Consider the following 121896-nt stretch of genomic DNA (forward strand, 5'->3'; position numbering starts at 1 on the left):
AAGGCACTTAACATGAATGGAGCTTACAGAACTGGAAGTTGCTCTGGGTGGGTGAGTCAGTGAGTGAGTGGTGAGTGAATGTAAAGGCCTAGGACATTACTATACACTACTGAAGACCTTATAAACACTGTATCCTTAGGATCCAGTAGGTTTATTTACTTTTTTTTTTTTTTTTTTTTGAGACGGAGTTTCGTGATCTCGGCTCCCTGCAACATCTGCCTCCTGGGTTCAAGTGATTCTCCTGCCTCAGCCTCCTGAGTAGCTGAGATTACAGGCATGCACCATGAAACCCAGCTAATTTTTGTATTTTTAGTAGAGATGGAGTTTCATCATATTGGCCAGGATGGTCTCGAATTCCTGATCCGCCCGCCTTGGCCTCCTAAAGTAAAAAATTTTATTCAACATTAAATTAACCTCAGCTTACTTGAACTTTTTTCCTTTATAAACTTTACAATTTTTAAAAACTTTTTGACTCCTTTGTAATAACACTTAGCTTAAAACAGAAACACATTGTACAGCTGTACAAAAATATTCTTTCCTTATATATTCTATAAGCATTTTTCTATTTTTACATTTTTAATTTTTAATTCTTTTACTTTTTAAACTTTGCTGTTAAAAACTAAGACATAAGCACATGTATTAGCCTAGGCCTACACAGGATCAGAATCATCAATATCACTGTCTTTCACCTCCACATTCTGTCCCACTGGAGGGTCTTTGGAGGCAATAATATGCAGGGAACTGTCATCTCCTATGATAACAGCGCCTTCTTATGAATACCTCCTGAAGGACCTGCCTGAGGCTGTTTTACAGTTAACTTTTATTTTAATAAGTAGAATAATTAAGTATACTCTAAAATAATGATAAAAAGTATAGTAAATACATAAATCAGTAACAGTCATTTATTATCAATAGCAAGTATTATATACTATACACAATTATATGTACTGTGAAAGAGTTTGTGAAGGTTTGTTTACACCCAGCGCCACAAACACTATTGCATTGTGCTATGACCTTACCATGGCTACCATGTCACTAGACAATAGGAATTTTCCAGCTCCATTATAATCTTATGGCACCACCATTGCATACGCAGTCTGTCATTGACCAAAACATCATTGTGCAGCACATGACTGCATTATTATTACCTTCATTACACAAATGATGATTATGCTCAAGGTCGCATGAGTGGTAAGAGACTGAGCCACAGAAAATAAGCGCCTGCGTGAGAGAGAGCAAGTGAGAAAGAGAGATGAGGGAAGGATATTGAAAGGATCTAACAGGATCTGTTGCAAGATGTATGTGATTATGAGTATTTTCTTCTTTTTTGTGAATATTTTCTGTGGTTCTTTTTTCTATAATGAGCCTGAGTTGTGTTCATACTTGGAATTTCTTAGTCTCTCAAATGTATTTCTTCTCCTTGATTCTTTCAGGATGGCCTTATATATACGGGAAATAATTCTGGCTCATGTGATCCCATGGTTGGTGGAATGGTAGGAAGATGTGGATACAGTGTCTTCTACCTCTTGCCAGGCTCTGCTGCAGAGTGGCTGGTCTCAGTGGCTCCTTGAATGGGTGAATACTGAGTTGCAATGAATCTTATCCTACTTTTTGGAGAGTGTTCCACTATATCTGACCACGTGGACTTTGATCTTGCTCTCCATTGTCAAACACCTCCTCTCCCCAGCCCTAGACTCTACCCACCAAGATCCTCTAAGAGCCACAGTGCTTTCCTAAATCAGCGTCTGGGCACACCTGAACTCCATCACTGCTTTGCGTAAGCTGAAGCATTATCTTTTTAGCTCACTCCTGCTGGTACCTCTATATCGTCTCTCTGAATCTTGTTGAAAATGGTCATACGTCTGGCTTCTCTTGAAGTCTTCCAGGCTTCTCCAGATCACGTAAGCAGGTAGGCTTCCCCTGGATGATTCTTCCCCCATCACCATTTGAAATCTTCCTTCTCTCACAGCTCATTCTTCCTTCTTCTTTCTATCAGATCGGGGATTTTCTTAAATAAATCTTTATGAACCAATACACCAGGCCTTGCTCTTCATATGTTGAAAGAGAGGATAAAGGAACTTTAAAATTGTATTCTTCCAAAATGCCCAGCTTTCAAAACCATCATTGCAAAACCCTATTTTGGATGCCAGAAGAAGAATATTAATTTTATCTTGATATTTTCTGTTGCAACAATCTGAAACCTTTTCAGTAAATTAGTCAATAATTAAAAGGATGCCCTTGAAAGACATAGAGGAGGTCAGTTCAAGAACATTAAAAAACATAATACCTGTATTTGAATTTTGCTTGCACATTATTATAGAAAAGGTTAAAATTAAGCATAGAGATTTTGTGATTAAGGAACAGGACAAATTATGAGGGCTCTCTGAGTTATAGAAAAGAGCTAAATTAGGAAGGGCTTGGGAATAATGGTCAGATATTTTGTCTTTCTATAAAGGTTTGTAGAAAATACTCCAACACATTTTTTGAGAATGCTAGGTGGTGGGCTCTGAATGTGAGTTAGAACAGAAAGGCAAACTTGGAAACAGTCACACAAAAGTACCAGTCAAATATGTAGGATACATTGAAAGAAAAGTAAATGAAGCCAACTTAGAGGAACAAAAACAGGTGATGATGGAGAACCAGGTGCAACCACTTGCAACAAAAGTTACCAAGTAGAAGGAGCCTGAGCTTTGAGGTCAAACAGAGCACAGATTAAATTCTAGCTTTGCTAATTGCTAACAGTATTAATCAAACTTCTCTCTCTTACCATTGGGTTCTTTATCTAAAAATGAAGACGGCAATACCTAACTTAATGAGTTACACAGAGAATAAAAATCAAATAATGAGTGAATGAGAGTAAATAACATATTTGAATTTCTCATAGCAGTGTGTGGCATGTAATAATGCTCAGTAAATGGTGGCTAAACAACACACACCATCATCAACATTATTACAAGAAGCAGAGAGTATATATATATATATAACCTTAGAAAAAAGCTCTGGTTGGAAATACCACAGGGGACCAAAAAAAAAAAAAAAAAAAAAATCTCTGGTCAAGGCCCAGAGAAAGCCATTAGAGATCATTATGAGAATGATGGCTGAGAGACAAAAAGGAAAATGGAGAGTAACCCAGATACTTAAAAGTACTCAAAGTGAAGATAAAGGAAAATGGGAATACATGTGGTTTCATATGGACATGGAGCCAGGTATGGCAGTAAAATAAGACTCCACACAACTGCATTTAGAAAAGTCACCTTGCTTTCTCTGATGAGCCACACAGCTCTGAAGCAAGAGGGAAGGGGGTGGGGGAGGAAGAAGAGGAGAAAAACATGGTATTCACTGTATTTAGATTTTACACTGATTATGATAGCCATGAAATCCTGTACACATCCTCCACACGTGTCGCTTCAATATCCAGGAAATAAAGCCCTTTCTGAGCACAGGATATGTTGCAACCTTGGTATGCTCATGTAGCTTCTGCACAGGCCTTGTGTCCTTCTTGGTCTTCAATTTTCCCTCTCCCTGTGGGAGAGTTTTGACTATCAAAAAACCTTTACTAATTGCTATATGCCTAATGCTGCCCTGGGGAAGAGGCTCCTAACACATATTGGTGAGCAAGATGGCTTAACAGCTGTGTGTGGCATTTAAAGGACAGGGGAGGATGCCACAGTAAGGCTTTCTTTGTGAGAGCCCTCCAGTTGGCACAGTATCTAGGAGAGGTGCTCAATATTTACCTCCCATATAAGCCTGCTATTTTTTGTTGTTTCACTCCAGTTCTTTGAATATGTACAGCCATCACCTGTTTGCAGCGGGCTGCCTCCCTCTTTGGGCTCTTTACTCCAGGAGCCCCACACAACTACGTGACCCATTAGCTGACGTTGCTTACTGGCTTGTTTGTTGTCTACCTCTCTACCAGGCAGGAGAGCTTTATCTGAGAACATTCCATCCTTGCATGAATAAAAGTTTGCTCACCTCCCCCAACAGCCCAATATATATGTCTGTTCCCACGCCATATATAGTTTCACAGCTGGGTTGCTATAATTATGACTGACAATTATTTTTTATCTAAACTAAAGTTACTATTTGCCTACAATCTTCTCAGTATGTTTTTTGTGGGGGAGGAGGACTGAAATATCACATCTTCATCTATGCCGATCTGTATGTAACGAAGAAAAGCAATTTTGCACATTCAGAGAACTTGAAAATGAAAGTTTGCATTACTCATACTATAAAAATGTTTTTCTCCCACAGTACAACTCCAGAAATCCTTTACTCAAATCACTTATTCTGATATAAATCTTATGGCTAAAAGTACAAGCCTTTGGCTTAATTTACTCTTCAATTCTCAAAGCTAAATATTCATTTAATTAATGCTTCATGCTTCAAATCACATTTATCGGCACATAAAAACACTGGCCAGTCTCAAATCCAACAAAGAGTTCTGAATCTCAAACACAACTGTGAAATCCAAAAGCAGTTTATTAGTGATAGTTATTTGCTAAGAATTGGGGTACACCTTGATAGCTTTGATCCAGTCTATTAAGTGTAGTTCAATAGACTAAATCCATTGTGCCAGGCAGAGGGGAAGCAAAGATGCTTCCAAATTCCTGACGGTCTGGGCAGATGGCTGGGACAAAAACAGATCATTTGACAATTTCAACGCAATGCCTAAGTACTATGGCTGTCTTCTGCAGTGGTTACTTTGGGAATACAGTGAGGGAACATTTTCTCAGGAAGCAGTTTGGAGATCTGAAGGAAATGTCCACCAGAACTAAGGTGAGAAAGATGTATAGAAATTAATGAGGTCAGTCAAGATGCAGATCTCTGTTTAAGCAAAGGAATTTCCCCCTCCCCATCACCCCCCCCCCACCCAACCCCATCCCCCTCTTCCCATGTATGAAGTATGAGTTAGGGAATGGCAGGAGACGACACCAGAAAAGTTTTAGGTTAACCATAAACCATTATTGCAGTCAGCCATTTTGACCTAGAGAAATAGCTATTTCGTGTGGTTCTAACCAGTGAAGTTGGTCATGGACAACTTTCATACTAATTCCAGGTTAAGGAACTTGAGATTTATCTTGCATAGAATAAAAAACTAATGAAGCATTTTAATCAGGCGAGTTTCCAGCTCAGTGCTGCATTTTAGACAGATCATTCTCACACACTGGGAAGGTGGCAAAGACCAGTTTATTCCTGTCACCAGTTTCTCTCTCTCCTTTTCTCTCATCTGGGAACTGCCCAGATGAGAGATGGAGGCCTACATCAGGAAGAAGGTAATAACGCAGAGAAGGAAACAGATTAGAACATGTGACACAAGATAAAACCTGTCAGAACTGGGGGCTGGTTCTCAGTGGAGAGAAAAGAGTTAAGTCCCAGGTTTCTGTTTTGTGTGACTAGAGGGAAGCTGGAGCCGTTAACTCAGATGAGAAGAGAGAAAAGGAGCAGCTTTAGAGTTTAAAATTCTCAGTAAACTATCGCAAGAACAAAAAACCAAACACCGCATGTTCTCACTCATAGGTGGGAATTGAACAATGAGAACACATGGACACAGGAAGGGGAACATCACACTCTGGGGACTGTTGTGGGGTGGGGGGAGGGGGGAGGGATAGCATTGGGAGATATACCTAATGCTAGATGACAAGTTGGTGGGTGCAGCGTACCAGCATGGCACATGTATACATATGTAACTTACCTGCACATTGCGCACATGTACCATAAAACCTAAAGTATAATAATAATAATAATAATAATAATAATAAAAGAAAAAAATAAAAATAAAAAAAATAAAATAATGAGTATTTTTGACATATTGATTATGATGTAGTTGCAGAAAATCCAGAGAGTTGTCTAGAAAGAAATTGGAATATAGGGGTCTAACTCATGGAGAATTCTGGACCAGAAAAGTAAACATGGTAGCCGCAATATCATCAGGGTGAAGCGCGGGTAAGGCAGGAGGGTGGGAAGCAGGCGGTCAAAAGCATGAGTGGCTGACACTGCTTAGAAGCATAGGATTTTTTTTTTTTTTTTTTTTTTTTTTTTTTTTGAGACAGAGTCTCGCTCCGTCACCAGGCTGGAGTGCAGTGTGGCACGATCTAGACTCACTGCAACCTCCGCCTCCCTGGTTCAAATGATTCTCCTGCCTCAGCCTCCTGTGTAGCTGAGACTACAGGCGTGCGCCCCCATGCCTAGCTAATTTTTGTATTTTTAGTACAGACGGGGTTTCACAATGTTGGCCAGGATGGTCTCGATCAAGATTGACCTCGTGATCTGCCCGCCTTGGCCTCCCAAAGTGGTGGGATTACAGGTGAAAGCCACCATTTCCAGCCAGAAGCATACAATTTTCAAGGGGACTTAAAGACAATGTTTTGTTTTTACATGCTTTTCAAATGAAAAACCTTTAAAAAAAAATCTTAGAAGTCCAAAATATGAAAAAGAAGTGCTTTGATTGAAATGGAGGCGAGAGGTGCACAATCCCATGTGCTCAGGCTCCCTACTCCTTTTTCTTCCTAAGGCAGCCCCAGAAATCTCTGAGGAAAACAGTTAAAAGACCAGTGATCCAGACCTCTCTAGAGTGGTCAGAAAACTACCTCCTGCACAACAAATTCAGCCCCGTACCTGTTTTTGTGAATAAAATTTTATCAGAACACAGCCATATTCATTTGGTTTTTTTTCACATTTGTTAGTCATTTGAATTTTTTTAATGACTTTTTTTTTCTGTTTATTGAGACAAGGTCTCACTGTTCCCCAGGCTGGAGTGCAGTGGTGCGATCTTGACTCACTGCAACCTCCCTCTCCTGGGTTCAAGCGATCCTCCCACCTCAGCCTCCTGAGTAGCTGGGATTACAGGCGTGTGCCACCATGCCAGGCTAAGTTTTGTATTTTTAGATGGGGTTTTACCATGTTGGCCAGGCTGGTCTTGTACTCCTGAGCTCAGGCAATCTGCTCGCATCAGCCTCCCAAAGTGCTAGGATTACAGGCATGAGCCACCACACCTGGCCTAATGATTCATCATTTTGGTCAGTCATTTAAATGACTGAATTTTTGAATTTTTTAAATGAGTTTTTAAAAGTTTTATTTTATTTTTATTTGACATATAATAATTGTACATATTTATGGTGTACAGGGTGATATTTCAATCCATGTATACCACTTGTTTTCTTATTGTCTACCTCTGCTTCCACAGCACAACAGCAGAGCTGAGTTGTTACATGGACTATATGAACCTCAGGGCCTAAAATATTTGCCATCTTTCTTTTAAGGAAAAAGTTTGCTGACCCCTCATTTAAACTAAATCTTTTATTTTACAAATGAGAAAAGCTGAGGTCCAAAGAGTTTAAATAATATCTGACAAGCTGCTCAGGCTAGAACCCAAGTCTTGGGATACAGACCCTGCTGTCTTTGTTTTTAAAAAGGAGAATTAGTAATCAACATGCCAGAAAGTGAACTGGATATGTGCCCATCCAAAACAAATCTCATAACAACTTTCTTTCACTATTGAGCAAGGTGTAGTTTTTAGTATTTTTTTAATTGTGGCTATTAGCCCTGAAATAAATTTAAAACTTCTTTTATCCCATCTGTCTGAGGTAAAACGTTGAATTTTAGTTTTTTTTTAAACTAATTATCCTGTTACTAGTTGTTCTTCCCTAATTCAAAGACCAGTTTTAGGGTCAAGCATGGTGGCTCATGCCTGTAATCTCAGCACTTTGGGAGGCTAATGCAGAAGGATCACTTGAGCTCAGGAGTTTGAGACCAGCCTGAGCAACACAGCAGGACCCACCTCTACAAATAATTTAAAAATTAGCTGGATGTGGTGGTGCATGCCTGTGGTCCCAGCTACTCAGGAGGCAGTGGCAAGATGATTGCTTGAGCCCGGGAGGTGAAGGCTGCCATGAGCTGTGATCACACCACTGCACTCCAACCTGGGCAACAGAAGGAGATTCTGTCTCAAAAAAATAAAATAAAATAGATATTTTTAAAGACAAATTTTATTTTTAAATGTGAAGTACTGTGCACCCTCTCTCCCACAGTGATATGGGTTGAAAAATTAGTTTCCTAATGTAGAGCCATCAGGATGGCTCACAGAGGTATAACATCTGCTCCCGGTCAGATTGTACCCTCTTTACAGCCCCCTATATGCCTGGATCCCACCCAACCCATGGCTCCCACCCCTTCCTCATCGCTTTTCATTCATGCATCGCTCCTATTAGTGGACAACATGTAAGAACTGGGGCTGGAAACAAGCTAGGAAAAAAGAATGCAGAACCTTCAGCCCTGAGAGCTGAAGAGATGGACATGAGGCATGAGGGGCAGGGAAGAAAGCACAGGACCTGCCATTTCCAACAGGTGCAGGCACTTGCAGTCCCGCCTCTGTGACCTCCCCCTCTGTGCCATCCGGTCTTCCACATTTGGGCAGAGAAAGAAACACAAGGCAGGAGGCACATATCACAGAGTTCTAAATGAAGTTCAGGCAGCACCAACTGGGAAGTGGAAAATTTCCCACAGTTCACCAGAAGGAATTTTAGTGTGGTCCATTAGAGATCTGGAATTGAAGAAACATAAATTCAGTCCTGGTCCATATGCTGACAAAGCAAACTGAAAACTAAACTCCACATTCCTCGACAGATATCCTGTATTTTCAGAGCAATAAATAGAACATAGAAACATGAATTTTAAGCACTTTTTTGTCATGCTTCTTTTAAGGATGATTGGGGGAAGTGATTAGTCACAAATGAAAAGGAAAGGGTTATTTTTATAGAGAAATACGAGTTTTCTGCTGAAGTCTTTAAAAGTGTTAGGGTAAAATTCCCAGTGTTTAGATATATTTATAGATCACATGAAGTGGGGGAAGAATAGTGTGAAGAAGAGAAAAAAATTTGTAAGATGAGTCATTTAACTCTTTTTTATAAACGTACCAAGCCACTTAATACACCCATTCCCAGTCTTTTTGTGAATCATTTGTTTCATTTCATATTTTACCCCTGTTGAGTTTAAGTATGATAAAGAAAACCACATAGAAGATGAAATTCAGACTTGAGGTGAATGTTTAGAATCATGCACTTATTTATCAAATACGTATGGAGTTGCTTACTATGTGCCAGGAACTGTTTTAAGAGCCTCATGTGATTAAGTCTTTCTTGAGTAGTTATGAAGTACATCTGAGAAAGAACTAAGCACTAAAGTATAAAAGTTGATACAGGAAATACTAGGAAAGTTACGATTCCAAAAAATAATGCAAGCAATATGTTAACAACTGGCAACTTTATTTTACTCATCTTACTTCTACAGAGCGGCTCCTCTCCTGAACATTTTGTTCCTTTGTTCTTGGTATTTTGGTGAGGAAAAGAACTCCGTGTCTCAAGGCTTGCTTAGCTTAAGTACTTCATCTCTCCAAGGGGATGCTTGCATTAATGATTTTCTCACTGCTGCAATTATAAAGAAAAAAATTGCTTACATTTGTATGTTGCTTTTTTATTTTATTTTATTTTAAGTTCTGGGATACATATGCAGAATGTGCAGGTTTGTTATATAGGTACATGTGCCATGGTGGTTTGCTGCACCTATCAACCTGTCATCTAGGTTTTAAGCCCTGTATGTATTAGGTATTTGTCCTAATGCTATCCCTCCCCTAGCCCCCAACCCCACGACAGGCCTCGGTGTGTGATGTTCCCCTCCCTGTGTCCATGTGTCCTCGTTGTTCAACTCCCACTTATGAGTGAGAACATGTGGTGTTTGGTTTTCTGTTCCTGTGTTAGTTTTCTGAGAATGATGGCTTCCAGCTTCTTCCATGTCCCTGCAAAGGACGTGAACTCATCCTTTTTTATGAGTGCATAGTATTCCATGTTGTTTATGTGCCACAGTTTCCTTATCCAGTCTATCATTGATATGCATTTGAGTTGGTTCCAACACTTTGTTATTGTGAATAGTGCTGCAATAAACATATGTGTGCATGTGTCTTTATAGTAGAATAATTTATAATCCTTTGAATATATACCCAGTAATGGGATTGCTGGGTTAAATGGTATATCTGGTTCTAGATTCTTGAGGAATCGCCACACTGTCTTCCACAGTGGTTGAACTAATTTACACTCCCAGCAGTGTAAAAGTGTTCCTATTTCTCCACAACCTCGCCAGCATCTGTTGTTTCTTGACTTCTTAATGATTGCCATTCTAACTGTTGTGAGATGGTATCTCATTGTGGCTTTGATTTGAATTTCTCCATTTTCTCCCACTCTGTAGGTTGCCTGTTTACTCTGATGATAGTTTCTTTTGCTGTGCACAAGCTCTTCAGTTTAATCAAATCCCATTTGTCAATTTTGGCTTTCATTGCAATTGCTTTTTTGCTTTTCTAAAGTTCTTTTATATATATTTCATAGGTTTCTATGAAAACATTTATGTAAATATGCAAATTAATAATACCCAAAATTTATTTAATTATAATATTTTTACACTTCCCAATTACCAAGAACTTTCCATAGATATATGATAGCTGTTTCCTATAATTGCAGTATCCCCAAGTCTTCATTATTTTCTTTTCATCTACCAGAATCTTCTCTTTTCAAGAGTGTGTCTTATCCATTCTGTTGGATCTTCCTTTGGAACTTTTACCTGTTTCTGACTGCTGTGTTTCCACTCAATCAATAACATTATTCACACAATTGTGATTTTGTCTTCCTTCCTTCTTCAATTTGCCCACACCTAGGCAACTTTTATTCAGAGACCCCGTATTGTTGCCTTTCCTCCTGGCTCTCTCCATCTTTTGGTCAAAAGTTTGCTATTGGCCCTGAACACTTCATTGCTGGCCAGCAATAGGTGGTGTGAATCTCCCATGGATGGCTGCCATCTAAGCATGTCAATTTCCTGAGCAAAAGCTTCATCCTCAAGTCCACCCCTTCCTATAGTTCTGCTTCTTTATCTCTTTACATTATATAAAACAGGGGACCTCCCTTAATTCATTCATCTGATAAATTATGTGTTTGTTGAGCTGCTGGTAAATGCCAGGCACAAGTGTGTTACCACAGATCCAACAATGAACAAAACAGGGATCATCCAAGTTCTCACCGAGCAATAGGAAGTAAATGATTATTGTTTGGATTGTCCTAAGCACCATGAAGGAAATAAACAAGGCTCACTGAGGGACTGACATATTCTGTTGGTTTGAAGCAAATCACAGGTTCCACCTGCACTCTTAGGGAGGAGATAATGCAGGACCTATTGTTATAGGGCAGAGACCAAGGAGGCCATCTTAGAATTCTGTTTGCAACAACATCCCTCATAGGGCTGCTATAATAAGGTATATTAAATAAAATCATGTGGGCCAGGCACAGTAGCTCACACCTGTAAACCCAGCACTTTGGGAGGCCAAGGTGGGCAGATCACTTGAGGTCAGGAATTCAAGACCAGCCTAACCAACATGGTGAAACCCTGTCTCTACTAAAAATACAAAAAGAGCCAGGTGTTGTGGTGCATATCTGTAATCCCAGCTACTCAGGAGGCTGAGGCATGAGAATCACTTGAAACCAGGAGGCAGAAGTTGCAGTGAGCTGAGATTGTGCCACTGCACCCAGCCTGGGCGACAGACCGATACCCCATCTCCCAAAACAAATAATAAAAAATAAAATCATGTATATAAAGCACTTAACCCAGTGTCTGGCAGGTGGTAAGCACTCAACAGTGAGCTATAATTATACCGCTTCTTTGCTGTACTTTTAAAAATTTACTGCCAGAAGGATGTCAGCTACTTATAACTAAGCACTGGCAGCACCTTCCAATCACCTTCACAAGGGTGTCTCTTAAATATCTTTCCTGGGATCCTTATCTCTCTCTGCTAGTCACTTGATTGGTTTCCCAACCAGCTGGCACTAGGATACAAGACCCCATCATTGGCATCTTCTCAGGCACATTATATCATGGGTGATCTTAAGGAGAAAATTATATTTGTCTGTTCAAGTTTATTCTATAGTCCTGAACATCATAAGTGTCTTCCCACACCCATCCTTTGGCATATTTGTTACTTCCCCACTGCTGTATTGAACCTCTGCAGCATCCATGCCATGGCCTCTGCTGTTCTTTGTAGCTTTGCAGCAAGTTTGTCTTGAAACCTCTTGGAACGATGTTTAAAATATCAGCAGCTTCCAAAGTCTAATTTTCTTTTGCTTAAGTGAAAAGACTGCCACTGTCATTGCATCATTGGACTGATCATGTCTGTACCCAAGATTCTCAGCATCCCATGGGAGCCTGACCTGTGTAAAAAGGAATCTAAAAGCTCATTGCCTGAATGGCAAAATAAATCTAGGGTTCCAAGAGATGCTGTTGTTATTGTGTGGATCTGTCAGAAGGTGGGCGTGAAAAATGGTGCAGTTCTAGAAAGGAGGATTCAGCCTCAAGGAGAGAAAATGGAAGAGACCCTAAGAAGAAGCCATAATATATACTAGCCAGGTTAAGTCCAGAGATAGACTCCTACAGCCTGGTGCCCACAATGACATCGTGTGAACTGATAGCCTTGAAAAGGGATTAAAGCAAAGAAAGGGAGAACTCTGGTTTGCTTAAACATCACTGCATCCAGACCCATAGGTGGAAATGGTGAATGGTCTGGCAGGTGAGCAAGGACAGTGCACTGGAGGGAGAAACTGTCCTACCGCATGAGATAATTTTTGCGTCTTTAACCTCATCTATATTCCACTTAAAAGTGGCACTCTTTTTGCCAACTGGCATATTGTCATGGGTGACTCAACCTTTTAGCAACTAATTCTGGCAAATTTGTTTCTGAAGTGTGAGTCATCCTAGTGAACCCTATTGCAGATCTTCTGAGTACCATTCACAGCATTTTTCTATGTGTGCCCTGGCTGACTCAGGCCATTGCAGACGTCAACTATTTTGACACTGCTGCTTGATTATTTGACTGGTAACTGAACCCCAACTTGCATTATTTCCCTTCTCTCTCTACTTTTCCTGCTTCCAAAGCAATCTGTTAAAGAATTCTGCTTTCAAAAAATCTGGTTATACAAAAATCATACACACAAAAATATATATATACGTACATTAAAATGTTTACCTGTACTAGTGGTTGTCCCTGGATAGTAGGTGCACTTGTTTCCCATTGACATGGTTTGGCTCTGTGTCCCTACCCAAATCTTATCTCGATTTGTAATCCCCACATGTCAAGGGAGGGAAGTGATTGGATCATGCGGTTTCATACGTGCTGTTCTTATGACAGTGAGTTCTCATGAAATCTGATGGTTTTTTAAGTGTTTAGAAGCTCCTTCTTTGCTCTTCTCTCTCTTGCTGCCTTGTGAAAAAGGTACTTGCTTCCCCTTCGCCTTCTGCCGTGATTGTAAGTTTCCTAAGACCTCCCCAGCCGTATGGAACTGTGAGCCAATTAAACCTCTTTCCTTTATAAATTACTCAGTCTCAGGTATTTCTTTATAGCAGTGTGAAAAAGGACTAATACACCCATAGTTGTTGTAACAAATTACCACTAATATGGTGGTTTCAAACAGCACCAGTTTGTTATCTTACAATGCTGCCATTAGTGATATGGTTTAGAATTTGTCCTCTCCAAATCTCATGTTGAAATGTGACCCCCAGTGTTGAATGTGGGGCCTAGTGAATGGTGTTTGGGTAATGGGGTTGATCCCTCAAGAATGGCTTGACGCTTTCCTCACAGTAATGAGTGAGTTCTCACTCTATTAGCTCATGTGAGAGCTGTTTGTTTAGAAAAGGCTGACATCTTTCTCGCTCCTTCTCTTGCCGTGTGATGCCTGCTTCCCCTTTGCCTTCAACCATGAGGAAAGGCTTCCTGAGGCCCACCAGAAGCAGATGTTTTCATTATGCTTCTTGTGCAGTCTGCAGAAATGTGGGCCCAACATAAACCTCTTCTCATTATAAATTACTGACCCTCATGTAGTATTCCTTTATAGCAATGCAAAATGGACTAATACAGTCAGGAAATCCAAAATGAGTTTCATTGGGTTAAAATCCAGATGTCAGCAAAGCTGCATTTCTTTCTAGAGGCTCTAGGGGAGAATCTATTTCTTTGTGCAGTTGCTAGAGGCTGCCTGCATTCCTTGGCTCATGGCCCCTTCCTCTGTCTTCAAAGCCAGCCCAACCTTCTGATGCAGCCATCTCTCTGGTCTGTCTTCTGACTTCCTCTTTCATTTATAAGGACCCTTGTGATTACATTGGGCCCACCTAGTTCAAGAGAATAATTTTCCTACTTTAAGGCAGCTAATTAGCAACCTTAATTCCATCTGAAACTTTAATTCCCCTTTGCCACATAGCCTACCATATTCAAAAGCTCCAGGATTAGGATATGGTCACCTGTGTTGGCCATTATTCTGCCCACCACAATAGGATCATGGGTTGTTGCTATTGTTTATTTACCTCACATATATTTTTAAATTTCCACATGATAAACATATATTATTCACATAAATTTTTTAAATGAGCTCACAAAATACTATAATTCTCTTATCCGTAACCTCCCTTTCAATGTTCCTCCCCTAACACTACCACCACCCTGTATCTTAAGCGGAAAAAAAAAGTCACTGAAATTTTCTCTAGGTGGTTACTCTTTCATGGCCACTTGCGTCTTTTAACAGCTTCATTGTGTCCCCACAGTTGCCTTTGACTTGCTCTTTGGTTTTTACTATTTCTTCTACTTCTGTGGTTGGGAGCAGGGGCAATGTTTGTTTTTAAAATCTTCTCTATCAGGGTCACCATCGACACTTTACTTGGGAGTATTTTGACAGGTTTATAACATATACTTCCAGTCTCTGATATTTGGAAAAGAGAATCAGAATTCTCTCTATCAATCTTGCCTCTTAGGATAATAATAGCTTATACATAGCATTTATGATGTTTCAGGCACTGTTTTAAACACACTTTAGATATATTCAACTAACTCATTTGCCATACACAACAATCCAGTGAGACAGCTACTATCATTGTAGCCATTTTAAAGATAGAAATGAGGCATGGAGGAAGGACAAGAAAGTGTGGCACAGAGGATAAGTAACTTGCCTAAGGCCTCATAGCTACTAAGAGATGTAGCTGGAATTCCAACTCCAGAATTCATCCTCTTACATATTTTGCTATATTTATACTCTTATATTTTTATATCTTCCTGTTCCAACACTTTAAAAAATTGTGATGTTTTTGTCTCTCATCCCCTCTGCTTAAATTAACATTTTTTGGAAACTAATTTCTTTTATTAGCATAGCAAAATTAGAAAAGAAAGTACAGCATCAGCTGGGTGTGGTGGCTCACACCTGTAATCTCAGCACTTTGGGAGGCCACGGCGGGCAGATCACGAGGTCAGGAGTTCGAGACCAGCCTGGCCAATATGGTGAAACCCTGTCTCTACTAAAAAAATACAAAAATTAGCTGGGTGTGGTGGCGCGTGCCTGTAGTCCCAGCTACTTGGGAGGCTGAGGCAGGAGAATTGCTTGAACCCAGGAGGCAGAGGTTGCAGTGAGCCGAGATCACGCCCCACTGCACTCCAGTCTGGGCGACAGAGTGAGACTTTGTCTCAAAAAAAAAAAAAAAAGAAAGTACAGCATCTTTTACAATATTTATTCTAGGCACATAAATGCTGTGGATTCTGCTGGTAGTTACTCTTTTTTGGAAGAACATTTAGGCTGATTCTAAGTATTTGGTTTCCAGTCACTTTTGTGTTATTTCTGGTTTCATTTGACTGCTTTCTGAAACATAATTAAATCCTGTTCTATCATAATCAAGACAAATATTATACACCAAAATAGATGTTTCTTTTATATTAATTTTGGGAAAGAAGAAAGGAAACCAACATATACTGATTGGCTCTTAAGCTAAAAAGCAGAAAGTACTTTTTCAAATGTCTCACTTAACCTTTGCAATAGAGCTGTGAAACAGGTGGTATGATCCCTATTTTGCAGTTGAGAAATGAGACTTTGGAGAATAATTATATCTACCCTTTACTGATGGCATCCAACACTTTGTTTTTATGCATTATTTTAGTTGATGCTTAGAACAATCATATGATATGGTATTACAAATGAGGAAACTGAGGCTTAAGGAGGTTAAATAAATTTTATAAGATCATATACCAAAGCTGGTTTCTCTGACTTCAAAGACTATTTTCTTTACTCTATACCACACTGGGATCTTGGCTCCAACTTCTATTGGAGAATCTGCTATTCTTGTGCTCTTTAATCTTTGTCTTCATGAATTTCTCTGAATTGGGATAAATTCAAATGCCTACATGGGCCCAGGAAGGGTAACAAAAGGAAGGGAGACAAGCCATGTGTCAAAAACACAGTGTTGGGTTGGAGCAACCAAGAAGGCTGAATAGAAACAGCTCCCATGAAGGATGAAAATAGTGAGTGAATTCTGCATCTTCAGTTGAGGTACCAAAGTTCTCTCATTGAGACCGACTAGGTGGTTGACATGACCCACAGAGAGTGAGGAAAAGCAGGATAGAGTAAGGGCCCATCTGGGAGCTTCACACAGCAAAAGGAACTCCCTCCCTCCAGCTAAGGGAGATGGTGAGGGATTGTGCTACCCTTCCCTGAAAACCACACTTTTCCCACAGATCCTTGCAACCCATAAATCAGGAGGTTCCCTCATGAGCCCATGTCACCAGGGCCTTGGGTCCCAAGCAAAGAGCTGTGCAGATTCATGGGGACTGCTCAGTGTGCAACCACTCAAGCAGGCACTGAGACATGGGAGTTTTTGCATACTTTGGCTCCAGGAACCCCAGTGAGACAGGAGATCCATCTATTCCTGTGGGAAGGGGGTTGAAGCCAGGGAGCCAAGTGGCCTTGTTCCCATGGAAACCCACAAGCTAAAACCCACTGGCTTGTAATCCCCATCAGCCAGCCTGGCAGGCTAGAGACTGACTAAGAAGACCAAGTTCTGGGGTTGGGAGAGGCAGCCGTCATCACTGCGGCTCCAGTCCGCCGTTTTCCCCTGCCACTGGTGCCAGTGAGACTGGGCAGTTTGGACGAGGAGTAATTCACCACAGTGCAGCACAGGAGCTGGGACAGTTCGTGGCCAGACTGTTCGTTTAAGCAAGACCCCAATCCACTCCTCTTCACCAGGCTGGGCTCCTTGTGGAAATTTCAGCATCCCCAGCCAGGGGTTTATGGACAGAACTCTGATATCCCTGACAGGAGCCCCTAGGAAGAGTAATGGCTGCGGGATCATGGATCAGCAGTCTTAGTCTTTTCTGCCTGCTGGCTCTGGAGGGTCAGGGCAGCCCAAACGAGAAGGATTACCCCCAGAGCAGCACACTTGCTCTGCCAAGGGGCAGCCAAACTGCTTATTTCAGTGGGTTCCTGATCCCACTCCTCTTGTCTGGATGAGATCTCCCAATAGAAGTCTCCAGACACCTCACAAAGGAGCATTCCGGCCAGCATCAGGTCAGTGCCCCGCAGGGACAGAGCTCCCAGAGGAAGGAGCAGGCTGCCATCTTTTCTGTTCTTCAGCTTCCATTGGTGTTACTTCCAGGGGCAGGAGAGACCCAAGAAAATGGGGTCTGGAGTGGGACCCCAGCAGCCCTACGGAAGAGAGGCCTGACTGCTAAAAGAAAAACAAACAGAAAGCAACAACGTCAATGAAAAAGACCCCAAAAAACCCTGTCCAAAGGTCAGCAGACGCAAAGGTCAAAGGTAGATAAACCCACGAAGATGAGAAAAAATCAACACACAAAAATACTGAAAACTCAAAAAGCTAGAGTGTCTCTAATCCAAATGATTGCAACATGTCTCCAGCAAGGGCACAGAACTGGACTGAGGCTGAGACGGGTGAATTGACAGAAGTAGTCTTCAGAAGATAGGTAATAATGAACTTTGTTGAGCTGAAGGAGTATGTTCTAACTAATTGCAAAGTTAAAAACCATGATAAAATATTACAGGAGATGTTCATCAGAATATCCAGTTTAGAGAAGAACATAAATGATCTGATAGAGCTGAAAAACACAACACGAGAACTTCACAATGCAAGCACAAGTATCAATAGCCAAATAGACCAAGTGGAAGAAAGGATATTAGAACTTAAAGATTATCTTGCTAAAATAAGACATACAGACAAGATTAGAGAAAAAAAGAATGAAAAGAACAAAACCTCCAAAAACTATGGGATTATGTAAAGAGATTGAACTTATGACTGATGGGCTATCTGATACAGACGGGGAGAACACACTTCAGAATATCATCCAGGAGAACTTCCCCAATCTAGCAAGACAGGCCAACATTCAAATTCAGAAAATTCAGAGAACCCCATAAGGTACCACATGAGAAGATCAACCCCAAGACACATAATCATCAGATTGGCCAAAGTAGAAATGAAGGAAAAAATGTTAAGGGCAGCCAGAGAGAAAGGCCAGGTCACCTATAAAAGGAAGCCCATCAGACTAACAGCAGACCTCTCAGTAGAAACCCTGCAAGCCAGAAGAGATGGTGGGCCAATATTCAACATTCTTAAAGGAAAGAATTTCCAACCCAGAATTTCATATCCACCCAAACTAAGCTTCCTAAGTGAGAGAGAAATAAAATCTTTTTCAGACAAGCAAATGCCGAGGGAATTTGTCACCACCAGGCCTGCCTTGCAAGAGCTTCTGAAGGAAGCACTAAATATGAAAAGGAAAAACTGTTACCAGCCACTCTAAAAACACACTGAAGTACACAAACCACTGATACTATGAAGCAACTACATAAACAAGTCTGCAAAATAACCAACTAGTATCATGATGACAGGATCAAATTCACACATAACAATATTAACCTTAAATGTAAATGGGCTAAATGCCCCAATTAAAAGACATAGAACGGCAAGCTGGATAAAGAGTCAAGATCCAGGACGGGTGTGGTGGCTCACACCTGTAATTCCAGCACTTTGGGAGGCCGAGGTGGGTGGACCATTTGAGATCAGGAGTTCGAGACCAGCCTGACCAACACGGTGAAACCCCATCTCTATTAAAATACAAAAATTAGCCAGGCATGGTGGTGCATGCCTATAGTCCCAGCTACTTGGGAGGCTGAGGCAGAAGAATCACTTGAACCCACAAGGCAGAGGTTACAGTGAGCCAAGATTTCACCACTGCACTCCAGCCTAAGTGACAGAGTGAGACTCCCTCTCAAATAATTAATTAATTAAATTAAATAAAAAGCATCAAAATCCATTGTTGTGTTGTATTCAACAGACCCATCTTACATGCAAAGACATGCATAAACTCAAAATAAAAGGATAGAGGAAAATTTACCAAGCAAATGGAAAACAGAAAAAAGCAGGGGTTGCAATCCTAGTTTCTGCAAAACAGACTTTAAACCAACAAAGATAAAAAAGAAAAGGGCATTACATAATGGTAAAGGGATCAATTCAACAAGAAGAGCTAACTATTCTAAATATATATGCACCCAATACAGGAGCACCCAGATTCATAAAACAAGTTCTTAGAGACCTACAAAGAGACTAGACTCCGACACAATAATAGTGGAAGATGTTAACAACCCATTGTCAATATTAGACAGATCATTGAGACAGAAAATTAACAAAGATATTCAGGACTTGAACTCAGCTCCGGATCAAGTGAATCTGATAGATATTTACGGAACTCTTTACCCTAAAGCAACAGAATATACATTCTATTCAACACCACGTGGCACTTACTGTAAAACTGATCACATAATTGGAAGTAAATCACTCCTCAGCAAATACAAAAAAACAGAAACCTTAACAGTCTCACAGACCACAGTGCAATCAAATTAGAACTCGAGATTTAAAAATTCACTCAAAACTACATAACTACATGGAAATTGAACAACCTGCTCCTGAATTACTCCAGGTTAAGTAATAAAATTAAGGCAGAAATCAAGAAGTTCTTTGAAACCAATGAGAACAAAAGGCAACATACCAGAATCTCTAGGATGCAGCTAAAGCAGTTTTAAGAGGGAAATTTATAGCACTAACTGTTCACATCAAAAAGCTAGAAAGATCTCAGATTGACACCCTAACAACACAACTAAGAGCAAGAGCAAAGAAACCCAAAAGCCAGCAGAAGACAAGACCAGAGCAGAACTGAAGAAGATAGAGACACGAAAAACCCTTCAAAAAATCAATGAATACAGGAGCTGGCTTTTTGAAAAAATTAATAAAATAGACCACTGGCTAGACTAATGAAGAAGAAAAGAGGGAAGAATCAAATAGACACAATAAAAAATGGTAAAGGGGATATCACCAATGACCCCATAAAAATACAAACAACCATCAGAGAATATTGTGAACACCTCTATGCAAATAAACTAGAAAATCTAGAAGAAATGGACAAATTCCTGACACATACACCCTCTCAATACTGAACCAGGAAGAAGTCGAATCCCTGAAAAGATCAATAACAAGTTCTGAAATTAAGGCAGTAATAAATAGCCTACCAACCAAAAAAGCCCAGGACCCGATGGATTTATAGCTGAATTCTACCAGAGCTCCAAAGAGGAGCTGATACCCTTTCTTCTAAAACTATTACAAACAATTGAAAAGGGGGCACTCCTCCCTAACTCATTCATTGAGGCCAGCATCATCCTGATACCAAAACCTGGCAGAGATACAACAAAAAAAGAAAACTTCAGGCCAGACAAAAACCACAAGATTATCTCAATAGATGCAGAAAAGGCCTTCAATAAAATTCAACATCCCTTCATGCTAAAAACTCTCAAAAAACCAGGTACTGAAGGAACATAATAATAAAAGCCATATATGACAACCCCACAGCCAATATCATACTGAATGGGAAAAACCTGGAAGCATCCCCCTCGAAAACCTGCACAAGATAAGGATGCCCTCTCTCACCTCTCCTATTCAATAGAGTATTGGAAGTTCTGGCTAGGGCAATAAGGCAAGAGGAAGACATAAAGAGTATTCAATTAGGAAAAAAGGAAGTCAAATTATTTGCAGATGACATGGTCCTATATCTAGAAAACCCCATCATCTCAGCCCAAGAGATTCTTAAGCTGATAAGCAACTTGAGCAGTCTCAGGATGCAAAATTAATGTGCAAAAATCACTAGCATCCCTATACATCAACAGGCAAGCGGAGAGCCAAATCATGAATGAACTCCAATTCACAACTGGTACAAAGAGAATAAAATACCTAGGAATACAGCTAACAAGGGAAGTGAGGGGCGTCTTCAGGAAGAACTACAAACCACTGCTCAAGGAAATCAGAAAGGACACAAACAAATGGAAAAATATTCCATGCTCATGGATAGGAAAAAGTCAATATCTTGAAAGTGTCCATACTGCTCAAAGTAATTTATAGATTCAATGCTATTCTCATTAAACTACCATTGGCATTCTTCGTAGAATTAGAAGAAACTATTTTAAAATTTGTATGGAACTGAAAAGGAACTCATATAGCCAAGACAATCCTAAGCACCAAGAGCAAAGCTGGAGGCATCATGCTACCAAACTAAAAACTATACTACAAGGGTACAGTAACCAAAACAGCATAGTACTTGTACAAAAACAGACACATAAGACCAAAGGAACATAATAGAGAACTAAGAAATAAGACCACACATTTACAACCATCTGGTCTTTGACAAACCTGACAAAAACAAGCAATGGGAAAAGGATTCCCTATTTAATAAATGGTGCTGGTAGAACTGGCTAGCTATATGCAGAAAATTGAAATTGGATGCCTTCCTTACACCTTATACAAAAATTAATTCAAGTTGGACTAAAGACTTAAATGCAAAACCCAAAACTATAAAAACCCTAGAAGCCACGCCTGTAATCCCAGCACTTTGGGAGGCCAATGTGGGCGGATCACGAGGTCAGGAGATCCAGACCAGGCTGGCTAACGTGGTGAAACCCCATCTCTACTAAAAATACAAAAAATTAGCCGGGCATGGTGGCGGGTGCCTGTAGTTCCAGCTACTTGGGAGACTGAGGCAGGAGAATGGTGTGAACCTGGGAGGTGGAGTTTGCAATGCACTGAGATCGCGCCTCTGCACTCAGCCTGGGGGACAGAGCAAGACTCCATCTCAAAAAAGAAAAAACCCTAGAAGAAAATCTAGGCAATACCATTCAGGACATAGGCATGGGCAAAGATTTCATGACTAAATTGCCAAAAGCAATTGCAACAAAAGCAAAATTGACAAATGGGATCAAATTAAAGAGCTTCTGCATAGCAAAAGAGACTATCATCAGAGTGAACAGGCAACCTAGAGAGTTGGAGAAAATTTCTGCAATTTATCCATCTGACAAAGGTCTAATATCCAGGATCTACAAGGAACTTAAACAAATGTATAACCGAAAAGCAAACAACCCCATTAAAAAGTGGGCAAAAAACATGTACAGAAACTTCTGAAAGGAAGACATTCATGCAGCCAACAAACATGAATAAAAGCTTAACATCAATGATCATTAGAGAAATGCAAATCAAACCCACAATGATATACTATCTCATGCCAGTCAGAATGGCAATTATTAAAAAGTCAAAAAAACTACAGCTGGTGAGGTTGGAGAGAAATAGGAAAGCTTTTACACCGTTGGTGGGAATGTAAATTAGTTCAACCACTGTGGAAGACGGTGTGGTGATTCCTCAAAGATCTAGAACCAGAAATACCATTTGACCCAGAAATCCCATTACTGGGTATATACACAAAGGAATACAAATAATTCTATTATAAAGATACATGCACATGTATGTTCATTGCAGCCCTATTCACAATAGCAAAGACATGGAATCAACCCAAATGCCCATCAATGATAAACTGGATAAAGAAAATATGGCACATATACACCATGGAATACTATGCAGCCATAAAAAGGAATAAAACCATGTCTTTTACAGGGAAATGAATGGAGCTGGAAGCCATAATCCTCAGCAAACTAACACAGGAACAGGAAACTAAACACCATGTGTTCTCACTTATAAATGGGAGCTAAACCATGAGAACACACGGACACAGGGAAGGGAACAACACACACTAGGGCCTTTAGCGGGGTTCGGGGGGAGGAAGAGCACTAGCAAAAGTATCTAATGCATGCTGGGCTGAATAACTAGGTGATGGGCTGATAGGTGCAGCAAACCACCATGGCACACGTTTACCTGTGTAACAAACCTGCATATCTTGCGCATGTACCCTGGAAATTAACAACAAAAATTGAAAAACAAAAACCAGAGTGATGGAGCTCAGTGGAAATGGCAACTGATCCTAGGCCTCAACACCGAAGGGGCACAAGGATAGAACTGAATCACAACATAGTTGGTTTCCCTTGTAATTCTCTATATTTTAATTTATGTGTTTAAAAATACTATTCTGACAAGGAGGTCCACAGGGAGTCCATAATTGTGAGTCTGCATCCATGCATCAATATAAAGGTTAAGAAACTCAGCATCCAAAAGCAGTTGAGATTGGCTGAGGGCTCAGGGGCTGTGAAGTCCTCGTGTATGACTTCCACGTAGGAAGACCAGTCCTGTGTTCTAGATCTTCAGATTTTTCAAGACAAGCCAGAAAGTTAGACTTTTAAATTACACTTTTTAATTTTTCAGTGATGGCAGTTAATTCAGTTCTTCACTCTTGGGCCTCTGCTCTAAACATCCCCATGCTCTGTCTTGTTCATTTTACCTATTTTCTTCTTTTTCCCACAATTTCATGGAATCTCTTTTCCTCATTTTTACACCAGTTTTTAAAGAAATTGTATATTTCTAACTTTTAGTACTACCTTTTATTACACTGGTAATACCTGTTCTTTGCAGATAAATCAAAAAGTACAGTCAACAGAATTGGTGTCTGAACCAGATCTGTTAAGATCTCACACATTTAATCTCGACCCTCCTATGCCTCAGAATATGCCATTAAAGGGCAATATCATACTACATTCAAATCATCTCTCTTCTGGTTCAGAAGTTCTCTCACCACTGCTTCTTATTTCAATGAAAGCCTCAGAAAGGCCAGGTGTGGTGGCTCATACCTGTAATCCCAGCACTTTCGGAGGCCAAGGCCAGCAGATTGCTTGAGCTCATGAGTTCAAGACCAGCCTCGCCAACAGGTTGAAACCCTGTCTCTATAAAAAAATTCAAAAATTAGCTGGGCATGGTGGCACACACCTGTAGTCCTAGTTATTTGGGTGGCTGAGGCAAGAGAATCACTTGTACCCACGAGGTAGACATTGCAGTGGGCTGAGATCATACCACTGCACTCCAGCCAGATGACAGAGTGAGACATGGCCTCAAAAAAAAAACAAAAACAAAAACAAAAAAAACTCTCAGGGCACGACCCTGTGTTTTCTTGGGCAAGTGTTACCAGTACACTAGTTATTGATCCTCTTTCATTCGGGGCCAGATGGGTCTGCTTCCTGCTCTTGGAAAGTTAGTTTGTCCGGGTGTTCTTTGTTCATCATTAAGATATCACCTGACTTAAATCCTTAAATATTATATGTATACAGTTAATACATTCCTATTGTCAAAACAAAACAAAGACTCATAAAGCAAATGATTCTTCAATTCTCCTCCTCAGTCTCCAAAGTAACATCTGACTCCCTTCACCAAAAATTGTTGTAAGATTGGCTCATATCTTCCAGCCATTTTCTATAAATACGTATATATGTTCATATGCAAATAAGTAGCTTAGATTTTGGACATAAATGGGATCATGTTTAATATTGAAAGGTGTTGCCTTTTTGTTTTTATATATTTGTGTCAATATATATACATCTACCCTGTTCTTTTTAAATACTGCTGAGTATTCCATAGTGAGCATGTACAATAGTTTACAGGGGATGTGTTTAGATTTTATTCAATTTAGCCCCATTATAAATAATGCTTTAATAACATCTTCATATATGTAGGGTAGCAGAATATGCCATCCCCAAGTATACCATTTTTGCATTAGGATTATTTTGAGCTGAAGGCAAGTGAAAAGAAGCTACTAAAAATACAAAAATTAGCTGGGTGTGGTGGCAGGTGCCTGTAATCCCAGCTACTCAGGAGGCTGAGGCCGGAGAATCACTTGAACCCAGGAGGCAGAGGTTGCAGTGAGCCAAAATCATGCCACTGCACTCCAGCCTGGGCAAGAGCCACTGCTGTCCCCCTATTTGCCTAAAAGTAGGACATAAATTTGTCAAGGTGTCCTTCTTCTCCCCTTTACCAGGAAGGACATAAGTTAATCACTGGAGACAATTCTAGACCCTTGTCAGCTGGAAGACTGCATCAACTTTATTAACTAGCTCTTATCTTCCATCAGTTTTCTTACAGATTTTCCTTCTTACAATTTGCTGCACTAGAAACTCAAAATCTTTTTTTTTTTTGTCTTCTCATGGCTCTAAAATTTATTGTTGTCATTGAGATGCTGTATAAGTGCAAGTTCCAACTAACCTTTGAGTTACTCAACTCTGAGTGCTCCCATATGTATGTGTGATGAACATGCTAATAAACTTCTGTTTGTTTTTGTTTTTCTCTTGTTAGTCTAATTTACAGGGCTTCAGCAAATGAACCTAAGATGAGTAGAGGAAAAATTTTTTTCCTCTTCTACATGTATATGTCTTTGTTTATATGTGGGAGTATTTATCTAAGACAGAAACTTCAGGATAGGATTACTAGATTGAAGATAATGCATTTACAATTTTGGCAGCTACTACAAAATTACTATCCAGGATAGCCTTTTAAATATACATTTCTTTCAAGAGTTTCTAAAATGATGTAATTTTATTTTAAAAATTTTTTTTTCAGTCTGATAAATACAAAATTAATTTCTCATTTTTAAAATTCACATTCTCCCAATTACTATTTGGATTATGCATCTTTTCTATGGTTAATATCTATTAACCTTTTTGTTCTAATTTTTGAATTACCTGTCCATATTTTTTGCCTATTTTTTCTGTTGGGTTGGTTGTAAATTTTGGTTATAAAACTTTGGTTCATTAAATGGGTCAAAAATATTCTGCACTCTCTGATGGGGTTCAGGACATGCTACCTCAAAATTTGGTGTGTTGGCATTTGGAAAAACAGCAGAAGCAGGAGGGTCTCTATGGCCTTCCCCTATTCTTATCCTCTGAGGTAGGCTATAAAACCTAGGAAGGATTGTCTGAACTTTCCCTGAAGCAGGTCATAAGACTCTCAGCTGAGGGGTACCCTCTCTATACCTAGAGGAAAGGAACATCCTTATCTCTGAAAAAGAAAGGTCACGAGAAGAATATGAACTAATAGGACTTGCTAAATTTCCCTCAGTTTATTATCATTAGATGGTACTCTTTCTCCAATCCTATTTCTCCACCACTATCCACTTCATTAAACCTAACATGAAAATACGTACAATTAACCGTTTCTTCAGGTCTTCCACTTCTTAAAAAGGCTCCTATATCACATAAAACTTACATTAAATAAGTTTCTATGCTTTTTTCTTGTTAATCTCTTTGTTTTAGGATCTTTAGCCATGAACCTAGTGGTAGATAAGGAAAAGAATCTTTTTCCTTTTTTTACAGCTCTGTCATCTATCTTTTCATATTTTTTATAATAAGCTTTGTGATATATTCAAAAATGCGTATGCATGTTTTGGTTGAAGCTTTCAATCATTTTTAAATGACTTTGAGGTTTATTTCTTGATTAGCAAAATCAAGAAATTTCAAAATAATGAAAATAGTTTTCTACGTTTTGTATCTAACAGTTTTATAGGCTCTTTTCCCCTTTAACTATTTAATCTACCTGAAATTTACTACTAATAAGTACTCCTGGTAATTATATTTTAAAAAGCGTTGTGTCTTTATCCTCCTTCTAAGCCAGATAAGTACCTTCCTATGCTTCCACTTCTCTCACTCTTCACTTCCATCTCCTCACACTGTCTCCATGGTTAAACCCATCCGGAATTTTAGTTCTGTGGTGTCACCCTGACTCATCTTCCTCTCATACCTCACTTCCCATCTATTGGCAAATCTCGTTATCCCGATCTTCACCATGGATTCAGAATCCTACTTCTTATCACCATCTTCATCATAACCACCCTGGTCCAAGTTCCACCATCTCTCGCATAGGTGGTTACGGTGATCTCTTCTCGTGTCTCCTGCTTCCATCCGCCTTTTGTTGTGGGCTGCATTATGCCCACCTCAAAAATTTATACGTTGAAGTCCTAACCCCCGATACCAAAGAGGGTAGGTGTATTGGGAGACAGGTTGTTATAGCAGTGATTAAGTTAAAATGAAGGCCTTAGGGTAGACCCTAATCCAATATGACTGGTGCACTTAGGAGAAGAGATTTGGACACAGATATGCAATGCACACGGGGAAGATGATATGAAAACACAGAAAGGAGACAGTCATCTGCAAGCCAAGGACACAGGCCTGGAATGGATCCTTTCCTCATGACACTCAGAATGAGCAGACCCTGCCTACACCTGGTTCTTGGACTTTCAGCCTCCAGAACTGTGAGGAAATGAATTCCTGTTGCTGAAGCCACCCAGTCTGTGGTACTCTGTGAAGGCAGACTAAGAAAACTAATGTACCCTTTATCACCATATGTGCAACACAGCAGCCTGAGTGACCTGGTTAAAACCTAGGTCAACTTATTACCTTTTCTGTGTTCAAAATTCTCCAAAGGCTAAGAGCCCAGCCACTTTCATAGACCCACTGTGATCTGCTACCCCCACCCCACCCCGTCTCCACTGTCTCCTCTCCTGCAGTTCTCACCTCACCTGCTCTGCTCCAGCCACACTAGCTGTTTGGTGTCCTTCATCCTCCAGGCCCTGGCTCCTGCCTCAGGGTATTTACCTGGGCTGAACCATCTGCCTTGGGTGTTGGTCCCACAGATATTCACTAGATTGTCTTCAGGCCCTGTTCAAGAACAACCTTTTTAGTGAGGCCTCCCCTGGCAATTTTACCTAAAATTATAATTCTCCCACACCCCACTTTCTGGCCTTCTTGGCTGCTTTCTTAGTCTCCTTAGTCCATATTATTATCTAATATAGGGTATATTTTATTTATCTTTTGATATTGTCTGTCAACCTTCTAGAATATAAATTCCATTAAGAGCAAGGATTTTTAACTGTTTCATTCACTTTTTAATCTTCGGTGCCTAACACATAATTGGTGCTCAATAAATATTTATTGAGTGAATAAGTGAATTAGTGTATAAGGAAATGTCCTACATCAACTAGAACCCTTCCTTCTTCCTAGATAAAAAGCCTTGGCAATGATACAGGATACTTTTGGTGCTGCTTCACCAGCCAGAAATCTCTGTGGTCAGTGGCACCTCTACCCAGGATGTGCTCGGCTCATGCTACTGGCCCAGATCCCATGCCCATAATGACTCTGGCTCAGTCTGCAGCTGGTCCAGGTGTGCTACGACCGGCTTCTGCCTTAGGCACCGGTGTCTGGACGAGGGGGACATGGTGCTGCCTGAAAACTAGGAGATGCCAGCAATCAGCAGAATCCCCAAAGGGGTGTAAGGCTTTTGCTTGAGGAGTCCTGGGGACTGAGCCCCTAGGAAGTGTTGTAGTTCATGTTCATTCCCACCACCCGCAGCTTCGGTGAATGGGGGCACGTCACAGCTCATTCGGTCCCACCACTCGCAGCTTGGCGAGAGGGGGCGTGTGGCACCCAGCGGCTTTTTCTCCGCCATTGCTAGGCGAGCAGGAAGGAGGGTTAGAGTGTTACAACTCCTTTCTCATCTGCTGTTCAGCATGTTCCAGATTCTTATCCAGCATCCAAGAGGAATGAGGTGTGTGGACACCAGAGTGAGCAAGACGGAGAAGAATTTTATTGAGCGACAGCAGGAAAGCTGTCAGCAGAGAGAGGACCCAAGAGCAGGTAGCCTTCTGTGTGAGAGGGGTCCCAAAATGGGTAGACCCATGTGCAGCAGAGCCCAGAGTTTTTATGGTCTCAGAATGGGGGAGTCTGTGCTACTTGGTCCATGAGTGGGCCTGGTAAAAGCACTATTTTATAGGCTAAAAGGCATGGAGGAAGTTCACGCTCCAGTCATGGACTCTACCACAAACTGGCAGTTCAGTCTTTGCGCTTTAGGCTCTCTTTGGCTTGAAGGTTGGGATTCACCTGTACCCATCTTTGTCTGCCCAGGAATTTGTCTGCCTTCTGCCACTATCAGTAATATTAATTTTATCATTCCCTTTCCACAAGTTTACACTTTAATGTAAAACTTTCCTTGGTAGTAAGAGCACCTTTGCAAAATTAAGAGAATCCTGTAAGAGAAATCTGACATAGTTGACTCTACCTTTCTTCTAACCTCCAAGCTGTCCCTTGTCATTCCTGGGTATAGACCAAGCTAACTTTGGGAGAAATTTAATTTATAGTTTAACCGTAAGGCAAGGATGATAATATTTCTTCCCAAAACTAAATTGCTTTTGTAAAACTAATAAAAGTCCACAAGGTTAGGATTATGAGAGGGGCCTGCATTCTGCTAAAATGTATGTGCAGTGAAATGATAACCAACAATTGTTCCAGAGATAACAAGATTTGTAATTTCCCCAATTACTCCTGTAGATAACATCACTACTGTAGAAGCTAAGATTGGTTTTTGAGATTTTTTTTCAGACTTTTGCATTTCTGACAACCAGCTGAGCTGCAACTGCCCACCCAGACCCGCAACTCATGACTCAACTGGTCCTGTGGCCCCTACCCAGAGGTGAACTCAGCGCAGGGGGGCCATTTTTCACGCCCTATAATTTCATCCACAACCAGTCAACACTCCCCATTTCCTACCCCACTGCCTGCCAAATTATCATTGAAAAACCCTAACCTTTGAGTCTTCAGGGAGACTGATTTCAGTGATAACTCTGTCTTCTGCGTGGCTAGCCTTACATTAATTCAACTCTTTATTTACTGAAATACCATGTCTTAGTGAACTGAGTTCTCAGTTAACTGTTTTTTGTTTGTTTTTTGTTTTTTGTTTTTTGAGACGGAGTCTCGTTCTGTCGCCCAGGTTGCAGTGCAGTGACGCGATCTCAGCTCACTGCAAGCTCCGCCTCCCGGGTTCACGCCATTCTCCTGCCTCAGCTTCCCGAGTAGCTGGGACTACAGGCGCCCGCCACTACGCCCGGCTAATTTTTTGTATTTTTAGTAGAGACGGGGTTTCACCCTGTTAGCCAGGATGGTCTCCATCTCCTGACCTCGTGATCCGCCCGCCTCGGCCTCCGATAAGTGCTGGGATTACAGGCGTGAGCCACCGCGTTCGGCCAGTTAACTGTTTTTAATCTGTGCAGTCGGCAAGAAGAACCTGTTGAGCAATTACTCTATTTTTACTGGTGCTGTTAACTTATCACACCATATTTAACTATGATATAATATTATTTAAAACCCTTTATCAATGTTAAAAAGATAAGAATTCTTCTTCATAACTGTCAATGGCTCTATATCATATTAGATTTAATATATCAGCCCTTTCCCTGACAAATTAAATCTAATATAAATCAAATAAATCTAATATCTTTACTAATCCAAAATTGCCCTCATAGTTATTTGCAAGGTTTCTTTCAGCAATAAAATTCAAATATTTCATAAGTACATCCTTACTTAATAGAATTTGCATGGTGACAACTATACCAAGGTGTTTTGTTTTGTTTTAGAGATAGGGTCTAGCTCTGTCACCCAGGCTAGAGTACAACGGCACAACCTTGCCTCAATCACTAATTTTGGTTGTCGAACCATAGTTTCAATTTGACAAAAAAAGAATTAGAAACCTTGAATTTAAAAATATGTACAGGCTAGGAGCTATTGCTTATGCCTATAATCGCAGCACTTTGGGAGGCCAAGGAGGAGGGATCACTTGAACCCAGAAGTTGGAAACCAGCCTGGGCATCATAGGGAGACCTTGTCTCTAAAAAAATTTAAAAAATTAGCCAGATGTGGTGAAACCACCTTTGCAAAATTATAACTGAGACAATGAAAGAGATCTGACCTAACCAACTCCATCTTGCTTCTAACCTGTTGACTGTAGTCACCCTGTTGTACTGTCAAATACTAGATCTTATATATTCTTTCTAACTATATTTTCGTACCCATTAACCATCCTCACATCCTCTACTCTCCCACTACACTTCCCAGCCACTGATAGCCATAATTCTACTCTCTATCTCTGTGAGTTCAGTTGTTTTAATTTTTGTAGCTTCCACAAATAAGTGTGAACATGTGAAGTTTATATTTCTGTGCCTGGCTTATTTCACTAAATGACCTCAAGTTCCATCCATGTTGTTGCATATGACAGGATTTCGTTCTTTTGATGGCTGAATAGTACTCCATTGTGTATATGTACCATATTTTCTTTATCCATTCATCTGTTGATGTACACTTAGGTTGCTTCCAAATCTTGGTGATTATGAGTAGTACTGCAACAAACACGGTAATGCAGATATCTCTTCGGTGTACTGATTTCCTATCTTTTGGGTATATACATAGCACTGGGATTGCTGGGTCAGGGGTAGCTGTATTTTTAGTTTACTGAGGAAACTCCAACCTGTTCTCCATGGTGGTTGTACTAATTTACATTCCCATAAACAGTGTATGAGTGTTCCCTTTTCTGCATTATCTTTGCCGGCATTTGTTATTGCCTGTCTTTTGGATAAAAGCCATTTTAACTGGGATGAGATGATATCTCATTGTAGTTTTGATTTGCATCTCTTGGACGATCAATGATGTTGAGCACCCTTTCCTATACCTCTTTGCATTCAATGTTATTATTGATAAGTAAGGACTACTCCTGCCATTTTGTTATTTGTGTCTGCTTGTTTTGAGGTCTTCTTTTCCTTCTTGTATTCATTTTAGTGAAGGTGATTTTCTCTGTTAATATGTTTTAATTTCTTTCTTTTTACTTTTTGTGTATCTGTTGTATGTTTTTTGATTTGAGTTTACCATGAGGCTTGCAAATAATACCTTATAACTCATTATTTTAAACTGATGACAACTTAACATAAACAAACAAACCAACAAGCAAAGAGAAAACTAATAAAAACTCTGCACTTTAACTTCACATTAAGGAGTAATAAGAAATTATATGAAGGTACGAAACTCTTTTGTCTACTCTGACTGTATTTTCAAATAGCTTGTCTTCAAGCTCACTAATTCTTTCTTCTGTTTGATCAATTCTGCTGTTAAGAGACTGATTTATTTTCACTATGTCAATAGCACTTTTCAGCTCCAGATTTTCTGCTTGTTTCTTTTTATTTCAATATCTTTGTTAAATTTATCTCACAGGATTCTGAATTCCTTCTCTGTGTGTTTTCTTGGATTTTACTGAGCTTCCTCAAAACAGTTATCTTGAATTCTCTGTCTGAAAGATCACATATCTTGGCCTCTCCAGGACTGGTCTCCAGTGCCTTATTTAGTTTGTTTGGTGAGGTCATGTTTTCCTGGATGGTCTGGATGCTTGTGGATGTTTGTTGATGTCTGGGCATTAAAGAGTTGCATATTTATTATAGTCGTTGCAGTTTGTGCTTATTTGTATTTGTACCCAACCTTCTTGGGAAGGCTTTCCAGGTATTCAAAGAAACTTTGGTGTTGTAATCTGAGTCTTTGGTCACTGCAGCCATAGCTTCTTTAGGGGTAGCCCCAAGCCCAGTAATGCTGTGGCTCTTTCAGACTTGTGAGGTATCATCTTGCTTCCAACCTATTGTGTTTCAATATGTCCCCAGTAAGCCCCTGAACTAATTCTGTCTTTTTTGGAGGCCTTCTCTGACTGTTTCTCTTCTCTCCATGCTACTAACAAGGTTAAAAACTGGGTCATGCCTAAAGTCCCTTCAACTGAGCCTCTATGAATATTATTCATGCTTGGTTAGTAACTGCCCACAAATTATTAAAGCTTCCATTAGTGCAAGATTTGTGTTGTAATATGTTCAGTCTTCAAGGAAATACATTTTTAAGCAACAATTCAGTCTGCTTTTTAGTTTCCAAATGATTTCTAGGAATCAGAAGCATCATGAGACTGCTCTAGTAGTTGAAGCTTCAATTACATTATATTCTTTGACTTTATTTCAATGGCTTCCAATCAACCAATAAGTGTTTACTAAGTGATGCCATGTTGGGTAGCAAAGGACATGCATTACCCAGCCCTAAAAATAATTGCCTTCTTGTCATGAAAATCAAATTAACAGTGAGAGGCAAAAAAAAAAAAAAAATGCAATTTGAGTGATACTGATGAGTTGTGCACAGCAGCTCAGAAAAGGGACAGATAATGTGATCTGCATGAATCAGCAAGACCTCGTGAAAAGAGCATAGGGTCTTAAGTTAAATCAAAGGGTGAATAGGATTAGGAAGGATAGGGTAGGAGGGAGAGCACTGTAGTCAGTAGGAACAGCATAAGCAAAAGCATGGACATTTTCCTGAGGAATTCTATTCAGAGGACAAAATTCTCCAGCCTTCAGCCTTTTCCTCCTTTCCTCCAAAATGCATGGTTGCCTGGCCCTCATGGGGATCTAAAAGTACCCTAAACCTGAAATTTGAGATAATATGTGGAAGTCTACCCCTGAAATAGTAATGAGCAATCTCTTGGTTTCTCTACTATATTTTGAAGAAAATAAATGAACAAATGTCAGATTCAAATAGATCCCTCAAGAAGGATAATTTTAGTTGACTGGAAGCCTGTCTGGGCACGTACAAGCACACAGATATCAGTTACCTTTGGTTACTGAAGAAGAGCAGGTGTCTAAACAAAGCTGCTGCTAGTCAAACTAAATTAAAATGACATTGCGCTCCTCCACAGCCCTCAGGATTAGTGAGCGTGCAGCAAGCCCAAGAGCGCCTTCCTTACAGATGGCTTTTGAGGACACCTGTACTTAATTAACTGCCACAGTCAATGGCTACATCTGAGCCTGACATTTTGTCTCAAAAGGATCACAAAGCTGTAATGGTACAATACTGTTGAGCTTAGAACCTGTGAAAAGTGACTCCAGGTCATTTGTCCCAGGTTCTGTCGACTTCTGGCACATTGTTAGGTCTCTCTTATCTCCAACTTAATTCTTAGTAAGTTAAATAAAGGTACAACTTACTATTTCTTTGCAATTACTTTTCCAATTTGTCAAAACATGTCTAGTGAGCACTCACTCTGGGAAAGGCTCTCTGCCAAATGTTTGAGGGAAGAAGGAAAACAAAGAGGAATGAGGCAATTGATGCCCTTAAAGAGTATAAAATCTCTTGTGGCTACATACAAGAAATACAAGCTACATAGGGCAGAGTAAGGCTAAGACTGTAAGAGATACAGAATATGCTAAGGGAGACGGGCTGGAAGGATTAACTTTGAGAGGTCTCTAGGATGATTCCTCATAGGTATCTTTTGGCAATATTCTTCTGGATTGGCTGGGAAAAGAAATGTTCTAAGACAACAGAAGACAATAGATAAAAGGAGGCACAAGAATATACTGGCCAGGCACAGTGGCTCACACCTGTAATCCCAGCACTTTGGGAGGCTGAGGCGGGCAGATCACTTGAGGTCATGAGTTGGAGACCAGCCTAGCCAACATGGCAAAACCCCATCTCTACTAAAAATACAAAAATTAGCCAGGATGGTGGTGCACAGTTGTAGTCCCAGCTACTCAGGAGGCTGAGGCAAGAGAATTGTTTGAACCTGAGAAGCAAAAGTTGCAGTGAGTCAAGATCGTGCCACTGCACTCCAGCCTGGTTGACAGGGCAAGACTTCATCTCAAAAAAAAAAAGAATACACAAATGCATGACGTATTTGGAAAATAAGGAGAAGCCTTGTGTACCTGGGGAGAATATAATGAAAAAAGACATTTAAAATGTAGTTTGAAGCTAGATGATAAGGAAATTAAAAGCCAAACTAAGGAAATATAATTTTTTCTATGCATAAATAATGAGTTATTCAAAGTTTTGAGCCGGAGACTGTAGTATAATCATATGTGGGCATCAGTTTGCTAGCAAGAATGTGAATAATGAAATGGAGACTTTTTAAAAGGCTAGTTAAAACCAGACACCATATTCCTAGAGTAAGATGATAGAGGTCTGACCTCATCCAGAAACATCAAGAATGACCAAAAAGAAGCAGACGCAATCTGTCCGCCAAGGTGCAGAGAGGAGCAGAGGATGGCTCCAACTTTATGGTTTGAGTTGGTGTTTGCATGCCATGCTCCACAACACTTTTCATCTGCATGCCATCCTATGGAATAGGTCTGCAACCTATTTCCATTCACAAATAAAGAAATTTATACTTGCAGACCTTCTGAATCTGCCCAGACCAGAATTAACTATTAATAGATGAAGACCAGTAAAGAATCTGACTTCTTATCCAGTAACTGGGAGGTTAGAGATACTTTCAGGTGAGGAAGAGGAAACAAGCAGGAACAATTCCTAGAAGAAAACACTGGAGGACACATTGGATCTTTTTTTTAATATATATATACTTTAAGTTCTAGGGTACCTGTGCACAATGTGCAGGTTTGTTACATATGTATACATGTGCCATGTTGGTGTGCTGCACCTATTAACTTGTCATTTGCATTAGGTATATCTCCTAATGTTATCCCTCCCCCCTCCCCCCACCCCACGACAGGCCCCAGTGTGTGATGTTCCCCTTCCTGTGTCCAAGTGTTCTCATTGTTCGATTCCCACCTATGAGTGAGAACATGCAGTGTTTGGTTTTTTGTCCTTGCAATAGTTTGCTGAGAATGATGGTTTCCAGCTTCATCCATGTCCCTACAAAGGACATAAACTCATCATTTTTTATGGCTGCATAGTATTCTATGGTGTATGTGTGCCACATTTTCTTAATCCAGTCTATCATTGATGGACATTTGGGTTGGTTCCAAGTCTTTGCTATTGTGAATAGTGCCACAATAAACATACGTGTGCATGTGTCTTTATAGCAGCATGATTTATATTCCTTTGGGTATATACCCAGTAATGGGATGACTAATGGGATGACTGGGTCAAACGGTATTTCTAGTTCCAGATCCTTGAGGAATCGCCATACTGTCTTCCCCGATGGTTGAACTAGTTTACAGTCCCACCAACAGTGTAAAAGTGCTCCTATTTCTCCACACCCTTTCCAGCACCTGTTCTTTCCTGACTTTTTAATGATTGCCATTCTAACTGGTGTGAGATGGTATTTCATTGTGGTTTTGATTTGCATTTCTCTGATGGCCAGTGATGATGAGCATTTTTTCATGTGTCTTTTGGCTGCATAAATGTCTTCTTTTGAGAAGTGCCTATTCATATCCTTCGCCCACTTTGTGATGGGGTTGTTTTTTTCTTGTAAATTTCTTTGAGTTCTTTGTAGATTCTGGTTATTAGCCCTTTGTCAGATGAGTAGATTGCAAAAATTTTCTCCCATTCTATAGGTTGCCTGTTCACTCTGATGGTAATTTCTTTTTTTTTTTCTTTTATTATTATTATTATTATTATTATTAGTATACTTTAGGTTTTATGGTACATGTGCGCAATGTGCAGGTAAGTTACATATGTATACATGTGCCATGCTGGTGCGCTGCACCCACCAACTTGTCATCTAGCATTAGGTATATCTCCCAATGCTATCCCTCCCCCCTCCCCCCACCCCACAACAGTCCCTGAAGTGTGATGTTCCCCTTCCTGTGTCCATGTGTTCTCATTGTTCAATTCCCACCTATGAGTGAGAATATGCGGTGTTTGGTTTTTTGTTCTTGCGATAGTTTACTGAGAATGATGATTTCCAATTTCATCCATGTCCCTACAAAGGACATGAACTCATTATTTTTTATGGCTGCATAGTATTCCATGGTGTATATGTGCCACATTTTCTTAATCCAGTCTATCATTGTTGGACATTTGGGTTGGTTCCAAGTCTTTGCTATTGTGAATAATGCCACAATAAACATACGTGTGCATGTGTCTTTATAGCAGCATGATTTATTGTCCTTTGGGTATATACCCAGTAATGGGATGGCTGGGTCGAATGGAATTTCTAGTTCTAGATCCCTGAGGAATTGCCACATCTGATGGTAATTTCTTTTGCTGTGCAGAAGCTCTTTAGTTTAATTAGATCCCATTTGTCAATTTTGGCTTTTGTTGCCATTGCTTTTGGTGTTTTAGACATGAAGTCCTTGCCCATGCCTATGTCCTGAATGGTATTGCCTAGGTTTTCTTCTAGGGTTTTTATGGTTTTAGGTCTAACATGTAAGTCTTTAATCCATCTTGCATTAATTTCACATAAGGTGTAAGGAAGGGATCCAGTTTCAGCTTTCTACATATGGCTAGCCAGTTTTCCCAGCACCATTTATTAAATAGGGAATCCTTTCCCCATTTCTTGTTTTTGTCAGGTTTGTCAAAGATGAGATGGTTGTAGATGTGTGGTATTATTTCTGAGGGCTCTGTTCTGTTCCATTGGTCTATGTCTCTGTTTATAGTTTAAGATCACTGGATCTTTTTTTTGTCTATTTTTTTCTTTTATTTATTTATTATATATATATTTTTAATATACTTTAAGTTCTAGGGTACATGTGCACAACGTGCAGGTTTGTTACATATGTATACATCTGCCATGTTGGTGTGCTGCACCCATTAACGCATCATTTATATTAGGTATATTTCTTAATGCTATCCCTCCCCGCTCCCCCCAACCCACAACAGGCCCCTGTGTGTGATGTTCCCCTTCCTGTGTCCATGTGTTCTCATTCATTGTTCAATTCCCACCTATGAGTGAGAACATGCAGTGTTTGGTTTTTTGTCCTTGAAATAGTTTGCTGAGAATGATGGTTTCCAGCTTCATCCATGTCCCTACAAAGGACATGAACTCATCATTTTTTATGGCTGCATAGTATTCCATGGTGTATATGTGCCACATTTTCTTAATCCAGTCTATCATTGTTGGACATTTGGGTTGGTTCCAAGTCTTTGCTATTGTGGATAGTGCCACAATAAATATACGTGTGCATGTGTCTTTACAGCAGCATGATTTATATTCCTTTGGGTATATACCCAGTAATGGGATGGCTGGGTCAAATGGTATTTCTAGTTCTAGATCCCTAAGGAATCGCCACACTGTCTTCCACAACAGTTGAACTAGTTTACAGTCCTACCAACAGTGTGAAAGTGTTCCTATTTCTCCACATCCTCTCCAGCACGTGTTGTTTCCTGACTTTTTAATGATCGCCATTCTAACTGGTGTGAGATGATATCTCATTGTGGTTTTGATTTGCATTTCTCTGATGGCCAGTGATGATGAGCATTTTTTCATGTGTCTGTTGGCTGCATAAATGTCTTCTTTTGAGAAGTGGCTGTTCATATCCTTCACCCACTTTTTGATGGGGTTGTTTGTTTTTTTCCTGTAAATTTGTTTGAGTTCATTGTAGATTCTGGTTATTAGCCCTTTGTCAGATGAGTAGATTGCAAAAATTTTCTCCCATTCTGTAGATTGCCTGTTCACTCTAATGGTAGTTTCTTTTGCTGGGAAGAAGCTCTTTAGTTTAATTAGATCCCATTTGTCAATTTTGGCTTTTGTTGCCATTGCTTTTGGTGTTTTAGACATAAAGTCCTTGCCCATGCCTATGTCCTGAACGGTATTGCCTAGGTTTTCTTCTAGGGTTTTTATGGATTTCGTCTAAAATTTAAGTCTTTAATCCATATTGAATTAATTTTTGCATAAGGTGTAAGGAAGGGGTCCAGTTTCAGCTTTCTACATATGGCTAGCCAGTTTTCCCAGCACCATTTGTTAAATAGGGAGTCCTTTCCCCATTGCTTGTTTTTGTCAGGTTTGTCAAAGATCAGATAGTTTTAATGTGTGGTATTATTTCTGAGGGCTCTGTTCTGCTCCATTGGTCTATATCTCTGTTTTGGTACCAGTACCATGCTGTTTTGGTTACTGTAGCTTTGTAGTATAGTTTGAAGTCAGGTAGCATGATGCCTCCAGCTTTGTTCTTTTGGCTTAGGATTGACTTGGCAATGTGGGCCCTTTTCTGGTTCCATATGAACTTTAAAGTAATTTTTTCCAATTCTGTGAAGAAAGTCATTGGTAGCTTGATGGGGATGGCATTGAATCTATAAATTACCTTGGGCAGTATGGCCATTTTCACGATATTGATTCTTCCTATCCATGAACATGGAATATTCTTCCATTTGTTTGTGTCCTCTTTTATTTCGTTGAGCAGTGGTTTGTAGTTCTCCTTGAAGAGGTCTTTCACATCCCTTCTAAGTTGGATTCCTAGGTATTTTATTTTCTTTGAAGCAATTGTGAATGGGAGTTCACTCATGATTTGGCTCTCTGTCTGTTATTGTTGTATAAGAATGCTTGTGATTTTTGCACATTGATTTTGTATCCTGAGACTTTGCTGAAGTTGTTTATCAGCTTAAGGAGATTTGGGGCTGAAATGATGGGGTTTTCTAGATATACAAGCCTGTCATCTGCAAACAGGGACAATTTGACTTCCTTTTTTCCTAATTGAATACCCTTTATTTCTTTCTCCTGCCTGATTGCCGTGGCCAGAACTTCCAACACTATGTTGAATAGGAGTCGTGAGAGAGGGCATCCTGTCTTGTGCCAGTTTTCAAAGGGAATGCTTCCAGTTTTTGCCCATTCAATATGATATTGGCTGTGGGTTTGTCATAGATAGCTCTTATTATTTTGAGATACATCCCATCAATACCTAATTTATTGAGAGTTTTTAGCATGAAGACTTGTTAAATTTTGTCAAAGGCCTTTTCTGCATCTATTGAGATAATCATGTGTTTTTTGTCTTTGGTTCTGTCTATATGCTGGATTCCATTTATTGATTTGCATATGTTAAACCAGCCTTGCATCCCAGGGATGAAGCCCACTTGATCATGGTGGATCAGCTTTTTGATGTGCTGCTGGATTCAGTTTGCCAGTATTTTATTGAGGATTTTTGCACTGATGTTCATCAGGGATATTGGTCTAAAATTCTCTTTTATTGTTGTGTCTCTGCCAGGCTTTGGTATCAGGATGATGCTGGCCTCATAAAATGAGTTAGGGAGGATTCCCTCTTTTTCTATTGATTGGAATAGTTTCAGAAGGAATGGTACCAGCTCCTCCTTGTACCTCTGGTAGAATTCAGCTGTGAATCTGTCTGGTCCTGGACTTTTTTTGGTTGGTAAGCTATTAATTATTGTCTCAATTTCAGAGCCTGTTTTTGGTCTACTCAGAGATTCAACTTCTTCCTGGTTTAGTCTTGGGAGGGTGTATGTGTCAAGGAATTTATCCATTTCTTCTAGATTTTCTAGTTTATTTGCGTAGAGGTGTTTATAGTATTCTCTGATGGTAGTTTGTATTTCTGTGGGATCGGTGGTGATATCCCCATTGTCATTTTTTATTGCGTCTATTTGATTCTTCTCTCTTTTATTCTTTATTAGTCTTCTAGCGGTCTATCAATTTTGTTGATCTTTTCAAAAAACCAACTCCTGGATTCATTGATTTTTTGAAGGTTTTTTTGTGTCTCTATTTCCTTCAGTTCTGCTCTGATCTTAGTGATTCCTTGCCTTCTGCTAGCTTTTGAATGTGTTTGCTCTTGCTTTTCTAGTTCTTTTCATTGTGATGTTAGGGTGTCAATTTTAGACCTTTCCTGCTTTCTCTTGTGGGCATTTCATGCTATAAATTTCCCTCTACATACTGTTTTGAATGTGTCCCAGCGATTCTGGTATGTTGTGTCTTTGTTCTCATTGGTTTCAAAGAATATCTTTATTTCTGCCTTCATTTTGTTATGTGCCCAGTAGTCATTCAGGAGCAGGTTGTTCAGTTTCCATGTAGTTGAGCGGTTTTGAGTGAGTTTCTTAATCCTGAGTTCTAGTTTGATTGCACTGTGGTCTGAGAGACAGTTTGTTATAATTTCTGTTCTTTTACATTTGCTGAGGAGTGCTTTACTTCCAACTATGTGGTCCATTTTTGAATAGGTGTGGTGTGGTGCTGATAAGAATGTATATTCTATTGATTTGGGGTGGAGAGTTCTCTAGATGTCTATTAGGTTCACTTGGTGCAGAGCTGGATTCAATTCCTGGAAATCTTTGTTAACTTTCTGTCTCATTGATCTGTCTAATGTTCACAGTGGGTTGTTAAAGTCTCTCATTATTATTGTGTGGGAGTCTAAGTCTCTTTGTAGGTCTCTAAGGACTTGCTTTATGAATCTGGGTGCCCCTGTATTGGATGCATATATATTTAGGATAGCTAGCTCTTCTTGTTGAATTGATCCCTTTACCATTAGGTAATGGCCTTCTTTGGCTCTTTTGATTTTTTTTTGCTTTAAAGTCTGTTTTATCAGAAACTAGGATTGCAACCCCTTTTTTGTTTTCCATTTGCTTGGTAGATCTTCCTCCATCCCTTTATTTTGAGCCTATGTGTGTCTCTGCATGTGAGATGGGTTTCCTGAATACAGCACACTGATGGATCTTGACTCTTTATCCATTTTGCCAGTCTGTGTCTTTTAACTGGAGGGTTTAGCCCATTCACATTTAAGGTTAATATTATTATGTGTGAATTTGATCCTGTCATTATGATGTTAGCTGGTTGTTTTGCTTGTTAGTTGATGCAGTTTCTTCCTAGCCTCAATTGTCTTTACAATTTGGCATGTTTTTGCAGTGGCTGGTACCAGTTGTTCTTTTCCATGTTTATTGCTTCCTTCAGGAGCTCTTGTAGGGCAGGCCTAGTGGTGACAAAATCTCTCAGCATTTGCTTGTGTGTAAAGGATTTTATTTCTCCTTCACTTATGAAGCTTAGTTTGGCTGGATATGAAATTCTGGGTTGAAAATTCTTTTCTTTAAGAATGTTGAATATTGGCCCCCACTCTCTTCTGGCTTGTGGAGTTTCTGCCGAGAGATCAGCTGTTAGTCTGATGGGCTTCCCTTTGAGGGTAACCCGACCTTTCTCTCTGGCTGCCCTTAACATTTTTTCCTTCATTTCAACTTTGGTGAATCTGACAATTATGTGTCTTGGAGTTGCTCTTCTCAAGGAGTATGTTTGTGGCAATTCTCTGTATTTCCTGAATTTGAATGTTGGCCTGCCTTGCTAGGTTGGGGAAGTTCTCCTGGATAATATGCTGCAGAGTGTTTTCCAACTTAGGTCCATTCTCCCCCTCACTTTCAGGTACACCAATCAGATGTAGGTTTGGTCTTTTCACATAGTCCCATATTTCTTGGAGGCTCTGTTCATTTCTTTTTATTCTTTTTCCTCTAAACTTCTCTTCTCACTTCATTTCATTCATTTGATCTTCAATCACTGATACCCTTTCTTCCAGTTGATTGAATCAGCTACTGAAGCTTGTGCATTCGTCATGTAGTTCTCGTGCCATGGTTTTCAGCTCCATCAGGTCCTTTAAAGACTTCTCTGCATTGGTTATTCTAGTTAGCCATTCATGTAATCTTTTCTCAAGGTTTTTAACTTCTTTGTGATGGGTTCAAACTTCCTCCTTTAGCTCAGAGAAGTTTGATCGTCTGAAGCCTTCTTCTCTCAACTCATCAGAGTCATTCTCTGTCCAACTTTGTTCCATTGCTAGTGAGGAGCTGCATTCCTTTGGAGGAGGAGAGGCGCTCTGATTTTTAGAATTTTCAGTTTTTCTGCTCTGTTTTTTCCCCACCTTTGGTCTTTGATGATGGTGACGTACAGATGGGGTTTTGGTGTGGATGTCCTTTCTGTTTGTTAGTTTTCCTTTTAACAGTCAGGACCCTCAGCTGCAGGTCTATTGGAGATTGCTGAGGTCCACTCCAGACCGTGTTTGCCTGGGTTTCAGCAGCGGAGGCTGCAGGACAGCAAATATTGCTGAACAGCAAATGTTGCTGTCTGATCGTTCCTCTGGAGGTTTCATCTCAGAGGGGTACCCAGCCATGTGAGGTGTCAGTCTGCCCCTACTGGGGGGTGCCTCCCATATAGGCTACTCTGGAGTCAGGGACCCACTTGAGGAGGCAGTCTATCCGTTCTCAGATCTCAAACTCTGTGCTGGGAGAACCACTACTCTCTTCAAAGCTGTCAGACAGGGACATTTAAGTCTGCAGAGGTTTCTGTTGCCTTTTGTTCAGCTATGCCCTGCCCCCAGAGGTGGAGTCTACAGAGGCAGGCAGGCCTCCTTGAGCTGCGGTGGGCTCCACCCAGTTCGAGCTTCCCAGTGGCTTTGTTTACCTACTCAAGCCTCAGCAATGGCAGGCGCCCTTCCCCCAGGCTTGCTACAGCCTTGCAGTTCGATCTCAGACTGCTGTGCTAGCAATGAGTGAGGCTCCATGGGCGTGGGACCCTCCGAGCCAGGTGCAGTATATAATCTCCTGGTGTGCCGTTTGCTAAGACCATTGGAAAAGCGCAGTATTAGGGTGGGAGTGACCCAATTTTCCAGGTGCCGTCTGTCACAGCTTTGCTTGGCTATGAAAGGGAATTCCCTGACCCCTTGCACTTCCTGGGTGAGGTGATGCCTCACCCTGCTTTGGCTCACACTCGGTGTGCCACACCTACTGTCCTGCACCTACTATCCGACAAGCCGCAGTGAGATGAACCCGGTACCTCATTTGGAAATGCAGAAATCACCCATCTTCTGTGTTGCTCATGCTGGGAGCTGTAGACTGGAGCTGTTCCTATTCGGCCATCTTGGAACCACCCCCCTGTTTTACTAAGATCATTGGATCTTAAACTGCATCATGGTCATCAATATAGAGGCCACCCAATAATAATTAGAAATGCTCAGCTGATGTTCACTTATAGCACATGAAAGAAGTTACTGCTGTGTTTCAGAGACTTGCAAACATTGAGTTTTGGGTCCTTTGTTTGTTTGGAAAATTAACCACTGGAGAGACCTAAGACTATTTGGTTCTGGTGAATCTTCCAAATTGGAGACAGGACAATAGAAAATATTCTCAGGTATCAGTTATTTTTCTAGAAAACTTCAGCAGCATATTGAGCCAAATGTTATGTGAAGTCTTGTAACACAGCTATGATGTCCACAATCTTTTGCCTTGTTAGAGGGAAACCAGGAATGGTCTCCTGATGGCACAAAATGAAGTTCACTTATTTTAATTTCAGCTACTAAGGTCCTTATTTATATAAGCAATTGCCTTTGGTATATTATAACAAGTTATGCCTTACCTATATCTAATCTTAAAAATATCCTTTATCCCAAAGATTCTAAGGAGGCAAGGCTTCACCTGTGACCTTGGGGAGCTCCAAACAGGTGGCACACCTCTGCAATGGGCAGCCTGTAAGACCTGCCTTAGGAGCAAAGGCACAGCCAGCCCTCTGACCAAACAGCTTGCTCAAGGGTAACTGGAAGCAAACAGCTAAATGGAAAAATGTAGTGAAGAGTTTTAATCCCTTTTAAAGTAAAGCTAATGCCCTCATGTATTTCCAGAATAATAATTAAAGTATTTATGGGGTGAAAATTTTTAAAGACTCAGATCGTAGGAATTAATATCTTTAAGTGATCTTGCATAGCATCTAATCACCTTAAACAAATTAGGTAATAGCTTTTATTGCTTCCAAAACACTTTTATAACCATCTTTGAATGACAAAAATGAAAGTATAAAGCAGATTTGATACCCCAGATGTGGAGTTTTGATGGTTTCATAGTTATATTTTGGCAGTGTGTTGAACCAATTGACATTTTATAGTGATACTCCTTACCTGCAAAGGAGTATGCATAGCCTATGATTCCCAAGCAATTGTGAGTTTGTGTAAGCATGTGTGTGGATGTGTGTGTGTGTGTTTGATGCTTTCCCCTATTTAAGGCAGAAAACTTGCATAAGTTTGTCATTTTGAAGATGAACTTTATCCAAAAGAGTTCTTGATTCCTGTGCTATTTCATCATCTCATAGTTTTAGGAAGGTGAAAAAGTCATCTGAAAAGAAAAATACACTTAGAAAATTCACTACTTTCTTTAAGTTTTAGGTAGTTTCCACAAAGCTGACATCAATTTTTATGGTTGTTTCTTTTACAAAATAAATGAGAAAATATATAACAAAGGCAGTATTTTAACAAGACTAAGACGGACCAATGTGTCTTGTCCTAGAACCAAACAATCAGAAGATACAAACTTTCCAAGAAAGGGGAAACCAACAACAGCATTCTTTGTAAAAATCCAATATTCACCTTCTAATCACTAATTTGAATGATTTTAGGTAATTACACCTTCCCATGATGCATGTATCCATGAGGCAGGGTCAATGTGGCATTAGAGAGGGGTGGAAAGAACAGGCCCTTTCTGGGAGCCTTGGACACTGTCTCAAATTAAGTCCTTTCTGCCCCAGGCCCTGTCTGGCTCATTCCCAAACCATGGCCTTTTCTGCTGAACCTTGTCTATATCTGACAGCTCCTCCAAGTCCCACACTTGGTGGAAAAATACCATCTGCACATGTTGCTCCCTTCCTTCTGAGGCTGGAAGACATACATATATTCCAGATTTCCACAGTCATTTCCAGTAATTAGCTATTTTTCATGGCAGTTGTCCATAAATCATTCCATTCTTATAGATGGTCAGGGTGAGTCCCAGGGATTTAATGACTTGGCCTCTGCAAATCTTTGACAGAGCAATGACAGAGCCAGGTTCAGAAGGTAGGGCCCCTCAAGAAATGGGTCACCCCACATGAAAACTCAGGAAATGAAAATGTGGCCATGAGCTCAATTGCATGGGAGAACTTTTAGCTAGGCTAAATATAGTACCCCAATGTGGAAGATAGCCAACGCTCAGGGTGCCAGTTCCCAGGACTCACGCAACAGCACTCTAGGATCCTTAATTGCCACAGGTGGGTCACATAGTTCTTGTAAACCTCTCCTAAAAATAAAACTTCAATGAGTCTAACTCCAAGTGTTGATTGTATTATCATTTTAAAATTCAGGATGAAAAGAGGTAGTGGTGAGGAGGAGGAAGAGGTAGTTATTCTTAGGAAATCAGAGGTACATTCCATGAGTTGCTGGGAAGTGCTTTTGAAAATTGTGGATGAAAAGAGTCAAACCCTGTAAAATATTTGAAGAAATTTATTCTGATTCAAATATGAGTGACTAATGACCTGTGACACAGCTCCAGGAGATCCTGAGAACATGTGACAAGGTGGTTTGGCTGCAGCTTTGTTTTATACATTTTAGGGAGAGAAGACCTCAATCAATACATGTAAGATGTACATTGGTTCTGTCTGGAACAATGTGGGGGCCAAGGGGCTTCCAAGTCATAATCTGTTTGGCAATTAGTTGAAAGATTTATTTTCTAAAAACCTGGAATCAATAGAAAGGAATGTCTGGGTCAAGATAAGGAAGTGTGGAGAACAAGGTCCTTATACTGATGAAGCTTCCAGGTAGCAGGCTTCAGAGAGAGCAGATTGTAAATATTCTCGTTGAACTTGAAGAGTCTGTTCTATCAGTCTTAAGGTCTCTGTTTTAATGTTAGTGCTGGTCAGCTGTGCCTGAATTCCAAAAGGTGGAGGGTATAATGAGGCATGTCCGACCCCCACTTCCCACATGGCCTAAACTAGTTTTTCAAGTTAACTTTGGAATGCCCTTGGCCGAGGGGAAGGTCCATCAGTTGGTCGGTTGGGGGCTTAGAATTTTATTTTTGGTTTTAAAAAAAATTGATTTTCTTTATTCTTTTTATAAATTTCTTACAGACACCTATTTGATTTTGATTTTCTTTTACAGTATTTGCTTTGTTTTATTAAAACCTGAGAAATGTACTTGACATTCTGTGATCCCTCTTTCCCCCAGGGATGAGGGATGAGGCTACTGTGTCTATCTCAAAATCACAGTTTCCTTCTTGCACCCTGGAGGCACCAGTTCCAGTCAGGGGGAAGTGATTCCACCATGTAGGCCAGCAAGGTCCTTCTCCAATCCCCGGGGAGCTCCTGACCTCCTTGGGGGAATCATGGGTGGGCGAGCAGGTGGGAGTGAGCAAAGGCCATGAGCCAGATAGACCCAAGTTTGAATCAGAATTTCTCTCCTCACTGCCACTTCTGTGTGCAAGTCTCAGGTTATTTGTTTCTACCTCAGAAATAATGATACTGAGCCATCCTCATAAGATGCTGTGATAACCAGATGAGGGAATGGTTCAAAGAGGTTAACTGAGGGTTTGGCACAGGAGCCCCTCTCAGTATACCTGTAAGGAATTTTGGCATCTAAATAATCATCATGAACAGTTTAGGTAATAGCAGTTACTGTTATTGCATCTGAAACACTTCTGTAAAACATAATTTAGTACAGGGTATTAGTTACAGGCTAGCATTAGTTTTATAAATGACAGTAATTTAATGGTAAAACTCATAGAGAATAATTTACAACTATCAGAAACAGAGGGAAGACTATTCTTAACTGGCATTTCAAAAGTCCTCCAATTTTTGTTTGTTTGACTCCTAATTTAAAGTCAAATGAATGTTGTTCTTCACTAAAAGGTGAGTGAATTGAGGTGGCATTCCACTATGGGACCCCAGCTATAATGAACTGGCTCTTTGTTTATGTGTTCACTATAAACAGTGTTCCATATTTTCCTGTGCATTTTTTCCTTTCCTCAAAGCAGAGGCCATATATGCACCTCTCTCATCCCCTGTGTAGGGAAAGGAAAATTTTCCTCCAGGCTTCCAGCATCTCCACCTGGGACTGACATAAAAGAGATTAAAAAAGAGAAAAGCATAAGAATTGCAATCATTTTTTGCATATATATGGAAGACTTTACCAAAAAACTGAAGACCCAAAGAAGCAGTTAGAACCAAAGGCTTATCTACTAGGCTTGACAAAGAGCAGCAAATTAAGGAAATGCAGCAAAAACAAAGGGGCTTGAGCTCGGGCAGTTAACTGTGGAAAAGCATCAAGGAAGATAAGGGTTCCTTTAACAGTGTTTGTTTGCACAGATTTCTCTTAGCCCCAACTCCTCATCTCTAGTGATAAGAATATCTTTCTTTTCTTTCTTTTTCCTGGTACAAGGAGGGTATCTTTCACATGGGAGATTTATTTCCTGCTTTCAGGAAAAAAAAGGAAGATCAGGGATCAGAGTGCCCTTCTGGCATCTGCTGTTTTTCAAACGCCTTTAACTGAAAACAATCAATATCCCAGAGTAGCCTCTTTTGAGGTGGAGTAGCTGAACTCCACCTGCTTCCCAAATCTAGCAACTGACTAGTGTTCAGTGAGCTCTTAGTCAATGAACTGTCAGATTTATATACAACCATTTACTACTAAGGGATTTCTCCAAAGACACACCCTACAAGCTGAGTTTTCCAGCTCATCAAAGTCCTTAAATGAGCTTTTCCAGTCACAAGTTAAAAGAGGTCACAGGAACCAGATAGTTCCCCAGGTTTCAATTCACTCTCTCCAGCTAAATTCCCACCTTTAAACATAATCCTCAATAAACAAATAGCTTTTTTTTTTTTTGCCACTATTTTGCCCTATTTTTGTTTGACCTTTTTGTTTCAATCTAATTCTACTCTTTTGTATTTTTGTCCTAAAAACTTTTAAACAAAGATTTTTCTCTGACACTTTCAAATTTCCTGAAGCTTGGCAGGCAGCCTCATGTGGCTTGTAGTTTGTTTATGTGCTTTTACAATTCTAATTATAACCCTTTGGGGAGCCGTTCTGCAAAGGGCTGTCTCTGTATAAAGGAAGAGCTGGATGTGTGGCCCTCATGTTGGCAAGAATTGATCATACATGTCACTTGGGGCTGGATGCAGCTGCCACAGCTAATGCTCAAATAACCCCGGGACAAAGACTCACCCCAGTACATTGTTACATTTTATTGAGTGCTTAGGAGAAGGTCTGATTAAAGCAAGGTGAATGTAGTGCTGTTAGAAATTAGCTGTCTCTCCAAGTTGATTTAGGGACACCAAAGTGTCCCTCAAAATAATCCCCTATCTTGTTCTCTGAAAATGGTCCAAGTCTTTTATTCTATAATTAAAATGTCAAGTTTGGAATCTAAAAATCCCCACTAACATCATACTGAGCCACCTTTTAAGAAGAGTGTTACTGATGGGTCAGGGAACTGCAGTCAGGAGATGGCAAACCGTCAAGCCCCTCAGAAGGAACAGCTTTGCAGTAGGGAATTTATTTGCACATTTTGTTACTGGGCTAGTCCAATGAAGATAAAATGAATTTTCTCATTAAGAGAGCCATGAAGGAGCCTCAGGAATGCTTCTCCTCTCCCATCCCACCACCCCCATTTCACTATAGAGCCTGGAATCTACCATAAACTATCATCCTTTTAGATTACGAAGTACCTTTTGTCCCTCGGTGCCTATTTTTTGTCATTGTTTGCAAATATAGGTGGTGGGGAGAGGGCAAGGAGCACATCAGGGGTGCTCCCATACCCTTGCTTCTGAAAGTGGCCCAAGCAGAATCAACATCACGTGGACACTTTTGTCAGCAACGCAGGCCTGAGGCCCCACCTCAGACCTATTGAATCAGAATCTGTTTTAACAACATCCCCAGATGATGTATATGCACATTAAAGTTTAAGAAGCACTGGCCACAGCTTTGAGTAGATTTATTTATTTTTTGGTTTGCATGTTGGGAAGACGATGTATCTTTTCTGGATATTGAAAGAGGATGTGAGAACACAAGAAACTGCAGTGGGCCAGGTGCAGTGGCTCATGCCTGCATTCCCAGCACTTTGGGAAGCTAAGGCAGGAGGATTGCTTGAATCCAGCAGTTCGAGACTGGCCTGGGCAGCATAGTGAGACCTTGTCTCTAAAAAATTTGTATTGTTTAATTTTATGAAACAATTAGCCAGGTATGGTGGTGTGCATCTGTATTCCCAGCTAATCAAGAGGCTGAGGTGGGAGGATGCTTGATCCTGGGAGGTTGCTTGATCCTGGGAGGTTGAGGCTGCAGTGAGCTGTGAATGTGCCACTTCACTGAGACCCTATCTCAAAAAGGCAAGGCAAGGCAAGGCACTGCATCCTATTCTACATCTTGGTAGATTTACTTGAATGTTCCCCAAGGCCCGTCAGCTTGTCCATCCTAGGCAAAGTTATTATTTGTTCCTATAGTTGCTGGATTAATACCTTCCACCTGCTGGTGGCCGGGTCTCAGTCCTTCCCATTCTTGTGTCTGTCTAAAAGTCCCCGGAAAGAAAGGGGGAGTCTCTCACACACAGTCAGCCTCTGCCTGCAGCTCTGCTCACCTGCTGCTCTAGCTGTTGCTCTGTTCTTGGGGCAGCCTTTGCTTCAGGTCTCTGAGGCTTTAATGCTGCTGCATCACAGTCTCCAAACAACCACCCAAATAGTAAGAAGACACATCCCCAACCTTCATGACCCAGGGCAGTTGCATGGTAAACTGATGTCACCTAGAGTTCTTTGCCATCTGCTTAATGGTCTCCAATGTTCAACTCCCTTTCAGGTGACAGCATTTCTCTTCAAATGACCATCTCTATGCTGGGCAGGAGGCCAGGGAGTGAGAAATTTGAGAGAAGAAAAGGTGCAGATGGTGGGAAGTAGTGGCCAGAAGGCAAAGCTGGTCACCTAGTAGTGAGTGCTCTGTGGCGGAATTGAAGAAATTCAGCTCAGAGTCTGCCATTTATTTATTTATTTTTAGATATTTTTAGAGACAAGATCTCACTCTGTCATTCAGGCTGGAGTGCAGTGGTGCAACCATAGCTCACTGCAGCCTCAAACTCCTGGCCAACATGATCCTACTGCCTCAGCCACTGAGCAGCAGGAACTATAGGCATGTGCCATCATACCTGGCTAATTTTTTAAAGCTTTTTCTAGAGACAGTCTGTCTTTGCTATTTTGCTCAGGCTGGTCTTGAATTCCTTGCTTCAAGCAATCCTCCCACCTTGGGTTCCCAAATTGCTAGGATTACAGGCATAAGCCACCATGCTTGGCTATGTCTGCTATTTAATGTTAAGTTTTTATGTAAGCTGTGTTATAATGCAAACTTTCCTCCATTTCTCTAAGCAAAACTTTAGTCAAGTCTGCTATCCTTGACTGTTTAACAAGTCAGCTACACTCAGAGGCACCATGTCTACTGTTTGGTCAGGTGGTACAGAGAGAAGAGAACAACCTCAGAAGGCACATTGGCTGACTGGCTCAGTGGCTTAGATGTCAATGGAAGCAGGAAGTAAGAGGAACAGAAACTATGATATTGTAAGCCCCCAGAATTCATGGAAATCTCACTGGATTGTCAGATCACTGGATTGGCCACAGCATGTGAGATAGGGAAGCCTGGAGGGGATATTCTTTTCATTAATTAAAGGAAAGGGTTAGGGGACTTGGATCCCCTCAACCCAACAGGCTGAGGTGACTTGGATTACTTAGGAAGCAATAACACTGCTGACCATCATCATGCCCTTTCCTTCCAGGACACAAAATCTTGCTAGAGAGTAGGTAAGATTAGGTTGAGTTAAGGCCAAGAACAACCACCAAGACCTGCCTGCCCTTGGCTCTGAAGCCATGAATCCTCACCTATAAGGATTCTTCCTCCCAGGGACTCCCTTTTTTACTCCCAGAAGTCAAGCTCCATCCCTTTCCTATTTGCCCTTGTCTGTCAGACTGGTTTGTATCCTAAGCCTGGATCAAGTTAAGTCCCCCACCATGGGACCTCTGGTCATCTGGATCATCAGTGTCATCGAGCAACCTATTCCCCTAAGAAGGCCTTGTCTGCTGAGAGCACTTGGAGGATCTCCACAGGGAGCCACCAACTCCTGATGCCAGCATAGCTGAGTCTCAGCTGAGCTGCAGCCAAGAGATACCGAGACAAAAGAGCTTGAGGTCACTTAGTTGATACCTCCAAGCCCGAAAATACCTCAACCTTTCTTGTTTTTGGAAGTCCTTATTTCTATCCTTACACAGCCCATTGCTTGCGAGAGCACACAGATGGTCCAAGGAATGACAGGCTTCTTTTGTGACGGGTGTTGACTGACACAAACATGGATAGCTTATTAGGTCATGAGGTACCATCTTTTCTTGGCATAGGCTTATAGCACTCGTTATTGCCCTAGGAGCCCACAGACCCATCACCACATTACTTTTGGTCTGCAGGCTCTTCCACAGACTCGGGTGCTCTTCAACCTTTGCCGGACATCAGAATCGCCTGGGGCAACTGTCCAAGATGCAGGCCCCAGAGCCCTGTGTCATGGGGATTTTGAGGCTGGTGGTGCACAGCCTGTCCTGGGAGAAGCCCTGCTGGAGTCCTTGGCTTTCAGCTTCCAGTGTGTCACCTCCATGCTCCCCACCCTCCAGGGTCTTCTGAAGCCTTCATTTTTGCTCTGATGTGACCCCCTTCAGGGCCAGGTTTATCCTTTTTGCTTCAGGTGTATTACTGGTTCAGTCACCTATCACACCATCCTGTCAGTACCCTCTTTTATAGTTTTCCTGCTCTCTTCACATTTTTTTTTAACCACTAATAGTTCCTCATAATTCTGCTCTTCCTCCTGCTTCCATCCCCCACCTAACCTTCTGGGTAAAATTCACTTTATGTCTGGGCACAATGACTGATGCCTGTAATCCCAGCACTTTGAGAGACTGAGGCAGGAGGATCACTTAAGGCCAGGAGTTCAACACCAGCCTGGACAACACAGTGAGACCCCCATCTCAAAAAAAATCATCTCTATAATGTCTCCTTTAGACAGACAAAACAAAAACATTTACATGTTAAGAGAAACTTATCTTTACCACCCTTAAAATATTTAAAATACCAAAGATCTCATATTTATATGATTAACAGAGAAAACTCAGACCCATGGGCCAGCCAGGAACAGTGACGAAATCTACTTCAAAGTTGTTGCTGTGGCTGAGTCATTGTCTCTGTAATCCGGGAGCTGTTCCCAAGCTGCCTTCACTGTGACACTGAGAACCCTGAAGAATTTTCACTATTTCCAGTCACTGTTACTGTGACAGGGCTCTATGTTAGCACTTTTAGAGTCACCTACTTTCCTTATTTTAAATGAAAATTGAAATGCTTTGAAGATTTATATTTACCAAATGAGCTGAGGAAAAAGTAAGTGCTTAAAATATATTGCAATTGCAGGAATGAAAACCATTTTTAGGTATAAAATTGAATTTTTAGATTTCAATCACTTCCTACTCATTTAAATTCTTTCAGTAAAGGTCCCAAAGCTTTAAAGGGAAAAGAGAGCAGAACTAAGAATTGAACCATTTAAAACTTGGTGAGACAGGTAATAAATTATACCTGAATCATTTAATGATTTAATAGTCTGGCGTTTAAGCAATCTTCTATAAATGTGGTGTTGGGTAGTATCACGTGAATTCAGCTACTTTAATAAAGAACTATACTTTCACAGGAAGGAAAAAGCGATGGGTCTAATCTTGACTTCAGATAAAACAGCTCCCCCGCGCCCACGAACGCGGTATTACTGCCACCTAGTGGTAGCATATCCTCATCACAGAGGTCCTGCCTGTGGAAGTGGAGGGGAAGAGGTGTAGTAAGCACAGCCCGCAGGGCGAATCCACAAATTAAATACACCCGGGGGTTGGCGGTGGCGAGGGGAGCGCTAGAGTAAGGCTATATTTTCCATAATGTCCATTCTCATTGCTTCCAGGGCTATTTTAAGAAATATTTATTTTGATGGGGTTTCAAAGTAAGTCATATGAGGACCTGTAAGCCACAGTTTTTACTCCCGCGGAGTTTGCTTTACGCAGGCTTCAAATAGACAAATAACATATATCTGAGGTTCAAGTTTTCTATTAATTTAATGCTGGCCTGGAAAACATTTTGTGATTTAAAAGAAAGCACTAAAGTTAGCTGTATTACTGGACTCAGCAAGGAAAGAATTGGGCTCAGTCAGAAGTGCCAGAACCCCTGTAACTAGGGGTGAAATCTCAGGCAAGTATCTTAATAGTTTCCAACCCCACTTGCCCAACCTGTTAAATAGGGGAACTGAAGTAGGTTCCCTCTAAGATGCTCTCCATGAAAAGCTCTAAGACTCCTTTTATTCATTTCTTAAGTCCTACCCCAAGGTAGACCAAACGTTCCGACATTTTGGCTGAGCTGCTCCATTCATGCACATTATCATGAATGATTTCAAATTTTACCCATTTTCAAAAGCTGAATCTACCCTGGTGCTTCGTGGAAGCTAAGAATCTGGGAGATATCTCAGCTGGCGATGATCTTTGTTGTTTGCGATTAGCTCCCGTTAGTTAACACAGCAGTCTTTTCAGATGAAGTGTGGCCAAGAAGACAAAAAGTATTTGGATAAGGCCCACAGGATCCAAAAGTGTGTAACCTTGCTTAATTTCATTTGGTTGAGTTAGCAGCTACTTTTGCAGACTTAAATGCAAAAGCTGGTGTGTTCGAAGTTTCATTTTTGTCCGGGCTTTCATTACTCAGAAATCAGTGCTGACACAATTAAGCATGACCTTTTCATGCAGATGGTGCCTTGCTTCACCAGCGCAAACAGCATCTGCCACACTCACCCGCAAGTGCACATGTTTGCATATTTTTAAGACACTGAGTCTAAAAATGGTAAAGTAAGTGCTGAAGTAAAGGCTTTGCAGAAGGGAGCATAATATCACTTAATCTGTTTGCATTACCTGTTAAGAAAGCCAGAGTGAAGTTCTAGGAAATTAGGAGACATGCAAAACACAGCACTCTTCTTAAACCACACATGTGCTCTCTTAACATTATTGGAATAATGTATTAACACTGCTGTATCTGAAGGCATGTTGATTTGCTCTGATAAGAGGTGTTCGGTTAAATATAAATCATCTCCAGCTTCAGCAAGAAAGCCTAATATATATTATATATGTGTGCAGGATAGCTTCAGCAACCCTGGGTATTTGTTTCTAAAAAGTCACATTATTTCAAAGTTAAAAGGGAACTTAAAAGTGACTTAGAATAACTTTCCTTCTAATATAAGAATCTTTTTTACCAGTGACATACAACAGTGAGGGGGTGCGTGGGAGCACTTTAATCTCTGGTATAGTCAATAAGAATAAAGAAACAGGCTGTGCATTGTGGCTCACGCCTGTAAACCTAACACTTTGGGAGCCTGAGGCGGGAGGATTGCTTCAGCCCAGGAATTCAAGACCAGCCTGGGGAAAATGGCAAAACCGTGTCTCTACCAAAAAATACAAAAATAAGCCTGGTGTAGTGGCGCATGCTTGTAGTCCCAGCTTTTCAGGAGGCTGAGGTGGGAAGATGGCTTGAGCTGAGGAGGCAGGTGTTGCAGTGAGCTGAGATCATGCCACTGCACTCCAGCCTGGGTGACAGAGCCAGACACTGTCTAAAAAAGAAAGAAAGAAAGGGAATAAAGAAACAATGATAAAACCAATGAGAAGTCATTCTGCTCTTTATTATCACCAGAAACCAGCAATTCTAACCAATGTCAATGATAGAATATACTTCTCAGCAGAGGCAAACCATTCCTCACTCCCTACCAAAAACTGAACATTTGTGTCCCACAAAATTCCTATGTAAAAGCCTAATCCCCAATGTGATGGTATTTGGAGGTGGAGCTTTTGGGAGGTGATTAAGTCATAAGGTCATAATTCTCATTAATGGGATTTGTGTCTTATAAAAGAGGTCCCAGGGAACTTCCCAGCCCCTCCCACCGTGTGAAGACACAGCAAGAAGACAGCCAGCATCTATGAACCATGAATCAGGCATTATCAGACCCCACATCTGCTGGTGCCTTGATCTTGGCCTTCCTAGACTCCAGAAATGTGAGAAATAAATTTCTGTTGTGTGTAAGCTACCCAGTCTGTGGGATGGGGTGGGGAGAGTGACCCAGGACCCCTAGTGATGAAGGTGGGGAGAGTGACCCAGGACCCTTAGAAATGGGGTGAGGGAAGAGTAACCCAGGACCCCTAGGGATGGGGTGGGGAGAGTGACCCAGGACCCCTAGGGATGGGGTGGGGAGAGTGACCCAGGATCCCTAGGGATGGGGTGGGGAGAGTGACCCAGGACCCCTAGAATGGGATGAGGTGAGAGTGACCCAGGACCCCTAGGGATGGGGTGGGGAGAGTGACCCAAGACCCCTAGGGATGGGATGGGGAGAGTGACCCAGGACCCCTAGGGATGGGGTGGGGAGAGTGACCCAGGACCCCTAGGGATGGGGTGGGGAGAGTGACCCAGGACCCCTAGGGATGGGGTGGGGAGAGTGACCCAGGACCCCTAGGGATGGGGTGGGGAGAGTGGCCCACGTTGTTCACAGTCATGTGAATAAGAAATTCACTTCTGTGTTGAAGTGTTAAATTTTGGGTCTTTCTGAAGTAGCAATTTAGCATACCCTGATGAACACAGGAGAGAATGAGGCAGAGTGAAAAGAACCTTTAGTGAAAATGTTATGTGCTAGTTATTCATCAATTGGCTTCAGCTCCACTTCTGACCTCCTCTCCTCCCCTGGTATCATAGGGGACTGGAAGCCCACAAACTACATTTCCCTAATTCCCTTGCCAGCTGTCTTCCAGAAAGAATTTGCTAACAGGAAGACTGGAGAAGGGTAGAAATCTGTTGTTGTTTTTTGTTTTTTTGTTTTTCTTCCTTAGGCAGTGCTTTCAGCAGCACGAGCAGCCTTCAGCAATGGTGGGCAGCTGCATGCTCCAAAAGCCTCAGTCCCAGTTTTCAGCTGCATCAACAGAGTTGTGTCCTTCTGGTCCCATAGACCAGCAGTGGCAGCTAAACGTCTACAGTGGCTTCTCTTTTCTTAACTGGATAGTGACTGATGCACATAAATTCTCTTCCTGGTGCTGCTAATTTCTGACAATTTTCTTAACATTTCTGAGTTCCAATTTTCTTATCTATTAAAAAATAACAAGAATAGCGATACCTGCTCTGTGTCAATAGCATAATGTTCATGATATACAAATGAAAATGATTATGAACACTCATAATCTAAAGAAATGTATTTTTATGGATCCTGGTTAAGTTTGCTGTTATTGGTCATGTCTTTCTCTTTCTAGACCTCCAGGAGCCCATTGAATGTTTCTAAATTGTGATCCAGTCAAATATGTTAGTTATTTTTTCATTTGAAAAGATGAATATAGCCTGCACCAACAGGGGGAGCTGTTCTTTTATAACCACTGAGAGTGGCTGTATTTCTTGTTTGAGGGCAAAGCTTTAATTGTTTCAACACTGGCTACTGGGAAATGTCACCAGTGAACCAATTAGCCTGGCTTCCTGAACCATGTAGAACTGATTATCCAAGTCAGGCCATTGATGGGCTTGGCCACAGAGTATATGGTAGATACATATGAAGAGTGACCTCAATGTCCCATTAATGTTACTTGACTTGTGCTCATTTGACCTCAGGTTGCTTGTAAAAAAGGTAGGGTCTTAGCCCTTTCTCCCTGAAATCCTTCCCAGTGATTTCTGGGAAGGGCTGACTTTTTATTTCACTTTAGCTTTCTCGTTAGGTAGGTGACTTTGCATAGTTACCTTCAGTGGATTTACTGTATTATGGTTTTTAGGATGCTCTTAAAGTGAGAAAAAAAATGTGCTTGAGGTAGACCAGGTAGCCCTTTTGATACTTTTAGCCAGGTAATTATTTACTGTGGGGGCTGTACTGCACACTAGGATATTCAGCATCACTGCACACTAGATGCCAGTAGGCTCCCCAAGTTGTGACAACTAACAATGAAATCCACCTCAAAAATGAGGACCCAATTGAGAACCACCGTTTTAGGGGCTATGGATACTGTATCAGTGAAGGTTCTCCAGAGAAACAAAACCAATAGTATGTATATATGTGGAGTGTGAGAGTGTGTGTGTGTGTGAGAGAGAGAGAGTGTGTGTGTGTGTGTGTGTGTATAAAATAAGGAATTGCCTCACATAATTATGTAGGCTGGCAAGTCTAAGATCTGCAGGGTGGGCTCACAGGCTGGAGAACTAGTTCAAGTCCAAAGGCTGTCTACTATAGCACCAGGAAGAGTTGATGCTGCAAATGAAGACCAAATGCAGTCTACTGGAAAATTATGTTGCTCGGGGGAGGCTGGTCTTTTGTTTCTGTTCAAATTTTCAACTAGTTGGGTAAGGTCCACCCACATTATAGAGAGCAATCTGCTTTACTCAGAGCCTACCATTTAAATGTTAATTCACTCAAAAACACTCTTATAAAACACCCTGAATAACATCTGACCAACTATCTGGGCAACCTGTGGTCTGGCCGAGTTGATACATAAAAGTAACCATCAAAGATATAAAGTGATCAAGACTCTGGAAGTCCCTGCCTCTGGGAGCTCACATTCTAGGCATTGACCCAGATGATAGGCAAGTGTTTCAGTTATCTATCGCTGGCTGTATTAGTCCATTTTCATGCTGCTGATAAAGACATACCCGAGACTGGGCAATTTACAAAAGAAAGAGGTTTATTGGAATTACAGTTCCACATGGCTGGGGAGGCCTCACAATCATGGCAGAAGGCATGGAGGAGCAAGTCATCTTATGTGGATGGCAGCAGGCAAAGAGAGAGCTTGTGCAGGGAAACTCCCATTTTTAAAACCATCAGATCTCGTGAGACCTATTCACTATCACGAGAACAGCAGGGGAAAGACTCACCCCATGATTCAGTCATTTCCCACTGCGTCCTTCCCACAACATGTGGGAATTATGGGAGCTACAAGATGAGATTTGGGTGGGGACACAGAGCCAAACCATATCACTGCCTAACAAACCATCCCAAACTTCATGGCATCAAATAGCAAACATCTTATTAAGTGCATGTATTCTTTAGATCCAAAATTCAAACAGGGCATGGTTTGTCTCTCCTCTTTGATGTCTGGGGCCTCAGCTGGCAATGTGCAAACCACTAGGAGAGAGTGATTTGAATAGCTGGAGGCTGGAATCATCTGGAGGCTCTTCAATCAAGTCTGGCAGCTGGACTAGGATGATTCAGGCTGGGCTTATCTGGGACTGTTGACTGGAGCACACACATGAAGCATTCTACATGGCTTGGGCTTCTAGGAATAACAATTATGTTCCTAAGGGGAACCCCTGAAAGTAACATCTGGAGAGTGAGCCTTGCAAGAGACCACGATAGAAACTGCAAGGCTTCTTCTGACCTAGCCTCAGAAGTGACCCAGTGTCACTTCCACCACATTCTATTGGTCACAAGTGAATCACAGAGGCCAGGCCAGATTCAAAGGAGGGGAGTTAGGTGCTGCCTCTTGACAGGGAGCAGCAAGGTCACATTGCAGAAGAGCATGTGGGTTGGGAGATGTATGTATGTATGTATGTATGTATCTGTCTATCTATCTATCACCTATCTACTATCTATCCATCAAGAGAATTTGCCACAAGTAAGCAAATATTCTATATAATTTCAGGTACAGCTAAAAACAGAAGTGGTATTTAGACTGTTATAGATACAAAGGATCTTCTGTGGGTGATAAAAAGCATTCTAAAATTGTATTGCAATGATGGTTGCATGACTCTGCAAATTTACTCAAAATTATTGTACACCTAAGGAAAACGAACATTATGATATACAAATTATACCTCAATATACCTGTTAAATATACAACTAGCATGCCACAGGCACTGAAGGATAAGAGCAGATATGATGCTGGCCTTGGTTCCAAAACAAGATTTTTTATTTTTTTTTGAGACGAAGTCTTGCTCTGCTGCCCAGGCTAGAGTGTATGGCATGATCTCGGCTCACTGCAAGCTCCGCCTTCCGGGTTCACGCCATTCTCCTGCCTCAGCCTCCCGAGTAGCTGGGACTATAGGCACCCACCACCATGCTTGGCTAATTTTTTGAATTTTTAGTAGAGACGGGGTTTCACTGTATTAGCCAGGATGGTCTCGATCTCCTGACCTCGTGATCCACCCGCCTCGGCCTCCTAAAGTGCTGGGGTTACAGGCGTGAGCCACCACGCCTGGCCCAGAACAAGATTTTAAATGCCCCTTTCAGTTACACAGCAATAGATGTCCCGGGAGGGATGGGGTGGCCAAGATGACTGAGGGACATTCAGGGTCTCAGGACTTCTACAACCACCGCAGGATAGTGACTGTTTACGAATTGGTATGAAAGTATTTTCTACCAATATTAAGAGCTTTGAAAACCAATAAGGCAGGGTAAGGAAATAGAAATAATAGGCTTGAGGCAGAAGGAAAAGCATTTCAGACACGGTAGATAAGGAAGCTCTTTCTGAGAAGGTGACCTTACAACAAAACCCCTGAATGAAGTAAGGGAGCCACAGTGAGATCTGGAGGAAGAGAGACCCAGGAAGAGCGAAAAACAAACGTATAGCCCTGAGCCAAAAGTGAGCCACGCTCAGAGAGGAGAAGGAGGAGGGGAGGTTTGATTGAAGACAGTGAGGAGAACATTAAACATCTACTTGTTTTATCATGAAGACAGTTGTATCACTATTTAAATGGAAGAGTAGCTGGAATATTGGTAGAAACTGAGACAAAATCCACAGAAGCCATGAGCTTGATCCATTTCTGTGGCTCTTGTGCACTTTGATCTACTTTAGACATACAGTGGATGGGGGACACGTATTGCCGTCGGGAAGTCCTGGGAGAATGGAGCTTTTTCTTTGTGACACACTACAAGGAGATTCCCAGGACACTTAGGTGCAGGACAAGGATTCCTCTCTACCCCAGGGAACCCTGTTTTCCATCTTTCCTGAAGTGGGTTTTATGAACTACACAGCAATGCTACTTCTGGAGAACCTTCTCACACTTGAAGTGATATCAAGGGATGAAACCAAGTGACTGAACTGACAAATAGAGCAAATACTTCACATTAGAAAAAGAAAGGTGAGAATGGAGTTCAAGACTGAGTGTTGAAAGTGAAAGGTGGGAAAACAATAGAGAAGAGAAATAAAGAAGAAGAAAAGAGGAAGGTTGGGAAGATTTCCGCTTGGTTTTTTTCTGGCAGATGTCTTAACTGTGGTTGGGAAGATTTCTGCTGGTTTGTTTCTGGCAGATGTCTTTGGTGTGCCTGGAGATGGTGCTTTCTAGTTCTGCTGCCCACACTCCCACCAAAGCATTCCCTGGCTGCTCCCAGACATTGTCTGAGCACGATGGGGCTACTAGATATGGCTCTTTCTGCCCAATGCAAATGCTTGCTCTGGGGCAAATCCTTGCTCTGGGGCTCCCCAGGGGCCTGACTGAAGCTTTCTTAGAACTGCAGTCCAATGTTCTATCTACCCAATTCTTCCCTTCCCTCTCCCCCTTCACAGATGTCAGCTTATCCTGAATTGAATAATGGACCCCTAAAATTCTTGTCCACCTGGAACCTCAGAATGTGACCCTATTTGGAAATAGAGTCTTTGCAGATGGAATCAATTAATATGAGTTCATAATGGATTAGGGTGGGTCCTAAATCCAATGACTGCTGTCCTTATAAGAAATCCAGGTGAAGATGCAGAGAGGAGAAGGTGGTATGAAGATGGAGGCAGAGGTGAAAGTATTGTGTCTACAAGCCAAGGAATGCCAAGAATTGCCGGCGACCACAAGAAGCTGGGAGAGGGGCCTGGAACAGATTCTCCCTCAGAGTCTCCAAAAAAACCCATCCTACCAACACCTTGGTTTAGGACTTCTGACTCCAGAACTGGGAGGCAATACATTTCTGTTGGTTTTAGCCATCCAGTGTGTGGTCCCCTGTTGAGGCAGGCCTAGGACACTAACACACAGCTCCACATTGTGGTCTGAGACTCACCCTCTCTGCTCTTCTCCTTCTCGCCTCTGTCCTTCATAGGGCACATCCACCCGATAAATCCCCTGCACTTGTAATTCCTTGTTGGCGCCTACTTTCCAGAAAACCTACACAGCCATACACCTCAAAATTAAAAAAAAAAAAAATCCGAGTTTTAGGCTTTCAATCAAAAGCTTCAGAAAGAGACTCTACCATTGAGTCAACAAGAATACTGAGCTGCTAGTCCTCCCCACGTACTTTGCTCAGTGGAACGGGTATAAAGATGAACAAGACAGAAACTCTGCCATAAGTGCTCTCTCAGTCCAATTAGAGGAGAGTTTTGTATTGAGGGACACATAATAAATCAAAATAAAATAATCTCAATACAGTGGCAAAAATGTAATCAAGATGTGAAGTACTTTAAGGCAGTGCAGGTGCTTAGCAGCACAGAAGGTCACCTGACCCAGTATATAGAGGGGATAGCCAGGAGACACCTCCCAAGAAGAGATAACGCTTATGCTGAGACTGGAAAATGCACAGGAGTTGGCTGGACAGAACACGGAATAGAAAAGCATTCTAGGCAGACAAAGAGTGTGGACAAAAACATATGAACTCTTTAGGAGACTTAAAAAGTTGATCTTAAGTCTCATCGACTTTGGGAAAAAAGAAAGGAGATAACACGGCCAGATAGCTTTTCAGAAGTGGTCTTAGAATTGTGCTGGAGTTGAGCATACAATGTGGAGTTGCGGACATATTTCTTAAACCTCCCCCCACCCCTGACCCTTTGTCCAATTAGACTTACTCCTTGTTTTGCATGGGATTTTTGAGACTCTGTGAAGTTGGGTTTTAGACATAACAGACATGACTGAGGGTCTAAGGCATCCAGCAGAACTCTGCTTAAAATCACCACTGAGAGGAAACCTCCAATATCCATGTGGAAAAAATTCAGTGCTGTGAACCAGCAGCACTGAAAAGACATTGTTGAAATAATAAGTAAATTATGTGATTTTTAAAAACATCCCTTGTACTTGCTTGGGAGCAAAAGTTGAGGTCCCTTTAATAAATGGGAGGACGGCTTGAACCCAGGAGTTTGAGACCAGCCTGGGCATCTCTAAAATAAAAAATAAAATAAACAAGTATTTAAGAATTATATCATTTGAATAATCTAATGTAAAACATATATTACCAAATATTTTTATGAAGGTCCAGCATTTTGTTGAAACTATCTAGTAAGCCTCTTGAAGCTGTTACCACTGCAAAACTAAGTGTGTAGTTAGTGGAGCGGGCGAGGTGGTAGGGATACTGTGAAAAATTAAGTAAATGACAAAGTGGAACAATGACATCAAAGGAGAGGGCAACAGACAGGATAGCAACATGAGGAAGGGAGAAAAGCAGGAAGGTTCAGCCAGAAAAGCAGGACGATCTTAGAAAATTCTGCTACTCGTACTTCCAAAAAAGTTAAGAAAAAGAATAACCAGAATTTGCTAAAAATGGGAATGAAATAGATACTAAAACACCAAATAAAGGGCTCTAGAGAGGGAACAGGAACTCTAGTGCCCAGGCTGTTCCCCCGTCGCTGCTGTGTGCATATTCAGTATCTCCCTGGCCTGCACTGGCCTCTCTGTTCAAGTGGGCCCCGTCCTCCTCTGTGAACAAACTGTAGCCAAAAGAATTTTAAGTGCTCATTTAGTCAGTTACATATGTATTATCAGAGCTTAGTCTTCAGCAGACTGCCTGTAGACACTCAGGAACTCCTCACTGGCAACCAGTGTTACCCAGGGTCTCACCGATCCTGGGTGAACAGTGGTAATAGGGAGGAAGATGAAGGATAGAACCATTGCACAGCAGCCTCTTTCAATCATCTAGTCCTTTAGGAACAGCTCTGCTGTGCTGTTAGTCCTCAGGCCACACTGTGAGAACAAGTTACAGAGCACTGTGGTGAGTGCTGAGTGAGTCAGGGAGTAGAGATAGGAAGAGAGAGAGAGAAAGGGAGAGGGAGAGAGAGACCTGTAGGTACATAGAAAAGGCAGGAAGCAACATATGTCCTTGACTCATTTGATACTGCACTTTGTTCCACTTCCCAAGGATTCAGTCACTGCCATTTACCTTTAGCATTCCAGGCAGATAGACTCCTGCTCTACACATGAATCTGGGCACAAAGCCATGCAGGTGTGAGTAAGCCCATGAAGGAAGTGGCTCTCAAAGACTCCAGGAGTTCAGGCCAGGTGCAGTGGCTCATGCCTATAAGCCCAGCACTTTGGGAGGCCGAGGTGGGTGGATCACGTGAGGGTGAAACCCTGGCTCTACAAAAATACAAAAATTAGCCGAGCATGATGGCGGGTGCCTGTAATCCCAGCTACTTGGGAGGCTGAGGCAGAAGAATCACTTGAACCCTGGAAGGTGGAGGTTGCAGTGATCTCAGATCACGCCATTACACTCCAGACTGGGTGACAGAGCGAGACTCTGTCTCAAAAAAAAAAAAAAAGACTCCAGAAGTTCTAATATGCCCCATTAGGTGGGCACCAGAATGGCCCCTTGTAACTTTTTCCTACCTTCTTCTCTCCTAATTCTTTTTCTGTGGAGGAAACAATAATTGTCTCTGAATCATCCCTATTTGGAACATCGAGGATATATTAGAAGGTCTGTGTAAACAAGCAGAAATATTGCAAAAGTGCTAAAACATCCAACTTCAGGGTCGAATTTGTGGTTTGCTTCTGCTTTTTCTATCCACTCTAAAGGTGTTCCTGATATAGCAGCTTCCTCAGTGTTCCCTGTGTTGGTGTGTAAGACAGAAAGAAGATGGGGTAAAAGAGTGCACGCATCCTCCACTACAAACCAGAGGCTGATAGCGTTAGGGAGAAGCTAGAGTTTGGCCTCACACAAGCAGTTTGCGCTGTTGTCCAATCCTAGGTGGGGTGGTTGCCTCTTCATTTCCTTTGATAGCAACCGCCTGTTGCATGATGCACTGTGGGTGTCCTCAGAGGTAACTACCTAAGTTTGCATACTTCCTGACTGACAGAACACTCCTGCCAGTGCCTCCAGGCCTGGGTGGTGGTGTTGGTGGGAGGAGTAAGTAACCAAGTTTCACTTCCTTGCCTTGGAGACTCAGAGCCATAGCAGGCTGCTGTCTCACAGAGCGAGAGGGTGTTAGGAGCAGCCCAGTTGTTTCTCTCTCTCTACCTCTGTGAAGGGCGCGAATGGGCAGAGCAGAACTTCTAGAAGGGAAGATGGGCACCCAGGATCCCTCAGATCTGTGGAGCAGATCCGATGGAGAGGCTGAGCTGCTCCAGGACTTGGGGTAAGGCGGCAGATCTCCTTTCAAAGTACCTAATGGGTGGACATTGACTCCGCACTCCCACCTGCATGCTTTGATTAATGACTATCTTCAGTGCCTTATTGCCATCTGCCACCGCAAACATTTATTTTTTTCCACTTTATTCATTTGTATCTGTTAAGTGTCTTCTTGTTTGGGGCTGATTCCATTGGAAACGCAGGCATTATTTTTCTAGATGTGGAAACAAGTAGGTTGAGAAAATAGGAAAAAAAAATCAAATGTTGGACATTCTTTGAGAAGAGGGACGGAATTGGGATATAGACGTGATGTTGCCTGGTTTCCTTGATGTTGCTCTGGTTTATGAATAAATGTGCTGTTCAAGAGTTTCTAGCACTGACCCAGGGACAGTAAAAGGACTGTGTTTCTGGTAAGATAAACAGAAAGCCTACTCTACTGTAAGGGAGAGGGACTTTTTCAAAAGACAGAGAATGAGGAAGTTTCTACAACAGTCTCGCTTGTGTGTTTCTTTCTCCTGATACTGCATTTGTGAGCTTTTATGCCGTATGTATGTCCAGAGAGCCAACTTTGAGCCTTTTAATACCAACAGTCCAGGAAGAGGATAAAATTTATGCTTCAAACAGGTAAGTATAGGTAGGTGGAGTCATTGGAGCTCTGTCTTTAAGAAGGGACCCAGATGAAAACTCATCTGGGTATTTAATAAGAAACAAGTATTACGCAACAGAAGAATTGGGGAACTGCCTAATGCACTGGGAATATCCCAATGAAGATGGTTTTGACACCTGTGCATGAGGAAAGGCAAAACCTTTACCTTCTGCCTGGATAAATAGCTCTAAATCTTCATAGCAATCCAATGACATAGGAGCTGTTGTCATCTTCATCTTACAAAGGATGAAAACAAGCACCAAACAGGTTTGAATAACTTGCTTGCTAGTCACACATCAATTACATAGCAAAGCTGGGCATCCAACCTGCCACAGGCTATGTCCTAAACCAAAGAAAAACCAAAATAGAGTTGAAATCTCTCTGTGTTAAGGCTGCAGAGATTGTATCTTTTTATGTTGTATTACTGTAAAAGTTTATCAATAATTCCTGTCTTTAGATTATAAAACTGAGGTCTCGGAATTGAACTCTACTGTCATTTGGCAAATCAGATAAAACACCTGGAATTTTCATTAAAGAAAACTCCTCTTATTAGGAAACCAGAGCTCTAGAATCTCTCTATCCCTCTAGATTGAATCCCCAAACAGAAGAGATAAAGGCCCTTCTGTGAGCATCCAGCACAGGTGTCACCAAGTCCAAAAGCTAAAGCTGAACTGTGGCCCCAGTGCCTTATTGAACTATTAAGCTACAATGCTTTACATGTTCTGTTAACTGTATTCCCAGCCCACTGTAACAGAAAACCCCAAAGGAGGAGATAGAGCAATATATTCAATTCTGGCCCTTTAGTTAAACTAACAATCCTAGAACCCAGAGTCTATGGTTGAGTACTGTGGGAACACGCTTAGATGACAAAGATGAATTAGATGCTGTCTCTGTGCCCCACCATGATGTCAACAGCAAGAAGCAACTACAGGTGAACCCCACGGGTGGAATAGGACTGTGTCTTTCCTCCGTGTGCAAAGAATAGACATTGAACACAAAACTGAGTCACACCACTTCCCTGCAAAAAAAGGATACATTCATGTCAAGATTTCCCTATTTGAGAAGGCCTGAACAATTAATAAACATGATGATGATTTCTATAGCAATGGGCAACCTGCAGTTATCTGGGAAAACTGCTCTACAGTCCTGGTTCTTGACCTTGGCTGTGCTCTGGAACAACTTGACACCCAAACCACAGACTTGACAAATGATTTCATTATCTCTGGGGGGTGGGCGTTTTCTTGTCAAACTCTCCAAGTAATTCCAAAGTGAGACCCTAGGTTGATGATCACTGCATAGAATATGTATCTACCAAATGCATTAGGTAAATGTGGTCTTGTTTTTCATTTTAAGTCTGTTGGGTGTGTACTTGAATCTTAAAATTACTAATAAATGTTGATATTTTGTTTGTTGGTTTAGGGGCATTTCGATTAGCAACTTTATTGAGGTTATTTTACATATCATAAAATATACTTGTTCCAAGTGTACAATTCAATACTTTTGACTAACTTTACAGAGTGATACAACCATCACCATAAATCAGTTTTAGGACATTTCCGTTCTCCCAAAAAGAACCCTCAGATGTATGGCTTATTTAAGCATACTCAATAGTGTGCTGGAAAAACACCTGGGAAGAGTTGGGGTGTGGAGAAAGCCCTGATTTCAAGAATTTGCCTAATTCCCTGGTATAAATACTCCCACTATAGACAATTTCAAGCTGCCAACAATTTAACATCATCGAATTGAATGTTTAGTAATCAACTTGTGCCAGTACTTGCTCCTGCAGCACCTCACTGATACATTTTTTATAGATAACAATTTGAGAACTCTTGACAATGACTTGTTGCATCTGCCAGAATACTGAACATAACTCGAACATTATACTGACTTTTTCTTTGAACCTTTAACCACTGGTGAGAGAGAATCTCTACCAAACCTTCTGATTAATTTAGTTTCCAAAGACCTCCTTAGAAACAAAATGATTTAATGTAATTGATAGATAAAAGGTGGCTGGTTTTAATGACTTAATTTTTCAATTATTTTTAAGAGGTTATTTGAGTAGTTAGATAAATCCTTACGTTTATATTTTTGATAGACATAAACAGATAAGTTAGTGGTTAAATTACAGAAATAGCAGAAGTCTTTGTTCTTGGGCCTCTGTTTTTTTCAGGCTCTGGAATATGTAAATCCTGTAAATTGAGCCCTGAACTGCAGCAAATCCATCACTTGCCTTTCTAGGACATATACAACTTGCTCAGAGTACAGGTTTATTATTTTCTAAAATACCTAAATCAAGCAACACAGTGCTTTTCCATGTCTCATTTATAGAGTGTCAGCCTAAAATCATTAACTTTCTTTCATCTAAAATACATTAATGTGTCCAGAAGCAAAGGAGAAATAAAACCATCTTAAATTGTTGCTCAGCTTCGCTTACACTTCGCAGGGGAGGGTATGGGCTTAGTGGGAAGAGAGGTGTGGGGATGGCAAGAAGTGAGGGTGTGGAGAATCCGGGGAGAGGAAGGAGGTGGACCACGAACGAGGAGATGGGTCAGGCTGTTTGCTGCTTGCAAAATGAAAATATGGCAAAATAAAACAAGTAACAAATACTGGAGATATCACCTAAGTAATAAACTGGTAAAGAATAGCTAGTTAAATTACTGAAAATTCCAGCAATTCTTTGGCTTTAACAAAGGTTACTATACTATTTCTACATATAGCTATATATATGCATAAACACGAAAGAAATAACATAAAATGAAAGTGTTTTAGCATACTTTAAAATTAAATATTCAAATGATCTAGTCAGTCGTAACTCCAAGTGAGAAACATAATCAATGTTCTCTTTTTTATATACTTTCTCAAATCGAAAGTTGTATAAGAAAGTGCCAGTGTTTGGCTGGATTGGCCAGTCAAAGAAGTAGATTCTAAGCTCTGAATATTTAAATAAATTGATAACTAATTCTTCACATATAAGAGGTTAGAGTAGATCATGGAGCAGCAAACCTTTTTTTATAAAGGGCCGGGTAATGAATGTTTTAGGCTTTGCAGGCCTTACAGTCTCTACCTCAACTACTCACATCTGCCGTTGTGCAAAAACTACCAGAGAACACAGAAACAAATGACCGTGATGGTGTTCAAACAAAACGTTATTTATATACTGAAATGTGAATTTCAGATAATTTTTATGAATATTCTTCTATTTCCCCCAAGCATTTCAAAATGTACAGCCATTCTTGGCTCCCAGTCCATACTAAAACAGGTGTCTGACAGGAATTAACCCTCAGCTGGTGGTTTGCTGACCCAAGGAATAAATGATAATAAACAAAATGAGTCCTTATTATAAGGCAGGCATTTTGTAGACACTAGCTCTGGTCTTCAAAAGGCACTGGTATTCCAGCTTTACAGAGGAAGAGACTCGAGCAGAAAAATCAGGTTGCCTACAGTCTCGGAGTGTCTGTGTTCAAAACCCATGCTAACTTCACAAACCAGGTTGTTTCCTTGCTGTGATAGTCCTAATTTACTGACCACCTACTATGCACCAGCACTATACCATTCACGTGCATAATGCCATTTAGCCTTCACAATAACACTTTCAATACGATATCACCATACTCATTTCATAGATGCAAAAGGTGACTTCAATAAGCTAAGTATACAATCCAGGTCACAGACTTTGTAAGTAGTGGAGCTGAGAGACACACCTAGGAACTTACCCCAGAGCTTTCCACTGCATGGTGCTGCTTTGTAGAGCCCACTGGTCAAAGGTATATATTCTAATAATGGCAATTAGTAATTATTGGATGCTTATCATGTGCCAAGCACTAGTTTAAGCCCTTTGCCCATGTGAACTTGTTTAATTTACACATTGCTGTGAGGCGGGTATTATTACTAATGTTGTCCCCATTTATAGATGAGAAAAGTAAAGAACAGAGTTTTAATCACATGCTCAAGTTTCCATTCTAACATACGTTCAAATCCAAGAGTTTTGCTCCAGAGTCTTCATGCTTGACTGCTAATGTAACCTGGTTTTCATCAAATTTCTCTCATCTTATTATACTAGTACATGTTCATAGTGCTTAATATGAACTGAGAGAAGCAAAGGAAGTTCTGTGATTATAACAAAGTTTACTATAAAAGACATTATTCTTTCTATTCCTCACATAATATACATGCACATGTACACAAAGCCAGACCAGCATTCTAGTTAATCAGAACGTTATTGAATTTTGTGTAGAATTCATTTTCAGGACTAGAAAAATTTATTCAGCTAAGAAACATAAAGTCAAAATTTCAGTGGAACCTGTTTACAGAGATGTAACACCAGCTACAGCAATACAGCTTGTTCCTCTTCTGTGCACAACTCTGTAATCTTGGATTCTAAAAACGGAAGGTGGTTCTTCTGTGGTTGTATAATTAGTATGTAACTAGTGTACAGTTCCATCTCTTCTTAACTCAAGTGAATTTCCTCTTCAGTTGTGGTGTTTTTCTGTTCCTCCGAAGGGTGACTTCCTTCTACTTACAAGTGGAAATCTGTCCCACAGATTGTCCATGTTGGGGGGAGTCACTTTGTTTCATTCATTCACTCTTCTACTGGGTTATAGATCTAACTGTTGAATGATGATGCCAGGCAAGGCAGCATAGAGGAGACTACAATAAAGAAGGCATGGCTGTGCAGAGATGGAGGATTCATATGCACGTAGAGTTAGAATGCAGTGTTGTGTGGGCTGAGGGCTGTGACAGTGTCTAGATAAAACAACCTCCTATGGAAGGCTATCTTCTCCACAGTGGAAGTGGAGAAGATGGCCTTGGAGCTGATATGATTTTTGTCAGTTGAAGTTAGAAAAGGTGAAATTTTCTACAGAGAAAATGGCATGAATAAAGGAGTGATGGTAGCAAAATATGCAAGGATTCAGAATTGAAAAAGCTCACATGAACCCAGACCCACCCAGTCCCCAGGACCCATCTGGTTTGTCAGCATTCCAGTGGTCTGGTTCTGGTCTCTACCTCTATCAGTCTTATCCTATGAGAAGCTTGAACTTGACTTTTCTCTTGTACTTCTGCTTTCATGACCATACTCTTTGACATTTTGTTAAAGCCAGCATTAATTTCTGGCTCCTACCAACTCCCGTAGAGGATAAATTCCTATTCTGAGCCCATAGACCTCTGTCTCCTACTCCCTGATAGAGGCCTGCCTCTACCAGGAGCACAGTGCACACTGCTAGGCGGTGTTCCTGGCTGACCACTTGCTTCTCTATGGTCATGCTCCCCCTGACCCTGCCCACTAGCACCTGCCCCCATTATCTGTTGTTAGACCTTCTTTGTTTAAAAAATATTTATAACTTTAAAAAGTGTAAGAGTAATCACTTGTTTTGATGACAGTATGATGATTATGTAAAAGAGTGTCACTTTTGAGAGATGCATGTTGAATTATTTAGGGTTAAAGTGTCAGGATATCTGTAATTTACTTTAAAACTGTTCATTGAAAGAGTCAAAATTAAACGTTGTATTAAAAATGTGGCAAAAGGTTAAAAATTATTCTACCTAAAATATGGGTATTATTTAAATGCAGTAACATTCATGCTATTTTTCTACTTTCCAGTATATCTGAATTTATTTATAATAAATAGTTGAAAATAATAGTAATATATATTAATTATTAAAAATCAGAGAGATAAAGAGAAGCATCAAAATATAAAGAAAAGCACTAAAATGTCAGCCATGTACTACCACCTAAAATAACATTGTTCATCTTGATTCCAGTTTTTAAAAAATGTTTTTCTGTACACACACACATACATATATAGAGATTGAATTGTAATCGTATTATATGTATAATTTCCCTTTTGCTGTTTGGTAGGCTATTTTTCCATCATCTCTTTCTTGATCTGTCTCAAAGTAGGCTCTTGTTTCCCTCTGAAAGCATGGATATTTAGGTTGATCTAGATTCCGGAGGTCCTAAAACAGATATGGTCAATGAACAACGTGGAGTCACTGAAGGTTCATGGGAATGTGGAATTACATAGTCATCATGTTTTGTTTTTAGGTAGATTAATCTGATAGTTCAGCATGATGGGTGGCAATGGGGCTAGAGCCAAGACAGTGGGTTAGTGAGGGAGTTTTCAGATTGGTGAGTAGGAAACTAGAGTGCTGACCTGGGAATAGTCAGGAAGGAACAAGGGCAGAATCCAGCAATTCCAATGAGCTAAGCAAAATAAGTGACTCATATCCAAACAAAACTAGTTCTACTGCTTTTGTGTACGTTTTCAAAATGGTATCAAAGAAATTTTGAAAACCTTAATGTCTCACAAATATATTATAACTCATTGTTTGCTTTATCACTATAAATTTCTAAATATTCCTGGGTTTCATGTTACTGCTCCTAGAGTTCTGACTTATACAAGTTGATTGCATGTTTGGGTTGATTCACCAGATAATCTTGAAACCATTTTGCAGATGTCAGTCCTGAGGTACTAAGAGGTTTAGCCACCTGCTTTAGGCTAGAGCACAGTAAACTCCTTTTAATGGTGAACTCCTTAGGAGCAGGACAGTGGGTTATTCATCTTTGCTTTCTCCATCTGAGCACACCACTTGATAAAGAGCAGATGTTTAAATGTTTGTTGAATTGCCCCAAGTTGAGTCAAGGCCAAGACCAGAACTCAAGCCTCCTGACTTAAGCCAGTGAGCTTTCCACTGCACCAACGCTGATGATGTACTTGCATTCATCACTTTCAGACTCACTCAGTCCCCTTATGCCCAGTGGTTTTTACTGGTGGAATAAACTGACGTTGGTTAGAGGTATCGCCTGAACCATGGAAGAGAGAAGAGATAACTAATGAAACGAGAATCTGCCTGTATTTTTTTTACAGACCCCAATGTTCTTGTAGCTCTTTCTTGTAGCTGAAGCTTCCTGAAAGTGACCCTCTCTGTCTCCTATACTAGCCCACAATGGTAGGTTGTCAATGGCAACCACAGTTCGAAGACAATTACCCTGAACCAGCACTTTGTGAGGGATAAGTTACAAGAGTAACCATAGTAAGCCCAGAGTCAAGCTTGATTTTACTTGAAGATGAGCCCTCTTAAGAGAACCTCTGATTTTCATTCCCTGCCTAGTCATTCTAGGCCTTTTCAAGGTTTCTTCCAATCCAAATAAAATGTTCCCTGAGCCTCAGTTACTGGAGAGCAGTGGTGCTCTTTTGGTCTCGCAGCCATTCCTGTACTGTGAAGGCTTCCCTGGGGACCGAACAGAAGGATCTCAGCACAGTGAGATGCAGTTTTCACCCCTCCCGCAAGTAGTGGCTGTCCCTCAGGTCTGCCCAAGTCTGACTTCCCTGGGTATGTTGGTCCATCTCTGAGTCAAGCTCTGTGGATTTTTCTTTATCTTTAAAGACACATCTTTATCTTTCATTGTTTTCTCTGCCCTTGTCTCCCGGATCACTCTTTGGGTCTGCATGTGCATTCCCTAAGTCTCTGTCCCCATGTGCTTCTGGCTATCTGTGTGAGCTGGTGAGTCTATCTTGGTCTCTTGAGTTTTGTGTCTCTATCTTTCTATCTGTCTGTCTGCAGCTGTTTGACTTTTGTGTCTCTGAGACTTTGTGCCACTCTGTCTCTGAATCTCTGAGTCTCCATCTCTGTCTGTCTCTGTGTTTTCATCTTCCAGAGCTTCTTGCCTCATTTCTCAGACTTCTTCAAGAACAGGTTCATCCTGATCTCAAACTCCTACAGAATTCTCTCCTCCCTTTCAGTTTTGATTTCCATTAGCTGAGCCTTGACTCCCACCAAAAAACTTGGGACCTGCCTTTAACTCACAGATCAATGAGATATTTGCATGCTCCGCCTCTGTCATCACTCAGGTCTGTTTTCTAAAGCCTGGGGCAGCTGGTCTCACCATTTAGCTCTGCTCTTAGCTCATGTAAACATGGGCATTTAGAAAAGTAATTTTGAAAGATACAGCCCTGCTGGGTCCATCACAGAAACCTCTCTATTGGAGAGACTCTGGAGAATCTTCCTTTGGCCTCCCCTGTATATCACACTACAACTGTCTGAGACTATGTAAGAACTTCCAAAATCCTTTATAAGGCTTCAGCTTGATTCTCTCTATTTGAAAAGGGTCCATTGCTATTATCAATGGAAAAATAAGCCCACACTTGTGAACATGTGACTTAACGGGCTTGTGTGGGCAACACCATCTTTCTTAGATATGTCACAACCTGATTCTAATATAAATTACAGCACTGGTAGCTCTGGAGTTACATAAGACACCCTAAAGCCATGATTTCTAATGGCATAGAGGGCCAAACACTTTACCTTTCACAAAATCAAAGTATCTAGCACCGACCCTGTGAACAAATGAGCATGAATGAAATCAGCAGCCAAGCAATCCCATGGAATAGTTCAAGTGGTAAGAACAGATTAACCCTTAGAGTGTGAACGCCTAACAGATTCATCTTTGTTCTATCACCATTGTGTTCAGAAAGATTGTGAGGCTAAGTATAGGCTCAGCAAGAAAGACACATCAGTTAGCTGTGCCATGTATGACCTTAGAGAAGGGGTGTGGCATATATGTTATGCATTTGTTATCTTTGGTCTAGATAGTTCAGAGGGGTGTCAGTGTCATATAAAAGTGAGAACAACTTTGAAAATGAAGAAATAAGAGAAAATTTTCTAAAGAAGAATGCTTTTGTTGGCTGTTCAACTCCAGGGCATTTTGGCTGTTTTAACACAATCAGGAATTTTTTTTCCCACTTTGCGTTGAAATATATGTCCTCTTTATAACTCTGATGAAACAGAATTGAGGTTCTATTTCATGTGTCTTTTCCAGGCAGAGAAAAATATATCATTAAATATGTGAATAATCTGTAGACATGAGTTACTAAGAAATTTTGTCATCAAGAAATATACTATCTAAATGTTTGTGTGGCATGTGTTTTAAAGTACAAGATTGCTTTCTGTGTCCACCAGTTCTTCCAGAGTTATTTTGCATCACTTCCCAACAGGGATCCTGTGCTACAGCTAGGCATTTGGTTGCCCATACACACCAAGCACATGTCCACTCCAGTGCCTTTGCTTATGTCTTTTCTCCTCTCAGAATGCCTCTCACTGCCTAATGAATCCTATATTCATTCTTCAAACTGCAGTTTATCATCTTCCCGCTCCATGAAGTTTTCCCTGATCATTCCAGCCCACTGTGAGCTCCCCTTCCTATGCTATAATATTTACTGTCCATATCACTAAGATAGCAGCTATTTGGTGATTCTTCTATGTTAACCTTCAGATCCTTCTCTTTTCCATTCTGTTGATACTGAAAAGTCACTTAGTACTTTGCTTTGCCCTTCTCTTCAGATGCCAAATTCTGTGAACTCAAACTGTTCACATTATTGAAGTGAATTAAAGTTTTCAGGCCCAAAAGTCCTTCCCATGCATGCTCCTCAAACTCTAAACTGCATAACAATCACGTGAGACTTAGCAGGTTGAGGGAGGGGCCTGAGGTTGTGTGTGGTCCATGTTGGCTGCTCATTAGCAACTCTTTTCACTTGGCGTTTCCCAGTAGTAAAAAGTTTCTTATTGCACTTGATTTTAAAACTATCACTCTTGGCCGGGCACGGTCTATAATCTCAGCACTTTGGGAGGCTGAGGTGGGCAGATCACGAGGTCAGGAGATCAAGACTACCCTGGCTAACAAGGTAAAACCCCATCTCTACTAAAAATACAAAAATTAGCCAGGCATGGTGGCAGGCGCCTGTAGTCCCAGCTACTTGAGAGGCTGAGGCAGGAGAATGGCGTGAACCCAGGAGGCAGAGCTTGCAGTGAGCCGAGATTGAACCACTGCACTCCAGCCTGGGCAACAGAGTGAGACTCCATCTCAAAAAAAACAAAACAAAACAAAACTATCACTCTTATAAGTGCAGATGAAGGAAGTGACCTAATTGGAAGTTTTAATCATCAGTAAGTCCAATGTGAATCAGCTGTGTGATGCAATTGTGAAGAAACTAATGCATTCTCAGGCTGCCTTATGTGTGCCCAGCAGCCAGAATAAGGGAGCTCCTGTGCTGCTTTGTTTTGCAGGTCAGAGCTTAAAGTTAAGATAGATTTTTTAAGCTTGAAAGGTTTTCAGAGGAGATGAGTTCTCTGGGTGATAAGGTCCCTGGATGATAAAGGAACTGAAAGCCTGTCATAAAAGGAAAAGTTGAAGATGATGGAAAGAAAAGAAGGTGCGTTCTAAATGCTTTCAACTCTTTCTATAAGTATCATCTATGTAACTCCAAGAAGTAGCTCTGAAACCATCTGCTGAAAGCCATCTACACAGCAAAAAATGGCAATTCATTGTAGCCCAAGAGTTTTCTAACCATGAATCACGAACATATGGATTGAGCTTGCCTATACAAGTACTGAGTTCCCCATCATTAGCAATATGTAGGCAAAGATTGGATAAGAGTACTATAGAGTTTAGAAATTATTCAAACACTGCTATTGTGCATTTCTGACAATATCCCAGGTGATGCTGATGCTGTTGGTCCATACTTTGAATAGCAAAGCTTTGCACTTTGGTTTAAACACCAGGTACAACCCGTTAGTAGGCTTAAAGTGAATATAATGGGTCACATCCATATTCGTTCAAAATAAAGATTAAAGAATATATTCAAGTTAATAGCCTATAGAAAGATAGGTGTTATGTCCTGTAACTTTTTGTTTTTTGTGTGTGTTTGTGACATATGTATGTTTATATATACACAGAGTGATATAAAATGTATTTTGAACCTTGAGTCAATTCAAAAAATTTAAAAGCCTGTCCTTTAAAGAACAGAACAAATGAGGTATAAAGTTAGATTAGTAAATTAAAACAGTAAAACCCAATGGGATAAGAAACTATGAAGGTTCCACTATTCTGGAGCAATTTTCCAGAAGATTCTAGCTCAAAGAGGCCCCAGAATGAAAGGAAAGGAAGCTGAACTGAGGACCAGCTTTCTGGATCCAGCCTGTCTGCATTCTCTGTAGCTGAGTTTATTTTTTGTATCTTACTAAGAGGCAGCTATGAAAATTCTTTAGTGGGTGGGTGTTTCCTAGTTTTTTACTGTATCATGGAAAGGATAATATCACTGTTTCCTTCAAGTTGAATTGCTGGTTTTCATAATCTTATAAACCCAGTACAAATATTCTTTTGGAGCTTGATTAGTCTTTTCTCTGTTGACTCTATCAGACTTGAGACATAATTATGGCAATGTGTGGGCCTTGGGGAAAATGGAGGCTATTAACACTATTTCTAATAGGAGTTTCTTGCTCTTTTTTGCTTCTTCAGGGAAAATGAGACTAGAAGAATTTTTTTTTTCAGTTTCAAAAAATGAACCTATTCCCAACTGCATAACAGTGTGTTCCTACCACTTTGCAAATGTCTAGCATATTCATAATACATTGTTTAATTTAGCAAATCTAATTTGTTTTTTTCTGTAAAAGTTAAAGAATTGCATAAAAAATTTATAAAAGAAGAAAATTTTTCTAATACATGAAAATAAGAAGGTTTTCTGGCCAGGCGCAGTGACTCATGCCTGCAGTCCCAGCACTTTGGGAGGCTGAGGTTGGCAGATCACCTGAGGTCAGGAGTTTGAGACCAGCCTGGCCAATATGGTGAAACCTTGTCTCTATTAAAAATACAAAAAATTGCCAGGTGTAGTGGTGCACACCTGTAGTCCCACCTACTCAGAAGGCTGAGGCAGGAGAATTGCTTGAACCTGGGAGGTGGAGGTTGCAGTGAGCCAAGATCACACCATTGCACTCCAGCCTGGGTGACAAGAGCAAAACTCTGTCTCAAAAAAAAAAAAAAGAGAAAGTTTTTTTCCTAGGCATTCTTACTAGTCACCTTGATGGATGAGAAAACTGAGGTTGCTACTTGCCAGGGGGTCACATAGTGAATAAGGTAAAAATTGTTGGAGCAGATGGACTACCTGAGGGAACGACCAGAGACAAACGCATGGCCTTTCCTCACCGACAATTATAAAAACTTCATTACTAATCACATTGAGAAGCTGAAAATAGCTTTTCTATACTATCAAGAATTTTTTTTAAGTGTTCTACATGAAAGACTGAATTATCATTCCATTCCTCCATAGAAAATTATATTATTGAATTATTACATGAAGAGACAATCAAATACCAGACAGCAAAAATATAGAGAAATAAATTATAAGGTTTGATTCAACAATTAATTAATACAAATAAGTTATTTTCTCTGTGTTGTGATGTTTGTGATATTTTTCAGTTTTTAAAATTTGTAATTTGTGATTTCTCATTTTAAATAAATATTCCTTTCTTTTTTGTAATTTTGTATAATTTGTCTTAAAGAGACCTCCAGATTTTATAAGCTTCAAGACCATTGAAATCTGCCTCTTATCCCTAATAACTGGAATATTCAAATTTTTTAAAATTGAATATAGTTCTGGCCCAGCACAGTGGCTCACGCCTATAATCCTAGCACTTTGGGAGGCCAAGGCAGGGAGATGACCTGAGGTCGGGAGCTCAAGACCAGTCTGGTCAATATGGTGAAACCTCATCTCTACTAAAAATACAAAAATTACCCAGGCATGGTGGCACATGCCTGTAGTCTCAGCTATTAGGAAGGCTGAGGCATGAGAATTGCTTGAACCCAGGAGGCAGAGGTTGCAGTGAGCTAAGATCATACCACTGCACTCCAGTCTGGGCGACAGAGCAAGTCTCCATCTAGGAAAAAAAAAAAAATTGAATATAGATCTAATTATAGAAACTGTAAGGTCCATGGAATTAGATTTTATGTAATGAGCTATTGGACATGCATATTAAGCCACAGGCAGCTCTATAAACATCAGACAAGGAACTGTCAGTATCCAGTGCCACATATACAGCCTCAATATCCTCCACCTTCATCTCTCACCATTTCCGACTGCTGTCCTTCATCACTCACTTTGAATTCTCACATGACTGCATGATATTCTGATTCTCATACACGCCTGGCTTTCTCTCACTTCTAGGCCTTTGCTGCTGCTATTCCTTCCCATGTTATATCTCCCTGAACAACTGCCGATCCAAACCCCACCAGACTTTTAATGGGAAAAAGCCAAACTCTCTCTTTCTCTCTCTCTCTCTTTCTCTTTCTCTCTCTCTCTCAATCTTCACCTAAGTGCCTAGGCCAGTCCAAGTACTCAATAAGCAGTAGTTGAATAAATGAAAGAATATGGCAAATTATTAATAAGTTTATCTCTGGAAGTTGGATTAAGGGAGAAATTAGCTATTTTCTTTTTTTCTAATTAAATTTGTAGTTAACTAATATAGAAATCTATTTTTTTCATTAGAATAAGCTAAATTAGAAAAATGTGATCAAGAAAGTATCCTTTGAACAAATTCTGGTTCCTTCTACAAAGAAAATCATACTTACGAATTTGGTATATATTTTTTTAAACTCTTATTTTATGTTTTTATATATCTTAATATGTAAGCGTATTTTTGCTGTTGATTTTTTATAGGGGAATGTGTTAAAACCAAGTGGTAACATTTGGTGCCTGCAACTAGTTCTTCTAACTTTACAATATATGTTGGGATCTATCAACTTTGATGTGTGTGTGTGTATACACACACATCTTCAGTGATTCTCAGTGGTGGAGTGTAATTGACATCATGAACAAGACAATTCTTGGTTCTTCAAGACTGTATCATTTGTAGGATGTTAAGCATGCCTGGCACCCTCTCACAAAATAACAATAGCATCCCACCTCCCTGCCCTCATTATCTGGCAACCAAAAATATGCTCACACCTTTTCAAACACTTTTGGTTAACTTTTTATATAATCTCATCCTTTTAGCACTCCGCTTTATTTATCATCTCCATGTCGGTGGACATTTAGGATGGCTCTAGATTTCTCACTCTTACAAACAATTCTGCGGTGAACACCCTTGTTCATATTTTCTTCTGCTCATGTATGGGTGTTTCACTAGGTGGAAACTAGAAGAGGAATCACTGGTCATATGTGCAGGTTCAGTTACACCCTATGTGCTAAATTCCCCTCCAACTTAGACCCTTCTCAACAATGGACAGTAATAGCCATTGCCCAAATTCTCCAATACTTAATACTATCCAACCCTTTCATTATAACCGATCTGGTGGATAAAGAAAAATATCACATTATTATTTTAATCTGCATTTCTCTGATTAATAGTGAGATTATTTATTTGAAACACATCTTTCCTCTTCTGAAAAACACATACTTTCTCTTCTTTACATGTATATATTTTAACTTTTAATATATATGCTTTATAATCAGAATAAAAGGTAACACACCCTTAAAAAAACAAACAAACAGCTTATCTTTCAAGGCCTATACAGATGTTGGCTCATTCATGGAACCTGATTTCAGTCTTTCTTTTTAGAACATCCCTTGGGTACTTTATTCTCTCTTAGATATAGTTTGCAATATGCTTGTCTTATTCTCCCGACTAGATTAATGGTTACTTGTCACCCAGTCTGAGGCTTTTCCATTTTTGTTCCCTTTGACCTGCCTAGCACAATGCCTTGCACAGATTTGAAGCAATGATTGAAGGCAGAAAAGGTTGATCATGGGAAAACTACCAACTTAACTCTATTTTTAACCTTTATGGACACAGTCTTGAATCATCCTTATCAAAGGTGGACATATTTCTACAAAGAATACAGAATGTCATTAGGATATATATTCACTCCCCTGGAAGAAATGCTCATCAGAATGTTCCAGGAAAGGAATGCTTAACTCAATTAAAAGGGGAAGTTTAGGTTTTTGCGGAAAAGCTATCTGGGGAATGAGGATCCTTATTGCACCACTGACATCATGGAATGTAGGTGGCTGCCTGGAAAGCTCTATACTGGGCTTGCCCAGGCCCTGGAGTCTGTAAACTCCTGAAAAGGCAATATTGACTCAAGCAAAGCTGCCACCAAAGAATTGCAGTCTCCAAGAATTTTCCAGACTGCAGCATAGTGTGATTCTTCTTGCATTATACTCAAGTATTTCTTATGTATTTATGGTATATAGTTATTGTTTTTTAAATTATCATTAAAACGTTATTAGTAAAAACTGTTATCAGGCTATAATTAGATGTCAAAAGAATTCTATAAATGCTTTAAACACAAACTTCCAATTCTACTGAAAAGAATCCAAAGGAATGTCCAAATCCTTTAAACGTTTTGGAATTTTGCGAATCAAATATTGCTTTACGTAAACAACTGTTATCAGGCTATATAATTAGATGTCAGAAGAATTCTATAAATGCTTTAAACACAAACTTCCAATTCTATTGAAAAGAATCCAAAGGAATGTCCAAATCCTTTAAATGTTTTGGAATTTCGCGAATCAAGTATTGCTTTAAATAAACAATCTGCTGGCTCAAACTGCAACTTATGCTGAAATGTTTATTATAAAGTTAATTATTGGCAAAATATATCTAAGTTTTTATAACCTTGTGGAAATTTCACCTATCAAAAAGAATTAGAATTTTGGCTTCAGTTGAACTTGAAGTTTATTGTTGCTTCACTTATAATTCTTCCAATTATTCTTTGAAAGCATTTTGTAGTGAACAGATTTGAACTTGTCTGGGAATCAGTTCAGTGAATGGAGCTGCTTTGGGTAAATGGCTCTGTGATTATTCTTATAAAATGTGTTTTGTGCCATTGCTTTCAGCTAGCAAATATATTTCTAATATAGGTTGAAAGCATCTCTGCCCCAAAGATAAAATATGCTAAGAAACATGCATTAGGAAATGCAGATTTAGAAAATAGGTATCTTGGAGATCTATGTAAAAACTTCCTTGCACAAGTGCACTTACGTTTACTCTTTATTACTCAGGCTAAAATTTTATGCCACAGGGATGTCTCAGTGGATACCAGTGCGGTTCGTGACAACAAGATCCCTTAATGCCAGAACAGGGCTCTTCCTCAAAGCTTTTTTACACTATACACACCTCTTTAATAGCATTTAGTTCATCACACTGACATTATTTGTATAATTGCCTGTCTCTCTTTCATCTTCACTGACCTAAACTGTGGTCCCTAGCAGTCAGCAACTGCCTCTGCTATCTAGCTTTCTGTTATCTGATCTAAATAAAAAGTAACAAAAATTATATTTGAGCAATAAGAAAATCATGCCACAGAGGGTAAATTGAAAGTTACGGCTTTGTGGATCTCAATGGCTTTCTGGTAGCAATTAACGCATACTAAGCGCTGCTTTAGTTGCCAGGCTTTATGGAGCACATCGCACCCATGCTACTGTGTGCAGGACTCACAACTGGCCTATGCCGTATGCCTATTAGTCATACTATTTTAAATATGAGGATCCAAAGCTCAGATTGGTTAAGTAACATGTCTAAGGCCATACAGCTAGTAAGAGGTACCACCTGGATTGGGACCCAGGCAAAGCAACCCCCAGGGCCACAATCCTAATCATCACATCGCATGCCTCTATGACATCGTGTAAAAGAATGTGAATGACCTGTTATTGGAGAAAAGAAAGATGGTGCAGAGCAATATGCCTAGAAAATAAAAATAATAAATAATGCTCGTATGTTTGTAGAATCAGTAGTGCAGGTACCCATCCAATGCCTCTAAATGTGTAGACTATCTCTTAAAAGGAAGCACAGGTAAATGGTTACCATGGTGTCCTCTAGGAAAGGAACAGGGAGCCTGAGGGCCAAGGGTGAAGAAAACATGTTTTGCTATGTCTCCTTTTGGACAATTTGAATTATTTTTTTTACCATAGATATATATTACCTTTTCTAAAACACAAAGATCAGTTTGAATCTCCTTGAGCATTCCCTAGCTCTTCAGATACTTGTCAGGCTGAAACAGTACTTGGTGGCGTTTACTTCATACAATAATACCTTCCATCCAGCTTCGTTTCACTCATGACAATAGACTTTAGTATTATAGCTCAGAGGTTTCGCCATGAAAAGGTACCACACTTGAAAAAGAGTGTGAGAGACCAAAAAAAGGAGAAGGAAATTGGTCAAAGCCTATTCTTATGGTATTTTGACTTGGACTTTAAAAACCAATTCTGATTACAAAGCAATACTGTATTAGTTTGCTAGGGCTGCTATAACAAAGAACCACAGCCTGGGCAGCTGACTATAAGAAATTGATTGCCTCACAGTTCTGAAGGCTCAAAGTCAGAAATCAAGGTGTCAACAGGATTGGTTCCTTCCGAGGGCCGTGAGGGAGAATCTGTTCCAGGCCTCTTCCTGTGGCTTGGAAGTGACTGTCATGTTCATGTGCTGTTCTCCCTGTAAGCAACTCTATCTCCTGATTTTCCCTTTTTACAAGATGACACCAGTCATATTGAATTAGGGCCCACCGTAATGACCTCATTTTTTTTTTTTTTTTTGAGATGGAATTGCACTCTGTTACCCAGGCTGGAGTGCAATGGCAAGATCTTGGCTCACTGCAACCTCCGTCCCCCAGGTTCAAGTGATTCTCCTGCCTCAGCCTCCCGAGTAGCTGGGATTATAGGTGCCTGCCACCATGCCAAGCTAATTTTTGTGTTTTTAATGGAGACGGGGTGTCACCATGTTGGCCAGGCCGGTCTCGAACCCCTGACCTCAAGTGGTCCGCCTGTCTCCGCCTCCCAAAGTGCTGGGATTACAGGTGTGAGTCACCACACCCAGCCATGACCTCATTTTAACTTGGTAAAGACCCTGTCTCCAAACAAGTTCACATTTTGAGGTACTGGGAGGTTAGCACTTCAACATAAGAACTTTCAGGACACAATTCAACCCATGTCACACTACTATTAGTCAACTCTGTGCTCTCCTTTCAGCCCCACCCAGGGATTTCCTTGTCCTGATGTTGGGGCTGAGAGCTGGGTCTCTGGGCTACTTATCTTGAAGAATGTTGCTAGGTAATCTTTGCAAGGAAAAGCCAGTTCAGGGGGAGTCATGCCATGGTTTGGCCTGAGTGAAAGCACTGTTCCCTCCTTTCTAGGTGGTATCACGGCAACCTCACGCGCCATGCTGCCGAAGCTCTTCTTCTCTCAAATGGGTGTGACGGCAGCTACCTTCTGAGGGACAGCAATGAGACCACTGGGCTGTACTCTCTCTCTGTGAGGTAAGGTGCTTCAGGGCTCTATGGCTTCAGCGTGGGCTCCTCTGTCACTTACTGACTTTATCATCACTCAAATTGCCAGACAGCAAAACCCGATTCCTGTTGGATCACCAGGTTAAAAGATTCCAAACTCTAAATGATGAGGGTGTAAAAAACATTCCTGCTCCATTCATTAGCAGGAAAAAAATTGTTAGAGCTGGAGGAGACATGAGGAATTATTTGATAGAAACCTTTCATGGAGCTGTTGAAGAATCTGAAACCCAAAGCGGTGGAATGTCTGGTACCTCAAAAATCAACAATAGAAACAGTGCCAGAATCCAAATTGCTGACACTTGGCTCAGTGGCCTCTTCACTATTCTTTGATTTCTCTGTAAATGCAGAATGATTTATGACTATACGGCTTTCATAGTCACAACCTCAAGGAGGCAATATACAACTTTAAAATTTTTCCTATAGTGGGCTAGCTTTTCTTATTGAGTCTCCATTTCTCCCAAATGGTAAGAAAGTTAATCCAGTCCCCACCAGGTTCATACAGCCAAATGCAGTCATTGTCCAGATCTTTCAGGTCCTCCCCACCTCACACCCCCTTCTTTCTGGCTGGTGCCCCAGATCAGAGAGGCTGACCAAGCTTCTGGTAGTCAGGGGAGGCAGCTGGTTCTCAGTCAGGATCTGACACTCTGGCTTCCACTGACATGTAGCAAGTATTCTTGGGTTTTTAGGCACTTCTCCATGGATTAGGCAGGGGATGTAAGGACTCCATGAAATTTCCCTCAGCCACCCACCCATTAAGCTCAAACTGTTATTGTGTTACTGTTCTGATGGCACCTCCATATACCCTGGAGAGTCACTCTTCCCTTCATAGTGCAGTCCCTCAAGCTAATCTGGCCTCAGAGGCTCTCTCACTTATTTCCCAGTCTACACGGTCACTACTGGTCACTAACTCAGTAGCAGCATTCACACTGTCTCTTTGGGCTCCGGGCCTTGCTTCTATATTCATTTTCTATGCTACATAACAAATTATCAAAAACTTAGGGACTTAAAGCAACACAACTTGATTATCTCACAGTTTCTGGATGGATTCTCTGTCCAGGGTCCTACCAGGCTGAAATAAAGGTGTTGGAGAAGCTTGTGGCTCTGATCTGGCATTTAGTGTCTTCCTCCTTCATTTTCTCCTTTCCTCTTCATTCTTTTTCATCCATTCCCTTGCTGCTGTAGAACTGAGGTCCTCCTTTTCCTTTTAGCTGTCAGCCAGGGGCCATTCTCAACTCCTAGAGGCCACCCACAGTTCTTTGCCACATGGCACCCATGGCTGTTTACCACATGGGTGTTTGCTTTCTTGCATGCCAGCCAGAACACATCTCCCTGACTTTTTCTTCTGTGAGCAGCCAGAGAAAACTCTCTGTTTTACAGGGCTCACGTGATTAGCTCAGGCCCACTCAGATAATGTCCATATCTTAACATCAACTGACTTGGGACTTTACGACCTGCAAAATCCCTTCCCAGTAGCATGTAGACTAGTTTTTGATTGAATAATTGGGATAAAGTGTGTATACTCCAGGGGCTGGGATTTGGGATCATCTTAGAATGCTGCCTGCCACAGCTCCCATTCCTGGAACAGTGAAAATCTACAGGCCTACTTGAAGTGGGTGTGCGAAACAGGTAGAGGGTGATGGGGTAAGCAGGGGTCACAGAGGAAAAAAAAGCATATTCATTAACATTTCTCATGTCACCCTGTTATATTTTATTTATAAATTTTCTGAATAACATAGATGAAAAAATTATTAATCCAAGATGGAATTCTGTTTGAGTGGCAACAAGAATTGTGCATTCTCTGCTCAACAGCAAATGTTAAAAGTTCATCTAATGGTTAAGTTGTAGATGATTTATTGCACACATCAGAGGTCCTCAACCTTTTTGGCACCAGGGACAATTTTGCCACAGACTGGAGCAGCGGCAGATGGTTTTGGGATGATTCAAGTGCATTACATTTATTGTGTGTTTTATTTTTGTTATTATTACACTGTAATGTATAATGAAATAATTATACAACTCACAATCATTCAGAATCAGTGGGAGCCCTGAACTTGTTTTCCTGCAACTAGATGGTCCCATCTGGGGGTGACGGGAGACAGTGACAGTTCGTCAGGCATTAGATTAACATCAGAGGCACACAGCCTAGATCCCTTGCATGTGCAGTTCACAATAGGATTTGCGCTCCTATGAGAATCTATTGCCTCTACTGATCTGATAGGAGGTGGAGCTCATTGAGAATGCAAACAATGGGGAGCAACTATAAATAAAAATGAGCTTCGCTAGCTCACCCATCACTCATTTTCTTGCTATGTGGCTGGCAGGGGGGATGGATGGGGACCCCTGTCATGAATCTTCCAAAAATGAAAAGTTAATTAACTTTTCACCTATGTATGTCTCATCTGAGCAATTAGATCATAAGCTTTTTATAAATCAATGACATATATATTTCATATACATAAAAAATAAAGAATAAATTATTGATTTTCATTGCAAGCACTAGAGAATGCTTATTAAAAAAATGACCAGCAGAGGTGACAAAAACCACAGACTAATTCAGGAGAATGACTATTTTTGTTTTATGAACAAATATTCACTTATTTGTTCATTCTTTTAATGATGAATATTTGAAAGCATTTATTCTGCACCAGCCACTTTGGTAAGTGCTGTAGAACAGTGGTCCCCAAACTTTTTGGCACCAGGGGCTGGTTTTGTGGAAAATGGGGGTTCAGGATGAAACTGTTCCACCTCAGATCATCAGGCATTAGATTCTCGTGAGGAGTGTGCAACCTAGATCCTTCACATGTGCAGTTCCCAACAGGGTTCAGGCTCCTAAGACTCTAATGCCGTCACTGATCTGACAGGAGGCAGAACTCAGGCAGTAATGCTTGCTCACCCACTGCTCACCTCCTGCTGTGCAGCCTGGTTCCTAACAGGTACCCAGTCTGCAGCCCCAGGATAGGGGACCCCTGCTGTAGAAGATTGAAATACCTTATTTGGGGGAATTACAGCCTCACAGAGCCAAAAAGACCACATACAAGTAACATACTACAAAGTAGAGGCTGATAAATAACATAAAAGAAAGCAAGATAAGTGTTTAGGTGGTTCAGAAGGGAAAAAGCAATTAACTTAAGCTGGAATTATCATGTAATACTTGACAAAGGAGGTGATACTTGAACTGCAACTTAATGAGTGGCTGGGATTTCTACCAGCAGAGACAAAGAGAAAGACCGTTTCAGGAAAAAGGAACAGTATGAACTAAGGGACAGAAGTGGAAACTCCTTGAAGAGCAGTAGGTCCAGTTGGACTAGGGCAGCTGTTCTAAAGGTGTGGTCCCCAGACCAGGTGTGTCACCTAAGAACATGCTAGGAATGCACAGTCTCAGGCCCCACCTTGGATAGACCGAATCTGAATCTGCAGGGGTGGAGGTGGAGGTGGCCGCAAGCTGAGTTCTCACGAGCCTGTCAGATGATTCTGATGCATGCTAACATGGTAGCATGGGCTGCACTGAGAGGAATAGCAGGAAGTGGGGCTAGAAAAATAGAATGGGGTCAAATAAAGTGGAGAGGCAGATATATATGTATATATTGTTTAATACTCTGCCTCATTTCAAAAATGAAGTGGAAAATGACAATGTAGGAAATTTGATATTTTATTCAGTAGGCAGTGGAACGTGCACGGGAGGAAAAGGGCTGGGCTCACACAGCTAATCAAGCGACAGAGCTGAATTCTGACTGACTCCCAAACAAGCAAGGGAGAAAAGCCCAAGGCAGAGGAGAGAGTGTGGTGAGGGTGTCATATGTCATTTCTATCATTCCTATTCTCTGCCCTTCTTAAACTCATGTCCCTTAGCAGCGTAACGTTCAAGGATTCTTTTGGTAAGTCTAGGAGTAGATAGGGAGAACAGTCTCTTGTCTTCCATTAGAGTGAAAAGTTGAGGCTGGGCGTGGTGGTTAACGCCTGTAATCTCAGCACTTTGGGAAGCCGAGGCGGGAGGATCACCTGAGGTCAGGAGTTCAAGACAAGCCTGGCCAACATGGCAAAACCTAGTCTTTACCAAATATACAAAAATTAGCCAGGCATCATGGCAGACACCTATAATCCCAGCTACTCAGGAGGCTGAAGCCAGAGAATCACTAGAATCCAGGAGGCGGAGGTTGCAGTGAGCCGAGATCGTGCCACTGCATTCCAGCCTGGGCGACAGAGCAAGACTCTGTCTCAAAATAATAAATAAATAAATAAATTAATTAATTAATAAAAGTTGAAAAGAGCACACTCTGCCAAAAGAAACTAGTGATGCTCTTTAAAATTGTCAGTGGTTTCAATGATTGCCTAATTCTCAGCTCTTAGAAAGGGTTAATAGTGATGCTAACATCTAAGATCATATTTCCCTTCAAGAAGATATTTATTTGTTAAATAATATTAAATACTTCTTTTTCCCTTTTAGGGCCAAAGATTCTGTTAAACACTTTCATGTTGAATATACTGGATATTCATTTAAATTTGGCTTTAATGAATTCTCATCTTTGAAGGATTTTGTCAAGCATTTTGCAAATCAGCCTTTGATTGGAAGCGAGACAGGTAAGCTATGAGCAGACACTTGACTTATGAAATATTGTTTCAGGATGGAGGAGAGACAAGGCAGATTTCAATTAAAGAATGTCATAGTTGTCATTTATATTTCAGCATTATCTTGAGGAGAAAACAATGTACTTTGTATAAAGTAGATATTTTCTCAGAATGTGTTACTTAATGGATTGATTAAAAGCACACAATTTCTTTAAAATGGGCTCACCATTTTGAAATAACATATACAATACACACAAAAAGAACAAAGGTAAAAATGACTTTTTGATTACTCATAATTTCAGATACAGGCAGTTTGCATATGAGTGAGACCCACAGAAGTAAATTTTGAGCATTTTAAAAACTAAAATTCCATGTGTTTTTTGGCTGCATAAATGGCACATGTACCATAAAACCTAAAGTATAATAATAATAATAATAATAATAAAAACTAAATGATATAGGCAAAAAAAAAAAAACTAAAATTCCCACTTAAATATTCACAGAAATCACTGAATATTGAAAATATTAACTAGGAAGTACTCTCCTAAGTTATAAAATTCTGTTTCTATTGTCATGGTTTTTTAAATAAGATTTTAAGCTAGACTTAACTATGGCTGGAAAAGTTTGAATTTTCCTGTTTGAATGGTTAGAGAATTAAACCAGAAAAAAATTCATGTGTAAAGAAAAAAAAACACAAAGAACAGTCTATCTTGGCACTTGAATTATCTAAGATTGAACATCTTGTTTATTTACATTATTTTAATGAAGTAAAATATCATCCCTGTATTTGTGATATAGAATCACAACACTTTTGTCCTAAATAATGATAAATCTTAGTTAATCAAAGACCAGGAAATTCCAAGAACCTGTGGCACAAGAGGAACCCAAGACTTAATAACACAACCAGTTACCATGAGTTTGTACATACGTGTTTTCTTGGCAAACTTGCCAGTGGGCTTTCTGTTAACTTCAGTGTGGTGGGAAGAGATGGCATCATTGGCTTCTGTCTTTTCTGCTATTTATGTGGCGTGGATAGTCCCTGATGTGACTCATAAAGTGTATAGTATACATGAAGTGCACAGCGGAAACTAGAAAATAGTTGCTCTGCTTTATACTGACCACACCAAGCCCAAGATAGAATAATCCAAACTACAAAATGAAGCTATAACCTTTCTTTCCTTCTTTCTCCTGGTATCAATTCTCCCAATCAACCCTGAAAATTACTTCACCATTTAACAAGCAGTTGTTCTCATGAACAAATGGCCAGTGGAGGTGTTTTTATTTCCACTGCCACCTTGGCCTTGGCAAGCATTTCAGTTTCTCAAATCCCTTCACTTCAGTCTTCTTTCCTGCTTGCATCCAGTTCCACACTTGATTTTGTTCAGTTATTGGTCACTGGCCATGGAGAGGAGATTTTTAAAGCCAGGGTTTTGTTTTGTGTACCTCTAATTTTGTCTTTCATATCCACCAGGTCCTGGCCCACTGCAGGGCATTTTGGGTGAATAAATAAATGAATAAATGGATAACTATGAGTAAGAATTCTTTGTAGTCTTCAAAGCCACTAGAGTTGTCATTTTTCTACTTTCTCTTTTTCCTCCAACCAAAGACAGCTCCCTTCTTTTAAACTCTTCTCCTAGACTCTATTTTCAACTTCTTTGATAATTCCCTGTGCTCCTTCCTGGGCCTTCTCCAAGTTAGGGAAAAGATACATATTCTGCCTACTGGCAGATTTCAAAACATTTAAGATCAAAGTGAAGGCAGTGCTTTCTGGTTGAACTTTTCTGGCACTGATCCAATCATCAGGCAAGAGGATCACCTAAGGATGCTCCAAAATAAAGATGTTTTGATACTGCATTTGGGACAATGATAAGCTTCCTTGTAAATACACTGTTCTGAGTAAAGAAGCCTTATGATTAATGAATTAGGGATTGTAAGGATTTGTAATCCAGACTTCTACAGTAGTTTCTCTAAAACTCAAACTTGCTGTATTATTATCTTGACTACAATTACCATTTTATTTATTACAATATAACTCAAGAACCTAATATTTTTATCCTCTCCACTGCCTCTCCTCTGTTCTATTCATTACCCAATGAAGAATTTGCTGCTGTTTGAATTCCTGCTTCCGGGCCCTCATGCTGATGGATATGCACTTGACTTGCTGGCTTCCAGCCCTTGAGTTAGAGTCCACTAGCTTTATTCCTCTTATCTGTCCCAGCCAGATGAAGGGAAAGCCATCAGGGCTAGGAACAACAGGCAAAACCCATGACAGATGAGGGTTCAAATCTTGCCCCTCTGGGAGTAATAGGCTTTGGGAAACAAGATAACATGCTCAAGTCATGATGACTTGTAAGCCCAGAAAGTCCTCAAGGTTATGGAGTCAGCACTTCAGACTATGAAGAATGGTGAATGGAAACTGACACACCACCTTCTAAAAATAGGCCTTTTCTTCTTGTTCATTTAAGCATGGGCTCCTAGTATTGGCTCCCAGTGATCAGAAGATCTTCAGGCTAACGATTTCATGTTCACCAGCAGATAAAGTACAGATATTTCTTACAGTTTATGTTTGATTAACATCACCAGGAAAAGCATTTGTCCACACAATGGACAAGCCCCTCCCAGGGCTCTCAACTTCAGATTACAAGAATGACAAGGACTAGAATTGGATATTTCAGGCCACTGCTGTCAGCTAGACCCCACCCAGGCCCAGCCTCACCCTGCAGGGTCTAGAGCATAAGTTTATTAAAGAGTGACTTTCTTATAATACATTTATCTACTGGCACAAGTGGCATTACCTTTGAGGGCAACAGAAATGATATCCAAATAACCAAAACTTTACACTTTTGCCTTGCAGTTATTTATAATGCCTTCAGTAGAGTGAAACCCAGAATATTTGATTTTGGGTCATAAGAACATTTTTGCCCTCAAAATAGATAAAAGTGTCGACCTAAGGGGATTAAGGCTATTTTAAGATATCTTTTTTTTCCTATTCCCTACTCTTTACACTTTTAGGATTTCTGTTTGCTAATCTGAAAAGCAAGGATTTCCTAAGCAACATCTAAGCCTCTTGCCAACTTTAAGAGTATGTTATGATAATTTCCCTTTCCCTTGCCATAATCTCTATTTCACCTCTCTAATCTCCATTAAAGTTTCTGTTCACTCTGATTTCCTTTTATCAATACCTATAAACACTCTTAAGATACTTCCAATTCTCAAAACCTAATAATTTCCCGAGTACATGATAGAGATATACAATGTACTCTCTTGCTTTATTTTTCTCAATGGCCCTTTTACCTTCTGACATATATAATTCACTTTTTTTAAAAAAAAAAATACCTTTTTTTTACACACTAGTGTGTAAACTCCATGAAGAAAGGGACTTTTGTCAGCTTTGCTTCCTGCTATGTCCCAGGACCTGAAAAAATAAGTACTAATCATTTCCACAATATGTCATGTTGGATGCCCCATTTCCAATGCCTGCATTGCAGTTTTTTGCATGGCAACATCAAAACTAGCAAACTTGTGACAATTTTTACTTTCAAAGTTTATAAAAACATAATTTGAAATGATGTTTTGTGTTGCATATATGCTCAGTGATGATTAAATTCAGAATTTGCCTTTCATTTGTGATAGTGTTGCAGGACTTTTCCTTAGTTCAGCTAAAGATTGGGTCCCTCTCCACTCCACGGCCACAAAAATTTAGGCTCGCAGACGGTTTGAAGGGTGAGTGAAGCAGAGTTTTATTGGATGAAAAGAAAGAAAAGAGGGAAACAGGGAAGCTAGAGCGCTTCCTGCCCAGCAGTTTGAATTCTATGTTCCTCACAGGAAGAGGAGGGGCCAGGCTCCTCCCCACTGCAAAGGACACGAACTTCCTAAGGCTTCACCTCAGTGGGCAGGCCGGTTGGAGTTTTTCTGTCTCAATAGTAGGATATCGAATAAAACATATTCATGTCTGTGCATGAACTCTAAACTAAACTCAAATAGACTTGAAAATTTGAGAAACTTTTTTATCAGTATAAATATGTTTGGTCCATTATTAATTTTGTCGTAGCCTCTTGTAATTAGCTAAGTTTCACATATATAGTCTTGAAAATGTAGATGGCATTTATCTTTATGCTTAAATGTCTAAATATGATTAGAACAAAAAAATTACTTTTACCATTACCTTTTGTTTATGTTTCAATAATTCTTAACATGAAATTGCCATGTATAATTTATTACATTGTATTGTGACTGTAATCACCTAACTGGCATGAAAAAATATAATACAAGTCAAGTTCTATGTTTGTGCTTACCCTTTATAATAATTGGTTCCCAATTTTAAAGATCTCATCTGGTTTTTTTGTAAATGTCAGATCTCCATTTCTCTTTTTGTTTTGATATGGGGATTCCCAGTCTTTTGACGACAGCTACCGCTATTATTATTTTATTTTGTGACACCACCCAGGTGGTATTTTTAAATAATGTGGTTAAAATTAATTTTAATTTGAGAATTGGGTGGTTCTTCAGAAAACAACTAGTGACAACTTAGAATTTTGCCAAACTTCCTTAGTTTATGTTTGCCAAAAATACAAAATGTTCTCAGTTTATAGATGAGTTTTGTTCGAAAAGGAAAAAGCAGCTGAGGAATGGAATTAAGCCAACATTTTTAGAGTGCTTGCTGGGTTCCAGGCATTCACCTACATCAACTTATTTCATCTCAACCACCCACAATGATGCATACAACAGTCCTATTTTCAGATGAGGAAATTAAAACTCAGAGGTTTTAAGTCCCTTGCCCAAGTTTTCACTGCTGGTAAACATCAGGGCTGAGATTGGAATCTGGGCTAATCTGGTTCTAAAGCATAGATACTTTCCATGCACGTTGCTATCTTTTGAAACTGGTCCCACAATAACAGTACATTGTTGCCATGGTACAGTGTAGCCTTAAATGGATTTGGAAGAATTCAGAGCTGAGATTGGAATCTGGGCTAACCTGGTCCTGAAGCGTAGATGCTTTCCATGCATCTTGCTATCTCTTGAAACTGGTCCCACAGCGACACTGCAATACATCGCTGCCACGGCACAGCGTGGCCTTTAATAAATTTGGAAGAATTCCTGCCACAATAATGTAGTAGAATGATTGTAGGATATGGCAGGGCTATAACACATGTCTTAGTCCTATCCCTCAGTCTTTTCTTTATCTCTTCTTTAAAGTCTATAATAATGTGTTTGGTACATGAAGTAAACCTATTGTTCTAAAGAGTGTGAATCAACTTTAACTTCTGCCTTTGTATTTATTGTTATTCCCATTTTATTTACATGAATTGCTATTTCAGAAATTATACCAGCGGAAACTTTAAAACATAAAAAGGCTAATAAGAAAACATCCCCCCAAATATGCAGGCTCATCTTAGTCATGTGTCTTCAGCAAGGATATCAAACAGCCTGTCTAAGTATAACGAAGTAAAATAAAATTTAAAGCTTGAGAGAGAAACTGAGAGAAAGGGAAAATGAGAGGTAAGATCAAATGACAGCAGCAACAAAGTATTTCAAATGAATATTGTACATTTACAGGAAGCAGTACAAGCATTTGGTAATGAAACTTCTCGATGTTTTTTTCCCCTTATTTGGGCCTGTATGCTTAATTAGATTTACAGGATGTTAGAGTTGAAAGGGAGCTCAGGGACTATTGCATTTTTCCTTTGTACATGAAGAAACTGAGGCCTGGTTAGAAATGGGAAAGCAAAAACTCACATCTCCTTTCTCAAGCTGCCTCCTAAAGAATCAATTTCTTCCAACTTCGATTTATACATGTCAACTCTTGCCCACAATACAGCACAATATTTCACATGCCCTAGAAGTTTCCATGGTGACTAGATCGAGGCTGAGAATAATTATGGTATAATGAGTAAGCACACGAATTCTAAGTTTCAACTCCAGCCTCTGCCATTTGCCGGCTCTGTGTGTCTCCTCAGGTAAGTTATATAATCTCTCTGAGCTTCAGTTTCATCATCTTATGAAACTGATTAGATGGTAGTAGCTCATACTTTAATGACTTATTGTGAAGATTGAATGAAATTAGACACATAGGACGTTTGGAATGATTCTTAGCATAGTATAAGTATTCAATAATTATTTATATTTAATAAAACCCTTTTATGGTTATTAATTCCATCAGATTCTATGCAAAAGCTGTACGTTCTATTCTCTATAAATAATAAAGAGTTAGTTTAGGGACAATTGAATTTGCATTTATCAAATGTTTGTGATGTCCTCTTCAAACTTTAATCTAATTCCATAGTGGAATCAAAAAGTGGTAGAATCAAGTGAGCACTCCAAAAAGAGTGACTTGACTTGGATATTTGAACAGAATTTTCTCCTGCACTGACTAACTGGTATGTCTCTCCTAGTTCAGTGCACTTCACCCTATGAGACTGGAAATTGAATATTAAAACCCCTTCACATGTAAATGAACAGGGCTTAAAGTCCATTTGCAGAGCAGGCGGCAAAGAAGGAAGGAAAAAGATCTTGAATAACCCTATTCTCTCCCACCAATCCCAAGAAATCTACTTCTCATTGGACGGAGGGGAGAGAGGAACTCATTATGCCAGTTGCAGAGCTTATTTTCTGAACCTGAGGGCAGTAATGAAACACGGATGGACATGATCTGATTGTAATTTAATTCAACAAAATGTTTTGAGTGAAATGGCACTGTGAGCCACTGATAACATAGAAAGATAAATCAGATATTATTCTTGCCTTCAAACACCTTACAGGATCACTGGGGTACCTGGTGAGTAAGCACTGACCTCACTGCATAAAATAAATACTCTAAACAAAAGTTTTTCTTTAGGAGTTTTGTGTACCCTGTGCTACACTCTATTTCAGATACCAAACCAATGCCTAAGAATTGAGACTGTTCTTACTCTCTTTCTGAGTTCCTGCTGGAATACAAGATAAAGGGTCCTTCAATGCAATTTCGTATTATTGCATACAGTTACATATGTAACTGTTACACATAACTGTAAGTTACCACTCAGTCAAAGTAAGTGGAAATGCCTGCCTTGGTCCAGCTCTGATCACCTCAAAAACGTACCTCCACTAAGCATGGCTGAAACCAGGTTTCATGTCAAAGGGAGGAAATAATAGTCACCTTTACGTAGTTCAGAAACTGAAGTGAAACTTACCGTCAAGTTTCCAAGGCCTGTGGTTACTGGTCTTCCTCCCTCTTCTTGCTCTGCTACCCCTGCCTCCTGTTGCCTTTTTCTAAATCTCCCAGCTAAGTCCTGGAGTTCATTTGGTCTGAATCTCAGTAACCCAGAGTCCCTTTCTTCCCGAGCTGAGGCACTGTCTTGGACCTTGGATGCAAAGTATTAAGAGTCTGTGGTAGCCACAGTAGATAAGTTTATTTGTTTGTTTGTATGTTTGTTTGTTTGTTTTGAGACAGAGTCTCACTCTGTTGCCAGGCTGGAATACAGTGGCACCATCTCGGCTCACTGCAACCTCTGACTCCCTCGTTCAAGCGATTCTCCTGCCTCAGCCTCCCGAGTAGCTGGGATTACAGGCATGAGCCACCATGCCCAGCTAATTTTTGTATTTGTGGTAGAGACGGGGTTTCATCATGTTGGCCAGGATGGTCTTGATCTCCTGACCTCATGATCCGCCCCCTCGGCCTCCAAAAGTGCTGGGATTACAGGCATGAGCCACCGTGCCAGGCTGATAAGTTTCTTTTGATTGTAAATGACAGAACCCAACTCTGCCTAGCTGGGGTTTTTTTAATCTTGTTTTTGATTTTGTTTTTAAGTGAGTAGGGTAAAAGAACAGGAGAACAGGAGCAGAATTTTTTTTTTTTTTTTTTTGTGATGGGGTCTCACTCTGTTGCCCAGGCTGGAGTGCAGTGGCACAATCTCGGCTCAGTGCAACCTCCGCCTCCCGGGTTCAAGGGATTCTCCTGCCTCAGCCTCCCAAGTAGCTGGGACTACAGACGCGTGCCACCACGCCTGGCTAATTTTTTGTTTTTTTTTAAGTAAACGGGATTTCACCGTGTTAGCCAGGATGGTCTCCATCTCCTGACCTCGTGATCTGCCTGCCTCAGCCTCCCAAAGTGCTGGGATTACAGGCATGGGCCACCGTGCCCGGCCCAGGAGCAGAATTTTTTAAAAGGATATTAACAATATACCCTCCCAGAATTTAAGGGCAAGTTGAACAACCAAGAGACAACAAGGAATCTGCTTAGTAATCATGGCAACTCTGAGGCTTTCAGTCAATTGATGTGTCTGTCTTAATTCAGCTCTGATCGTCTCAGAAGTGTACCTCTACTCAGCCTTTCTGAAACCAGGTTTCATGTCAAAGGCAGGAAACAATAGTCTACTTCATGTAGTTCAGAAATTGAAGTTGGTGGACCTTCTCTCTAAAGAAGCAATTAAGTGGATCCCCAAGAAGTGAATCCAATTAGTGTGACCAGGTCAGGTGTTCGAAGACCAGGCCAGGTCTGGAGGTATTACATGGTTGTAGGGAACCTATCTCTGTATACTGGGAGGTACAATATCTGCAGAAGGGGAAATCATTAAGCCTCACAGCCATGCCAAGAAGTCTGTGTATTGGCTCTTCCTTGGGCAAGAATAGTCAGCTAAGGAAAACTGTCCTTTAGGACACCAGATTTTTATCAGTATAAGTTGCCGTTTTATAAGTACTTTGTCATCTTCTTCATCTCAATTTAGTTTAGCCTCATTTGTGGGGTTACTAGTTAAAATCAATCTACAGTTTTACTCTCTTGGTTGACTCAATACCATTTTCCTTTGTTTTACTTTTGTTGAATTAAACTTTAGAGGAGGTTTTCAAAATAGAATTTGGGTTCCTCCAATAGAGATTTGAAAAACTATGCCTGCGGTTGTTGTCCTTTCTTGCCTCAGGCCTGGAGAATTGTGGACCTGGAAGGCTGGTTCATCCCAGGCTCTTTCTTGGTTCAAGCCTGCATTACTGTAGCATTCATTCATTAATTCATTCACTCATCTGCCTTCATTATGTCAGAAACCCTATCAGGTGGTAGGCATACAAAGATAAATTTAACCGATATGTGCGCTGAAGAGGCTCACAGAGGTTGGAAATGCACACATTGGAAAGGCGGTGGCTGTCTAATACCAAGAGGTGACAGCACTGCAGGCTCAGGCAGCAGCCCAGCGCAGAGATCCTTACCCTGCAGCACAACTGGCCCCGGTGGCTATTTCTCCTCCAGGGACTGATACTGTGGTAGCAGGATAATGCCCCCACAAGACATCCACATGTCTCCCTGGACCTGTGAATATATTGTTACATGGCAAGAGGGAATTCAGTTTGCAGATGGAATTAAGGCAGCTGATCAGATAACTTTGGGGTGGGGAGATTATCCTAGATTGTCTAAGTAAGACCACTGTAATTGACAGAGTCCTCATAAGTAGTAGGGAGCCAGAAGGGGGAGAACCAGAAAGATGGCAGCAGGAGAAGGATCTGACTGGCCGTTACTGGCTTTGAAGACACAGGAAAATGGCCACAAGTCAAGACATGAGGGCACCTCTCAAAGCTGGAAAATGCAAAGGAATGAATCCTCCCTAGAGCCTCCACTAGGAAAGCAGCCTTGCCAGTTTTAGACTAGTGAGACCCATTTCAAACTTCTGACTTCCAGAACTGTAAGATGATAAATCTGAGTTGTTTTAAGCTGTTATATTTGTGGCAATTTGCTACAATAGCAATAAAAAATTAGGCCAGGCACAGTGGCTCACGCCTGTAATACCAACACTTTGGGAGGCCGAGGCAGGTGGATCACCTGATGTCAGGAGTTCGAGACCAGTCTGGCCAACATGACGAAACCCCGTCCCTACCAAAAATATGAAAATTGGCCCGGTGTGGTGGTGGATGCCTGTAATCCCAGCTACTCGGGAGGCAGAGGCAGGAGAATCGCTTGAACCTGGGAGGGAGACGTTGCAGTGAGCTGAGATCATAACATTGCACTCCAGCCTGGGTGACAGAGCAAGACTCCGCCTCAAAAAAAAAAAAAATTAACACAGGTATTATTATGTGAAGCGTGTGCCTGGTCGTATCAACTAAGTACATCTTTCTGGAGTGTCATTTAAAGCATTGTTTTCATATTAAGTATTAAATATATGAAGTAGAGTGAAAATTAAGCATCAACTTTGAAGATAAAGCATAAGAGTTCAAAATGTATCTAATCTGGGAGCTGCTTTGATCCCTAGGCTTCAGTTCCCCTCTCCTCTTCCATAAGGTGAAAGTGTTTAAGAGGCACCGATTTAACTATAGTTAATCGCAAGTAGTGATTACTAGACTACCACCATTTTTATTCCTAGCAGAATGTTGCATCTAGGTCTTTTTTAAGATTTCAAAATCCATGTCCCCAAAGATGCAATCATTCAAATTTTATTTAAGGATTTAAAAATATTCTGTCAAAGAATAGTAATATCTAATATGTTGTTGTTTTCCCACAAACATTTATTTGGTGCCTTCTGAAGGAAGCATAATTATTCTCACTAGTCAGGAAAGGAGCCGAAGCTTGTAACGGTTGTCCAAGGCCAATAAGTACTGAATGGCAGTAGTGACAATTGAACCCTGTTCCTCTGCCTGTGCATCCAGTGCTCTTTCCAAGGGTCCAGAGTGACTATGAGGCACATCATTGGGAGTGTTTCCTAGGGGTGGGAGCCAGCGCTGAATTTACCATGCATCTGCAATGTGAGCACTGTGTTCACAGAGCCCCTGAGCCTGCACAGCAGCTACTCTTGATATAGGTACTGCTGCTTTCATTCTGACTGTAAAACTGTAGCCGGCCCCTTCTCCTCATATGACTGGATCTGTTCTTATGGGAAGATCACATTGACAAAAGAGAGCACAGACAATGTGCAAGAATGGGACCATTCTGATAATGGCAAAATCCGTTTTTCATTGTGATCCCAATGCTGCAATGCTGCCAATGAGAGGCAGAAAGAGGAAGGGCCAGAGGCTTTCATTCTTCTCTGAGGTTGAGATCAGACACCCTCTTCTGGCTTTTCTCAACAGCTTTTCATTTTACAGCAGCACCTTATCTGGGCCCAAGTATCAAAAGCCACAGTTCTGTTTTTGCAGTCAGACATTGTATGTATTCAAGTATCATAGACGGGTTTTGCTTTGTGTAGATTTTTTTTTTTTTTTTTTTTTTTGAGACAGAGTCTCGCTCTGTCACCCAGGCTGGAGTGCAGTGGTGCGATCTTGGCTCACTGCAACCCCCGCCTCCCGGGTTCAAGCAATTTCCCTGCCTCAGCCTCCCGAGTAGCTGAGACTACAGGTGCCTGCCACCACGCTTGGCTAATTTATTTTTATTTTTATTTTGTATTTTAGTACAGCTGGGGTTTCACTATGTTGACCAGGATGCTCTCGATCTCCTGACCTCATGATCCACCCACCTCGGCCTTCTAAAGCGCTGGGATTACAGGTGTGAGCCACCGCGCCCGGCCTGTTTTGTGTAGATTTATTGTTAACATTAGGGTGTTTTTTAACCACAGAGGAGATATTTTTCTTTTTCATTTTCTCTCTCTTACTCTAATTCAGGTTCTATACTTTCCAGAATCTTTCAAATCTTTTCAAAGACACCCTTCCTGATGACCCTTGTAAAATATCACCCTTTCCCAATCCCACCTTTTTTATTCTCTCTCCCTTTACCATGATGCCCCATTCATTTTTTCCATAACACTTCTCACACATAAAATATTTTTAAAATATTTTTCTGTCTCCTCTACCTAGAACATAAGCTCCATAAGAGCATTTAAACTCCTTTGTGTGCTGTTGTATTCCCAGTACCTAGACAAGTGCCTGGCACAGTGCGAAGCTCTGTAAATATTCGTTGAATGAATTGCTGAATTCTTTACATCTCTTCCATGCCTGCTACAATCTTAGGCTTGCTATAGAAAAGACCCTAGTAAAATTAAAAGCAGGAAACCATAGCAAGAAGAAAAAAAATCCCCTTAAGTTGCCTCTTTTTGTAGTTAGTTTTTAGTTTCTGATTGACTGATTGATTGAGGGAAGGATTTCAAGAAGGAAATGTCAGAAGCATAGACTCAGAACTGCTCTGAGCCCTTTGAACAAAGTTCCCCAGCCCCCCATGCCTGGGCCCCGTGGGCTGAGCGCTTTTTTCTGCCTGGAGGCTCCCCCCTCCAGATGGAAGGGAAAGGAGGCAATCACTTGTGAGCACCAGCTTGTTCAAGTCATGTTCACTTAGTAATGCAAAGACTTTGCTTGGTTACTTTCATTAATTGGGTAGTATCAGAGAGTAGGGAGAATGCTCACTTTTTTGAAATCCACTAATTTGTTACGCGTTTATTCTGAAACTGATAGGAAATAAGGGCAATGGAATGGATCTTCCTCTACCCCAGTGCATTTGTTTAGTCTTGTTCTCATGGCTTTCATAAAGCCTTCCTGGAAAACTTCCAGTTACTACTTAAGATCTAAATCAAATGTCACCTCCTTTACGAAAGATGTCCTGAATCCTTTCATGGAAAGGTTCTTCAGGCAGTCTGGAGACAATTATCATGTTTGCTCACACGGCTACCATTGGTCTCATCACCCTGTTCATTTAAAAGACCATATCTGTTACCAGTTCTGAGCACCAGGAGGCCAAGGAGCATCTCCATCATGCTTTATATCTCAGTGTCCAGCTTAAGTGCCTTATACCTAATTGGTATTTGATAACTGTTGAGATAATGAGTGAGGGAATACATGAAAAAAACAAAAGACTTTCCAATCCAGTCACAGTTATCCAGTTAGCATTTGGACCTTCCTTCTGGGAACACTGTTCGATTATATATTTTTCGTCTTTATTCAGGCACTCTGATGGTTCTAAAACATCCCTACCCAAGAAAAGTGGAAGAACCCTCCATTTATGAATCTGTCCGGGTTCACACAGCAATGCAGACAGGAAGAACGGAAGATGACCTTGTGCCCACAGCACCTTCTGTAAGTGAGCTTCAATGTGACCACAAGCTCTCTCACTGTCTAAAATCAATCAAGTTCAATAAAAGTTAATAAGAGTGTATTTGTTCACATAAAAATTCTAGCTTTGAATATAAAACTTGGAAAGGAACGTAAGATTTGAAGCCTATAACTCAGTTAGTCTGGTCCTGGGTAGATCATAAAAATTACAATGCAGCCGGACGTGGTGGTTCATGCCTGTAATCCCAACATTTTGGGAGGCCAACGTAAGAGAATTGCTTGAGCCCAGGAGTTGGAGACCAGCCTGGGAAACATAAACATCTCTACAACAAACTTTTAAAAATATTAGCTGGGCATGGTGGCATGCACCTGTAGTCCCAGCTACTCAGGAGGCTAAGATGGAAGGATTACTTGAGTCAAGGAGGTCGAGGCTGCAGTGAGCTGTGATTGCGCCACTGCACTCCAGTCTGGGTTACAGGGTGAGACCTTGTCTCAAAACGAACAAATGAAAGCAATGCCAATAGTAATAGGATTTTAAATACTTAGAAAATGGAACTTAAATCTCTGTCCTTAGTTAACCAAACAACTTCGTAGTAGAATGGAAAAGAGAAGTTTGCATTCACATAGTTTACTAAACTGTTTTCTCCTACAATTTTCTATATTAAGAAAATATATATATTTTTAATATTTCAACTATCTATGGAAGACAAATATTCTCCACCTTTACTATAAAAACTCAGGGTATTATTTTTTCTAGCTTTTTTTCCTTTACTGACTGAAGTTTACAGACAGAAAACACTTGTGCTTCTTTGCAATGTGAGCCATTGTTCAGTTTCAGTGCAATTGGAGCACTCATTGTTTGTCCAAGAGTCCATTTATGTTTGTTCTGTGAACTGTGACTCTGCAGAGGTTCATCTCCAACACCCTTTTCCCTTCATTATTCTGAAGGCTCTTCTATTTGTTGTCTCTTCCTTGTTTGCTGAATACTCCTGGTATAAGAAACCTCGATTTGGGCAGATGATAAACAAGATAATACCCAAATAAATATCAAGAACTAATTCTGGATAGTAATCATGACACTTGAAAAATAATCACTTGAAGATATTCAGCTACAAATTATATTAAAATAAGTGTAATTTTCTATATCTACAGTACTTTTCTCTACCCATGACCAGAGAGATCTTTCTTAAAAAGAAGCCTTGCCATGTGACCTCTGCTTTACATCCTTTGGTGATGCCTTTTGTCTTCATGGCCCACCTGGACCCTGCTTGCCTCTCTGTCTTCATCTCATGCTACTCCCACATTCACACTGTGAAACCTGTCTCTCCCAGCTTTGTGCTCCTTCTCCTCTCCCTACATCTGAAATGCTGCCGACACCATTGCTATCTACTCATCCCTCAAGACTGGTATCAGGTATCATTATCTTCCAGGAAGCCTTTCTTCACCCGCACTAGCTTCTTTTACAGTGCTCCTCTTCTGTGCTCCAGAGCACCCTCTGTTTGCCTTTATTCTAAAATTACCATGCTGTGAGCTAATTACCTTCACATCTCTCTGCCCTCCCCACCAGCCAGAAACATCTAAGGACATGAATCATTGCTTGTCCTTGCAGCTTTACAGCCTAGCCTGGCTCATGGCACATCTTACATGTTCATTGCAGTGCTACATCTCCTCAGAAATAAAAATCCTGAAAATTGACTGAGAAAGTTATTTTGGCTTTGTTAGAAGTGGGGGAGAAGGCATCAGAACTCAGAACTTGAGAAATTTAGGAGTGCAAGACAATAAATAGTCCAAAGGGAGAAAAGACCAAAGAACAAATCAAGATCTACTCTGCAACCAATTCTTGTTTTCCAGCTGACCAGTCCCTTCATAATTTCCTCTTTACCCACCCTTACCCTTAATATAGATCACCAGTCACTTCAACATCTCTTTCATTTGCACTGTTAGTTTAACTTCACATTCTCCTCTGCTACACTTCCCCTAAAGATCTCCACTCAAGGTCAAACAAACCATGTCCTACTAAGTGTGTTTGTTCTTTATCAGCAATAAAATGCAGATAATACCTAATTTGTGAGATTGGTGTGAGCAGAAGATGTAGTATCCTTATGCAGAAATAAACTTCTTTAAAGCACATTCTGGAAACCTTGTTACTTACCTTCTTTGCTCACTCCAGCTATCAGATGGATTCACCTCTTTTAAAATGGAGTTTTCAAAATAGTGGTGAGTGATTGGTTGACAATGACTTGAACTCACACTATATAATGACAAACTTATGAAGTTGATTGTACATCACTATGGACAAAAAAACTGTAAAGGTTTCCTAGAGGATCTGAAATGTTTCTCTTTACTTCTCATTGGGGAATCACTGGTGACTGGACCAGTATAGCTGCTGGGGAAGGAGTTCTGGTCTGATCAGAATGCTCTTGTCCCTTATTGAACACAAGTTCTAAGCCTTCATTTGCTACCCTAAATGGCTACATGATGCTGCACCTCCATCTCCAGCCTGAGAGCCCTGAGGGTTTTCAAACTTCTGCATTTTCTTTTTGGGGTGTAGTTCTTGCTCAAGGTCTAGCAGTGGAGGAAGAGAATTAAAAGAACTTCTTGTTTAAAGTGAAAGTGAAAGATGCCCCACTGCCCAGAAATGCAGATGCCTGTGTAAAACTGTTTAACATCTTTTAGTAACTGCATTTGGGGAAATTGCTATTTATGTCTTATAAACAACATAGCATTGAGTTCCCATGATAGGATTAAATTTAATTAATTCATTTATTAAACAAACTTTTTTTTTAAAAAGTGCTTCCAATACACTCAGAACTGTTTTAAGCACTGGGAGTTTGGCAGTAATTTTGACAAAAGTCCTCCTCCCCTCACTGAGCTCACATTCTAGTGAAGATCACAGACAATAATCAATGCAGTAATCTAATACCAGACAGTAATACATCATGAAAAGAAAAAGTAAGATAAGGGGAGAAGAGGGAAGCAAGGGAGGCCTCTGTGAGGAGGAACCATTAGTAAGAGATTTCACTGAAGGGAAGAAATGACTCATGTCAAGATGTGGAAAGAGTGCTGCAGGCAGAGGAAACAGTACAAAAGCCCTGGAGTGGGAATGAAATTGAGGTGCTTCAAAGGCTAGAAAGGTCAGAATTGCGGGATGAGGTGAACTAGAGGAAAAGTTGTAGAAGGTGAGATAATTGAGGTAATGAGGGGTCAGATCACATAAGGCAATGGAGTTTTCAAAGAGCAGCACCTCCCAGCTGAGCATTTAGAAATATGAGTGTTTCCGTTGGTGCAATGCTTTGCAGCACTACCATCATGAATGAGTGTCAAGAGCCATGAAGAGTCTGACTTTACTCTGCTTGCAAGCTAACAAGTTAGCCTGCTGCAGTTTCATGGATGCTGATGGATGACACAAGACTTCTGGGTAAGAGTTGAAAAATAGTTTGCTATTCACAGGAAGAGCAACAGCCAGGATATCAGTATTTGTGCTAGTTCCCTGTGCTGAGCCGAAGTTCCCAAAGGGCAACATTGAAAGGGCCAGATGATATCCACAATGGGTTGCCCTACAGGAGAGGAACACTGAGCCTCGGGATCCCAAATCTTTTCTAATGATCGGTAGACATGTCTTTTGTTCTGAAGGGAAATATTTCTCTATTCCAAGGCTGCTTGTATAAGCATACTTTAAATATCAGTCTGCAACAAAGAACTGTTAATGCCTGGCTCATAAAACATTTGGAACCTTGACAAGAGACCCGTGGAGAATTATTTCCCAACAGTGATCAGGGGCTAACTATTCTTCAAAGAGTGGTAGAGAATTATTTTGCCCAAAATCTCAGTAGTAGCTTTTGTACATAACATGAAAATTCTTTACCTTCTGAGCTTATTTTAAAAAAATTATTGCAGATGGATTGAATGTGATACATGAAAGAAAGAGTAGCAGAGTCACGGCAGAGAAGCCCTGCTATTTACTGAGAAGGCTAACTCTGCAGGAGGGGTGGGTTGAGGGGATGAGAAAGAAGAGCTCTATTTTGGACATGTTAAATGAGAAATACCAATTAGTTGGCTTGGTAGATATTGAGATTAATATAGTTCAAGTTCCTGACATAATAGGTCCTATCTAAAATGTTAGTTTCCTTAGCTTCCCTTTTGTGGTATTTGACATTTTTAACAACTCCCTCCTTCTAAAAATTCTGTTTCCTTAGCTTCAGCAACATCTTTCTCTCTTTATTCTGTAATCTTTGACACATTTTATAGTTCCTCTTCTTAGACACTTTCCTTGCATGTTGCCCTTTTCCAGTATTTTGTTTTTGAAACTCTTCTCAGGTTTAACATTTTGTTGTTTATCCTTTCAGTCTTTTACTTGAAAAAAAAATGTATATATATATATATATATACACACATATATACACACATACATAAAATAATGAGCTCTTCATTGTAGAGTTGTAATATTCTTGTTTAATTAACTATATATTTAAAATTTTTTCATGTAATTACTTAGTTTTCTAAAACATCATTAAACAAATTCCATAATATTCCATTATTTGAGTATATCAATTTATTCAGTTAATCTGCTATTATGTTTTAACATGCTTTTTTATTTGAAATAATGTCAAAGTTACAGAATAATTGCTAGAATAGTATACAGAACTTGGCTTTCCCCAAGTCATTTGAGAGTAAATTGCCTACATGATGCCCCATCACCCTGAATACTTCAGTGTGTGTTTCCAAAAATAAGGGCATTTGCCTGCGTGACCAGATAGAGCCCTTCAAACTAGAAAATTAACATTGAGGCTGTGCCACTGTTTCATCCACAGATCTCATTCAAGCTTCACTAGTTTTCTCAGTAAGGTCCTTCAGAGTAAAAGATCCAGTCCTCAAGCACAAGTTGCACTTTATCTGTCCTGTCTCTGGAATATTCTTCACTTTGGAACACTTCCTCAGTTTTTCCTTAATTTTATGACTTTGACACATCTGAAACTTAAAGACCAGTTATTTTGTAAATAGTTTCCCAACTTTGGTTTATATGATATTGAATCATGATTAGATACAGGTTTTTTCATGTTGGGTACAAATACCACAAAAGTGATGCTTTGTTTGCACTTCTCACTGCGTCTTCTCAGTTGGAACACAATTGCAATCTGTCTCATTATGGTGTGTTTGATTACTTCAGTGGTGTCTGCCAGGTTTCTTCACTCTAAAGTCACCATATTCCCTTTGTTATTAAAAAATATTTGAGGTGAGGTTATTTGAGACTATAAGAATATTGTGTTACTTATTAAATTTTTACTTGCCAATTTTAGCATTTACTGATGTGTCTTGGCGGTTTTAATCATTACTGTGATTGTTACCAAATGGTGACTCTCTGATTTTCTTATTCCTTTTTACATTCATTGGTTGTCATTCTACTGTAAGGAAAAGCTTTTTATTCTTCAAAATTTTCAATCATTTTTATATCAAATGGTTATAATCATGACTATCATTATTTATTTTGATCCTTCAAAATTTCCCTGATTTGGCCAGTCAGGGAAAGAGCCCTTTCAAGTGGTGTCTGTGTTCATATGACCTCAAAAAAAAAATTTTTTTTTTTGGAGACAGTGTGTCACTCCGTCACTCTGTCTCCCAGGCTGGAGTGCAGTGGTGTGATCATGGCTCATGAAGCCTCGACCTCCTGGGTTCAGGTGACTCTCCCTCCTCAGCCTCCTGAGTAGCAGGGACTACAGGTGTGCACCACCACTCCTGGCTAATATTTGTATTTTCATTTTTTTTTTTTTTTTGTAGAGTCAAGGTTTCACCATTTTAACCAGGCTGGTATTGAACTCCTGGGCGCAAGCAGTCCTCATGCTTCAGCCTCCCAAAGTGCTGGGATTATAGTTGTGAGCCTCTGTGCTATTACTTTCTGAATAGCAAGATGATCCAGACTTATCTTGTTCTTTCTTTGTACCCAGCTCTAGAACCAGCTATTTCTCCAAGAAACTCTGCTCTTTTTCCACAGAATGGTACTTTAGAAATTGACATCTAGGTACTATGTGCTTATTGTTATCAGGATGTCACTCTCTCAGCCCACTCAGTGAGCAGAGCTGGGAAAATATGTATGTATATACATATGTACACATATATACTTTTACATCTGTATTTATCTATCGATTCATTCATCCATCCATGAGTTCACAACAATACTTCCAATACTACAAAGTTCCTTCTAGTGTTTTCCCTTCTCCCACAGTGAGAAAATATGGATCTTATCATCCTCAGTACACTTATGTGATGATCAATTAAATATAAGCAATCTCCCATTGCTGTTTCTACTACCCAACCCCTACCCCAACACTCCAACCACCCAGTCATGCTTCAATGCCCAGTTCCAGGCCACTGCTGCTCCCACCCTCACTACAGATGCCCACCTAGCCCAACTTGGCTCTGAAACTGTGCAGTAGCTGCCACCTCCACCCCTTCAGGCAGAAGCCCTCCACACCCTGCCAGGCTTCAATGCCTCGCACACAGCTGCTGCTGCCACCATCACTGCCATTGTCCACACAGAGGCTCCCTGTGCCCTACTTGGGCCCCACCACCCTGTACTAAGGTGCTTGAAAGCCCTCCACACACACATTGATGCCTGCCTTGCTTCACCTGACCTGTTGGCTTCTGACTTCATTTAAGGCTGGCAGGCAAGTAGGTAGTAGGGTGGCAGGAAGGACAGTCCTTTGTTTTTGAACATTTAGATGGTACCCCAATGGGGGCTTTTATAAACAGCTTTTCTGTTACAGATCATAGATTTTTAAAGATAAATGTGCTCTATAATTATTTACTTTCTTACATCTGGAGACCCTGAATAAAATTAATAGTCTCATTGCTTTCCCGTGCAGCCTTTGGCTTACCTGTCAAAACCTTAGAAAAATACTACACTTATAGTATATTGTTTGGGTGGAGGTAAGATGGGATTATTCCCTAGCTTGATTTTAGTAAATAATTCTATCAGGATCTTTTATACAACAATTTACTCCTAGTTATTTTGCCTCTACAGATTTTAACCTGCAACAGCCCAGAATAATTACTTTTTGCCATTCCTATAACACCTGAACTCAATTGAGTCAATTCAATTTATTTAATGTCAAAATAAATCACACCAATTATGAGATATCAAATTCACTAATATTGATTAATATTATTTAAGTGAACATTTGGGTAGTTTATCCTTACTTTTATATCATAAGATTTTAAAAGAAGTGTTTGCTTATTTCCTGCTTTTTATTGTGGTAGAGATGGTTGTTCCTCTTTTTATTTGGTTGGGAAAATTCACCTCAGAAAAAAATATTCTGGAAATTACCATAGAAAGAACCTTGGTGTCAACCGAATCACTTCCCAATTTTTGTTAATTTTGTTTCTTACTAAGACATATGATGACATCACATTTGAACAAAATATTCTACCATGAATTGAATTTCTTGTGGAATTTATGAAATGATAAATTTCTTGATGTTAAGCTACTTGTCTTATGCAAATTTCTGTTCACACTATTCTCCACCCTTCCTTATATTTCATGGGTGTTAGCTAAGTGTGTGCTATTATTTTTACGTTTGAATTAATGACAACATGAGTTAAAAGAACTGGCTCATTCTTATTTCAGATTCATTTCGGATAAATCAGGTGTAAATAAATCTACACTCCTGACAGTCTGTTTCTTGGAACATGGATCTCAAGATAGTGTGGGGGTGGGGAGGAGGATTATGTGATAAAATAAATGGTAAAAATGCTATTTCTAAGCTTCCCTCTTAAAAATTTACAAAGTGTATTAGCATAATACAGACTCTGGGAAGCCCCGAAGTAAAAACATCCTTTTAGTTTTCTTAATCCAGTCTCCCAAAGGTATTGACAGTAGATGTGTGTGTGTTTATGTGCTAATAACCCTGTAACAATCCAAACAGCTGGATTTCACATGACACACTTTGACCAACACAGACTTTTATAAGTGAAACGATGTGGTTTATTGTTTGCAAATTGCTAACTGGAGTTAGGAACTACAGAATGACGCCAGTAGATCCAGTTTGAAAACAATCTCTCACAGCACATGGAAGCTTTTCAAGTGCCTAGGTGAAAAATGATAGTAATTTAAAGATCAAAGGCAAATATTCTTCATTTAAAAATAGGACACGAAAGGAAGGACAAACGTCCTGTTGTGACAGTTCTGGGCTTCACTCAGTGCTTTTCTTTTTCAGCTGGGCACCAAAGAAGGTTACCTCACCAAACAGGGAGGCCTGGTCAAGGTAAGGAAGTGTGGTTTTGCTCATGCCAGCCACAGAGAAAGAGAACACGTCACGTAGACTCAATTCTCATCTTGATAGTTTTTCTTGGAAGCATAATTGCCTGCTCATTTTAACCCATTTGTAATACTCACCTGATTCAAGAGTTCATTTTTATGGCTCATTAGTCAAAATTCTGGAAAATGACTTGACTGTTCTTTGACAAAGCCCTGCATAGGTGTAGCCTGCAGTTAAAAGTCAATAAAACATAGTCCCCTGAATGGAATGATTGAGGATGAAGATAGCAAGTTTACTCTAGAACATCCTTCGTTCTTTTTCTAAAACAAGGAAGAAGTCAAAATTGTATAAAATGTTTCCTTAAGGATAGGCCGAAAACATCACTGATGCTACTGAAACTATGTTATAAAATCCAAAGAAAAACAAAATTTAAGTTCTTAGAAGTTCAGAGTATCCAAATGTTCCCCATTTATGAGACTGTACCTTTAGAATTCCTTTGTTTCATCTCAATGTGCCAAGAAGACCTTCATGGAATGTGTCTGCTCCTTCTTGTTTTAAGAGTCATGGTATTTAACCTCTCACAGACACTGGCATGCTTGGAATTAGCCTAAATAATTTCATTATTTGTGTCCCTTCTAGATCGAATGCTCCCTGAGGACAGAGAGTATTCATATTCATAGCATACTTATGTTTAAATCCTCTGTTACTTCTTTTAACTGGGCACATTGCCACCCAGGATAGAGTAGGGTGCTGTTTGTATATAAGAAGGTAACAGCAGGCAATGATGGTTTTTACCACTGATACCTTGGAGTTCTTAGGCAAGGTTTAGAATATCATGTGAGTCAGGGTTCCTAAACCTCAGTTTTGTTATTTGTAAGACAAGAATAATAATACTGGCATTGTTGTGTGAGGATTGGATATAATATATAAAGCCTCCAATAATAGTATATCGTCCATATTAGGTACTCAAAGAACAATATTTATCTTTATTATAGAGTTAATAAAATGGAAATTGTAGTGGTTTGTTATAAGTTACATTGAATATTTATGATAGACTAATTCTTTTTGTATTTAAAAATATACTAATGATATATCTGCCTTCATTTTTGTTATAAATCACATTGAATATTTACGGTAGACTAATTCTTTTTGTATTTAAAAATATACTAATGATATATCTGCCTTCATTATGAGCTTAATGCATGAAATTATTTTAATTTTTATAGATATTTTGAAACTTTTTTCTCAGAAATGACACAAAAGAATTTTTTCAGGGTTATAGTATTTAATTTTTTAGATACTTTTAAAATGAAAGTAAATCATCTGGTTCAAATATTACATTCCTGTATTCAAAACTTTGTGTGTGTGTGTTTGTGTGTGTGTGTGTGTGTGTGTGTGTTTTTCTCAGACCTGGAAAACAAGGTGGTTTACTCTGCACAGGAATGAACTGAAATACTTCAAAGACCAGATGGTGAGAAATGTGATAATATATTTTTCCTTTAAAAATCAATTCTCTAGATGAAAGAAACTTAGGTCTTTAAAATCTCTGAAATTATTTTTATATCCACCTGAAACACCTAATAAATGATTGGAGATATGAATTCTTGATTCCTGAAATGAGCAGAGTTATTTTGCAAAGATGAGATGTATGTCCCAGAAATTGCTTTCTTGGATTGGCTAAACTATAGTTCCCCAGGGCACGTAATTCCCTCTGTTTAGGGCAATGTAATTATTCTCTTGCCACAATTTATTAACTGTCTCTCTGCAACAATTTGTCCCTTTATTAAAAATGCAGTTTCTCCATTTCCCATGCCCATTTCATTAAGCCAATTTAAAATTATTTTTTCTCACTTTTCTTATATAACATTTCTAAGAAAGTAGAAGTTTTAAAAAATGAGAGAAAAATATACCTCTCTTCCATGTGTTAAAATCCATCTTCATCAGTAAATTGATAAAGCTAGTATCTTAACGCCCAGTTTTATGAAAGGCTCATTCCAAAACCAAGGACTTCCCTTGGTAGGGCTTTTCTATTGTCAGTCCTGTTAGTGAAAGGAAATTTGACAATTGCCACATAGTGGAAGACTTGTGAGGGGAATAAGTGAGGGATAGATTTGTCTGTTTTTTTTTTTTAAATGATGACATGTGTTGCTTTTTATTTTATTTAGTCACCAGAACCAATTCGGATCCTAGACCTAACAGAATGTTCAGCTGTACAATTTGATTATTCACAAGAAAGGGTAAACTGTTTTTGGTAAGTTGTTTTATAAAGAAAACGTTTTTTAATGTCTTCTTGCCAGACACTTATTTTGGCTAAGGAATAGAAAGCTGTATATCTTAATGTCTACAAAGTTCAGATCTGAGGGGGCATGCCTGCATGTAACAGTATTTTCAGCTGAGTGTGACATAACACCTCATTTAAAGTAGCTTAAACAAACAGGCAGGTCAGCTCAGCTTATGTTGCGTACTGGAGAAGTATAACTCACATAGAGGATGCCATTCACATCTTAGACAATTTAATTTCTTTGAGGCTTTCTACCTCATTTTATTTATGACTTTGTTGACTCTAATAATAGGTGATTTGTATTGTTATGACAATTTCTGGCAGATGGCACAAAAATATTTTGTTCTAACGTAATCAGTATGTTATAAAAATGTTCTAACTGGGAGAAGAGTCTTGAGAAAGGAATGTCTTATTTCCCACTACCTATTATTTTAAAGTTTTTCAAGCATACACAAGTTGAAAGACATACGTTTACATACCCTCCATAGCAGTTATTAATATATCTTACCATATTTACTTTATCCTAGTCTATCCACTTTTTTTTTTCCTGAACCAATTGAAAGTAAGTTAAAGACATCATGGCACTTTATTCCTAAAGACTTTAGTATGTGTCTCCTAAGAATAAAATATCACATATAGGACTACAATATCATTATTACACCTAAAGAAATTAATGTTAATTCTATAATATCAACTGAGAATGGGTGTCTTTTTAAAATTTGCATAGACATGCCCTGTGAGCTAGCAGAGCTTTATTTTTCTCATATATCCAAAAATCAGGAGGCAAGCAGCTATGGTGACAAGGTCAGGTCCAGGGTCTCTACTGTTCTCCTGGCCTTTTCTCATGCTGGCTACTTCAGGATTTGAGTGTCTACTACACCTGTAGGTCTCATATTTTCAACAAAGTACAAAGAAAGATGTAGGGATGATGTCACTCATGTCTGTCCCTTTTTATCAGGAAAACCAATGTTTCTCTAGAAACTCCCCTATGAGACCGGGTGCCATGGCCATCCCCAGCAGCTGATCATAATTGGCTTAAACAAATTAGGATTTGTTGCTTGGGGTTCTGTTAGCAAGAGAAAGGGATAATTATCTGTATTAATAGACAGTTAATAATGTCTCCCATAGGGAGTACCAAACAATGACAATGACAGAAACCAGTTTTCTAGTATATGCACTGTATCACTCCCTCCCCACCACTGTCCACTCACTCTCCACTAGACCTCACATCAAGGTATTACCTTCTATGCACAGGGACTTACCTCTTACCTATTCAACTTTAATTGCTGGTATCAACAAAATATACTGCTTAGGCTTTAAGATATAGAAACCCTTCTGAAGGCTTTTTCACAAAAAGAAAAAAGATTTTTGGTATTTTTGCATCTCAACTGTAAGTACAGGAAGTATGTTCAGTATGTAATTTAGGGCTGACCTTATTGCTTACGTGATTTTAACTAGGTAATCAGACACAGTCAAATGAAAAATTACTATACACTTAGGAAAAGTATTTTGTGCCAGTAGGAAAGTTCTTATTCCCTGCAGCAGAGACTGACTCTTGGCCAAAGATGGGAGAAATAACTAATTGAGTTTTATTGTCTCTTTTTATTGTCCCAATAGTTGAAATTACCTACAACCAAAGAAGGCAGAGTTATCCTCACTGAAGCAAGCTAACACAAATGAGTTCTTTTTAGCAAACTTCTCTGTCTTGCCTATTCTTTGGATCATAGCACAAGTTTTTGAGAGATCTTTGAGAGATCAGCTGAATAAACACATAAGTATTAGAGTTAACCTAAGACATGAACCACAAAAGGATCTAGGGGTGTCCTGAACATGTTTCTTTCTTCTTCAAAGTCTTATTCGAGTATATACATCTGACTTGGAATAATAATATGAATCTACAACTTCCTTAACATTTCTGCAGTTTGCTGGCAGGAATAGGTGCATATATACCAGCACTTCAAGGTACTTACCTGGATCCTTTATCAATTCTTTTTTCCCTTGCAATACTCTAATTAGTGTTCAACTAATATATATATATATATATATATATATATATATAGCTAATGATCTGCAATATCTTATGTTCTTTCTTTTGCCCTATTAGTTTGGTATTTCCATTCAGGACATTTTATCTCTGTGCAAAGACTGGAGTAGAAGCTGATGAGTGGATCAAGATATTACGCTGGAAATTGGTGAGATTTTTAAGCCTTCAGATGTCCAGTCTTGAGAAATAACATGTTGATGATTTCAAACATATTTCTATCAAAAGAGTCAGACTAGCTCCAAGAATCATAGAGATGTCTGGGTGTCTACTTCCAGGCTTGCGGAACAGTCTGTTAATTCTTCTGGGACATGAGAAGAGGTGGAGACAAGGTTGTAAAAAAGAAAGAATTAAGCCGTATTTGGGTCTTAGACGTAGAGCCTTAGCCTAATAACCACCTATCAGACTTCCTTTAAGGTGTGTCAGTTAGTTCAGTTTTGTCTGGAGGGGGGACATTTAGAACCAGAAGGTCTGACAGAGGAAAGCTGACATATTTCTCTAGTTGAAAAGCCTTTTAAATTGTTAGAGAAGAAAGTTTGCCAGAGGAACTTAGCTTAGTTTCCAGTGTAAGCATCACTTTGCGCAGGTCAAGGACAAAAGCTGGTTTATTTTGTCTGCTCTCTATATATCTCCCAAGGAGAAGACTGAGTGAGTACTTATAAAACTTCACCAATCTTCTACTTGTTTTTCATGTGCTTGCAAGTTAGTGAGTTGTTAGCCAAGAACTTATCCTTAAAGCTGACTAAAATTTCCTATAAATACCACCTTGAAAGCTTTGATGATTTCTTTTTTTCTTTTTTTTTTTTTTGAGACAGAGTCTCGTTCTGTTGCCCAGGCTGGAGTGCAGTGGTGTGATCTTGGCTCAGTGCAACTTCTGCCTTTCAGGTTCAAGTGACTTTCGTGTCTCAGCCTCCCAAATAGCTGAGATTATAGGAGCCTGCCACCACGCCCAGTTAATTTTTGTATTTTTAGTAGAGAAGGGGTTTCACCATTTTGGCCAGGGTGGTCTGGAACTTCTGACCTCAAGTGATCCACCAGCCTCAGCCTCCCAAAGTGCTGGGATTACAGGTGTGAGGCACCATGCCCGGCCAGATGATTTCAAACAAAATATTTTTTTGAATTATTTTTTGCAAAATTGTCTGATATATATGAAAATTCCTTCCTAGATACTGAGACTTTTGCTTTGAGTTATGTTTTCAGTTTGAAATTCAAATAAATATACCATTCATTTTTAAATTCTTCCAATATATTTATTATTCAGTGAGGGATAATTTGTCTTGTGAAACCTTTGCTCAGATATGAATTAATTTCTTATTCTTTCTATTTTTAATTATCAGAGTAACACAAAATCATTATACAAGAATTATAGAAAAATATATCAAGTATACACACTTTTAGACTTCTCTCTTTACACATAAATATTTAAAAACAAAATTTAATCACTTGCTAGAAGTAAAAACCACAATGATGTACCACTACACACCCTTCAGAATGGATACAATGAAAACTGTCAATATCAAGTATTAGCATGAATGTGAAGGAACTAGAACACTCCTACATTGCTAGAGGAATGAAAATGTGTACGGCTACTTTGAAAAATTGCTTGGCAGTTTCTTTTAAAACTATATATATACCTACACTATAATTCAGCATTTTCATGCTTAGGTGTATATCTAAGAGAAATGAGTGCATGTATCCACTAAAAAATGTTACAATCATGTTCATAGCATCTTTATTAATAATATACAAACTACAAACAAAACAAATCATTTGCTAGTGTTCTATATTTGCTCACTTCACTCAGCAATGTATTATGAACATTTTTCCATATTAATTTTAGATCTATATCCTTCTTTTAACTCATTGAATAGTATTGCATTTTATAGATTGCTATAAGTATTAGACCAATTCCCAATTTGTACATGTTTTAGCAATCACTTTACAATATGTGTCCTAAAAAAATACAGAAAATTTTTCTGGACACATGATAATTAGCTTATAGTTGGGGGTGAGCACATGATAATTAACTTAGAGTTCTATGACATCCTTACTAATCAACATGTCTTATTTAATATTTGTTAGAAGCCAGGGTTCATTACAATCACTCAATAATGGATACACGTGTGTGTACTTTATTACAGTCACAAATAAGAAAACAGCTCAACCAAGGGGAAGGCACGATCCGATCTCGGTCGTTCATCTTTAAATAGATCTTTCTTGCCAAGGAATGCTCTGGCCCAGGAGCAAGGTGGAATGTTCCCTGATGCTGTGATCTGCAGCAGGCTTCAAATGAAAACCGACTAAGGATTTTCTTTCAAAAACAAATCAGAAGCAGATGCTGATTGGGACCCATATACCACGTTGCTGACTCAGGTTGCTGCCCTTCCATGATGTTGCCATCTCCTTGAGAATACTGAAGCAATCACCATTCTGATAGAAAGTGCTTAAACCACCACTCTTAGGTCTGCTCACTCTTAGAACACACAATGGAAGAGGAAAGGTTTTTGTTTTCATTCATTGTGGTCCCCAAGCCTATTGACACTAGTTGCCTAGAGTCCCACTCTGAGTCATGGTCAGCCTGTCTGACATCCAGGTTGTGCTATTAACCAGGAAGGAAACAGATACTTGGAGGCTTAGATGACTTCTGCAGGATTTATATTCAGATAGAAAACATCAAATATTTTCAGGGGAGAGGTTTTTTTTTTTTTTAAATTTTTCCCCCTTTATACTAAAAAACAAGAACATTTCCAAAACTAAAATGGAAAATGCTTGTGGCATTTATTTTCTCTTTTTAAAAGGTTCAGAAATTTGGCAGGTCCTTTGCTTCTAATGATAAAACTGTGAGAGCTAGATGTCCTATGGGCGATTAGGTAGTATAATAAAGGTAAATGAAGGTACAATTTTTAAACCATTATTTTCACCCTTTTGGGGTAAATGTTTTAAAGAGTGAGAAAACAAATTGAGAAAGGGTGATAAAGTAGTAGATAACTTTTAGTTTAATAATAATTATTGTTATTATACTACTAATAATAGAGCTCTTGTAAGCACTAAGTTATCTTTATTCAACATTTCTCCAAATGGACTGAAAGAAACTTTTCAAGGACAGTGTATTATAACAATTCCTTTCCCAGAATTAGTTGTATAGGGTTGGCCCAAGAGATGTAAGAAAAATCTTGCATTGCTCCCTAAGCACCCCGGGCCTTATTAAAGAGCAACTTCTGGTTCCAGTTGGGGAAGTAACACTAAAGCTACAAGAAATATGTAATAATGATAGGTAATAATGTGTTCCAAAGCTTTTTCAAGCTAGAATAAGGAGACAAATAGAAGAATGAGATACTGATGTCCACAGTTCATTGGCAGAATCTAACTCCTTCTGTTATCTTTTTTAATACTATTTTTGTTTAGATAGAAGTTTCAAAGAAGATAAAAATGCTTGAAGAGCCTGAGAGTAAAAAGATTATGATGCAAAGCTATGATATAAACTGCTCTTGCAGTCCAAAGGGATAGCTGGTTAAAGAAGTTTCTTATTTAAACATCTCAGAAGCAAAAATTACATTAAATTTTTGTATATTTCAACAACATTTTAAATGTATTTTGTTATGTTTGTATTATATAGGATAAAGCAAATGTCAAGTTAAAATGTACTGTGTCGTTTGTAAAGTAAATAGTTACTGGCCAGGCGCGGCGGCTCATGTCTGTAATCCCAGCACTTTGGGAGGCCAAGACAGGCAGATCACTTGAGGTCAGGAGTTCGACACCAGCCTGGCCAACATGATGAAACCTTGTCTTTACTAAAAATACAAAAATTAGCTGGGCATGGTGGCAGGTGCCTGTAATCCCAGCTACTCAGGAGGCTGAGGCAGGAGAATTGCTTGAACCTGGGAGGTGGAGGTTGCAGTGAACCAAGATCACGGTGCTGCACTCTAGCCTGGGTGACAGAGTCAGACTCCATCTCAAAAAAAAAAACAAAAAAACAACAACAACCAAAAAAAAAAAAACAGAAGTTACAAATGAATCCTCACGGATGCGTATAGTTTTGTGTTTGTTTTCTTAGAAACAAATGTGTTTCTTTGGGTGGGTAATATTGTGTTTTACTATGTTTACCTTTTATAAAACATAACCTGTTTATTTATATTCTTTGGCTTTGTTTATTAAAAAGCATGATTTTGCTGTGCATGTACTATTTTGCTATTAAAATTTATTTTTAATATTTGTAACTTGAAAGAAATATACAACTGATTAATATCATAAATAGCAATGAAGAATTCACTTCAGTTAGACTATTAACCACAAAGGATTGGAAGTTGAAGAAATAGTCCAAGGCCTCAAGGAGTTCTTAGTTGAATATGGAGAAAACAATAAACATATATATATATATATGTATATATATACATATGACAATATATAGCAGTAAATAAGATCATTACTGTAAGAGAAGTACACAAAGCTATATGATGGAGCAGGTGCTTCAGCAGGGGATACAACAATTCATTGGAGGGTTTTGACATGAAAAGGGTGAGCTAACATGTACCTGCTATGTAATTAGTACTAGACTAGGTGTTTTGCCTGCCCTCAGCAGTCCTGCAAAGAAATGATTCTAACTCCTAAGTGGAGCCTGTGAGGGTTCCTCAGCTATTTCTCCAAGTCCAGAAAGAGGGAGGATGTTTTGTGCCCACGACGGATCACAGCATGGGAATACGGAAGAAAAGAGAGTGGGCTATCTGCATTATATCCTGTCTGCTAACAGGTATGAGCTTATCATTAAGACACAGTATTCGCAGTTATTCTCAGAATTCCCTCTGGGAAAATCCTGGCCCACAGGAGCAGTTTTCTCTGGACAAATGGTGACACCAACATGGTGAGGGAAGGCTAATACAGGTGGTCCCTGACTTATGATGATTTGATTTAGGATTGTTCAACTTCACAATGGGTCTATTGGGGTATTAAATGCATTTTCTCCTTATGATATCTTTGACTTAAAATGAGCTTATTGGAATGGAACCCCATAATAAGTCAAGGAACATCTGTACTGTTTCTGGGGGAAACCTTCCCCCTATGCCAGGACACCTGGACATCAGAGAACTCGGTGGGGCAGGACGCTTCTTTTCCCAACCACATGGCATGCAAGAGAGTGGGTTCCTCTCTCCTTATTTCTCACAAGGGCTTGGCATGCAGGTCAGGGCATTATGCTGTGTCCCTGTTTCAGGCAGAAAGCAAGAGAACTACTATAAGGAGAAGTTCAGTTCTACTTCCTTCCCTCTCCACTACTTCAGATCCACTGCAGCAAATCCATGTTTCTACCAAACTCTTCCTAGCCAGGTATACTACATAGCAGAGTGCCAGGCTGAACCTATGGTCTGCTCTCTATGAATTCAGGCTGTCTGACCACGATGTCAAGCAGAGTTTCTTAAACCATCTGTGGCAAAGGATCTGATTTTCTTTCTTTTTTTTTAAATTTATAATCTATCACAGACTGAGATTTCATAAAATTCAATGAATTATTAGAAAAATCAAGCAAAAAATACAAATATCACAATCCCAGTTTATTATTATCAGATTCAACAGGCATAAAGTTACTATGTCAAATTGTTGTAAGTTTTTCAACACTTAAAACTGGCATGTCTGTATTTATCTTGCTAGCAAACAGTGTGCACAACAGCCCAGTCTGTGGACCACGTTGTGAGTAGTACAGGTCTAGCTGACTGGCAGGTAAAAGGAAACAGCCTTCTTGAGAAAGAATTCACCTGAAGACGAAGGGTTGAGGTGCACATGCTTTGTTGATGGAATATAGGCATCATTAGAGGGGAAAGGTGATTCAGAGCACATTCTTGACTGTTACTCAGCCCCTCCTCAGCAAAATCTAAAAGAGCTATTTCACCAGAGTCTCCAGTACCCAGACAATGAGATTGTAAGTTGTGTCACATTTTCAGCTGTGAACAAAGATGGCACCCTTGGCCTTAAGCAAGGGTTGTGTGCCCTTGTAGACAACAGCAGCCACAACCTGACTTAGCAGTAGCAACAATGGCCAGGGTTGTGGGGCATAATCATCCCAGAGAGCAAGAACGAAGAAAAAAACAATGGCAGATGCCATATAGTTTCAGAGTACATGTGAAGGGTCTGTGAGGACTTCCAGAAATATCTGGCAGGCATTTGAGAATGACCATATTTTCCACAGAAAAAGCAAGATGGGAGCCAGAGAAGTTAGACCAGCAGGTCCCTGATCCCATGCTACAGTTATTTCCCCAGTTCCAGATGCATCATTGGTATAGCCATCCAGGCATACCTTGAAGATATTGCAGGTTTGGATCCACACCACCACAATAAAGCAAATATTGCAATAAAGTAAGTCACATCATTTTTTTGTTTCCCAATTCATACTGAAGTTATTGCTAAAAAAAATTATAATGATCATCTGAGCTTTCAGCAAGTTGCAATCGCTTTGCTGGTGGAGAGTCTTGCCTGGATGGTGATGGCTGTTGACTGATCAGGGTGATGCTTGTTAAGGGTTGGGGTGGCTGCAGCAATTTCTGAAAATAAGACAAAAATGAAGTTTGCTGCATCAATTGATTCTTCCTTTCCTGAAAGCTTTCACTGTAGCATAAGATGCTGGTTGACAGCATTTTACTAACAGTAGAATTTCTTTCAAAATTGCAGTCAATCCTCTCAAACCCTGCAACTTCTTTATCAACTAAGTTTATGTAACATTCTAAATCTTTTGTTGTCATTTCAAAAGTTCACAGCATCTTCACCAGAAGTAGATTTCATCTCAAGAAACCACTTTACTTGCTCATCCATAAGAAACAACTCATCATCCATTGAAGTTTAATCATGAGATTGCAGAAATTCAGTCCCATCTTCAGGCTTCACTCCTAATTCTAGTTCTCTTACTATTTCCATCACATCTGCTGTTACTTCCTCCACTAAGTCTTGAACCCCTCATAGTCATTCATAAGGGCTGAAATCAAGTTCTTCTCCACTCCTGTTAATGTTGATATTTTGACCTCCTCCTGTAAATCACAAATGTTCTTATTTTTGTTTGTTCTTTGGGTTTTGTGTGTGTGTGTGTGTGTGTGTGTTTGTGTGTTCTGTTTGTTTGTTTTTGAGATGGAGTCTCACTCTGTCACTCAGGCTGGAGTGCAGTGGTGTGATCTCACCTCACTGCAACCTCTGCCTCCCGGGTTCAAGCGATTCTCCTGCCTCAGCCTTCCGAGAAGCTGGGACTACAGGTGTGTACCACCACACCCTGCTAATTTTTGTATTTTTAGTAAAGACAGGATTTCATCATGTTAGCCAGGCTGGTCTTGAACTCCTGACCTCCTCTTGGGAGGCCTTGGCCTCCCAAAGTGTTGTAATTATAGCTGTAAGCCACTGTACCTGGCCACAAATGTTCTTAATGGCATTTAGAAGGGTGAATCCTTCCTGGAAGGTTTTCAGTTCACTTTGCCTGGATACATCAAAGGAATCACTATCTATGGCAGTGATATCCTTATTAAATGTATTCCTTAAATAATAAGCTTTGAAAGTTGAAAGTCAAAATTACTCCTTCATCTATGGGCTGCAGGATGGATCCTGTTACTAGGTATGAAAACAACATTAATCTTATTGTACATATCAGAACTCTTGTGTGACCAGGTGCGTTTTCAATGAGCAGTAATATTTTGAAAGAATTCTTGTTTCTGAGCAGTAGGTCTCAACAGCAGGTTTGAAATATCCAGTAAACCATCCTGTGAACAGACGTATTATTATCAGGCTTTGTCTCATTTATAGAGCAGGGGCAGGGTAGATTCAGCATAACTCTTAAGAGCCCTAGGATTTTCAAAATGGTAAGTAAGCACTGGCTTCAGGTTAAATACCAGCTGTATTAACCCCTAACAAGAGAGTCAGCCTATCCTTTGAAGCTCTGAAGGCAGGCATCAACTTCTCTTTAGCTATGAAAGTGCTAGAGAGGAGAAGTCAATGACTGGCTTCAAAGCTTCAAAGGATGGCATCTTCTTCCAATAGAAGGCTATTCAGCTACATTGAAAATGTGGTGTTTAGTGTAGGCACCTTCATCAATGATCTTAGCTAGATCATTTGGATACCTTGCTGCAGCATCTACATCATCACTTGCTGTTTCACCTAGCGCTTTTGTTATGGAGATGGTTTCTTTCCTTAAATTTCATGAACCAACGTCTGCTAGTTTGAACTTTTCTTCTGCAGCTTCTTTACCTCTCTCAGCCTTCCTAGAATTGAAGGGAGTTAGGGCTTTGCTCTGGATTAGGATTTGATTTAAGGGAATATTGTGGCTAGTTTGGTCTTCAGACCACTCACACTCAAACTTTCTCCATCTCAGCAATAAGGCTGTCTTGCTTCATATTCATGTGTTGATTATGAGTAGCACTTTTAA

The 121896-nt window shown here is 40.1% G+C and overlaps 1 protein-coding gene across 2 annotated transcripts; it reads left to right on the forward strand.

Annotated features, from left to right (window-relative positions):
- The first annotated feature begins 64452 nt into the window (after window positions 1-64452).
- DAPP1 (dual adaptor of phosphotyrosine and 3-phosphoinositides 1) lies at window positions 64453-117735 on the forward strand. Of its 2 annotated transcripts, none has more exons than XM_054484803.1 (9): window positions 64453-64689; window positions 83288-83410; window positions 87885-88018; window positions 100830-100960; window positions 109147-109194; window positions 110597-110659; window positions 111354-111439; window positions 113574-113661; window positions 114097-115644. In XM_054484803.1, exons 1-9 carry the CDS (start codon window positions 64589-64591, stop codon window positions 114160-114162), a joined length of 840 nt encoding a protein of 279 aa, XP_054340778.1. In that variant the 5' UTR covers window positions 64453-64588; the 3' UTR covers window positions 114163-115644. The 2 variants fall into 2 exon arrangements, with proteins under 2 accessions (XP_054340778.1, XP_054340777.1); XM_054484802.2 differs by lacking the exon at window positions 114097-115644 and adding an exon at window positions 115652-117735 and having other exon boundaries at window positions 64461-64689.
- The last annotated feature ends 4161 nt before the right edge of the window (window positions 117736-121896 follow it).

The sequence above is a fragment of the Pongo pygmaeus genome, chromosome 3, assembly GCF_028885625.2.
Source record: "Pongo pygmaeus isolate AG05252 chromosome 3, NHGRI_mPonPyg2-v2.0_pri, whole genome shotgun sequence".
NCBI classification, from domain to species: Eukaryota; Metazoa; Chordata; class Mammalia; order Primates; family Hominidae; genus Pongo; species Pongo pygmaeus.

What these genes read in the sequence shown, in the direction of transcription:
- DAPP1 (XM_054484802.2), top strand. Translation starts at nt 64,589, where the DNA reads ATGGGCAGAGCAGAACTTCTAGAAGGGAAGATGGGCACCCAGGATCCC. An exon ending in GAGCTGCTCCAGGACTTGGG is followed by an intron (nt 64,690 to 83,287) that starts GTAAGGCGGCAG and finishes CCTCCTTTCTAG; the next exon opens with GTGGTATCACGGCAACCTCA. An exon ending in CTGTACTCTCTCTCTGTGAG is followed by an intron (nt 83,411 to 87,884) that starts GTAAGGTGCTTC and finishes TTTCCCTTTTAG; the next exon opens with GGCCAAAGATTCTGTTAAAC.